The 144,179-nt window shown below is 41.4% G+C and overlaps 3 protein-coding genes across 12 annotated transcripts; 1 reads left to right on the forward strand and 2 right to left on the reverse strand.

Annotated features, from left to right (window-relative positions):
* Positions 1-12,022: 12,022 nt before the first annotated feature.
* ATXN3 (ataxin 3) lies at positions 12,023-43,558 on the reverse strand (the record flags this gene model as incomplete). 6 transcript variants are annotated; one of them, XM_079699333.1, is made up of 11 exons in its annotated part: positions 12,023-12,117; positions 16,563-16,641; positions 22,670-22,764; positions 24,071-24,237; positions 24,575-24,707; positions 30,649-30,736; positions 33,607-33,673; positions 34,098-34,183; positions 35,719-35,763; positions 35,994-36,158; positions 43,535-43,558. In XM_079699333.1, 11 exons carry the CDS (start codon positions 43,556-43,558, stop codon positions 12,023-12,025), a joined length of 1,044 nt encoding a protein of 347 aa, XP_079555459.1. The 6 variants fall into 6 exon arrangements, with proteins under 6 accessions (XP_079555459.1, XP_079555457.1, XP_079555461.1 ...); XM_079699331.1 differs by having other exon boundaries at positions 16,563-16,675; positions 22,668-22,764; XM_079699335.1 differs by lacking the exon at positions 35,994-36,158 and having other exon boundaries at positions 16,563-16,675; positions 22,668-22,764.
* A 4,232-nt stretch (positions 43,559-47,790) lies between these two features.
* On the reverse strand, positions 47,791-53,411 carry NDUFB1 (NADH:ubiquinone oxidoreductase subunit B1). 4 transcript variants are annotated; one of them, XM_079700590.1, is made up of 3 exons: positions 53,326-53,411; positions 48,837-48,981; positions 47,791-47,900 (listed from the first exon to the last, which is right to left on the reverse strand). In XM_079700590.1, exons 2-3 carry the CDS (start codon positions 48,974-48,976, stop codon positions 47,864-47,866), a joined length of 177 nt encoding a protein of 58 aa, XP_079556716.1. In that variant the 5' UTR covers positions 48,977-48,981; positions 53,326-53,411; the 3' UTR covers positions 47,791-47,863. The 4 variants fall into 4 exon arrangements, with proteins under 4 accessions (XP_079556716.1, XP_079556718.1, XP_079556715.1 ...); XM_079700592.1 differs by lacking the exon at positions 53,326-53,411 and adding an exon at positions 52,983-53,013; XM_079700589.1 differs by lacking the exon at positions 53,326-53,411 and adding an exon at positions 49,873-50,047.
* An 8,137-nt stretch (positions 53,412-61,548) lies between these two features.
* Positions 61,549-81,629, forward strand: CPSF2 (cleavage and polyadenylation specific factor 2; the record flags this gene model as incomplete). Of its 2 annotated transcripts, XM_079701150.1 has the most annotated exons (14): positions 61,549-61,697; positions 62,773-62,932; positions 63,013-63,118; positions 64,132-64,261; positions 65,985-66,100; positions 66,640-66,827; positions 67,515-67,805; positions 74,723-74,823; positions 75,157-75,357; positions 77,204-77,356; positions 78,140-78,365; positions 79,489-79,788; positions 81,001-81,135; positions 81,537-81,629. In XM_079701150.1, the coding sequence occupies 14 exons, from the start codon at positions 61,549-61,551 to the stop codon at positions 81,627-81,629; spliced, it is 2,349 nt and encodes a 782-aa protein (XP_079557276.1). The 2 variants fall into 2 exon arrangements, with proteins under 2 accessions (XP_079557276.1, XP_079557277.1); XM_079701151.1 differs by lacking the exon at positions 77,204-77,356.
* Between the last annotated feature and the right edge of the window lie 62,550 nt (positions 81,630-144,179).

Below are 144,179 nucleotides of genomic sequence, written 5' to 3' on the forward strand. Positions count from 1 at the left end.
ATGCTTTTCAAATAAAATTTGCATCTCGTTCTGGAAGTCTTTATTAAATGTTTTCCATGTAGGTTTTTTTTTTTTTTTTTTTTTTTTTTTGCGGTTCGCGGGCCTCTCACTGTTGTGGCCTCTCCCGTTGCGGAGCACAGGCTCTGGACGCGCAGGCTCAGCGGCCATGGCTCACGGGCCCAGCCGCTCTGCGGCACGTGGGATCTTCCCGGACCGGGGCACGGCCCCGTGTCCCCTTCATCGGCAGGCGGACTCTCAACCACTGCGCCAACAGGGAAGCCCTCCATGTAGTTTTTTGAAAGGCATCATTGCCCACGGGTTAGATGTGCAGACTCTGGGGCCTGACTGCCTGGATCTTTCATTTATTAGTTGTATGACCTCAGGTAGGTTACTTAACCTCTCTGTACCAGTTTCTCATTTGTAAAATGGGGAATGATAATAGTATCTACGGGGCAGGGTTGTTTGGAGGATTAAATAAGGTAATTTTTAAGTGCTTGGAACAGTGCCTGGTACGTGGTGAGTTCTATTAAATGTAAAGTTTTAAAGTTGTTACATAAAGGTGATCTGCAAGTTATTAATGTGTCTCCCGTTATTCTGAGCACCAGGGATACAGCAGGAGAAAACACACAAAGTCCCTGATCTCGTGGAGCTTGCATTCTACTGGGAAGGAACAGATGAGAAATTAAATGTAATAAATATAAGACAGGTGGTGATGGCTGCTATGGGGAAAATATAAAACAGGGTAAGAATGGCATGGAAGGGATGTGGGGAGAAATGGCACTTGTAATATCGCAGAAGGTGGTCAGGCAAGGCCTCACCGGTAAGGTGATATTCGAACAGAGACTTGAAGGAAATAAGATAGTAAGACATGTAGGTATCTGGAAAAGAGCAGTCCAGGCAAAAGAAACAGCTGATGCAAAGTTCCTGAGGTAGGAGAATCCTTGCCAGGTTAGAGGATTAGCAAAAAGGCAAGGATGGCTGGAGCAGAGTGGGCTGGGGAATGGTGGTAAGCAGTGAAGACCAAGGAGTAAGAATAGAAGAGGGCAGATCACATAGGACCTGGTAAGCCAGTGTAGGAACTCAGAGTAGGTTGAGGGATTGCTTTGAGAAAAGGAGCCACGTGAACTTAGGACCTAATTGGGTTCCTGGGTGACAGTGAAAAGTTTAGTGTAAATCAAGCTCTTATTTCCTACAGGTGTAAGTTCTCTGGAGTGCCATTTCCATAAACTCATGTTATGCCATAAAGACACTGCAGTTAATGAAGAAAACAAACAAAATATATGTCTTCACGTCATGTATTAAGTTTTAACATAAAAGCTATGTCCTAAAGTCCTCCTTATGGGGGATTGTTTACAGTGCAATGGACTATGGTCTGAGAGACTTAAAGTTTGGTTCTGATAAATAGCATGATATGATGTTTGGGATGTGCTTCAGAAAAATGGCGACAGGGTAGGTGAAACAAGAATTGTCAGGACTTGATCATTGTTGATGCTGGGTACATAGGGGTTCACTATACTGGTCTTTTACTTTTGCATAGGTTTGAAATTTTTTATAATAAAAAGTTAAAAGACATACAAGTTTGATGAAGTTTGGGCTGAAGACACCTCTTCTTTTTCATACCCCAAACCCCTGTAGCTAATAAGGGTGTTCATCATCACTTAATGAGTAGCAAAATCAGCCCAGCAATATCAAACATACCACATCAGACAGAGCCCATGAATCTGCATGGCTCCACATGGTGGGATCCAGGCTGCCCAGCTGAAATTCTGAGCTTAGGAGTTTTGTAACCTCAACAGGTAGAAGATTTTTTTAAAAAGCTAACCGCAACCACAACAAAAAGTACTGTCAACTGCAAACTGGTTTCCATTTCTCGAGGCAGCATCACCAATTCTTCTCTAGGGAGAACAGTTCCTTTGTTCTGATGAAACCATCCAGATGTTTTATTTATGCAAATGTGAAGAAAAAAACATTTTTTAAAGTAGAATTTAAAATATTAGTCTGATCTTTCCCTCTGAATTTCTAAATAGTATGCTTATATTGCCATTTTGTCATTAATTTTAGACATTACCTTCTCTCTATTACAGAAAATAAAAGATTTAGCAGTCTTGTATTACCACATGCCTCTATTTCCCTTCCTTCTGAGCTCCCAATAGAGTGATATCATAATTATTGGTAACATCACTAATTAAAGTTTACTTTATATGACTACATAAGTGTTGTTCATTGCTGAGCCACATGATATGCTAAGATTACATGTCCTTTATTTTTCAAACTTCTGTTCTTCCTGAAGTTAACAAATTCCATCTTTTAGATTTGCACACTTTTCTGTTATTTCAGAATCACTAATCCTTCTAAAACTTAGCAACAGAATTGTAAAACATGCTCCTAATTCTTCAAGAAAGTATCAAGAATTCTGTTATTTGCTTGGACTCAGTCCTTTCTACCCGGGGTCCTCTGTTTCCCTGCTCCACTCTCCCCTGACCTATTCTCTGGGCCTTGTTTTTCTTTCTGGAACCTCGTAGACGCTTCCCTTTATCTGTGATGCTCTGAAATGAATAATGATGTGCCTTGGGGTGGGTTTGTTGTTTCATTAATTATGTTGGGGACTCAGCAAACCCTTCCAAAAACCATGTCTTTTAGTTCTGAAAATTATTTAAAATACTTTTTTTTTTTTTTTTTTTTTTTTTTTTTTGCGGTACGCGGGCCTCTCACCGTTGTGGCCTCTCCCGTTGCGGAGCACAGGCTCCGGACGCGCAGGCTCCGGACGCGCAGGCTCAGCGGCCATGGCTCACGGGCCCAGCCGCTCCGCGGCATGTGGGATCTTCCCGGACCGCGGCACGAACCCGTGTCCCCTGCATCGGCAGGCAGACTCTCAACCACTGCGCCACCAGGGAAGCCCTAAAATACTTTTTATTGATGAATGGCCCCTCTCTAGGGAAACAGCTGTTTTTTGGATATTTTTAATCAATCCGCCTGGTTTCAGTCCACATCTCACCCCCACCTTCCATGATAGTTGTTGCTTCATGTCCTGTGTACTGCTGGATGTCCTTCTCTTTAATGCTTAGTATGCACCTTCCTCAGTTCTGCTCATTCCTGTATCAACCTTCTCCGTCTTCCAAAGAAAAGTTCGCATCTCTCTTCTGCTGTTGCCTCAACTGGCAGTGACTGCTAATTGTTCCCCAAAGTCTGTTCTCCCCTTTGGGCATAGTAATTGAACCGTCACTTTTTACCTGGACAATGGTACAGTAAAAGATGCCAGTGCCCCTTCTGATCCCATCACCCCTTTACCGTTTTCGTGCACACCTATCCTTGGGGTGCTTTTACTCCCAAAAGTCAGCACCCATTTCTTTTGGGCAGAGGACTGCCTTCAGGCTGCCAGAGCCCACATTGCCTATGCCCAAGAGAACTGAAATACAGCCTTGTTCAGTAGCGTTTTAAAATGACACAACTCCCCTGCCCACAGTGGGACATCTCTAAGATGTGACTATACTTCGTCGGGACCTGTCTGCAAAATTGAGGCTCTGTTTACTGTTACACCCTTGCTTGGCTTCCTTTTCTTATCTCCCACCCCCTTTTACCTGTTCCATTTCTTCCTGGGAGCACTTTTTAAAAATAGTTTTCACTTATCTCAGGGTCTGCCTCTAGGGTGCTCAAGCTAAGACTCGTGACCACCCAGAATGAAAACCAGGGTGGCCCATGTCATATAAGTGGAAGTGGTGTGTGCAACTTTAAGGAGGTGACCTTAAAGAAAGGGCACATGGCCTTTTCCCACCCTCCTTTTGCTTTCTGATTGCTGGAATGCAGATGTAAGCATGGGCACCATAGCAGCTGTCTTAGATCCATGAGTTGACATTAGCAATGGAAGCCGTGTATGTAAAGCAAGAATACAGAAAGCAGATTCCTGACACTGTGTGATGCCCTATCAGCCCTGGATTGGCAATCTCTACACTTCCTGAAGATGAGAGAGAAAAAAATTTGTAGCGTGTAAAGTCACTGTTATATTAGGTTTTTCTATGACAGTCAAATCTCATCTAATGAATTCATCTCTTCTGCTGGTCTCTCTGTACTTATGAGTTTATATTTTTTTCTTTACTTTCATTTATGTAGTTCCTTTTTTAAAATTTTTATTTATTTTTGGCTGTGTTGGGTCTTCATTGCTGTGCGCGGGCTTTCTCTAGTTGTGGCGAGCAGGGGCTACTCTTCATTGTGGTGTGCAGGCTTCTCATTGCGGTGGCTTCTCTTGTTGCGGAGTACAGGCTCTAGACACGTGGGCTTCAGTAGTTGCAGCACCTGGCCTCAGTAGTTGGGGTGCACGGGCTTAGTTGCTCCGCAGCATGTGGGATCTTCTCGGAGCAGGGATCGAACTCATGTCCCCTGCACTGGCAGGCGGATTCTTAACCATTGGACCACCAAGGAAGTCCCTTTACTTTCATTTAGGTGGAATTTTGGAAGGGAGTAAATACAGTGATCCATCCTATGTATTTTTTATTGTGATAAAATATACATAAAATTTACTGTTTTTAAGTATACAGTTCAGTGGCATTAAGTACATGCACGTTGTTGTGCAATCATCACCATCCATCTCCAGAACATTTTTCATCTTCCTAAACTGCAACTCTGTACCCATTAAATAACAACTCCTTAGTTCCTACTCTACCCAGCCCCTGGCAACCACCATTCTATTTCCTGTCTCTATGGATTTGACCGGTCTAAGGACCTCATAAGTAGAATCACACAGTAATCCTCTGCACTTAACTAAAAGTCCCTGGGAGACGATTCAGATGATTGTTCAAAAAAGCTAAATCTGCTTTGGGCCTGAGAATGTTTTCAGTGTTGGAGACAGGGCTGCCCTTGTGCAGAAGAGAAACACAGCTTTTGGAGAAAACATATCTTACTTGGAGAAGGCATGAAAGGTGTGGGATCGATCAGCTCCTTCCTGGCCTCTGGCACTGGGTTTGAGCCACTTTAGAGGGGTGAATGCCAGAACCCAACTGAACGATTTTCTGAGAGACTCAGCAGGACTCTAGGTACCAGCAGAGCTGCTCAGGGCCTGTGTGACAATGTGTGGTTTGGGGCTGAGACAAGGCCATTCCACTCACCTTTGCTTGGAACTTATGACCTGTCTGGTGCTCCAAGGATTAGACATTGTTGAGTGTGGTACTTTTGCATCTTATTTTCTACCAGGTTATTGCTGGTATACAAACAAGCTATTGGTTTTTGTTGACTTATTGACCTGCCTCATTAGTTCCAGTAGCTTTTCAGTTAATTTCCTTGTGTCCTCTAGGTGTACAATCATATCAGCAAATAATTAGGCATCATCCTTTCCAATATTTATACATCATCATTTCATATGATAACATGTTGACAGTAATGAAGGTTCACTTAAAGGTAATTGGAGTGACAGGCCTAAAGAGCTTTGGGAAAGCTGGTTTCAAAAACAGAGAGGCCAAAGGCCAAGTGAACGGGTAAGATGTTATGGCACATGCTTATATGTGACATGATGATGTCCTGGACTAGAAGTGGCTGAGAAAGACCAAAGGGAGCTACTCAGATATTAATCACTACAATTGATGATGTGGATTGACAAGCAAAATATCAATACAGTGCTAAGTTTTCAAAACGGTAGTTTCTGACAGTGATGAAAAATACTGCATAAATATAACGGGAAGGAAAACAAAATGCACAAGTGGGAAGTGGGAGCCTTGCCTAAAATTCTGATCTGAGATAGGTTAAGCAATATACCTTTAGTGTTAAAAATTCAGTTTTTCGGGTTGCTTAAGGTGGACACTGGCATAGAGGGCTCTTTGGTAGAAGATGTAGTTAATGGGCCTTTTAAAAGATTTTTTTTTAAAAAGGCTTAGGATATTCTAGAGGAGAGAATATTCTAGAATCAGATTGTTTGGTGTAATAAAATATAAATACAATTCAAACTTATCTTCGTAAAACTGTATATAAGATTTTGCCTACATCCCAGTTCCAGCTTTTGTTCATTACCTGCTAGCCTCTCCAGCTCTCCCTGTTCTTCAGAGACAAGCAACCACCTCTGCCTCAGAGTCATTGTGCTTGCTGTTTCCCCAGGCAGTATAGTGCCTCCTCATTTTTCAGGTGTCTGAAAGGCACCTCTGCAGAGGCCTTCCTTGAAACCAGTCTGAAGCAGCACTCCCTCCCAGTCGCATGCTATCACATCATCGTGTTGTCTTCCTATCTCACAGAATAAGCATAGCTCTTAACATATTATGAAGCCATGCTCAGTAATTCAGATTTCCTCTGTAATTTCCTCTGCCTAATGGCCAATCAGAATGCAAGCACCAGCAGAGCAGAGTATCTTAATCATGGCTCTGTTCCAAGAACCCAGAACCATGCCAGGCACATGGTGAACGCACACAGGTCTTGCTGAGTGAGTGAAGGAATAAGGAATTGGTTTTCCCTTGTAGCCCATGAGACAAAGGGTGGTTGGGGATCCTGACCCAGGGAGAACTGGAACAATCTTGAGAGAATAAGGTCCAGAGAAGAGTGGCAGTCCAGTTGAAAGAGAAAGTTCTCATAGCAGGCCAATGAACTTTAGGGACAGGGATACCCAAGGGGCAAAGGCAAAGGGGCAAACGAGAGTTTTAGGGTGCCTGGGGGTGAGAAAGAACTCGGCGTCTTTGAAGACCCATAAGGAGGCCTGCTAGGACCATAGTGTGAAAAGGGGAAATGTCAAGAGTAGAGGCGTAAGAGGTCAGCTGGACCCGAATTACCTATAAAATCAAACGATGAGCATTGGCGATGCAGACACAAAATGGTTGAAAGGATCCTGAAACACGCAAATCTTCAGGATAAGGACAACCCAAAATTTGCCTATCCTTTATAAAAGTTCTTAGCTAACCATAAAATGGGCATTCAAATCAACTTGTACGTTTCATAGGGCCCACAGGTGATGTTGATTTGGTGGCATGCAAATTCAATGGATTGGTCCTTCTGAGGACTAAGCTCTGAAGTTACGCTAAAAAGATGCATGTGATCAATTTGAAATTTTTGTTTCAGAATTTGTGCCCAACCCTAACTAAAGCTAAAATGGATATACAACGCTCATTATAAAACCTGAGGATTCTATAACCCTCAGCAGTCCAGGTGGATTCCAGTTGTTAGTCTGGTGTCCAGGGTTAGATAAAATGAGGGAAAATGGCACTCTTAAAACTGTCACTAATGTGCTTTGCTTGGCTCTCAGGGTTAAAAAAAGCAACTGAGCCAACATTTTAAAATCAGATTTCAAATAAAAATATGGAATTCTTAGCCTCTCTTAGAAAAGATCAGGATCCAGTAACAATGGGCCTTCTGGCAGCAGTTACTGTAGTTGGAATGGAGGATCAGTGGCTTCCCCTGACCTGCTTCATTCATCACCACATCCATAAAAAAATGCTTCTCAAATTCACACTGCATGTGAATCCCCTGGAGATCTTGTTAAAAATGCAGGTTCTGATCCAGTAGGTGGGAGTGTGGCCTGAAACTCTGCATTTCTGAGAGGCTCTGAGGGTGCAGATGCTCCAACCGTACTTTGAATGCAAAGCTATAAATTAACAATAAACACAAATAAAAACAGAAGTAAAAAAGCAAACATTATCTTTATTTAATAATCTTTGATATTTAAAATACAACTCATCGAACATCCACATTAACTACAGTATCCTCAGTGTTCAACAGTGCTTTGGAAGCCCGGCTTTTCTAAGGACCAGACAGGAAGGCCTGTGTGTGTATTAACGGCAAAACAACTCAGACAGAGGAGCACACACAGAAGGGCTGCAGAGGTGGGTCCTGAGCAAATGGCACTGCCACAGTGCACTTGTGTCCTGGCCAAAAGAATGCTTTTTACTTCAAATGTTTTTTGGTAGTTGAATTTCAAAGTTTATTTATACAGAACAGTAATTTTTAAAAAGTTATTCCTAGTAGTCCAGTGTTGTAGAAATTAGATAATCACATTCAAATGTATGTTTTCCTCTTTAAAAAAAATTCCTGAAAACATTCACCTTTGAAATATGAAGGAGCCAAGTGAAGTGCTTCCTAAATGAATCAGGCATTTCTACATATATTTCACTAATGCTTCCCATTCCTAGTCTACGAATCCATAGTCTTAAAATATTTATTGATACACTATTATAATGAAACATGCCAATTGCTATAAATTTAGAAGTGGTTACTAGCATTAATTCTTAAAATGCCAGACCATTTTGCAAAAAAATTTGAAATAGCAGGTTTTCTTCAAATTACAAAACAAAAAGATAAAAATTCAAGAATTAACCAACCATGTCAATAATCTTCTCATTCATGAGAGCAAAATGGAACAAAAATATTTTATGTATAAGACTTTAAAAAACAAGTTGGTTCATCTCTTTAGCAAAAGATGCTGGTTATAAATGGACCAGAAATGAAGCAAAGTTTTTATTTTGAAAATATGAAAAATTACTTATACTGCTGAAATGATTAGTTAATCCAATCTGATTTTTCTTAATTAAGATCACATCTGCAACATCTCCATGCTTGTTAGGGCCCAGCTACAACAAACAATTTACTTTGAAAGTAGTGGCCATAGACCTCTCCAATTGCAGATAAAGATTTTAATAGAAAGTCATCAATATTAATAATTGAATCCTTTTAAGAATTTAAAACATCAAGATTTATTTTTCATTCTAGGCTATTTCAATTATTATCATTATATTTTGTTTATGCACTGAGAATCACTCTTTTTTGAATTTGCACAGGTCCAATGGGCCAATTTTAAGACATTTAGTGCATCTTGGCACTAACTTGATACTATTTAAAAATAGTATCAAACATGCAGACATTAAAAATGTGACTTAAGCTCTTACTGGCATAAAATTTACTTTATTTGACTTAATATTAAATGAAACAATGTAGACTATGGGTAGTTTTGCCTACAATGATCCTCAACTAGTTGAGTTTTTCCTCATTAATTTTGGCATGAATAAAGTCTTAATGAAGAAAAATTAAGTTTTAAAGAAAAAAAGCACCTCCTTAAATATTCTGCGAATTGTAAATTATTTGGCCAAGATCTTAGAGCTGATATACAGTTTACCTGCAGCAACCTTTTCAAACAATTTTTTTTTTTTTTTTTTTTTTTTTTTTTTTTTGCAGTACGCGGGCCTCTCACTGTTGCAGCCTTTCCCATTGCGGAGCACAGGCTCCGGATGCGCAGGCTCAGCAGCCATGGCTCACGGGCCCAGCCGCTCCGCAGCATGTGGGATCTTCCCGGACCGGGGCACGAACCCGTGTCCCCTGCATCGGCAGGCGGACTCTCAACCACTGCGCCACCAGGGAAGCCCCCTCAAACAATTTACATTACTGAAATATTCGTGTGTTAGTTACTATAAAAATGTACACTGATGGTTTAGATCAGATGTTAACTTCTCTGAATTTTTAAAACATAAATAACTACTTATTAAATCCATGACATCTATAAGTATGAAAGTGTTATTTCCAACGCTTGTTTAAACTTTACTTATAATACTTAACATTGTCATGGTACGTATTTTATCCCGGTAATACAAATTATACATTAGAAAAATGATACCAGTAGTTTAAATATTAAACATTAAGGTGTTCCCAATTGGTAAAACAGAATGGAAATCTTTATATAAATAAAGTTCTTAGGACAGTTATCGTGAATTGCATTGTTCCTGACTTGCAGGTGGTTTAAAGTAAACAGCACTTCCTGATGTGTGAACTATAGCTTTGTGTAACTTTAAAATTTTCTTACTGTGGTTATGAGCACTGGCATCTTTTCATACTGGCCAACTGATTAAGAAATGGAATCTAAATGTTCAGTTAAATATATGCCAATCCACACAAGATGGCAGTTCACTAGTGATTCTGAATCTGCCTGCCAAATATAACAATTTCACAACTAAATAAACACATTCAAATATATCCAGTGTGTGCTCGGCCCTGCTTTAAAAAAATCCCTAACAAACGAAGGTCAACATGCCACATTTCTTTAAGTGCTTTAACAAGGGTGTGTAATAGAAGAACTAACCCTAACCCTAACCCTAACTCTTAAGGTTAAAACTTTTAAATGTATATTCATTTTCTCGTTTTTATATTAGGTAGCTCATCAATTCAAATATATGAAAAGTGTAACGTAAAAGATACAGGCCAAATATCCATGGAAAGTATGACTAGCATACTTGGGATAACTACAGAAATATCCAGTCTTAAAATATTTTGGTTAGTAAATCTTAGGGAGTAGTATAAAACTCCAACATCCCTTGTAGTTCTAAAGTTTTGGAATTCTTCTAAAACATCTTCAGTTGTCAAAAGAAAACTTTAGATTTTAAAAGAAAACCATCTAATTTTATGTAAGGGAAACGTCCGAAAACTTACTTGGCACAAAATACTGACTAAAAAAACATCTGTCTCTATCCAAGAAAAAGCTATTTCATAATCATAAATAAAAGGCAGTTTTTCATCTCTTTTCAGTTAGCAATAAATCCTACATCAAAAATTTTTCCCTGATAAAATGTGTGTAGCCATACACCAGGATATGGCAGCATATCATACGTTAATTTTCTAAGTTGTCCCCTGAAATTTCTTCTTAAATTTTAGCTTATGAACAATTCATCATTCAAAAGGGCTTCAAAAGGGGATGGAGAATGAAGGATAAGGGGAATAATGACAGAATTTAAAAGGCCCACTTCAGAGAGACATGGTTAATTTTCACCAAAATCATCCCACTGCATTGACCCAGCAAGAAACTCTGCATCCCAATTAAAGAATGTTTATCAAAACTAAAGACTTTCTTATTTACAGACCTAGTAAGTACTGTGACTTCTGTAATTCTAAGCTATTTAAACATGATGCACGTGTTAAATCACAGTATAAATTTAAATGTAGTTTTGTTGGTAAGTTATTTTCATGTTCTAGATCATTATCTCTGGCAAACTATACCTACTAAAAGGTGTACAGCAGAAGCAGACATCTGCACTTCATGACTCAATTGTAAACAGGACAGCTCCAGTCACAAGAGGAAAAATAAAATGAAACTGCTACTAAAATTGAAGGCCAAATTTTATCTATCATACATTCATGGTGGGCATTGGATGTTGTTTTATAACAGAAGGAAACTTGCACACTATGCTTCTCCTATTTTTCTCAATTGGAAAGAAAAGGAAACAACAAGGTGCAGGAAAGAAGGTTACAGCAAACCTATAAAGTTCTGACATAAGTGAGAAGACATTCACAAAGCATTTGGGAAAGGATGTGCTCAGACATTAACAAAATTCTCATTTATTCTCAAGTACTTGTGCAGAGCTGATTTCAGAGTTTAGGAATGCACCAGAATCATGAAATAATGATCCCATCTTAGAGGGCTTAAAAAGCAAAACCTCAAGAAACATTACCATCTTTCAAAAGAGTTGTACAAAGTAATGAAAACCACGTAGCAGAGAAACTGTGATCAGAGAAAATAACATGAGAAAACACCCAAGTGCACAATACATAGTCAGAGGGTAAACAGTTTATCCTCTGGAACTGTTACTGTTATCGACACAGAGGAGACACTGTCCTAAAAGGTTAATTTCGTTAAAGAGAAATAAGAGCAACTTTTCAATGATGAAAGTCAGCCAAATTCCCTCTGCAGAAGGGAGGACAAGAAGATAAAATGTGGGGGAAAAGTTCTGTGGCAATAGCTGGTTATAATTAGTTGGTCTGCAAAAAGATCCAAGAAAAATGCCCTAATTTTAAACATGTTAGATATTGCACACTCAAAAAAGAAAAAAGAACATTTAGAAAACTATTTTAAATTTCTTTAATTGCTGAATGCCTCTTTGGCTAGTGTTTGGAGGATCGTTATTTAGTCCTACAACGGATGTATTTTTCACCCTCTCAGCTTTTTGTTTGCAAACCACCTAAGTCTTATTTCCTCTGTTGAAAATTGTTCTCTTTGACACATTACCAAAATGGACCCTATGCCGTAAACACACAGGACGATATTGGAAAGACTGAATATCTAAATGATTTGTGAAAGGTATTATTTTTTTCCTTCTGTTTTGAAATTACTTCTAACAGTTTCTAAAGACATGGTCACAGCTGCCTGAAGCATGTCTTCTTCACTCATAGCATCACCTGTTGGGGATAAAACACATATTTCTTAGAAATTTCTAGAAAATTTCCAAAGTCATCAAAAGGTAAGCTCTTAGAAACTGTTTGACTACTATAGTTTCCTTTGTTGATTTTAAAAGTTTACATACAATAAAATCCACTCTTTTATAATTCTGTAAGTTTTGAAAAATACATAGAGTGGTATAACCATTATCACCACTCAGCTACAGAACCATCCCACTGACCAAAAATATTCCCTCGCCCTGCCCCTTTGTAGTCAATCCCCAAGCCCTAAGTCTAGGCAACCACTGATCAGTTCTCTGCCCTACAGTTCTGCCTTTTCCTGCATGTCAACACAAATGGAATCATCATTATGTATGTAGCCTTTCAGTATGGTATCTTTCACTTAAAAGCATTCAGCTAAGGGGAAGAAAATTTAACTTTGTGTCTATCGATGATGAATTAGTTTAAAAAAGTTTGTTTTGAGAAATAATTATTTACTCACAGGAAGGTGCAAAGATAGTTCAGAGAGGTCCTGTGTACACTCTGGCTAAATTTCACCTAATAATTCAATCTTACATAACTTCAGCTCAAACCTAAATCTGAATATTGGGACTTTGTCATGCATGTAGATTCGTGTAACCACTGCCACCGCAATCAAGACAGAGAACTGTTATGGCACCATCAAGATCTCCCTCCTGCCATCCCTTTTTAGTCACACCCACTTCCCTCCCCCCCCCACCTTCCCTAACTGCAGGCAACCACTAATTTGCTTTCTATCTCTATAAATGTCGTTTTTAGAATGTTACATACATAGAATCATACAGTATAAGATCTTTTGAGATTTTTTTTTGCACTCAGCATAATGCCCTTGAGATGCATCCAAGCTGTTGCATGTGTCCACAGTTGGTTTCTTTTTAATCCCGAGTGGTATCCATGGTATGGAGGTACCGCAGCGTGTTTAACCATTCACCTACTGTAGGACATTTGTTTTTTTCCAGTTTTTGATCATGACAAATAAAGCTGCTATGAACATTCACACACAGGTTTTTGCATGGATGCAAGTTTTCATTTCTCTGGTATTAAATGGGAATATAACTGCTGGTTGCATGGTCAATGTACGTTCAGTTTTTATAGAAATTACCAAATTATTTTCCAGAGTGGCTATACCAGTTCAAATGAAAGTTAGAAATCTTACCTCCCTTTACTTTCCCCTGTTTATAACTGCCTTAAGTATTTCCTATATTTTATGCTAAAAACCCAATCAATGTTACAATTCTTCCTTCAGTCGTCAAGTGTAATTTAGAAAACTGAAAGGGAAAGTCTATTGTGCTTACCCACATTTTTACTTTCTACTGTTCTTTTTTCCTTCTTGAAGTTTCAAAATTACTTTTTAACAGTTCTGTTTAGAGAACTTCCTTTAGCCATTATTTTCCCCTTCATTCCTGAAGAAAATTTTCATGAATTCTGGGTTGAGACTTCTCTTCTTTCAGCACTTGAAAAATGTGTGCCACTTCCTTCTGACCTCCACAATTTCAGATGAGAAATCTGATGTCATGCAAATTGCTGTAGGCAAGCTGTTTCTAGCTGATTTTAAGATTTTTTTTTTTTTTGTCTTCAGTTTTCAGAAGTTAGACTACGATGTGTTTTGGCATGGATTTCTTTGGGTTTATTCTGTTTGAGGTTCACTCGGCTTCTAGAATCCGTAGGTTGGTACCTTTTGCCAAATTTGGGGAATTTTCAGCTATTATTTCTTTAAATACTCTTTCAGCTATACCCTCTTTCTCACCTCCTTCTGGAACTCCCATGGCACAAATGTTAGACCTTCCCCAGAGGTCTCAGGCTCTGTTAATTTTTTCCAGTCTAATTCTCTTTGTTGCTCAGAATGGGTAGTATCTACTGTTCTGTCTTCGAGTTCACACTGATTCTTTTCTCTGTCCTTCCAACCACCTGTTGGGTCTGTCCACTGAGTTTCAGAGTTTCAGTTATTGTTATTTTTCAGTTCTAAAATTTCTATTTGGTTCTTCTTTATATCTTCTATCTCTTTCCTAAGGCTTTCTATTTTTTTCATTTGTTTCAAGCATGTTCATTACTGCTCATTGTAGCATTTTATGATGGTTGCTAATTTAAAATCCTTGCCAGATAATTCTAACATCAGTGTCATTTTGGTGATGGTGTCTACTGATTGTCTTTTCTCATTCAAGTTGATATTTTCCAGGCTCTTGATATGACAAGTGATTTTTAAGTGAATCCTGAATATTTTGGGTATTACCTTATGTGAATCTTATTTTTTTTAATAAATAAATAAATTCATTTATTTATTTATTTTTGGCTGCGTTGGGTCTTCGTTGCTGCACGCAGGCTTTCTCTAGTTGTGGCGAGTGGGGGCTACTCTTTGTTGTGGTGCGTGGGCTTCTCATCGTGGTGGCTTCTCTTATGGTGGAGCATGGGCTCTAGGCGCGTGGGCTTCAGTAGTTGTGGCACACGGGATTGGCAGTTGTGGCTCGCGGGCTCTAGAATGCAAGCTCAGTAGTTGTGGCGCACGGGCTTAGTTGCTCCGAGGCATGTGGGATCTTCCCGGACCACAGCTCGAACCCATGTCCCCTGCATTGGCAGGCGGATTCCTAACCACTGCGCCTCCAGGCAAGTCCCGTGAATCTTATTTAAATCTCCTCTTTCAGCAGGGCTCCTCTGACACAAGCACCAGTGGCAGAAAAGGGGTGCTGCCCCGCTGCTTCCAGATGGGGAGAGGGTGTGTGTGACCACTACTGTTGAACATCCGTGGGAGTTCCGGCTTCCCACTGATACCTGCCTGATTGGGCGGGGTAGGAATGCCTCGTTACTGCTTCTCACTGGCACTGTGGGGGTGGTCTCCTCATTACTGCCTCGAATCAGTGCCGGCCTGATTCTCCACTACACCTCTTCTGACATCACCCAGGCGACAAGCCAGAAGGATGCCTCTTTATTGCTGGGTGGAAGTCCAGGCCCCCTAAGACCACTGACACCGTGGCAAAGGGGGCATCATTGTTTCCTGGAGGAAAAGAAAATCCCAGCTCTCCACTTGGCTTTTTCTGACACCACTCTGGCCCGGAGAGGCGGGAGATGTGCCTCATTACGTTACTTGGCCTTTGCCAATGGGGTAGGGTAGCAATAGGACCAGTTTATTTACCTAGTCCAGGCTGGCTGGACTAGAGTGTTTATTATCTAAAAGTTTTTGTCTTGCCAAGTAGTCCCTTTTGGCTCCATAGAGCAGGCTTTTCTCGGGGCAAAAAGAAAATCCAGAATACTGACCACTATGTCTTCCTCTGGTCCTGAGCTGCTCAGCCAGTCTGGCTTCTACCTTTCAGATTCTTCTTATATTTGTTTTGTACAAATGTCCGGGGTTGTTAGCTATACTTAGCAGAATGATTAGGAAAAAGTACCGATTCATTCCTTTTTATTGCTAATAGTAGTCCACTGTTTGGATGTAGCACAGTTTCTGTGGTATGTACCAGCTGAAGGACAACATGTAAGCAGTTTCCAGTTTGGGGCTATTACGAACAAAGCTGCTGTAAGGATTCATATACAAGATTTTGTGTGAACTTAAATTTTCTTTTCTCTTGGTTATATACCTAGGAGTGCGACTACTGGATCACATGGTTAAGTGTAAGTTTCTTAAGTTTTTAAGAAAATACTAAACCGTTTTCCAAAATTGCTGTACCATTTTACGTTCCTACTAACAATGTATGAGTCCCAGTTGCTCTGATTCTTGCTGCATTTGGTATTGTTAATTTAATTTTTTATTAAGCCATTCTTGTAGGTGTGTAATGGTGTCTCATTGTGGGTTTAATTTGCATTTCCCTAATGACTAGCGATGTTGAGCATGTTTTCATGTGCTATTTGTCATCCATATATTCGGTGAAGTGTCTGTTCAAATCCTTCACTCATCTTTTTGAATTGTTTTCTTATTTTAGTTTTGAGAGTTCTTTACATATTCTACTTAAAAGTTCTTCGTCATGTACAGTTTCCTTCTCACTCGATTTCTACTACCAATAATTGGCCAAAGTTTAAGACCTATTATTAAACCAAGGCCTGAGGAGTAACTCTAGATTTCTTTGTTGTAATCTGGACTACACTCAGGTGTTTTTAGTTTTCCCAGTGGTAAAATGAACTTATTTTCCACCTACTAATATTCATTATCTCTGAGAAACTTTTGGAGAATGTACGAATTACTGTGAAGTTGCAAGTGGTGTTTACAATTTTAAAGCAAAGCATTGCTTAAGTGCTTCAAGGGCACTTAAGGATACACTAAGGAGTTAGCCTGCTCCTTAAGCCAAGAAAGTTTGGTAGATTACAAATTCCTTCAAGAGTTTCAATATAATGAAAGCAAGGAGGAAAAAAAAAGCCTATAAAGCCAAAAATCACATGGAGTCTGGGTGTCAAACAGAGCGTGCAGGTAACAAATGGGATATACAATCAGAGAGGCGTACCTAGATCACTGTCAAGTGCTTCTGAACTTGTGTTCGGCTTTTCACATGGATGTCCTGGTGGATCTTGCTGCTGCTGCTGCTGCTGCTGCTGCTGCTCCTGCTGCTCTTGCTGCCTGAAATATTCAAGAGTAAATGTGTATTTAAAAAACAAAACCTAAGAATAAATATGCCATGAGAAAAAATATTCACGTGGAAAATAAACAGTTCCACACAACAGAAGAGTCACTGGCATGAACACCACAAAAGAAGGCAAGAGCAAGCAGCTGATAGAAAACAAACCTATGGTTACAAAAGGGGAAGGGGGGGAATAAATTAGGAGTTTGGGATTCATAGATACACACTACTATATATCAAATACATAAACAAGGTCCTACTAGATAGCACAGGGAACTATATTCAATATCTTGTAATAACCTCTAATGGAAAAGAATCTGAAAAAGAATATATATATGTAAAACTCAATCACTTTGCTGTACATTTGAAATTAATACATTATAAATCAACTATACTTCAATTAAAAAAAAAAGAGCAATCAGTCTCATATAAATTACTGAAAAGCATCACGGTGCTGATCCTAGAAAACTTAGAAAATTCGAATTTATCAGGCAAATTAATGGGTAGGTATTTTCACCACAAAAATAACACATTGTACAAAAGGAGTCACTGGTAGCTTTTTTTTTTTTTTTTGAGGTACGCGGGCCTCTCACTGTTGTGGCCTCTCCCGTTGCGGAGCACAGGCTCCGGACGCGCAGGCTCAGCGGCCATGGCTCACGGGCCCAGCCGCTCCGCGGCATGTGGGATCTTCCCGGACCGGGGCACGAACCCATGTCCCCTGCATCAGCAGGCGGACTCTCAACCACTGCACCACCAGGGAAGCCCACTGGTAGCTATTTTTATGCAAATGTATTGGTTTACAGATCCTTAATATTGTTGGAAGTCACTGAAAATAAGCACCTTTGAGAAGATAAAGCATCTCAAATTACCATGCGAGTTAACTTGATCTTTCCATGGCTGGCTCCTTCTTACCATCAGATCTGGGCTTCAGTATCTTCTCAGAGATCCCTCTCCTGACCACCCCACTTAAAGCAGCCACCTGGGGTCCTCACACGCTCATCACTCCATTTTAATTTTCAGCATAAACTTATCACCATCTGATATTCTTCTGCCTGTCTCCCTCTTTACAGTGTCAACTAACAAGAGCACAAAGCTTATCCTGTTTGTTTCCCCAGTGCCTAAAATCGTGCCTGTCACCAAATACTTGATGAATGAAAGAAAACAACTATTTAACCTGCATTATCAAATTTCAGTAATACCTGTTGCATTAAAATAAGTTCTCCCTGTTTTTTTTTAAAAGGAAAATCAATGTCATAATCCAAATATTAAAACATTTAAATATGACAGTTATGATATAAACATGTAGGAGAATGTCCTTGTACTTAGAAAACAGACACTGAAGTATTGAGAGATGTAACGGGAAACTGTGTTTGCAAGTTATTTTCAAGTGGTTCAGAAATATCAACAATTAGGGAATCTGGGTGGAGGGTATAAGGAGCTCTGTGAACTATTTCTGCTTTGACGTAAATTTTAAATTATTTCAAATATGTACATATGTATATGCTAAAAATTTAAAAACCAAAACGTATAAACATCTGACAATCTAAGCAAGAAGCTATAGCTTTCAAAAAATGCATAAAAGGATTTTTAAAGGAAGCAGACTTTTAAAATGACCAGTAACACTATGAAAAGAATAGCATATTTTTTTCTAGGGTCCCTCTTAATCCTGTGTTTTAAATATAAGCAACAAAGCAAATTCAGCCAGTAGGACTTTCAGTTTCTCCCTGTTGGCCTTTGAGCCAGACACTGACGTGTGCATGGGTTTATGACTTTGGTGAGCATGGCTAATGAGGGACACATAGGCACTGGGATCCCCCTAGCATACCCTGATTCTGGAACATGGCACAAGAAAGACAGGCTGTGAGGAGAGGAATTCCTGGCGCATCCTCTCCATGCCCTCCTTCCCCTCCATTCAAGAAAGTATGTCAGAATGCAAGCGAGTGACTGGTGAGACAAAGTCTTTAGAGGGATAACCTTTATTCTACTTTGAAGTGAGAAGTAAATCAACTGCCAACCTTGAAACAATTCTGATGCCTTTTGTATGTGATGACACTGTAAGATGGAACATGTTCAAGTAGCAAATCAGCATCCATTCTCACTGTGCCTTTGGTATGACAGAGGCTGGGAAACTGAAAACTACATGTCTTAGATTGCTTTATAGCTAGGATTCTGGTTACCAATTAAACACTTGCATGAGATTTACAAGGCCGATGAGGCACAGCCATCTTCCTGCCGCTTTTGTTGTTCTCTGCTGGCAAGTAAAGCCATGGAGATGCCAGTTCCAGAATTCTGCTTCCTGGCAGTTTCAGTGGGGGCCAGACTTCAGGTTCAGGTTCACCTCTAGGCAACTGTGGTGGCAGCTTCTTGATGCTAGGATCACAGCTAAAGCAGTGTGTTCTTAAACTTGATATCCTGATTCCCCATCATCCAACTGGGGCAGTGTTGCAGCTCTTCCAACAATTTGGTCTGTGGTACTCTGGAGGTCTGGCCTATAGCGTGCCCCTCCAGCTCTTCCCAAGATTGTGTAAGTCCTTAATTTATGTATTAAATTCTTTTCTGTTTAAAACATCTCTAAGTTGTTTCTGTTTCTTAAACTGAACGCTGATAAACTATGCCACGCCACTGAAGTGGTAGCTCAAATATTAGGCAATCAAAAAAATCATAGCAATCCATGGCTATGAAAACATTTGTTTCCCTCCTTGTTGGGAAACACTTTTTTAGTGACAGAAAGAAAGAATCTGAATCATTTCAGAGCTACACCTGGAGAAGGCATTAATAGCACTGACATATACCTGTAGGCTACTTCACAGTTTACAGAACAGTTTTACACACTGCCTCATCTGATGCACATAACATGTGAGTTAAGGTTTTACAATGACATAGCTGACACAGCAGAGTTTTGCTCAGGGTTTTATGATAGGTACCATGGATTTGGAGATTACCACTGGAAAAAATATCATGGCTACGAAAACATCAGTTAACAACTCTTACTCATAAACTATGAATTTGTAACAGGTAGACTTTCAACAGCATTTTCATGCTTAATGCATGAACACTGTGGCTACTATATTAAGTGTGAAGCTTCAAACACTCTACAGGAAAAAAAAAAAAAACTATAAATTTCAATGAAAAACAAATTAGCACCAGGGTCAGTTTGGAAAGGATCAGAGGGAAGAAGTGGCTCCATAACCTTAGAGCCAAGTTCTCCAAAATAGAAGCTATTGAGACAAGGACCCATATAGGTTTAGTAATCAGGAATTCTACTGAAAGGCAAAAATTAGTTTCTCAGCTCCTTCACTAATGAGTCCTACAAGATTCTGAATGCTAGCCAAAGTTAAAAAGGAACCGCAAGAAGTTAGCTCTTAAGTCTTCTCAGCAACAAGTAACTGTGTAAAATATTCTCTAGTTCTACTCAAGTTCTCACCAGTATTTTCAAGGCCAAACCAGGAGGCAGAGGATAGTAAGCCGAAGCTGGAAACCATCACAGTACTTTCCTACACAATCAACTACCCCCAGTCAGAAAGGAGACTCAAACATTTAAAAAAGGGTGCAACGTTGAATAAAACACCTGCATTAGTTATAGCTGGCATTGCGCGCTTGTTATAACTTACTTAGTCATTATGGAATGTTACTGCATTATCCTTTGTATTCTAAAATGTTTAACTCATTGGAAATTCTACGTTTTTTTTTTTTTTTTTTTTTTTTTGCGGTACGCGGGCCTCTCACTGCTGCGGCCTCTCCTGTTGCGGAGCACAGCCTCCGGACACGCAGGCTCAGCGGCCATGGCTCACGGGCCCAGCCGCTCCATGGCATGTGGGATCTTCCCGAACTGGGGCACGAACCCGTGTCCCCTGCATCGGCAGGCGGACTCTCAACCACTGCACCACCAAGGAAGCCCAGAAATTTTACATTTTTAATCCAAAAAAATCTAAAAAACTTTTTTTTTTAAAAAGAGGGATTTGTTTTTATATTTTAAAGACATTTTCTCTTTCTTACACGTACTTGTGAATTTTCTAGTTTCTCTATAAAGTATGTCTGTTTGGACCATTTTATACTGGAAAAAACTGAAGTCTGAAGAAAAGCATGGCAGAAGTATCATTTGGAAACTGTTCTGGAGAGCAGTTTAGGAATCTGTAGCAAGGCCTTAAAAATGTTCATGTCCTTCAACTTAGTAATCGGAAATTCTCAGAATAATTAGCAGAAATGAGGAGAGATTTGAGGCATAAAGTCAATACAAGGATTGTTCACTGCATTATTAATTATAATAGCAAAAATCAAAAGGTTCATAAATTGTGATACATAAATTCATTTTATGAAATATAACATAGCCTATTACAAAGAATATTTAGTATCATGGGAAAATGGGTATAACTGATATACAATATATGGGCGTTTGTGTGACTAGAAGCGTGTGACTGCCAAAACACTCACGTCAGTTATTAAAGGTAGGATTATGTTCTTTTTGATTTAGATATCTCTAAAAATAAATTTTCCAAAATATTATTTTTATCGAATTAAACATTTAAAGCTATTTTTAGCAATAACTAGATAGTTAATGATATTATAGAACTACCATTAATAATTATCGTGTGATAATTATTCCATTCTTGTATGACAAGAGCATTTGGCTATATTAAGAGAAAAACATATATTTTAGAGACACACACGGAAATTAATACAGATGCAGTATGATGATTTAGATTTGATACAAAATAATCCCACCCTGGGGGTGGGAGAGTAGAAAGCATGGGAGATGGGGTCATAAAAACCCCAAGATGGCCCATGTGCTGATATCTATTAAATCTGGGCAGCAGGTAAATAGGGGTTCCTTATGCTGGTTTCTCTACTTTTATATAAACTTGGAGTTTATCATAATTAAAAAATAAAAAAGGTTAATTTTAAAATTTAAAAGGGAGTGACAAGCACTAATAAGCACTATTTTGAAATTTTATACATAATTAAATCCATTAATCTATCACTGAATAAAGACTAGAAATATCTCACATTAAGAGGATGTCAGTTGATCAGAACTTTCCTTCATATACTTCTGAGCTGTGACTTAAAAAAAAAAAACAGAAAACAAAGTAAATATTATCTTCATTATACCATCAAATGTAAAATGCTCTAACATTTTAGATACTACTAAAGCACTACCAACTCTGATGTGCACGAGTCTTCTGAATTGCAGACATGTTGAAATGTGAAAAAATGTGCACCTTAGAATTGTTGAAATATAGTAAGTAATAGGCCAGACTCAGCCACTGGCCTTTGTTTTCTGACCTGGGATCAGAGCATCTGAATACCATTATAGATCTGTGATCTTAAGATGAAGTTATATCATTAAAAAAAGAAAAAAGGATGAAGATGTGAGTGACAGTTACTGGAAAGGATAATTTTATAGGTGAAATTTCTATTTTGAAAGCACTTACAAACCTGGGCACAAAGTTAGGTTTTAGGAGCTGATGATTCAGATTTATGGTTACCCTCATGTCCCTGGTGCTGATGGGCCTGCAGTACCCCCCTACTGTGGCAATGAGTGGAGCAATTAACCATCACCTCTATTTGGGGGTGTGTTCCCCTACCGCAAATGCTGTTTCTCCTATTAATTCACAGGAGAACCTTGCAAGGTTGGTCAGGTAGCCAAGAAGTACATTCAAAGGATCATTAGGCTTTGCTCTTGCCGTGACCCAATTCCATTTTCCTTTTGATGACGAATTTTACAGGGTTTCCTTCACCCTATTTCATGTAAATTTAATTAGTACTGGCAAAGTTTTCCCCTAAAACTATATTTGATTTCACAGTTTATTAGCTACAAATTTTTAAAAAATACATTCAAATGCTCATAGGGTCAGGCAGTAACCAGTATTTTAAAAAAGGAGAGAACCCTCAATAAAATAAATGGTTTAAGTCAAAGCTGTATGTTTACAAATAGACAAAACAGCCAAGGTAAATATTAAATATGCAATTTTAATATTGTACCAACTACTTTACTTTTCAAAGTAGGCTTCTCTTCTCTCCCGTAGCTCTTCTGAAGTAAGATGTGTACCTGACGTCTGTGGAATATCTTGACATATATTTCTGGAAGTACCTGAAAACAAAATAAAACAGAACAAAAAACTATTTTATTTACCAATTCAAGCAATAATATGTTTATAATTATGTGAAGGAACTTTTGAATAGTTTTCTTCTCAAAAATATTCTGTACCATTCTGTAAATGTAAGAAAGGCTCTGAAAGTCTCAGGAAGAATCTGAATAAGGCAGTTCAAATCTAACCTGTGTCCACTGCAGCCAAAGCTGTTACCCATCTGTGATGTAGTGGATGTGAGGAGGTAAGCCCAACGACCAACTTGGTAGGAGAAATAATTAACGCCACACTTGCGTGCTCTCTTATTAGAAATGAATCTGCACTTTCAAAGGCATAGAATTCCTAGAAGCAACCCAAAGTGGATGATCATAAAACAAACCCATTCTCTGTATCCCTCTATCCTCAAACATTTGGGTACTACAACTACTTAAGTATGTTTCCATGTTCTTACTTCATTATTGCACCAATCAGAGATTCTGCACAAACTGTGAAATAAAGTGGAAAGAAGAGTAAAGTACACAGAAATATCTAAAAGTATTAAAGCTGGTGTCTGTCCATTACTGAGCTAATCTAACAGGGCTCTACTAATCCAAAATGGGCCTGCACACCATATGGAGTACTCATGAGCCTCCTGGCACACCTGTGAATTCCTTATTTAGATATTTAAGGAATTCAATTGAAAAGTAATTTCATTAGAAAGTAGAAGGCAAATTCACGTTAATTAGACAAAAACAAAACTACCAAAAAAAAAAGAAAAGAAAACCCCTCACACTTTTAAGTAAGCCCCTTTGAGCAACATCCCAGACAACTCCCTCAGCTTGGATTCCCTGAGGGATGCATCTTTACTCTCAGCTGATGGGCTTATATCACTAAAAACCTGGGTTCACCAAAGTGGGCTTAAGCTGTAAGCTGCACAGCCACTAAGTGTTAGAGTTTTGTAAAATCAATTTACTTTCTCTGTCCAGGCCTTCCTTCATGTCCACTAGCATACATTTTTTAGAACAGCTGGTCTGGGTAAGGGCCCACTGACCTCACAATGATTAACCTCAGTTTGCTATTGTGTTAGCACAGTATTATAACCAAGTGGAATAACCAGAAATAAAAATAAAAATAGTCCTAATATAACACAAGCCATAAAAACTTGTTTTAAAAGAAATCTAAAAAACAATAACTGATTGTACATAGCTATTGCTTCTGCAGTGATTGTCCAAGAACTTCTACCAATAGTACACTAACTTCCAGAAGAACTAAGAATGATCTGAATCAATTCTTCAACAATGAATAAAGTATGTGTCGGAATGTCCATACCTTGCATGCTGAGCTGAATGGCCCTGCGGAGATCTGCTTCTTCATCTTCCAAGTCAATTTCTTGGCGACTTAGTGCCAGAGCCCTCTGCAAATCCTCCTCATCTTCGTCTAACATTCCTGATCCATCATTTGCTTCTAAGACGTGTTCTAGATCTGTTTTCTGGACTCTAAAGAATAAAAGCACTAAAAATAACTGCAGACCACTCTTCTATTTTAGATATAACACAGAGACATTTATAAACCAAAGATTTTTATGCAAGTCAAAACTTACATTTTCTGGCAGACAAGGTCTAATAATATAAAGGTTTTATTGCGATGTGAATCTAAGTTAGTATATTTAAATAATTCAGAGTTTCCACGGTTAAACCAATAAACTTCACTAAAACATAAAGGTCTAAAAAAAATCACCAATAATAAAAGGACCACATCTTCAGTGTAAGCATGAAAATTTAGTTTTTGTAATGAAATACTATCATATATTCCATACTGCAAGCTCAATTTTACCTCTGTTCTTTGAGTTGTGCTAATTCTTCTCCAATAAGTTTTGGTCGATGCATCTGTTGGACCCTGATCATCTGTAGGAGTTGGTCAGCTTCACAGTCTGGCAGATCACCCTTAACAACAAATATAGAATAACCTAAAAAAAAAAAAAAGGCAAAAATAAACTAAAACAGTTAGCAAGTGATTCAAAATTGATTAAAAATGACAGCAGATAGAGAGGCAGCACAGAACAGTGGAGTGATTAAAAATGACAGCAGATAGAGAGGCAGCACAGAACAGTGGAGTGAGGACAAAGACTGAGGAGTCAGGAGTAGCTGGGTTCAAATAATGATTCTTACGCTTACTAGTGGGGTGATCTAGGACAAATTACTTAGTCTCCGAACCTTGCTTTCTTCACCTGTAAAATGGGAAGAGCCATCTCACAGAGTGACTATGAGAAGTCATCGAATCTGTAAAGGGATCTACTAAAACAGTGCCTGACCAAGTAGGTTACACTAAATGATAACAGAGAGGCAAGGAAAGGAATATGCAAGAGCAAGGAATCTGGAATCAGATGACCGGGGTTTTAATCCCCTATCTCTTCTACTTCCTAGCTTCCTGGCCTCTGGTAAACCCCTTTACCCATCTATGTCTTGGTTTCTTCAACTGCTACATAGATTATATTGTACCTTCCTCAGAGGGCTATTTGAGGACACAATCAGAGGATGTGTGTAATAATGTGTAATATGGGTAAAATGAGTCATCTGTGGAAATAGCTGCCCCTGACCCTGACACTGACACATACACATCCCTCCAAACTGAAAACAGAAGCTGGAAAGCCAATATCACAAATCTAGTCAAGGTGTTGAAGATGCAGTTCAGGTTTTGAAAGAATTACACTGGCCCAGTGTAATTTTTTATAAATACGATTCTAGAAAGCCAGGGTTTTCCCAGCTGGATACACCACACAATAGCTAAATAAGGGTGGGCTACACCTAAGTCATTCTAACAATTTACGTTTTTCTTCATTTCTTAGTTTTGGCTGCACCACGTGGCATGTGGGATCTTAGTTCCCCGACCAGGGATCGAACCCGTGCCCCTGCATTGCAAGTGTAGAGTCCTAACCACTGGACCTCCAGGGAAGTCCCTCAATTTACATTTTTCTACCATAAATTTTCTTCAACTTTGGTGCTTGTTATGGATATTCTTTGTGAGCATTAACAGATAATGAAACAAATGAACAAAGATGAAAAGGACTGTTAATGGAAAAACTCAAAAGAGTAAATCATAATACACTTAACATTTGTTTTTCACAAGGACAAGTGTGCTCAGAGTTCAGACGGTTAACATGTTTTACGCCAATAAAATTGTTTCTAGATTCTAAAATAAACTATGTCAGCTCGTGATGCTATTCCATGAAGAGCATCAGGAAGGGCAGAAACTGCCTTCTGGAGGTGGCACTGTAAGGGTCTTGGGTTTCATTCAAGATTAGATTTCATTCTAAGTGTGCTAGGAAGCCACTGAAGGGTTGACGAATGAAGGTGTCATAACGTGCATTACATTTTAAAAAGAGCACTCTAGGCTGCTTTATCAACAAAATATATAGGAACCAGCGTGCAAGAAGAGTGGGTCTTACTAAAATGGAAAACCTGAGGGATAGCATATATGGGGAGAAAAAAAAATATGTCTTTTGTAGACGTGTTCAGTTTAAAATGCTTTCTGGACTTCTGAGTGGAGATGTCAAAGCTAGGAGTTTGGTGTTCAGTGTAGATGTCTAGGCAAAGGATAAAAGTCTAAGGAATTATTGGCAGATAGACTTTATTTAGAGATGATATTTAAAATAATGGGAGAGCAGTCAAGAAGTTGTCCAAGGACTGAACTCTGGGTCACTTCATTAGTTAGAGATTGAAAAAAGTAAGATCCATAAAAGGAATCTGAAAGAAGCAGCCAATGATAGCAGGTAAACCTCCATAGAGGCCTGGAAGCCTTGTGTAGACAGTATTTCAAGAAGGGAGGATATAGCTAGGAACAAAGGTTTTAGGCATAAAAGAAAAGGGATACAAGTATATAAAATGAAAGAAGTTACAACACTATGATCCTACATGTAAACTGGAGAGAGGTACATGACAACGAACCTGGTAGCAATAAGCATGCCAGTGCCCAGACTGTGATCTCTAACCACCATTACTAGAAGGGCAGGAAATATACAAGATAAGACTGAAAATTCTTATTATATGAGAAAAAAGGGCTTCAAAAGGCTACAGTGGTCATTTCAGAAGCTTGGGAGTCAAGTTCAAAAGGTTCCCACTCATCCAAGATGGGACAATTTTGAGTATCAACATGAATAATAATTACAATGGGCTAAACCATATGAACTATGGTTTTAATGGATTTGTTTACACTGACACTTCAGAAACAAACCAATTACCTTTGGAGGAAGGATACTATGAAACCGACTCATTTAAAATACTGATAAAAGAAATATTTATCCTGCTTTTTCTTTTTTTTTTTTTTTTTTTTGTTTTGCGGTAGGCGGGCCTCTCACTGCTGTGGCCTCTCCCCTTGCGGAGCACAGGCTCCGGAGCACAGGCTCAGTGGCCATGGCTCACGGGCCCAGCCGCTCCGCGGCATGTGGGATCTTCCCAGACCGGGGCACGAACCCGTGTCCCCTGCATCGGCAGGCGGACTCTCAACCACTGCGCCACCAGGGAAGCCCTCCTGCTTTTTCTATATGAACTATACTTCAGGATAACCAAACAGTTGATGAGGGCAAGTTTATTTGTATAGAAGTCCTCCAACTAATAAATGAAGGAATGACAGGAATCTGATATCACCATTTTGCAGTCTTCAATGAAATAATGGACTAGGCATTGATCATCAATAGCTACCCAAATCACAAAAGGAAAAATAACTAGACACCACGATCTGTAAAGAGAATTCTGTCCTCCCAAAATCAACCTGAATCTGATCAAGCCTCTAGATATAAGGACCAGTCTATTGGGCATCCAGGGCTCAGAGGAAAAAAAGGATGCAACCGGCAAAATCTAGAATGTGGGAAAGAGAACAAAAGATCCATTTTCTTTAAAAGAATAAATCAAGGAAAAAATTTAAGAGGAGAAGAAACCTATAGATATATTTTAGAGACACAGCAATCCAATGGAATCAATTAACCTTATTTCAACCTGCTTCAACTGTAAAAAAAAAAAAAAACAAAAAAACAAAAAAACAAAAACCCCAGAACAATCAACCAAGGAGATTGGAGATTTGAACACTGGCTGGCTAGTTGATGTTATTAGTTGATGTTATTACAGAATTGTAATTAAATTTTTGTGTCATTATAGTATAGTATTTTGTGTCATTATAGTGACTATATATATTTTTAAAGAGTCCTTGTTTTTTAAAGATTTTAATTAAAAAGACACCTACAAAGAACATAGTAAGATAATTAGTTTTCTCAAAATAAACTGGAAAAGGAAGTGGGTAGGGTAAAGGTAAAACAAGACTGGCCATGAGATATTTGTTGAGGCTGGGAGAAGGGTACATGAGGATCCATCACATTATTTTCCATACTTTATACTTGTTTGGAATTCTTGGTAAGAAAGTTTTGTTTTGTTCTGTTTAAAGGAGGATATAATCAACTATACCCTCAAAAAAGGTGAGGTCAAAGGAAGACTGAGAATTGAATACTGGCAGCGGCAAACGTGGAGGTCACTGGTGACACTGAGAAGAGGGTTTTCAGTGACACATTGGTTATGACAGTGTAACTGGAATGAGTTCATGAATAGGAGACAACACCCTAGAGATGATTCTAAGGAGAAAATAAAAATGGGAGACAGCTGGAGTTTCCTGGTGTTAAAGATGCTTTTTCTTTTTACTCAATGGAGAGAAAAAGTGTATTTCTCTGCTGATAGAAATAATACAGTAAAGAGGGGGAAACTAATCACACAGGAGAGTGGAGTGACAAAAGCAGAAGCAAAGATCCTGAGTAGGTGGGAGGAGCTGGGATCTAGACCCAAAGTGGAGAGGTTGGTCTTGGTTAGGAACAGAGGACAATTCATCTAGTTTAATAGGCTCAAAGCACAGGTAGAGATAGAAACAAGGTGATAGATTGCTGGTACAAAAATGAGGACGTTCTCTTTTAGTTGCTCCTGTTTTCGTAGTAGAATATAAAGGAAGGCCATAAGCTAGGAGTCAGGAAGGGGGAGGGGAGTGGTTAGATGTTTGAAGGCAGAAGTTGTGAAATCATCACCTTGGACACTGGTAAGTGAACTAACCGAGAGAACATAGTAGGGATGTCAAGCAGCACTACAGGCTCATTTGAAATGTGTGATCATATAAAAATTAAAAAAAAATTGTGATTATAAATTTAAAGCAAAATAAGTCATATTTTATCTTTAGCCATGTTCAGCTGTTCTGATGGAGGATTGTACAAGCCCTAGATTGGGTTTTAACCAGGATTGGGATTTTGTCATAAAAGTGTGATGGAGGGAGAGAAGGACAAAGGAGTTGAGAAATGCAACAGAATTATTATAATGATGGATTACTGGACATGAGCAGGGTAATACAGGATTTAAGGATGTAAGGGGAATGTTTAGGTTTGTAGTAGGGTTTAAAGAATTGTTGGGGGGCTTCCCTGGTGGCGCAGTGGTGGAGGGTCCGCCTGCCGATGCAGGGGACACAGGTTCATGCCCCGGTCCAGAAAGATCCCACGTGCCACGGAGCGGCTGGGCCCGTGAGCCATGGCCGCTGAGCCTGCGCGTCCGGAGCCTGTGCTCCGAAACAGGAGAGGCCGCAACAGTGAGAGGCCCGCGTACCGCAGAAAAAAAAAAAAAAAAGAATTGTTGGAAATAAAAAAACTGAAAATATGGTATAAACATAGGAGGCAATAGTCAAAGAGTAGGATGCTTATAACTGGGATTTGAAGGTGGTACAGTTTTTAGTAATGGCAAGGCAAGAGTGAAGAAAATGATCTTTGAAAGTATGAAGAGGTTGAATTGGATTGATTTTTGATGTAGAAATCACCAAGAATGATGAAAGGAGTTGAAGTAGAGAGATGACAGTGAGTCAGATCCTAAAATCTTCAGTGGAAAAGCAGGAAGCTCAGACTGCAAAAGACTACAAAAGGGCATGGGGTAGAGTTTAACCTCGTGACATGCATGTATTTCAAAGTACGTGGAGTTTTTTTGGTTTTTTTTTTTTTGCGGTACGCGGGCCTCTCACTGTTGTGGCCTTTCCCGTTGCGGAGCACAGGCTCTGGACACGCAGGCTCAGCGGCCATGGCTCACGGGCCCAGCCACTCCGCGGCATGTGGGGTCTTCCCGGACCGGGGCACGAACCCGTGTCCCCTGCATCGGCAGGCGGACTCTCAACCACTGCGCCACCAGGGAAGCCCGAACCTGGAGTCTTTAGGGAAGAAGAGTGGCCGAGAAGGGGCAAAGAGGAGCAAGAAGAATACCTACACCTCCCCTTGGCTCTGTGGTATGTGGGGTACGGAAGACAAAAGAACCATTACTTTAGAAGGGCTACAAAGGAATCAGCATCCCCAGGGGAGGGCCAAGTGTCAGTAAGAATGCTAAATGAGCAGTTATCATCCAAATCGCAGCCTAAAGCTCACCACGTAAAACATAAGAATTAAATCCCTGCCACTGCCACAAAAACAATATTGTTACACTCACTTTTTTTAAAAACTTTTTTGTAAATTAATTAATTTATTTATTTTTGGCTGTGTTGGGTCTTCGTTGCTGTGTGTGGGCTTTCTTTAGTTGCGGTGAGCGGGGGCTACTCTTCATTGCGGTGCGCGGACTTCTCACTGCAGTGGCTTCTCTTGTTGCGGAGCACGGGCTCTAGGCACACAGGCTTCAGTAGTTGTGGCTCGCGGGCTCTAGAGCGCAGGCTCAGTAGTTGTGGCGCACGGGCTTAGCTGCTCCACGGCATGTGGGATCTTCCTGCACCAGGTCTCGAACCCGTGTCCCCTGCATTGGCAGGCAGATTCTTAACCACTGCACCACCAGGGAAGCCCCTTGTTACACTCACTTCTAAGGAGATAGTTTTATTTGGCTACTTCAAAAGGTAACATAAAATGTTCAATCTTTACTTACCTTCCTGTTGTAACTGAGCCAAGAAAAGTGCAAGGTATGTGTCTGATATTAATTCTGGACCCGTCAAGAGAGAATTCAAGTTGAACCACTGGAAAAAAAATTGTCAATTTTTAAGTTAGTGCACATTGTAAGTAATAAGGAAGTTTCACATGTTAAGGATAGATATAACCCATCTAAACTTAGTAAGACTGTCTAAACACTGAAAACATGTCAAATCAAGATTTTTTTAAAGTAATTAAATAATGTGATTCTAAAAAACTGAAATAGAATGTTGCAAATGTATCACTATTAAATGTTTTAAAAGTTTGCTTTAAGCCATAAGCTTTAAATCCCTCCTCCAAAAAAGAAAAGAAGCTGATAGCCAGTATTTTAAAGTATCTTTATTGATAGCGACAATTAAATCTTTTTTCAAAGGAACAGCCCAACAAAACCCTCATCTAATCACATTATATTGATGGTGGAAGAAAAAGGAAAACTACCCAGTTTTCCCACTGCTGATAATCTTGGTCAAAATATTTCAATTGAGAGAAAGCCAGACATTCCAGGAAGAGAATTTATAATCGCCAACTCATTTTAAAACGTTCACTAAGCCACTACTGCACGTAATTAACATCATTTGGTCACTACTTCATGGGTGTCCTAGTTTAACCCACAAGATACAAAAGTTTCAGAAGTTACTGTCAGCAACATGACCAACTACTTTTCCTGGATTTTCACAGAGATAATATTTTTCTCAGTCATCTTTTTCTTTATACAGGGACCTCAGACAAGAGTCTATAGGGAAAAATACAATTTTAAACAAAAATACAAATTAGAACCAAAGATGATAAGCCATACTTTGACATTTCCTGTATTTGTCAAAGATAATTTGAAATGTGTAAATTCAATTTTGAAGAACTAAAATTTTAAAAATTTCTCAAAATAGGGGACTTCCCTGGTGGTCCAGTGGGTAAGACTCTGCGCTCCCAATGCAGGGGGCTCGGGTTCGATCCCTGGTTGGGGAACTAGATCCCACATGCATGCCGCAACTAAGAAGTTTGCATGCCACAACTAAGAAGCCTGCATGCCACAACTAAGAAGCCCACATGCCGCAACTAAAGATCCCACATGCTGCAACGAAGACCCCGAGTGCTGCAACGAAACCCGGCGCAGCCAAAGTAAATAAAGAAATACAAAAAAAAAATTTTTTTTTCTCAAAATAATAAGGTAAGTTTACATGCAAATCAATACAAAGGAATTTCTAGAATTTAAGTCTTCAGATCTTGAAAGTGAAGAATACTTGATCATATTTTTAAAGATCTAAATAAAACCCAGAGGTTAAATAAGCTTGGCAGTTGTCCTGCCCTGGTTTTTCCCAGAGTTGATTCCCACCTGGGTCAGTCTTTCCTGCATCACACCACACCTCCTTACTTGCTCTTTGCCCCCCCAGGAGGGACCTTAAGAAATAATCAGTTATGATGAAGCTGCTTCTAGGCAGCAGACTTAAAAGATAATAGCAGGGCTTTTGTTTTCGAATTACCTTGTATTGATTTAATTCAATGTACTTTCTTGATTTCATTTCCTTTTTTGTTTTGTATTAGTTTATTTTTTAAAACAGCTTTATTAAGGTATGATTGATATGCAGTAAACTGGCCATATTTAAAGTATACAATTTGAAAAGTTTTAACATATGTATATACCCACGAAACCATCACCACAACCAAGAGTGAACATATTCGTCACTGCCAACTTTCCTGTGCCCTTGTAATCCTCCTCTTTCACTGCTCCCTGCCCTCCTTATCCCCAGGCAACCACTAGTCAATCTGCTTTCTGTCACTATAGATTAGTTTGCATTGTCTACACTTTTATATAAATGGAACAATACGGTATGTAGTATTTTGTGTCTAGGTTCTTTCACTCAGCGTAATTATTTTGAGATTCATCCATGTCGTTACATGTATCAATAATTCATTCCTTTTTACTACATTAGCCTGTTTTCAATAATCCTCTTTCTGGACTTCCCTGGTGGCACAGTGGTTAAGAATACCCCTGCCAATGCAGGGGACACGGGTTTGAACCCTGGTCCGGGAAGATCCCACATGCTGTGGAGCAACTAAGCCCATGCGCCACAACTACTGAGCCTGCGCTCTAGAGCCCACAAGCCACAACTACTGAGCCCACATGCCACAACTATGGAGCCTGCGTGTCTAGAACCCATGCTCTGCAACAAAGAGAAGCCACTGCAATGAGAAGCCCGCACACTGCAATGAAGAGTAGCCCCCGCTCGCTGCAACTAGAGAAAGCCCACGCACTGCAACGAAGACCCAATGCGGCCATAAATAAATAAATAAATAACGCCAAAAAATAATAATAATCCTCTTTCAAAGAGTCAAAATTCTAAGAAAAAGGACTTTAACTCTGTTTCAAAAATGGTATCGTGTATACAAAGATCACTGGTAATTATTTTAAAAAATAACACTTTAGGTACTTTTCTTGATCTTATAAAAAGCCTTGCTCAAGACACATTCCATGTCTTTTTTTTAGAAAAAATAGAAATGATTTATGCAGATACATATATTACATGGCATTCTGGAATATGAATAACCTTGTTAAGCAAAAGCAAACATGACTGGAAATTTTTATTCATGCTAGACACTATTTCAGGCTTTGTGACATTGCTATGCTTAATACAAACCCATGAAAATTGTAGTTAACTGACAGAGCATCTTTATAACATAAAAACTCATAAACATATTAAAAGTAACCACAGCTGTATTGTCTTATTAAATAGAGAATTTTACTTATGTTCTCTCTCTCTCTATTGAAACCAGGCCACGTACACACATTATTGGTGAGTTTCATTTGCAACTGAAGTGAAAGGGACGGGTGCCTTAAAGATGAAGGCACAAATCCCTTACACTTCAGTTGCAAATGATCTACAGAATAAGGAAAAAGACAGGGGAAGAGGGGAAGCATTACCTGTTTTCCTAATTTTCTAACTGTAAACCAGTGCTCTTTATAATTGCATATAAATGATCTTTCATTTCTAGAAACAGGAAAAAAAACATACATAATATTAAGTTGAAATACTAGAGTTCATATTCATTTAATTTGTCTATTGGAAAGTATTACACAAAACCTATGATGATTTAGGATTATATTCACAATTTTAAGTATTACTGATTTTTAAAAAATTACAAAACAGTTTGAATCTCCGTGCAGATAAGTGATGCCGTGCAAAAATGATGGCACCACACCCCATTCAAGGATCAGCTCTGCACTGCCAGACACTGAGGGGTCAGGAAGGCTCAGTGGGCAGATGTTCACAGACAGCCGCAAAAGGTGAACTAGGAAAACCTGAGGGATTGAAACGGGGAATATCAAAACAAAAGCATGCAAGATGTATTTTTCTCCTTTAAGAAAGTATAAATTAAAAAATCAAATGTAGGAAAAGCAAAATAAAATCTTACATGGGATCGATCCTGAGCCTCTGATACTCTGGACTGTTAAACAGGATTAGTTCTAAACCCCAAACTTTCAAGGCATTGCTTATAACCTGTTATAAAAAAATAGCAACTTTTAAAAATTCCAAATTTAAGTAGTGTAGCCATGTTAGTTGTATACACAATTGTAGTTCATATATAAATTTCCCCAGAAGGTTATAGTTTTTAAAATGTGTGTGTGTGTGTGTGTGTAGATATATCACTAAGTCCATAAATAATATACAAACGTAACATTAAAAGAGTACTTTTTACACTAAGTTTCTGGAATGTTCCAGAGAACCACACAATTCCTAGATAAAACTGCCTCAAAAATCCAGATGTATTTTCTATCCAGTAAGCGCTACTCTTAAAACCAGTCCACTGCAAACATGTGATAATTTGGCTGCTATGGGGTCCTGCTTTAGAAAACTGATAGTCAACTCACTACCTGATATGTAATAATGATAATTTTATGTCTATTAAAATGAGTTATTTCTGGGGATTTAAACTGAAGCTTTCATAAATTTTAAACTTCTATTATCATGGGTTTGTGATTTGTAGGAAAAAAACAAAAGATATACCTGATTATTTCAAACTGAGAAAAAAAAGGGAAATTTCTGAAAATTCACTACCTACCCTCCAAGGTAGCCAACAAAGCAGCAAGTGAACCAGGCAGGAATACAGACAAAAAGTGAATGCCATGAGGTGGGCCAATGTGAACTGGCACCAACAGCAGCGCTGCAGGGACTTCCCTGGTGGTCCAGTGGTTAAGAATCCACGCTTCCACTGCAGGGGATGTGGGTTCCATCCCTGGTTGGGGAAGTATAATAAGATCCCGCATGTCATGGCCACGTGGTACAGCCAAAAAAAAAAAGAGCAGCATTGCACAAACAGGAAATGGCAAGCACTGGGCCTGCTCAGGCCTCTGTTCCAAGCCGTGCAGTAGCTGTCACCTGGAACGGTCCACAATAAAGCACTGGCTGGAAACGCTGGTGACTGAGGAGTCCAGGAGGACAGTACAGCGGAACACAAGCAGAGATATCTGCAGAAAAAGTTCCCCCAAGAGAAGTTCTAAAGAACTCTGGATATGCCTCACAGGTGTTAGAAATGGAATGAAAGATCCACGGATGAAAGAATCAATCTCACAAGTACATATATTTCACCCACAGAATTCAAGGGGAGTGATAAGATTTAAAAAAGGAAAAAGGCAAAAGCCACAGACCATAATGAAGGAATCCAATCCTAGCAGGCTGATTTAAATGGAAGGTAGCAAAGTGTTGTATTTTCTCAAACTTACACAGGAGAGGGTAAGTTTGAAATACTGTGACTTACTGGAATTACGGTTATTAGCATCCAGATGCAAATTAACAACCTCCTTTGAAAAAGCCCTACTCTAAGATGAAGATTCTATCACCCTAATTTTCATGTTTATCTATATAAAAATCTAGTACTCTGGTATAGAATCTTACACTCTTAGACACAATCTACTGGACGAACTTCTGAAGGTCACATCATTACAGTGACTATGAAAGACTGTGAAAAGCATACCCTGAGCTTAAACAGTGCCTGGGACATAAACAACACTTAGGAGATGCCTGTGACTACTTACTTGAATAGAGAAAAAGCCACTGTCATCCATATTTCCAGAAGGCTGCTGTTTAATTTGAACAGGTAGTTGGGACAGGGGTTAAGGGTGGGAAGAGAAGGACAGTGTCATTAGTGCGCATATTTAAAGTAACATCTTGTGCATATTCCCATCTACGAAGTCGAGAGCCGACTTATCATTAACAAGTCAGATCCCCCATAGGAAGAGTGGTTCATCCTTTTCTAAACAGCACCCACATTTCTTTAAGAAGTGTGATTGAGTGAGTTTAAAATCAGTACCTGCAGAAACGTGCGGTAGTCTTCACTAGTAACCCCTCCTTCTGCCATTCTCATCCTCTCTTCCTCATCCAGCTGGTGTGCAATTGAAGATAATTCCACAGGGCTGAAGTATTCTCCTTGTAACAGGTTATTCAAGCAATGCTGAGCACAAAGTGAGCCTTCTTGCTAATATTTCCAAAAGAAAAAATTCAAATGGGCTTTGTAAAACAGATTTGTACAGTATCTTCCCCGAAACAGAAATTTAATCATTAACTTAACACAGCCAAACTGCACATTGTTAGCTTTAGACAAGCATGATTAACACAGGTACATGCATTTTCATTTGTTAACATTTATTTTATAATTCTACCATTAATGAAACTACAATTATTTACCTATATGATCAAAGATTTAAGAATGATTTATACTAAACAAACATCATCTGTCAAATACACCAAATCCCATTTTTATTAAAAACTACTCTATTATAATAAACATTTAGCCTCCTTTGTTTTCAGTGGCTAAAATAAATACATTTTTGGAGATTCCATGGTAAATTACTAATGCTGAAAGGGAATTTTAATCCCTAGAACATTTGTTCTTTTAACAAGATAATCTCTAATCCATCTAAATGTTCGTTCATGGAATTTCAAATGCATGAACAGATGAAGAATCTCAAGAATTGATACAGTAAGAAAAATTCTGTTCCATGTTTATGAAGACTTACAGCTACAGAGGCAAGGTTCTCTTCAAGAACTCTGCAGATAATGTACACAGTTTTGGTGCATGAGCAAAACTGTCCAAAAACCACCCCTGGAGTTCACTTCTGGACAAACCAGCAAGGGGGCTGCATCCAAGCTCAGTTTTCCAATTGGGAACTGGGATCACTGGCTTCCTGTTATGGGGGTGGGGAGAAAACAACTTCCCACAGGCCCTTCACGGGCTGGGCAGCTGGCTTTCTCACACAACTGGCACCCCAAACCTAAATCCAGGCTTCCTCCAACTAAGCAGCCTGTGTATCAGCCCTCTCCCCTCAACAGTGCTGCTTTCCTGTTTCCCTGTAAGAAGGGAGCCTAATGGGTGGATGAGGTCCCTCCCAGTGAACCCAGCCCTGGGTTGGTGTCTCTGTAGTATGATGGCAGATGGGAGAACACCTTCTTCTCCTGCTAACTCTGGCCCTCTAAGTTCTCCATTTCCCCAGTAAAGTCTGTTCATTAACCCAACCTGTCTGACATCCTGCAGTTTGTTTCGAGCTATGTCACACAATAGGTCAGACCCCAAAGACCAACACCTTGCAAGATACATCTTTTTCCTGAGTTAATTTTCTAGGAACAAAATTCCGCTGCTGAAAAAGATACAGGATATATGTATATAATGGAATAGGAATGCAGCACTGAGACAGTCTGAGTGTGAGAAAGGGGGCTGAGACAAGTTTATGTTCATATTTTGGTACAGAATAAGTAACTTGAAGTAAAGAAGACACTATCCATCCCTCAAGTCATTAAGTATGATGGTGAGAGAGTACTTGTCTCCACTTCTTTTTTCTGCTACTGTATTCCTCCTGCCAGAAAGCCAGTCTCACTGAACAATATAATGTGAATTGGAGGGGTACACAGATGTCTACTTATATTCTATTGAAAAGTGGGCAAGACAAACAAGAACTCACAAGAGGACAGCCAAATGGATAAAAAACACAGAGGGGCGCTCAACTTCATTAACCATCAGAGAAACCTATATTAAAACTACCAGTGTGTTACTACTACACACTCCAGAATGGCTAAAATGTTGGAGACGATTAGAGACCTCAAAACTATTATATACTCCTGATGGAAGTGTAAATTAGTTTAACCACTTTGGAAAACTATTTGGAATATCTACTACAGCTTAACATCTACCTACCCTATGATCTAGCAATCCCACCACTAGGTACATAATGTAGGCAACAGAAATGTAAACCTGTGTTCATCAAAAGACATGTATAAGAACTTTCATAGAAGCACTATTTGTATTGGCCCCCAAACTGGAAATTACCCAATTGCTCATCACAGTAGAATGGCTAAATTGTGTTACATTCACAAAGGACTACTATGTAACAACGACAGTGAGTTAACTGCAACTACCTGCAACAACATGGATGACTCAATCAATGTTAAACAAAAGAAGACAGACTCAAAAGAGTACACTCTATATGATTCCATTTACAAAACTTCAAAAACAGACAAAACTAATTAATCGATGACGTTAGAAATCAGGGTAGTGGTTACCCTTGCAGGGGTGGAGGGAGAGTTAGTATCCTGGAAGACGAACGATGTAAGGGGGCTTATAAGATGCAGGTAAATGTTCTGTTATTTGATCTAAGTATTATTTACACACTTGTGTTCACTTCATGAGAATTCATTGAGCTATACTCTTATGATCTGTGTGCGCCTACACGTGTTATCCTTAATAAAAACTTCAAACAACGATAAAAAAGTCTCTACTAAGATACAGTTACTTCACATTAAGAGCTACCTAATACAGTGACCAGACACTGGATTATCTTGGAATTTTCTGTTTGCTGTCAGGCTACATGCTTCAGTTTGGGGCTCTCAGACTATGGTCACCATATGTAATAACATATATAGAAACAGTGAATCCAAATATTTGATTTTAAAATTCTCTCTATAAAAAATTAGCTTTAAAATACAAAAAATAAGCACTTGAAATTAAACCTAATTGAAGTAATACTGTATTGCTTTAGGAAATTATATCAAGTTCTGTACTTCTAACATGATTTAACAGAAGGAAAGAACAAATTGTACCGTCCAATTTAAATAAAATTATTTTTTAAAGTCACAAGAGGAGTCAAATTCTACATGGACTAAAAAAATTGTAAAATGGTCCCATCTAAGATTATGCATTTCCCCGCCTGCCCATCCCACTCCCCTAAACTATCCCCAACCACTTCATTCATTCATTCATTCATTTGGCTATGCCGGGTCTTAGTTGCGGCACTCAGGATCTTTGCTGCGGCGTGCGGGCTCTTTAGTTGTGGCATGCAGAATCTTTTTAGTTGCGGCATGTGGAATCTTTAGTTGAGACATGTGGGATCTTTTGGTTGTGGCATGCAGGCTCTTAGTTGTGGGATCTAGTTCCCTGACCAGGGATCAAACCTCGGCCCCCTGCATTGGGAGCATGGAGTCTTAACCACTGGCCCATGAGGGAAGTCCCCCCAACCATTTCTTTTGTTTATTTATTTATTTATTTATTTATTTATTTATTTTTGGCTGCATTGGGTCTTCGTTACTGTGTGCGGGCTTTCTCTAGTTGCAGTGAGCAGGGGCTACTCTTCGTTGCGGGGCGCAGGCTTCTCATTGTGGTGGCTTGTCTTTGTTGCGGAGCATGGGTTCTAGGCGCACAGGCTTCAGTAGTTGTGGCGTGTGGGCTCTGCAGTTGTGGCTTGCGGACTTCTGGAGCACAGGCTCAGTAGTTGTGGCTCACGGGCTTAGTTGCTCCGCGGCATGTGGGATCTTCCAGGACCAGGGCTCGAACCAGCGTCCCTTGCATTGGCAGGTGGATTCTTAACCACCGTGCAACCAGGGAAGTCCCCCAACCACTTCTTTCTCATCAAACTTTAATCAAAGTTGGACAGAAGTTCACTTTGCTATAGTCAAAGTTCAGTGGTATTGAAATTTCATGATTTCAAGCCCAGACTTTATTGTGTTGGGATCCGAGGATGAACAAAATGCATCTTCAGTTTTACCAAGATATCTTACAAAACCACCAAGGGTAACTTCAACCAAATCATTCCCTCACTGTCCCCAAAGTCTTCAGGACCTCCCTGAAACTAGTTCAAATTCCCAGAGACACTACTGCCTCCAACTGAAACTAGGCATAAAAACCCAAAAGTGTGCTCAGAAATGGCCTCACTGGGGCCACACAATCAACCTAGCAGCACTTGTTCATCTCATCTTAGTAAGAATAAGGTCCCACCCCTTATTATGAGGTTCGGCAAGCACAAGCATCTGAATAACAACAATGGCCAGCACTTGTCCAGCACTACGTGCCGAGTAGCATTCTAAGCATTCATAACTCTGAGACAGACACTTCAAAATCCTCAAATACAGTGGAGGAAACTGGAGAACAGAGATAATAACTTGCCCAGGATCATACAGGTAGTAAACGGCAGAGCTGAGATTCAAACCCAGGCAGAGGTTTCAAGTCTGTACTATTACCACTTCCTTAAGCCACTTATTTGGAACTTGGTGATTCTTAAACTTCAAATATCCTGAAGATGGTTAAGAACCAGCAATCACAAAAAAAAAACATAACGAATGTCATAAAGTCAATTCTCAGCATCTTTCCAGTATTTTCACTGATTTTAAATATAATCCCAACAAGTTTGGTTATCATTCACAGCTGTAAACACATAAAAGTACCAATTCAGATGGCACAGTAACCTCACCAAGAGCAGTCAGCAACAGAAGCGATAACAAAAACGACAGAAATCAGGCACCAGAACTAAAAAACAAAAAAACCCAAACAACAAAAAACTCCAGGGCTTCCCTGGTGGCACAGTGGTTGAGAGTCCGCCTGCCGGTGCAGGGGACACGGGTTCGTGCCCCGGTCCGGGAAGATTCCACATGCCACGGGGCGGCTGGACCCATGAGCCATGGCCGCTGCGCCTGCGCGTCCAGAGCCTGTGCTCCGCAATGGGAGAGGCCACAACAGTGAGAGGCCCGCGTACAGCCAAAAAACAAACAAACAAACAAACAAACAAACAAAACTCCAGCAGTTGCTGGCCATATAGCACTAGGGTTTAAGTTAGGGATTGGCAAACTCTAGCCCTTGGGCCAAATTCAACCTGCCCCAGGAGCCAAGAATGGTTTTTACATTTTTAGATGGTTGGGAAAACACAAACACACACACACACACAAGAATATGTGAGAACATAAAAGACCTGCAAAGTCTAAAACATTTACAGAAGGACTTCCCTGGTGGCGCAGTGGTTAAGAATCTGCCTGCCAACGCAGGGGACACGGGTTTGATCCCTGGTCTGGGAAGATCCCACATGCCACGGAGCAACTAAGCCCATGCACCACAACTACTAAGCCTGTGCTCTAGAGCCTGTGAGCCACAACTACCGAGCCTTCGAGCCGCAACTACCAAGCCCGCACACCGCAACTACTGAAGCCTGTGAGCCTAGAGCCCGTGCTCCGCAACGAGAAGCCACTGCAATGAGAAGCCGACACACCGCAACAAAGAGTGGCCCCCACTCACCGCAACTAGAGAAAGCCCGCACAGCAATGAAGACCCAACATAGCCCCCCCAAAAAAATCCTATTTTAAAAAATAAAATATTTACAGAAAAACTTGTTGACTTTAGATAAATAGCACCATATACATCTTATATGCTCAAGGAACACTCTTGATTCATTCACATATTTATTGAGCACCTGCTATGTGCCAGGCACTGGGGATATATCAATAAACAACTGTTGAGTTTACATTTTAATTTAACAAAGGGCACTCCAAGTGACAACTCTGAAAATGGAGAAACCAAAATTCCAAGAGGAAGTGGCTGCAAAGTCCTTTGTAGTCAGATAACCCTACATGCACAGCTTCCCTAGGGCCAAAGTTGGTTCTCTGGCTCTCCAGACCCAGGACCTAGAGTTAAATGTATGTGGAGGAGGGGAAGGGAGTGCTCCGGAAAATGTCATATTGAGCTCAAACATTCCCAGAATGGACTGTGTAGGAGATGGACAATGGGCCCTATGGTTACAGGTGCTTTCCATACTATTGAAATATGCCTGAAAAACTTTAAGTCTTCATTTGCTAAGTACCTATAAGTTGATAAGGGTAAATGTGTTCTTGAAGTAGGTTTAAATCTACATTCATGCTGATAATTCAGAGTGACTGCTTTCAGGTAAGTAGATTTTCATTAGGCTAGCGTCCAGCTTCTTTTGATCCCATGGTTAAGCAGCTACCTTCACTGAACTCTATCCAAACTAGGTACCAATCATTATTGTTAAAAAAATATATTGTATAATTCTCAAGAAGTGATGTGGACAAATTTAAAATCTTCAGTGTTGAACCATCTGGTCCTACAGCAAAGCTTTTGAAAATCAGTCATAAAAATATGCCCACTCGAGGTTCTCTTCATCCAATCTCCTTAGCCAAGCAGCTAAATTTCTCTTGTCCAGGATTCATATAACATGTCAGTCAAGTCAAAAGATTAGTGATGGGCTTCCCTGGTGGCGCAGTGGTTGAGAGTCCGCCTGCCGATGCAGGGGACACGGGTTCGTGCCCCGGTCCGGGAAGATCCCACATGCCGTGGAGCGGCTGGGCCCATGGCCGCTGAGCCTGCGCGTATGGAGCCTGTGCTCCGCAACGGGAGAGGCCACATCAGTGAGAGGCCCGCGTACCGCAAAAAAAAAAAAAAAAAGATAACCATACCACTGAGTTCCTTCCTCACCCACGCATAAAAACTGGTCTATTCTAGTACCAAACTTTCTGAAATGTTTTCTATAAAGAAAAGCATTCCATAACAATTTGGTTAGATTTATACTGCACTTCCTTTGTCTTTGATTGCTTTATCTGATTGCTGTGTGTGTATTTTTAAATGGACAAGTATTTAACGAAACAAAACCCCTTCGCTCCTACTAAATAACAGCCTCACCAGCAACCCTTTCTAAACACGAAACTATTATGAAACAAGATATGTGACAAAGTTGTCCTGAGGAAGGTTTCACTCACACCCAAATGGTTTGATAACTGTGAGAAAAGACGAGTTTCTCCACATGCCACAAACATTATCTTCAAGCGCATGGTCATGGAAGAATCAAAGCAAAACAGGCTAGGCAGACAAAAACAAAATTATTCCCGCCCACTCTTAATACCTAATAAGAAAGCTGGCCTCCTGATCCGGAAAGATGCCACTACCAAAAGAAACAAAACCCAAACATCTTATAACAAAAACTCTTGTGACGACTTCCCAGTTCAGGGGCGCACGGGGTTTCCTACTTCACTTCCCTAAGGGTCACGCCCTCCGTGGGACGAGCCAAGGTCCCTGCCCCCGGGATGCTCACGGACCCAGTGCAGAAGGATCTGAGTGTATGAGAAATTCCAATTTAGAACTGAGGAGCCCAGAGAAGGAAAAGTTAATTCTTCCAACGGGTAGGACTGGGAGAGCGCGGTGGAGTTGGGAAGGGTAGAGGGAGGTGTCCAAGAGGTGACTAGCTAGAACCTAGAGAGAGTGGGGAAGAGGAACTGGAGGACTCCCACGGAAAGTGGAGAGAAAGCGCGGAAGCCACCTCCGCTCTCGTGCCGCCGGCCCTGCCCTTCCTTGTTCCCTGCGGGCTTCCCAGACATCCCAAGCCCGGGTCTCCTCCGGCTCCTCGGGCACGGGCCTTAGAGTGCAATGGGGGCATCGGTGAAACTCCCCTCCAGGTGAAGCTCCTCCCGCCCGGCGAGATCGGGATGGGGGCATCCCGGGCCCCACCCAGCTCCCCGGGCGGCGGCGATGCCGCGCCCCACGCCCGCCACCGCGCCGCAGACAGCTCCCCACCGAACACGGACACTCACTTTTTCATGGAAGATGGACTCCATGTTTATTTGTCTGGAGCCAACGGCCCCCGCGCCGAACCAACCCCCTCCAGCTCCGCCCCCAGCCCTACCCCTCCGCCCACCATGCCCCGCCCCGCCTCGTGCCACCCCCGCCCACGTGTCTCGTGTAGACCAATCACCCCTGAGAATGCGAGTCACGTGGAGCGAAGAGGCGTGAACGCCGGGGCGGTAAACTCCGGGGCACGTGACCTTTGTAGCGCGTCCTCCTATCTCCTGTTGTCCCACCGGCTGGAGGATGATGCAGCGCCCCCTGCCGTGTGGAGGCTCATCTCCGCTTCCCACTCATTGCGGTGGATTCTTAGGCTTCGGGGGGATTGGATAAGGACCACCTGAATTCTATATTCTTTTTGTTTTCTATTTTACCTTGTACTTTCTTTTTATCACATTTGCATACAATTATTTAATATCTTTCTCCTCCTCCTGCACAGAAATTCTCATTACATCCCTGAATACTGAGCACTTGTGTAAAAATAAGAGTTAATATTTACGTAGGGCTTACTGTCGGTGGGCACTCTTGTAAGTGCTTTGCATATATTAACGAATTTAATACAGCAAACTTTGATGTAGGCGTTATTATCCTTATTTTATACATGAGGAAGCTGAGGAATGAAGAGATTAAGAACAGCATAACTAGGGCTTCCCTGGTGGCGCAGTGGTTGAGAGTCCGCCTGCCGATGCAGGGGACACGGGTTCGTGCCCCGGTCTGGGAAGATCCCACATGCCGCAGAGCGGCTGGGCCCGTGAGCCATGGCTGCTGAGCCTGCGCTCCGGAGCCTGTGCTCCGCAGGGGGAGGGGCCACAGCAGTGAGAGGCCCGCCTACCGCAAAAAAAAAAAAAAAAAAAAAAAAAAAAAAGAACAGCACAACTAGATAGGTGACAGATAGATAGTTTGGCTGTAGAGCGGAGAGCTGTTGGCGTAAAAAAGGGAACTGAAACCACAGGAGTGAATATAATCATCTTGGGGAAAAGGAAGAGACTGAGAAGAGGATCTCACAGAACCCTGAGGGTAGAGAAGGCATAGCCTAGGAGAAGGGAGGAAAAGCAGGAAGGTGTAACATATGGAAGCCCCAGGAAGGAAATATTTCAAGGAGCAGTCAGTGTCAGTTGCTGCCCAGAGGTCCAGCAACATAAGGACTTACAAGAGCCAACTAAATTGTGTTGCTATGGAGACCACTGGTGACCTTGGTGAGTGCAGGTCCAGAGGGACAGAAGGGGCAGTGGGAGGGAAGGAAAGGAGACTGCCAGCGAGGACCAGGTTCTCAAGGGGAGGATTCAGTAACCATTTATCCAATGTCTCTGCATGTACAGTCCTGTACTGGAAATACAGTCCTGTATTGGAAATAGTCTGTGTTCTTAAGAAACTGTGGCCTAACTGGGGAAAGAAATCACGGTCTCCTGAAGCGAAAAAATATGCAAGCCAGTTTTTCTGATTTTTTTTTTTAAAGAAAATGTGTCTGTGTAGAGAAACATGTATTTCTTTTTTCATGCATATGCATTACAAATCTCTGGAAGAATATACAGAAACCCAGAGGTTACATGTTTGAGTGGTAAGGGAACTAAGGCAAATGGGGGAAAGAGTGGGAGGGAGAATTTTCACTGTATACAATTTTAGTCTTTTTTTCTTTTTTTAAATAAATTTATTTATTTATTTTTTGTCTGTGTTGGGTCTTCGTTGCTGTGCGCAGGCTTTCTCTCGTTGCGGCGAGTGGGGGCTACTCTTTGTTGCCGTGTGCAGGCTTCTCATCGTGGTGGCTTCTCTTTGTTGCAGAGCACAGGCTCTAGGCACACGGGCTGCAGTAGTTGTGGCACGTGGGCTCAGTAGTTGTGGCTCACAGGCTCTAGAGTGCGGGCTCAGTAGTTGTGGTGCACGGGCTTAATTGCTCCGCAGCATGTGGAATCTTCCCGGACCAGGCCTCGAACCCATGTCCCCTGCGTTGGCATGTGGATTCTTAACCACTGTGCCACCAGGGAAGTCCCTAGTCTTGTTTTTTTGAGCTAATTAATGTATTACTAATTCAGAAAAAATATGTGATTACTGCTTAGCCTTCTTGGTCTCTTGTGTATTCCAGGTCCAGGATCTCTGAATCGGTTTCTGATTCCAGCTTCAGTATGTTTAATTCATAGTGCTGTCAGTGATCTTTCAAAAATGCAAACCTCACCAGTTTGTCTTTGTCTTAACAAATGGAATGTTACTATGTGTCAGGCACTGGGACTATAACCATGAGAGAGACAAACAGTCCAACTTTCACAGTGCTTATACTGGGGGGGGGATCCTTAAATAATTACACAATATTACTCTATTTGAAATCTTTCAGTGGCTTCCTATTGCTGGATTAAAAGGTTCTCTGTGCTCTGGACCTGTCTGGCTTTATTCTCCTGGAATTCCCTCTGCTCCAGTCACACCAGCTTCCCTTGACTTCCGGAAAGTCCTCTGAAGAAAAGTCGTTTGTGCCACCACTGTACCTTGCACCTGCCTACATTAAAACCCTCATTACAACACACTGGACTTACTACTTTGCCAGTGGACTATCAGCTTTTGAGGGTCAAAGGAGTCTTACTCTTTATAACAAGGGTTGGTGCATAGAAGTGAATAAATGCACAAATTTTGGGGGCACAGACAAGTATTACAATAGTTCAGTAGGAGACTGATTACTGAGCCAATCAAGGAGTTCCTGGAGACTGAGGACATGAAATAGATGCACTTCCAGGAGACTTCTGGTTCACCTTGGACAGTTCGACTTAACTCTAAATCTACCTCATTGAAATTTTATGTTAACAAGCAAGATGGCACAAAGTTATATCTATCTTCTTGAACATTGTCTCTTTTAAACTGGCCTAAATTTGGTTACCCCAAACCAAATAGTTTAACAGAATTTCAAACAATTGAGATTTTTAAATTTATGTGTGTCATCTTAAATGTCCTGAGTTCTGAAAAGAATGTGATAAGGGAGTATCATTTCCTTGTAATTTCACTTCTCCTAAATTCAAGCTTACCTGAAACAAAATTTGCTTTCCAAGAAGAGGTAGTTGAATATAACAGATGACATATGTATATACCCAAGAAATCATCACCATAGTCAAGAAAATGATTCCTCCAACCCCTTCCCTGACCACTCCCTGGCAACCACTGATCTGCTTTGTTACTATAGTTTGCAGTTTCTAACATTTTATGTAAGTGGAATCATGGTGTGTGCTTTTTGTCTGGCTTCTTTCATTCAGGATAATTAATTTGGAATTCATCTATGTTGTATCAATAGATCATTTCTTTTTATTGCCGAGTAGTAATATTCCATTATATGGATTTAATACAATTTATCTATCCCTGTGTTGATGGACATTTGGGTTGTCTCTAATTTTTGGCTATTACAAGCAGAGCTGCTATGAACATTCATGTAGATGTCTTTGTGTGGACATATGCTTTCTTTTGGCATATATGCATTTCTTTGAGGTAAATACCTCAGAATGGAACGGCTGGGTCGTATGGTAGGTGCATGTTTAACTTGAAACTGCTAAACTGATTTCCAAAGTGGTGCAACTTCTGGCAGCTACATTTTCCATTCCTGCCAGCAGGGTGTGAGTTCCAGTTGCTCCACACCCTTGCCAACACTTGGTAAGATCAGTCTCCTTAATTTTACCCACTCTGATAAGCGTGTAGTGGTTTCTCATTGTGGTTTTAATTTGCATTTCTCTAGTGACTACTGATTTGAGCATCTTTTCACATGCTTGTATGCCATTATCATATGCCTTTTTTGGTGAAGTGTCTGTTAAAATCTTTTGCTTTTTAAAAATTGGGTTGTCTTATTAATAAGTTATGAGTTTACATATTCTAAATATAAGTTCTTTGTTGTGTGTATGTGTTGCAAATATTTTCTCCTAGTCTGTGGCTGCATTTTCATTTCCTTGACAGTGTTTTTTGAAGTTTTTAATTTTGATAAAGTACAATGTCTTGGTTTTTAAAACTGGTTCATGCTTTTTGTATTTAAGAAATCTTTGCTAAATTCAAGGTCACTAAAATTTTCAGCTATTGATTTCTGCCAAATAAAATCCTAGCATCATCCTTTTAGAGTGCCTTTGAAGAACATGTTTGAAAAAAATTTTCTGAAAAATTGACCCATATGATTCAGTGATTATTTTTTAATTACTAAGTGTGTCTGTTACTTGAAATGGGAAAGATTATTTCAGCACAAAAAGAATCACACTTCAAAGTCTTCAAATTAAGTAATGAATGTGTTTTTATTTCTCTTATAATTTAAAAACTGTGAACATTCTGTAATTCAGCAGCAGCCTTTACTTCCAGGTGACTTCTTCACTGGGTCTTAATTCCCTGCATGGAAAGAAGAAAAAGGAAGAAAAAGCAAAAGTGTAAATAAAACTTTTATGAGAGGATAAAAGGGAAAGTCAGAAGAATATGGATTCAGTATTTTATATTGTATTAAACTGACCCATTTAAAAGTTTTTATTAGATTCAACATATTCATTCTATTCTCTCATGATTTTAAACTTTTACCACCTCTTCATTTTTCCAGATTAAAGAACTGTAATTTCTTAGTCTATCTTTATATGAAAGCAATTATCCTCTCAGTGAGTTCATTTAATGTTTTTTATATTCTTTCTAGCTCATTTTATCTTTCTTGAAATCCCTGGCTGGAACCTCCTCTACACAACGCCTTTGGCTGCTGCTTGGTTCGCTTGTCCCTTGAGTTTCCTCCTGCCCGGCTGCACAGTCAGTGGCAGACACCCTGTCTTGCTAACTCTAACTCTGGTGCCATCTCCAGAGACACAGTGGGACCAGGCAGCTGCCAGCTGCTATTTGATCACCCAACCACCATGTCTAAAGCTCTCAACCAGTGTTGCTGAGAACACAGCACCAAGCCACAATTAGTGCCATTGTTTTCAGCTACATCATGGCCTAAGTAAGACAGTGTAAGATCATATATGTTAAAGCACATAGAGGAGACTTTGGCAAGCTGGTTTAAGACTGTTTCTACGTTAAAATGTACCTTGACTTAAAAAAAAAAAAAGACTTTCAAAGATCTGAAATAGCCTGTTCAGAAACTAAAGACTTGTTTACATTCCAAAAGTAATCATAGAGTTTTGTCTAAGGATTAAGCAACAAACAAGACTACAAAATAATATCACTTAAATCTAAATCCTCAAGGGGGGAAAATTACCCCTTCTGTTTATTTTGGCACAAATGACATTAAGAAGAATACTTCTAAAACCTGACTGTTGGTTTAACAAAAAAAATACAAAAACTAACCTTTTATATAACAGACTCTTGTTCCGGAAGGCAATTAGCTTTTCATCATTCTTTCTGTCTAGGTAACATCCAACGACAAATCCCACAGGGACAAGTATATGTACCCAGTGGTCACGCACAATCTGAAGTAAGTTCATCATGAATGCTATAAAAAAAAAATTACCAGAAACATAACTGCCTTTGAAGTATCTTTTAAATCACATCTGAAACAGGAAGATAAGGATATAGATGTTAAAAGCATAATAAGCCTCTTTACATTTGTTTGGCATCAGAATGTAGTATACTACTTAAAATCTACTTGATGATTATATAGGTACAATGATTAGTATAAAAATTATACTGCACTCAGGCTTCCCTGGTGGCGCAGTGGTTGAGAGTCTGCCTGCCGATGCAGGGGACACGGGTTCGTGCCCCAGTCCGGGAAAATCCCACGTGCCGCAGAGCGGCTGGGCCCGTGAGCCATGGCCGCTGAGCCTGCGCGTCTGGAGCCTGTGCTCCGCAACGGGAGAGCCCACAACAGTGAGAGGCCCGTGTACCGCAAAAAAAAAAAAAAATTATACTGCACTAAAGTCAATTTACTACCTTTTATTTCTAGCTCCACCAGTGATCTAACACAGGAATGGAGAGAGTATTAAAAAAATTCTACCTGCAAAAGCTGAGTATTTGCATCCTCCTAGTATTGATTTAGAACCTTTACATTTGTAAAATATTTTTAGAACCTCTCACAATGTTAAACCAAATATAATAGTATTTTGTCAGAAGCAGAATTCTTTCAAGCTGTAATTATTGAAAACTATTTTTTAAAACTGATTTTTGAAAGGAAAACATGAGAAATTAAAAAAAATCATATTGAATAATGTCACAACAGATCTGAATATCAATTAAATGATTCTACAAAACATATGGGGACAGAGAAACTTACTTTTGTAGAATGACTACTAGGTACCAGAGCCATCATATAGTCCAATATATAACACAAAATATTGTTATCTTTATTTTACAGATAAGAATACAGTTTAACCCAAATAGGTATTACGTGTAGATCTGGAATTCAAACTCGGGTTCATTCCAAAGCTCTAGCTCCTTCTATCATATCCAAATGCCTCTTGTAGAGACCCTTCCCCTAATTGATATTTATGGTACTTAAGACTTTTTAAGTGTTAAGAGTTTCTAAAAGGCAGAAGAGGAGGACTTCTTCATAGAAGATCTAGAAGTCATCATATGGAAAATGAATCTGCAGTAATTCAATAAAAACACAGTTGAATCATCAATTTTCTGTAAAAATTTGTATCCAAAGATGAAATCAAAATACATATGTATGCACATGAATCTATAATAAATAAATCCTATATTATGGCTGAGAAGACAGGACAACATCATAGAAAGATAATACATTACTGCTAACAAAAGGGCTTAGCACTGAACTGTGCTAGGATTATGTAGACTGGATTCCTGCTGCTCCTTCTAGGATACTCGTTCTCACACACATTCTAATTCTTTATTTCTCAAGCTTTACTATCTAAAGGCACTGGGTTAAGTCACACAATGACTACATACTGTCTTTCACAGAGTGTAATATTACACACAGCAGATTCCAGTCTGAATATCACCGATCTAGAAAATTATGATGTAAGTAAATGAGATGTTTGAAATAACTCCCCAGCTGATTTGCTGCAAATAGTTCTTGGACATATAAATGTAAATGTAACCAATCTTACCTTATTCCTAAAAGATGGTGGTTCTCTTAGCATTGTACATTCCCTAACTAGCATTATTTGCATTTAGATCCTTAAATACTGTTTGATAAACATTTAGGTACTTTTTGTGATTCCGATCAAGTCAGCCACTTGTTTTATAAACTTGAGCCAGTCAAGTATGGGAATAACAATGCATGCCTTAATCAAATGATGTAACCTGGAAAGCACTAAACTACAAAATACTAGACAATATAGGTTTCTAGAGAAGTCTGGGGGTCATCTATTCTCCCACCTGTCCTTATTAGGTTCCTCAAGTTTCTTAAGAGGTGTCAATTCTAACACTCAGCACAGCTGACTGTAAGATAACTGTATTTAACCAACAAAAAAAGTAATTGTTGACTCTCAGCCCAAGACTTTTTAAATAAGCCCATGGCCACCTGTGGGCTATAAGCCATTACTGTTGGCACTCCTCTAACAGGGCCAGAAGGCAATTCTGTCTGGCTTTACTCTAAGCAGAAGAGATGAGCCAAGCCCTTGAGACTCCTGCTGTATACAGGCTCTCACAGAGACTACAGGATTCAACTATCATGATGGAAGCCTGATTCCATCCCAAAGACATAAATGGCAAAATATTAGCCCCACAGGCATTTCATATTACAACTGTACAATCTACTACTAAATGGACTTTGGGACCCAGTGGCACTCAGCATCATTTGTCCTGCATATGTCACTGCGGAGACAAAGGGATGACCAGGGAAGACAAAGATTGATGGACATAAAAAGTGAGCAAGGGCTTCCCTGGTGGCGCAGTGGTTGAGAGTCCGCCTGCCGATGCAGGGGACGTGGGTTCGTGCCCCGATCTGGGAAGATCCCACGTGCCGCGGAGTGGCTGGGCCCGTGAGCCATGGCCGCTGAGCCTGCGCGTCCGGAGCCTGTGCTCCGCAATGGGAGAGGCCACAACAGTGAGAGGCCCGCGTACCGCAAAAAAAAAAAAAAAAAAAAAGTGAGCAAGAATGCTTCCCTAGAGAAAGGACAGGAGGGGGAACGTAGACAGGCTCTTGATCACGGGCTCAAGACAGTAAGATGGCTTCATCTGATGGGCAAAGGGCAGCAAGCACCTGGGACGATCTCTAATGAGACAGGTCTAGGCTTGGATAAAGAGTGACATCCACATGGGTGCCCTCAACGTCACTGTACATATTATTAGTATCTTCTTTATATGAAGACCTCTCAAGAAAAATTTTGTTTTTACTTCAGAACTGGGGAGTAGCTATGCTATTCCTGAAACAAAACAAAACAAACGAGTTTTTATCTTATGGACTTAGGGAATTGAGTAACGGATGATGTATCCTTTGATACCAAAATGATCCAAAATTTTTTCCCTACCTTTAGAAAGAGCTGACTCTTAGAGTACTCTCTGTAAGGCATGGTTCTTAATGCTTTTCATAATCATCAATTCATGTAATCCTCACATTACTATACATGTATTAACTAATACAATGTCCCCAATGCAGTAGGAATATTTTTTTCAGATGAGGAAATCCAGGGACAATCAACTTGCCTAAGGTCACAGATTCAGTAAGTGGCAGACTCGTATTAAAGCCCAGGCAGTCTGGATCCTTGGTCCAAGCTCATTGGTGCTTTACTGTCTCTTACAGTAAGTATAAAGGTCAACATTTATATTAACCTTACTTTTGGCTTTATCTCGTTTTTCCTAATAAGGGCATAACTTGGAGATATCATGAGTTTGGTTCCAGACCACCGTGATAAAGCGAACATAGAGATAAAGCGAGTCACAAGAATTTTTTGGTTTCCCAGTGCACATAAAAATTAGGTTTACACTAGAGTCTATTTAAAGTGTGCAATAGCATTATGTCTAAAAATACAATGTACATACCTTAACTAAAAAACACATTATTGTTAAAAAATGCTAACCAACATCTGACAATGCAGGGTTGCCACACACCTTCAGTTTGTTAAAAATGCATTATCTGTGAAGCACGATAAAATGAGATATGCCTGTATTACCTTTTCTTCAACCCAATTTTTTTCCGCTTAACTTCTAAAAAGAAAATTATATATAGTGTGTATTTTTGTAAGCCCCTCTGAATTCACGCTGGAATAATATAGACGACTAGACATTTAAAAAAAAATTCTACTCTAATTAGTCCCTACGGCACTTTATATGTAGTGATCAAAAAGTGTCGACTTAACCTATAAAAAACAGTTCTGGATGCATGGAGAAACGGAACTCCTCGAGATCTGGAACCCCATCTTAATGACGTATACGCCCTAGAAATCAAGCTTAAGTATTACTTTTTAAAAAATTAAGTTTTGAAAAAGTGTGTATTTTGTGGAATGGTCGGCTCAAGAGGGTTGGAGACTTAGAGCAAGGTTAGCTTCCAATCCTGAATAACGAGGAAGACAGAACTCTAAAACTGAGACCAACCGGAGATCCTCGCGGAGAAGCAGTCCCTTCCCCGCTGCAGCCTAGGAGCCGTGAACCTAAAGATATTTTCCAGTTAGGACAGCCTCAGAGTACCCCTTCCCAAAGGCGCCAGGCGGGAACCGTGAGCGCAGCCGCCCACCTCAAAGCAATCCCTATTTCCTCGCCTTTCCCTGTCTCCTTCGCTGGAAGCCTCGGGAAGGGGGGCCCCTGCAGTCACGGGGAGGCCCAGACCACCCCCACCCGCAGGTACACACCGCCGCTGAGGGCTTTCCTAGAGGTGCACCCTCCCCGCCTGCACAAAGGGGACTCTCGCCGCCTCGACCGCCCGGGATCCCGGACCCACCTGAAGCCTCGGGAGCAACAACAAGACCACGACCTAGGGCGGCGGTGAGCCCAGCCACCGGCGCCGGCGGAAGCTGCGGCCTCGGGACCCACCATTCTCCGCGCCCGCTCGAAGGGAGGGGTGGCTCCGATAAATCATTCCTCTTCTTCCTTTCACTGCTTGACTCTTCTCATATTTCTTTTAGCCTCAACATATTGTAAATTCTTTAAAAATAAAACTTCGGCCCCAGGTGACGAGACTCCGTGTAAATGCCACCTCCTTCCTCCAGCTTAGTCCCTCCCACCCCCGAAGATGGTATCACCCTGGGTTTCCCCGCCTCCGCGGATCGCCTCCAGTTTCAAAATGGCGCCCGCCATTGAGGGGCTTTTGCTGCCTGATCCTCACCGGCGCGGCTGAGCCAACCTCATCTTTTCTCGCTCTTGAACCTGGATGCGAGTAAGGGTTGAGAAGGGCAGTGGACGGCGTTGGGGGAGGACTGACGAGGCAAGTGGGGGCGGAAGAAAGCAGTGCGCCTTTGGATGGGGGAGGGAACGTCTCGGCCCTCGGGGAGAGCCTGGCTCCGACTCCAACCCAGTCTCCGCCGCGGACGTTCCCCCAGGGTTGCGGGTGCGACTGTCCTGGTCGTTTCTGGCGGAAGTGTTCAGCGAGGGAAAGAGAGTGACTTCTCCAAGTGTCTAAAGCTCTCGTTCTTTTGTGGCAGTTCCTACGATTCACTCCCAGACTCTCCTTTCCTCCTTTTTGCTGTTTCCCTCCGGCCTTTCAGTCTCTCGTCGCTGGAGGATAAATCCGACGCCAGCTTTGGCTTCTTAGCATTGTGGTTACCTTGTTCTCAGCCTCCTCGCTCGGGGTCTTCCCGTGGTTTCGGGTTGAGAGATCACGAGGCTACTGGGCACAAAGTAGGCGTTCTTTTTGGTTAATCGACTCCAAAGACCCCCGCCCCCCACCCCCACCGCATCTCCTTTGAGCGCTTCCAGCATCATCACTCTATTTACATGCTCTTCAGTAAACAGGAGGTCAGAATAATTTTAACTCCGGCAAGTCTGGCTTCCTGTGACCAGGCGAGCCTGCGTTATCATTGCCCATGCCCTAAGTTTTAATTTTAGAACCCCTTTGACCGTGTTGTGAAACCCGTGCTGTCCCGGAATTGACCAGGAGGAGACTTTTCTCATTTGAGCTCCAGGGCTAACCCAGACTCTTTTGTTTCCCCTTAGATTTTGCATGGTTCCCCTCAGTTGTCATCAACATGCATGATCGTTATTGAGAGAGCAAGTAACTGATAGATAATTAAGGTGAAATGGTATCCGTCAGAAAACACTGCCCCGAAGGGATTTATGATATGGTGAAGGTTCATTCCTTTCAGTACACATTTATGTTGCTTTGAGCGCTGTGCTTGGTATTGGAGTTTAAAAAATTCACTTTTACTCTTCCCCCATACATTTAACATCCATTCAACATACTATTCTTTGTGCCCACTTGTGCTAACTAAAAATAAATAACATTGCCTGGAGACACCAAAATAGCTTTATAAAGGAGTAAATATTTGAGCTGGGTCACGAAGGGTCAAAAGGAATGTACTAAGCTCAGGAGAAGGTCATCCCTGGCTGCAGTACAGAGATGCAGAGACTTGAGAAGTTTTGGCATGCTTAGGGAGAGCGGGAGAATGAATGCGCTTGAGCATGCAGTGTAAGGGCAGTTGGTGAAGCAACAGGGAGATTGAGGTAAACTTGTGAAGGACCTTGCTTTCCAAGGAAGGTGTTTAGATTTTATTCAGTATTTAGCCGGAAGTCAATGACTGCTTTGCACAAGGAAGGGGCATGAGGATATTTGTTTTTTAGGATGGTCTGTGATAGCTGTGTGGAAGATGAACTTGGAACAGGAAAACTAGATGAGAGGAAATTGCAATCATTCAGGTAATGTAATGAATGCCTCCTTTGAGGCAGGATAGTAAAGGATGTCAGACATTTCTGAAATATCAAATAGGATTCAACTGGTGGCAGCCAAAATGGTGATAAGAGGGTGACTTCAGAATTTTTAGTCTGGGAGACTAAGTGGTTGGTGATACCATTAAATAAAACCTAAGACATGTACATAAGAATAGTATGGTACCAACTTGCACTTTAGGAGTGGCAAAGCACAATGCTCTACAGTCCAAAGCATTGATTGTAGATTCTAGAAATCTCTGCTATTACAGTAGCCTCTAGCTACATGTCGCTGTTGCACACTTGAAATTGTGGTTAGTTCGAATTGTGATGTGCTGTAATTATAAAATGCACAGTAGATTTTGAAGGCTCAGTACCAAAAAAAAAATCTCAATAATTTCTTTAATTATTACATGTCGAGATGATAATATTTTGGATATATTGGGTTAAATAAAAGTAATTTCACCTGTGAAACTTCAATGTGGCTGTGAAAAAAATTTTTAATTACATATCTGGCTTGCATGATATTTTTGTTGGACAGAGCTGTTCTAGTCTAGACTAATGATAGAGGAATTAGTGAGGAGATGGGATTTGAGCTGGGCCTTAAAATGATGATAGTCAACGGTGATGTCAGAGCAGCTTGCTGGCTCCTTCCACTGCCAGTTAAGGCATTCAGGTTCTGCTTTTTCAAGCAGTAGGAGGCCTTCAGAGATTTCTGAGCAAGGGACCCTATGTGCAGGGGTGTTTTGGAAGATTAATCTGTTAGTAAGGTATACGTTGAGATGAAGGAAGGAAAGGCTGGAGGCAAAGAAACAGAAACCCAAATGTAAGGTAATGAGGCCCTGTATTAAGGTACTTCCAGTAGGAATGGAAAGGGAATGATTAAATGTACAAGGCATTCTCGGGGGAAATAATCAGGAGTTGGTAACAGTCTGTTCAAGAAGTAAAGGAAGGAATAAAACAAGGAGTGTTTCAAGCCTTGTTTATTTAGATAACAATTAAGAAGTCATGTCATAGAGTTATAAGGTACATTTGAGTCTAAAGAAATCTAGTCTCAAAATAGAATCAGCTAAGTTGAAAGGAGGAAGTGTGCTGCTAAATACCTAAATACTCTCCTTTTTTATCTCCCTGCTTTCTCTATCTTCTTTATCTAATCATGTACTCCAGCTAGTTTTTCTAAAATACAAAACTACCTGTATCACATCATCTTACTTGATAAGTGATCTTAAAATGTCTCTCTGTTGCCTGTTCTCTGTTCAACAATTAGAACTGGGTCCAGAGTTTCTAAGGCCTTTCATTAGCTGGCCCTTTTCTATTCATTAGGACTTTTCTTTCATTTTTTGCTTATATGAAAGTGTGCCAGGCTACTTTTGTCACTGGTACTCTAAGTTTTTGTTTTATGCCTTTGATCATGTTATTCCCCTGTTTTGAATAGCTTTTTCTCTTTGTCTCTTTCTGCCCACGGCCTACCAGTCCTTACCAATCGAATAATTTATGATCCCACCTCTTTTCTGATTCTCAATAGCATAAGCTAATGTCCGTTTTTAAAATCTTATTTCCTAAGCCGCATATTTCAGCCCCTGATTAGAGCCAATTTCATGTTATTTATTTTTGTCTTTTATTATCTTAGTCCTATTTTTTTATGTAAGATTAGGCCTCCTAAAATTATGACAAATTTATTTTTTTTTAAAAAGAACCATATAGGGACTTCCCTGGTGGTCCAGTGGTTAAGACTCTGCACTTCCACTGCAGGGGGCACTGGTTCCATCCCTGGTCAGGGAACTAAGATCCTGCATGCCTTGCCACACGGCCAAAAAAAAAGAAGCATATGTTATTCGACTTGCTCAAGGTCTTCACCTTAGGGCAAGACATAGACATTAAATACCATAATTAAAAACAGAAGTAAATCATTATACTGCATTCATGAGACTCCTATTTCTTTATTTTTTAGATTTTAAAGAACTCTTTCTTTGAATTCATGGTGTTTCATCCTATATACGACTGAGATACCAGTAAGTAAAGACTGTCTAATAAAGATACAGCTTTATTGTATTAGAAGCAATTGTAATAAAAATCTTCTCATCTACTGAAATCTGGGTCTGTCTGCAAAAAAGTTTTAACATGAACTCATTCAGTTCTACCTGCAAGAAACTTTGTATTTTCACTTCATACTCTAAATAAAGAAAGTGGGGGGTAAGGTAGATTTGAGTAGGAAAAGTTTCTCTTAGGCCATTAATATAATTGTGGTACAGGGAGCTTTTTGGCAGGGAGATTCAAGTCCTATCCAAAACTGTACTTATAAATATTTTTCATCAAATAGAGAATTAGTATCTTTGTATATCTCATACCTTACAAATAGGAACACACCAAGTCAATGTATTTTTTAAATTAATTAATTAATTAATTAATTTGACTGCGTCAGGTCTTAGTTGCAGCACACAGGATCTTTGTTGTGGTGCGCGGGCGGGCGCAGGCTTCTCTAGTTGCGGTGCACGGGCTCCAGAGCGCACAGGCTTCTCTCTAGTTGTGGCACGTGGGCTCAGTAGTTAGCGGCACGCAGGCTTAGTTGCCCCGTGGCATGTGGGATGTTAGTTCCCCGACCAGGGATCGAACCTGCGTTCCTTGCATTGGAAGGCGGATTCTTAACCAGTGGACTACCAGGGAAGTCCCTAAGTCAATATATTTTTAATTTTAACTTCTTTGTTTCAGTAACTATTTGTTAAACAACCACTACGTGTAAGACATGCTAAAATAGTAAGGATACAAAAATAGATCAAACCTAGTCCTGCATTCAGAGAGCTCTCCCAAGCCAGAGGAAATATATGTAAATAGGTAGCTGTTAATGGTGTGGTAATAGCATTAAGCTCATTTAACACCAGCCATCTTCATTTATTCATTTAAGAAGCATTTACTGACCACCACTATGTGTTAGGCACCGTGGGGTGTTGGAATATAACTATGATCAAAATAGACCAAGTCTCTACTTTCATGGAGTCATTATTCTGGTGTGGAGGTTAAGAGGAGAGAAGGGGATGGACAAAGTGAGTAAGTAAATAAGCAACAAGTACAGGTGGGCACTAAGTATTTTGAGGAAAATAGAAGGAAAATACACGTTATAGGATGTAACTGAGGTGGGGATGGACTTTAGGGTGGTCAGAAAATGTTTCTGAGAGAATAAATTTGAGGCAGGGAAAATAATAGCTCAAACTAGTTAGAGATCTTGGTGACAGTGGAGATAGAAGGAAATACTTGAGAAATTATTATACTTGAGAAATACAACAGAAGTAAAAATGCAGGACTCACTGATGGATTGGATGTGAGCAACAAGTTAAGGAAGGACTCAAGGATGATGCCTTCAGAGGCCAGATGGTCTTAATGCTGTGGGATTGGGTGAGATTGCCTAGAGAGAAAAGAGAAAAGAAAGTCCTGCTGGAAAGCACTGCCTCATTGAGAGGTTGAGGGGAGAAAGAGGTATTAACTAAGGAGAGTAAGGAATGGCCAGTTAGATATAAAGAAAACCAGGCGAGGGTTGACAGAGGAGACGAGGAAGGTGTTTCTGGAAGGATGGAGCCGTTAATTTTGTTGATTACTGCTATGATTTCCAGTAATTTGGGACCACAGAAGTGTCTGTTGGCTTCAGTTATATAGAGGTTTGTCAGTGACCTTGATGAAAGCTCTCGTAGTGATAGGGTAGAGAAAGACGTCAGATTTAGTAGTGTGAATGGGAGGTGAGAAAGTGGAGACACATCTGTGGGCAAATATTCTGAGAAATTTTGCTGTGAAAGGGGAGTGTAGAAATGATGAAGCAGTTGCAGGGGATTGGGGAATTAAGAGAGGGTTCTTTTAAGTTGGGAAATTCTAGAGTATCTTTGTATGCTAATAGGAATGGTACATCAGTGATACGTTGATGATACAGGAGAAGGAGGGGATGACTGAAGAAGTTATCTTTAGAAGAGAAACGAGAGTGGGATTCAGAGCACATACAGGGGATTGGCCTTGGATGAGAGCTGAGCTATTTGTTCCTTACGATAGGAGACACAACAGTATACATGCAGATAGGTTAACAGATACGGTATTTGGAAAATGAGGGGTTACTGTCTGATTACTTTTATTTTATAATTGAGGAATGAGGTGAGATTATCAACAGAGAGTAGGGTGGAGAGAGGGGTGCGTGATACCTGAGCAGAGAAGAGGAGATGTGAAATGATGGTCTCAGAGATGGAGAGTCAACCTACTAAGAAAAATCAGATTGATAGGTAGGACATAGTGCCTGTTTGAGATCTTTGGCCATGAATTTGAAGGGCAAATAGCATAGTTTTGTGATTGTTTTTTTTTCCCCCTTCTGGCAACATTGAGCTGCTGGAATAGACAAAGTGAGTGATTGGAGTCAATGAGGGTTGGGATTTTGCCAGGCTCGTACAAAGAAGGATTAGAGCAGCAAGATACTTGAGAGTATTTGCAAAACAATCATGATGGATCGCTGACCAATGGTAAGACATGAGTGGAGACAGGAGGGGGTCATGGACAATGAAAAAGTAGTCAGTGGATTAGGGATACCAGTGAGGCTAAAGGATTTTTGCAGTGGGAATTCTAGAGTAAGGAAGGTGGGAGTGAGGGAGGGAGATAGTTGAAGGTGATACTCTGAAAGTGCTGCAGCTTATTGGTCATGATAAGGTCATGGTTGTGACTGTGGTGGTGGGTAGCTAAAGTGAAATGAAGATTATTGGAGTTGAGAAAGTCGAGGAACTAAGAGGTCAGTACTGATGCTACTCAGAGGAAGACTGAGTCAGGAACTAAAGTCCTCAGTGAGTGAGGTCAGATTCATAGATGCCAGCAATAAGGAAGAATAGGAAAGGCTCACAGTGAGCTGGCTGGGCAGCATGACCTTCAATGGGACTGGGGTATTTTGAGGAGGAAGGAGAAGACAGGTTGGAAGCCGCAGTGAGGAGGAAGGAGCACATCCTTCCTGCTTTGGAGGTCGGGGAGTACAAGAGGAAAAAAGGCCTCTTGAGAAGGCTGCAGGAGAAACTAGGTTTCTGTGAAGATTTGCAGGTGAGGAGAATGTTCAGAGAAGAGGTTGCAGTTCCAGGTGAGCGCAGTAGTCCCAGAGGGCATACTGAAAGGGTTTCGGAGGGAGGAGAGGTAGTGGGTTGGGTCCAGTCAGATGTACACATCAGTGATTATGGATAGCCTAGGAGTCTTGGATGTTTGGCTGTGACCGAGGTGAACAAGGATGGGAGATATGGCAGGATTAGCCCCCTGACAGCCTGTTAAGAAAGGTGGGCAGTTTACCTTAGTTTGTTGAGATGACCTTGGGCAGATGGCGAGGGATCGTGAAATATGCAGTGACCTCTCTCACTTGCGTAGTTAGCCAGGAAAGGCTAAAGCTAAGATCTGAAATGTTGCTATGGAGTTGTACTTTGCTAATCAATGTTTTTAAAAACATCTGTTTAATAGCACACAAATTCTAGGTCCTAAATTCCAATACATGTGTTCATGTTGTATCTTCTTGAAATATGTAGTAGGCATCCTGACTATATTCTATCAAGTATGTGTTGAGCACCTACTACGTGTCAGGTTCTCTTTTAGGAATTACAAACATAAGGTGCTACCTCTGTTTTTCAGTTGCTCACATTCCAGCGCAAGAGTTCTTAACATTAAACTCCCTGAAAACTACATGAATTTTTACATGTATATGGGCCTTTTCGTCTTTTTTAAGGACTGGGGGGAGAAGGAAAGGTCCATAGCCCTTTATCAGATTCTCGGGGGGGGGGGGTCCCTTTATTTAAGGACCACTGGTCTACTAGCAGAGAAAGACCCATAAACTAATAACTGTAATGCAGTGTAATTACTGCCATCACAGAGCAAAATAAAGGAGGAACAAATTTACCGTGAAGAATAAGTTCACTAATTTAGTATACATTTATTTATTGAGGAACTTAGTAGCCTCCATTCTAGGTAATTTACACATTATTTGAAATCTTCCAACATCCTTTTTATGTATATATTAATACTCATTTATAGACTAGGATACATAAGTGAGGAAAAGTTAATTAACTTGCCCAGAACCACACAGGAGTAGATTCAAATACGCGTCTGTCTGATTCCAAAATCTACTACTTTTCATTAAACCACACTGGGGAGCCACCGAAGGACTCTTTGTAAACAGGAGTGTGTAAGATTATGTTCGTACCTTTACGCTTAGCAATGATGGAAATAGGTCTTTAAAATGACTTTTATGTTTAACTATGTTTTTATTTCTATTGAAAGAACCTTTTGGATTGTTGTTATTGGACCGAAAAAAATGACATCTATTATCAAATTAACTACCCTTTCTGGGGTCCAGGAAGAGTCTGCTCTTTGCTATCTTCTCCAAGTCGATGAGTTTAGATTTTTATTGGACTGTGGCTGGGATGAGCACTTTTCTATGGATATTATAGATTCCCTGAGGAAGTAAGTTACTGTTAATATTTCCACCCTTTTAGTAAATCAACTTCTCTTTTTTATGCTGTTATACCATTTTGATGTTACACAGTATTTGCTTTTTTGCTCTAATTTAGTTGATAGTAAAATATTTAGTTTTACTTATGCCGAAGAGCCAAATACTGACTGTTTTTTTGTGTGCGTAGTTTTGATTGACTCAAGCTGTGTTTATTGAAATTCAGCAAAATATTAAGTTAATTGTTACTTGCCCGATGGAACTCAGTAGAAATTTTGGCACCCTAATTTTAGAAAAAGAGTAAGATTAAGTGTATAAGAATTTGAAGAGAGGAAAAACCTTCCTTGTAAAAGTTCTTCAGTCAAATCACATTAGCTTATTTTCTATTACCTTTTGATGCAATTCCTGTTATCTTTTGATTCAGTTTGAGAACTGGTGCTTAGAATAAAGACCATGAGATACAAAGGGATACTAATCCATCAAAGAAAAATTTAGTTACGTTAGCAGTATTGTACTAATTATGGAAGGAACCAGGACTTAAACATTTAAAACACTTAGAACTTGTAGCAAAAAATTTTTTTCTTATTTTTTTGTTGATGAGAACATATTATTCATTGACTAATTGAAGTTTTACTATCATGAATATACTGTCAGTCACCATGCTAAAAAGCTGAGACAAAAATCCATAATAAATATGTGGCCTTTTAAATATCCTTTCCTTAACAATTTCTTAAATTCTAAGCTGAGTTCTTGAACTTAAATGAATAGTATTCAAGATAGCCACTTGAAATCAGCCTATGTGTGGTGTCTACTGTTTCCCTTTCTTTTTCCTTTTTTAAAAACATGTGTCTAGACACTATATATTTATGTGCAACTTATACCATAGTTTTGATCTCTATGTAGGACAGGGGTAGTAATAATTGAAATTCATAGGTAACATAATTTTAGCTCTTAGTTTTTCTCTTTTACCCCAGCATAGTCTTCGATTCAGAGTACTGAGAGGAATCAGAACTGGCAAATTAATTTTGAGTATCCTGCCATTACCCTTGGGAACAAGACTGAGAAATAGTCATTTTGATTGTGTTCTAGGCACGTTCACCAGATTGACGCAGTACTGTTGTCTCACCCCGATCCTCTCCATCTTGGCGCCCTTCCGTATGCTGTCGGAAAGTTGGGTCTGAACTGTGCTATCTATGCAACCATTCCTGTTTATAAAATGGGGCAGATGTTCATGTATGATCTTTATCAGGTAATTTAAGCAATTAAAAAAATTTTTTTAACACTCCTGCAGTGAGCATTTTTAACCTTTTATTTGTGTTGTTCTTTTAGTCCCGACACAATACAGAAGATTTTACCCTCTTTACACTAGATGATGTGGATGCAGCCTTTGATAAAATACAACAGTTAAAATTCTCTCAGATTGTGAATTTGAAAGGTAAAACATGTTTCCAGTAGTAAATAATTGGACTAATGGGGTTTAAACTACTGAAAAGTACAAGGGGAATTTGTCATAAAAAATTATAGGCACTATTGTCTGAAGAATAAAAAATTAGCATTTTTTCATAGGGAACTGTGAAATTTCCCGAAGTCATTTGAATTTTAAAATATTCCAGACTATATTCTAACAAAATGTAACAGCTCAGGCCTTTTCACATTTAATTTGGGAAACACTTATTTAGTGTTTACTGTATATAGTGCACAAAGGTAAGTGTGGCCAGATTGTCTTCCTAAGAGCTCGCAGTTAAGTTGAGGACAGCAGATCAGATGTAGGTTGAGTAGCTCAGATGACTAAATGTAGTGATTGAAGTAAATGAAGTTCTATGGCAGCACAGAGTAGAACATGCCTGAATTCTAGAATTGAACATTAAAAGAAAATTGTCATTTAATTAGGTTAGGAAGTCATATATTAAGTATACATTTTTCATCTATAGAGAGAATTATATTAAAACATTTTCATAAATTTGAACCCATAAGTATAAAAAAATGGCACAAAATGGACTCTGCAGATTAGCCAGGAAGTAACAATGGTCTTAACAGTTTTGCTTGTACTTGTTTTCTATACGATACATTCTTTACCATAATGAGATAAGAATTGTCAATTTAGAGGTTAGCGAAGATGGAAACACTTGATAATTATGTGCACAATAGAAATATTAAAATTTATTAGTTCATGCTAAGTTATTAAATAGTAATGGCAATCTCTAGCCTTCTATTTATCAGCACAAATATATGTGCAAGAATATATAATAAAATGACAAGAGTGCCTGCATGAAGGTATGGGGTAGCTGGGGGACAGGCGGGTGAGACTTGCATTTCACTGTATGCCTTTTTACTTTTGAATTTTGTATCATTGCATATGTTACCTATTTAAAAATAGCTAAAAATAAATAAACTTTCTTTAGGGTTGTAAAAAGAAATCTGAGTACTGTCATTATCTTGCTGACATAGGTAAAGGACATGGCTTGTCTATCACACCTCTGCCAGCTGGTCATATGATAGGTGGAACAATATGGAAGATAGTCAAAGATGGAGAAGAAGAAATTGTTTATGCAGTTGACTTCAACCACAAGAGGGAGATGTAGGTATATCAAGACAAAAGCTAATGGAAATGCAATGCGTATTATTTCATTCTTTGGAGGGAAAATTAGAAACAAAGTTATTTTTTTAACTAGAAATCTAGAGCAATTTAAAAACACCAAACAGTGAATGTCTTCCGAGTTATTTGCATTGTAAGGGAAAAAGTTTGATATGAGATAAAAGACATTGTTTTGAAATTTACATGCAAATATCCACTCTATAAAACAGATATCTCTCTGGAGATGTTGCAAAGGAGATTAATTTTTGTACAACAAATTATATTTTATATATTCTTGACCTGCTATTTAGAGGAACTTTGCAGGTGGGGTTTTTTTGGTTTTTTTGTTTTTGATAAAGTCATTAATAACATCTAACATAACTATATTTAAAGTCAGACTCCCTTTAAAAGGGGACACAGTAGTTTAATTTTAAAACTTCATTTTGTACTTATAGCATTTCTATAAAATTGTTTTGGCTTCTTTTGTAATTTCTGTACATCAAGTACATAGCTATTCTATATTAGATTACAGTATCCTCAAGATCTTTTGTATCTTATTAAGAAATATTTAAGACTAATAAGTTGAATTTTAGGCTCTTGTAATCACAGGTTAATGAGGAAAGATGGGTATTGGAGTAAATGGTATTCAAACATTTTGGGAAAAAACTTGGTTTGTGGTTCTTTTTTTTACCGCATAATGAAATAAATTTCAGTTGGATTAGAATTAAATAGAAAATGAAACAGTATTGGTGAGTCTGATCTCTTGATTTGGAAAAGACTTTGTAAGCAGAGAGGCAGTGGACCAAGTTGCAAAGGAAGACTGCTAGATTTGATTACATACAGGTTTAAAATGTCTGAAACAAACTAAATTAAAGACCTATGAACGAGGGAAAATATTTACCTCAAGTTGAGCAAAGACTTATTTATAAGACCAGGTATTAATCAATCAAAAAGATACCAGTTGCAAAATGGACAAAAGTTATAAAGTCAAAAAAGAAAAAATTTAAATGATAATGATTTTTTAAATTAAATACTGTTAAAATTGTTTTTAAATGGTAGTATTCTTCTGGGAAATATTTAGTGAGTTGGTCATTCTTTCTGGTTGACCCTTTCTGGAAAAGGGAGAGCTTTCTGAAAAAGGTTAAACCTTTCTGGAAAGCCATTTAGCAATATCATATATTCTAGTAAATACATTTCTAGGAATGTGTCCTAAAGAAACAACTAGAAATGCAATTGAAGCTTTTTGCAAAAGTTTTCTTTGACAGATTATTTATAATGGCAAAAAAAGTAAACTAAACATCAATAAAGGGAAATGACCAAATAAATATTGTACAAACACAACAGAAAGCTTTTATAATTATTAAAAATCAGATTTAGAAAATGATTTTAATGTCATGGGAGAAAACTAGGATATAGAACTGAGTATATAATCATATACATGGGATATCACCTTTGTGAAACACATATACCTATATACGCATAGAAAAATTTATGTACTTAGAAGATATACCCCAAAATATTATATCGATTATCTTTTGAGTGATGGTACTCTGGAAGAGCTTAATTTTCTTTTTTTGAATTTACCAGATTTTCATATCAAGGAACATGTATACTTTTATAGTTAGAAAGGGAAAAAACCTTATAAAAGAAGTTATTTTTAAGGTAAGAAGAGCTATTGTTTATTTGAAATGATGTAAAGTATTCCTCTTCTTCAACTTTGTTATAGCCACTTAAATGGATGTTCCCTGGAAATGCTAAGCAGACCCTCTCTACTTATCACAGATTCATTTAATGCTACGTATGTGCAGCCCAGGAGAAAACAAAGAGACGAGCAACTTCTGAGTATGTATTGCGTACTGTCCTTTGTACAGAGCTGTGGAAGTGCATGGTAGTATGAATTACTGTTTATTCTGTTCTGTTTGACATTTTTCTTGTCATATGAGATTGGCTAACTCTAGTATTTTTGAAAAAATATTATGTGACCATATCAGTATTTTTACAGAAAGATGCTTTAATTGGTTTGAATTTAACTAATCTAAACTATAAATGTGTGTGCATAAATATGGGAATTATGTTTTATAATGAAGTTCATTGAGGTAGGCAGGTAAGACCAGAGTGACCTGGAAACCCAAGGCTGATTGCATTTGCCCTATTCACCCAATTTTCCCAGTATACTATACAAATGTCATTTTCTATGTGTACTGTGGGTGAAAGGGTTGGAAACCACCAATTTATAATTTTTCAATGGAAAAAAAATTGAGAGTTAATGGCATTCTTATAAACTATAGTCTTTATAGTAAAAACATGGAGATAAAGTTATCTTTAATTTTATAGCAAAGTATTGTTATGTTCTATAAGGATTTTACATTCTTGTTTTCTAGCAAATGTCCTGGAAACACTTCGAGGTGATGGAAATGTGTTAATAGCAGTGGACACTGCAGGCAGAGTTTTGGAACTTGCTCAACTCCTTGATCAAATTTGGAGAACTAAAGATGCAGGATTGGGTGTTTACTCATTGGCACTCCTAAATAATGTCAGTTATAATGTGGTGGAGTTTTCTAAGTCCCAGGTTCGTTTTCATGTTACCATTTGTAATAAAGATGTTTGCTACAGAGATTGGGCTTATGGAAAACAATGTGTTAATTGCTCTTTGGATTTTCTTTTTCTCTTGGGGTTGATGATAATAATGTTGGTAATGATGATGATGATGATAAAAACTAAAAATCAACCACTTACTGTTCTGTACACTTTGTGTATTATTTTCATTTAATCCTTATATATCCTATGAAGTAGGTTCTGTTTTTGTCCCCATTTTACAGATTGGGCAGCTTGGTTCTCTAATGCTTAGTATCACATTCTGTAAAATGACGGCAAAAATAGAACCTACTTCATAGGATATAATTGTTAGAGTCTGTTTTTCTCTTCCTTTTGGATAAGCTCTTTCTCTTGAAGTAGCAATGTCCGGGGTAAGATATTCATTTAGAACTTATATACCGCCTTCTGAATAGGATTTAAGGTGACTTACAACTGAAACATAATGCAAAATTAGATTTCTAGGGATGAACAGTGGTCTGGGAAGACCTGATGGGGGATAGAAACAGACAAGCTGCTTATTAACATGGTACAAATATAAGCAACCATTGGTGGAAAAAAGACTTTAAACAAGATGGAACTTGAACTCTTTGACTATTGTAAGATACATTGAGGTTATAATACAGTATTTTCTAATTATTGTCACCTTTTCCCTCCATATTAGGTAGAATGGATGAGTGATAAATTGATGAGATGTTTTGAAGACAAAAGAAATAATCCATTTCAGTTTCGTCATCTCTCTCTCTGTCATGGTCTTTCTGACTTGGCTCGAGTACCTAGCCCTAAAGTGGTACTTGCCAGCCAGCCCGACCTGGAATGTGGATTTTCAAGAGATCTCTTTATTCAGTGGTGCCAGGACCCTAAAAACTCGATCATTCTAACTTACAGAACTACTCCTGGGACTTTAGCACGTTTCCTAATTGATAATCCTTCTGAAAAAATTACAGAAATAGAGGTAAGTGCTTGTATGTGAACTTTATCTTTTTTCTCTTTTGGCTGCACTGTGTGGCGTGTGAAATCTTAGTTCCCTGACCAGGGATTGAACCCATGCCCCTTGCAGTGGAAGCACGGAGTCTTAACCACTGGACTGCCATGGAAGTCCATGAACCTTATCTTAAAATTGTTTGGGGGGTACATTATACAAGATGTTTATAACAGTGACCCAAAATAAAACTTGAAGTTGTTTCAGGATTTTTATCTAACAGTAGGGAGGCTTTAATAGCACACATTTCAGAGCTCCTTAATTGGAAACTCTCAGTATTGAACCCTTCCATGGTATCCTCTGGAACCATACCCAGAGAGTATACATATGTGCTGTATTCTTATTCACTCTTTGAAAAATTCCTTTCACATCCTTCCTGTAATTGAAATCTGGCTATTTCCTAATGATTTCTTTTTCCTGTAGCCTTCTCTTTCATGCTTCGTGTACTTTGGGCGGGGTAGGTATCCTTGTTCTGCGTTGCAGCTTTCAAGCCATTCTCTTCCCTCTGTAGTTCATGCCATCAGACTTGAAAATACACTGACCCCTCCTTGTTTCAGACACTGATCTCTTGGTCATTCTCTGTTGTTCATCGGTGACTTTAGACCCTGGTTCACAGTCTTCCAGTCCGCTCATACTCAGGACTCTATTCTTGATGACTTTAGCATCCATATATATGATTTATCCAGTTTCTTGGCCCTCTCAGTTCCTTGACACCTTATTTCTTAATGATCCTTTCCTCCACTCCACCTCAGCCATCCCTTCCCATAATCATGCTGTCCACTCCCATGGTCATACCTTTAACCTCATTATGATCTCCAGATCTCTCCCTCAAGCATCCCACTCTGGTCTCATAGCTGACTTTCTCTAGTACTCTCATGCCAACAGTTCTTTGGTCCCATTGGGACTTTTCATGAACCTCACCACTTCTGCTAATCATCATTGTTCCATCTTCTGGCTGTGTTGGGTCTTCATTGCTGCACACAGGCTTTCTCTAGTTGCGGTGAGCGGGGGCTACTCTTCGTTGCGGTGCATGGGCTTCTCATTGCGGTGGCTTCTCTCTTGCGGGGCACGGGCTCTAGGCGCGCGGGCTTCAGCAGTTGTGGCGTGTGGGCTCAGTAGTTGTGGTTCACGGGCTCTAGAGCGCAGGCTTGGTAGTTGTGGCACGCGGGCATGGTTGCTCTGCGGCATGTGGGATCCTCCCAGACCAGGGCTCGAACCCGTGTCCTGTGCATTGGCAGGTGGACTCCCAACCACTGCGCCACCAGGGAATCCCCATGTGTCTAGGGTTCTTTGCCCTCTCACCTTGTTAGGGGTATTTCTTCTGTAGTTATTCTTTTTCTCTCCATTATCTATCACCTTTTCCCTCTACTTGGTGACATCCAAAATAATTTTTACTATTCCTCCTCTATTCCCAAACTTGTTCTTCTCTGAGTCTTCCTCATGTCATGGACTAGCAGTGCTTTCCACATATTTATTCAAGCCCCAAATACAGAAATTTTAAAAATGTTCATTGAAATGTAATATATACTGAAAAGTTTGCATATTGTAAGTGTACAGCGTGATGAATTTTCACAAATTGAACACACCTGTCTAGCTTATACCCAGACCAAGAAACAGACTATTACCAGTACCCCAGATGCCCCCTTTCTGATCCTCCCTATCCTTCCAAGGGTAACCACTATCCAGGCTTCTAATGCGCAGATTATTAAAATTTATTTTCAGTTCCTTACTTTTCTCTCACTACCCATATCCAATCCAGCAGCAAGTCCTATTGACTCAACCTCCAGATATATCCTAAATCTGTCTACTTTTCTCCATCTCCACTCCCAATCGTCCTAGCCCATGCTAAGTGGTGTTGCCTGGACTGTGCAGTGGTTTTCTAATTGGTTTTGCTGTTTTTACTTTCATACTCCCTTAATCCTTTCTTCTCATAGCGGCCAAAGACATATCTTTCCCTTTCACTCTGTCTCTCATTTTATTGTGGTAAAACCACATAACATTAAATTTACCATCTGAACCATTTTTAAGGGTCCAGCACAGCAGTGTTAACTACATGAACATTGGTGTACAATAGATCTCTAGAACTTTTCATCTTGCAAAAAGTTCTATACCCATTGAACAACTCCTAAAGGCATCTTTTAAAAATTCATCATTTCATATCATTCCCTTGCTTAAAGCCTCAGGTAGCTTCCTTCTACTCTTTGAATAAAATTCACACTCCTTACCTGGGCTTTCAAGATCCCACTGATCTGATCTCCACCCACTTTTCTGACCATATCTCATTCTATTTTCTTTATGCTCTACACTGCTTCACTGCATCAGGGTCTCCTGCCTCTGATGTTCCTTCCCAGCTTTGCACTTGGTCACTCCTTGTCATTCAAGTCTCAGTTTAAAGGTCACCTCCTCAGGTAGGGCTTCTCTGACTACCAGTCTACTACTCAGTTAGTTGCCAACCCATCACATTACTTTATTTTTCCTAGCTCGCATTACTATCTGATATTTTCCTTTGTTTGTTGTCTTCCTTTTCCTACTGCCAACTAGAATACAAGTTCCATGAGAAAGGGATCTTGTTTTTTTATATCCCTAGCACCCAGAACAGTGCTTGGTACATTGACGGTCCTCAATAAATGTGTTGGTTGAATTCATGAATGACCAAATAGGTGAATAGGCAATAAGCCAGATTTCTTATCATGTTAGATAAGAGTTTACTATGTATGGTATTTTTTCATCTACATTTATCACTCTAGAGTCAAATCTTACTCATTTAAGAAGAGCAAAAACAGTAAATGAATAAGGATTAATGAATTGGAGTAAATTTGATTAGGAAAAAGGAATTACTTGGAGGTAATACAGTGAAGGACTAGGGGGAAAAACATCTTAGGGTTGATTATTCTAGAAATGTGTTTCTGAATATAGCCATTAACTTTAGATACCTTAAATGAAAAATAAGATGGAGAGTAAAATTTATTATAGCAACAGGCATAAACTAAATCATGAGGTAGATGTTCTGTCAAAGTTTATTTGTGGTTAAGGTAGAGATCTGTGTAAATTGCTGAGAGTGTGTACTACAGGAAAATAATGACACTTTTCTAAATTGAACTTATTTCCAAGTAAGCAAATGTGGGATGCCAGGTGTAACATGTAAATCACTCTTTCATCCTATATAGTAGAAACACTTGATTTTGGTTTAATTTTTTTGTTGTTGCTTTTTATTTTAAAATAATTTCAACATTAACAGAAAAGTTATAAAAAATAGCATACCCAGATTTCCCAATTGTCAGCATTTTACTGGATTTGCCTTATGACTTCTTTTTATACATATAGACACAATATTAGATATTTTTTTGTAAGTAAGCTGCAGATATTCCATCATTACCTCTAAACACAGCAGTGTGTATTACCTAGAAACAAGGACTCTCCTGCAAAACTGTTGTATAATACATCCATTGAAATAAGGAAATAAGCACCGATATGATACCATTTCATCCACTGACTCCACTTGACTTTTGGTGAATGCTCCAACAATGTCCTTTATAATTACCGTTTCCTTTTTTTTTTTTTTTTTTTGCGGTATGCGGGCCTCTCACTGTCGCGGCCTCTCCCTTTGCGGAGCACAGGCTCCGGACGCGCGGGCTCAGCGACCATGGGTCACGGGCCTAGCTGCTCTGCGGCATGTGGGATCTTCCCGGACCGGGGCACGAACCCGTGTCCCCTGCATCGGCAGGCAGACGCTCAACCACTGTGCCACCAGGGAAGCCCAACCCTTTCCTTTTTTGTTCGGAATCCCATCCAGAATTACACATTGCATTTAGTTGTCATGACTTGACATTTTTGAAGCATATATGTTCTAGATTTTTTTTTTTCTGTTCACATACAAATATCTATATGATTTTTTTAAAAAAAGAAATGCGGGCTTCCCTGGTGGCGCAGTGGTTGAGAGTCCGCCTGCCGATGCAGGGGACGTGGGTTCGTGCCCCGGTCCGGGAAGATCCCACATGCCGCGGAGCGACTGGGCCCGTGAGCCATGGCCGCTGAGCCTGCGCCTCCGGAGCCTGTGCTCCGCAACGGGAGAGGCCACAACAGTGAGAGGCCCACGTACTGCAAAAATAAAGAAAGAAAGAAAGAAAGAAAGAAATGGGGCCAAATCATCCACATATTTTTGAACAGTGAAAGTAGATACAGATTTACTTTATTTAATACTTGGTATTAATAAACTTTCAAATGTTTTTGAATAAGTGAATGAATTCTTTTTAATAATTCTTTAGTAATACATTATGTGTACGTACTTTGATTATTTAATCCAGTGTTTCCCAAAAGTATGGTGTAAGGACCCCTGGGGACTACCTGAGATACTTTTATGGAGTCCACAGACTGTTTTTCATGATAATATTAAGATGTTATTTGCCTTTTACTGTGTCTGCATTTATATTGATGAGTGAAAGCAATGGTGGGTAAAGTGCTGGTGCCTTAGCATAAATCAGGGCAGTGGCAGCAAACTGTATTAATCACTGCATTTTTCATTACCACACACTACCACTGTAGTTGCAGTGGCAGCAAACTGTATTAATCACTGCATTTTTCATTACCACACACTTGTAGTTCAAAAAAGTCAGTTTCACTTAAGAATGTCCTTGATGAAGCAGTAAAAGTTATTAACTTAATTAAATCCTTTTAGTAAAATTTTTTTTAATAATCTGAGTGCCAAGATGTGAAATATACAAAAGCACTTGTGTTGCATACTGAAATATGATGTTTGTCCTGAAGAAAACCACTTGTGTAATTGTTTGAGTTGTTGAGTTAAACTAGCCACTTTTTTTTTTCCTGAAACACTGGTTTTACTTGAAGTAATGACATAGTTATTCAGACTTGGCTATTTGGCAAATATTTTCCCAAAAATAAATAATTGAGCTTGTGGATCTAAGGAAAACAATTGACAGCATTTCTTGCCTCAATCTGATAAAATTGAAACTTTCAAGTGAAAATTAGAATTTTGGAAAACTTCCGCCCGTCGCTGAGACTGACAACTTAAAAGACTTTTCTGATGAGATTGGTGGTGATATTTGCAAATGTAATTTTTAAAAATATTGTCAATATTTGTAAGATCTGTGTAACTTAGTGAACTAGTATTTTCCAAATAACTAATGCATGAAGTTGCAAAATAATGTACAAATAAAAGATCCAGTCAAAGTGTAAGATAAATCAGTAAATTTTAGTAACAGTACAAAAGTTATCGGTATGGTTACAGATTCCACATTACAACTAACCTTTAAGAAACTACCACTTTCTGAGTTTTAATGTAATATCAAAGAAGAATATTCATGAAAAGGCTATTTAAAAATTTTTTCCAACTATTCATCTTTGTGAGGCTGGATTTTCTTCATATACTTTAACCAAAACAATATATTGCAAGAGATTGAATGCAGAAGCAGATGTGAGAATCCAGCTGTCTTCTATTGAGCTAGATATTAAAGAGACTTGCAGAAATGTAAAATAATGCCATACATCTTACTAATTTTTTTTGCTTTGGAAAATATAATTATCTTTTGTAAAAAATGATGTTAATGTTAACATGTAATGAATGGTTTTATTACTTTTTAATGAAAAGATAAATATTTTTTAAATCTCTGTTTTAATTTCTGATATGGTGAATATTAATAAATATAACCCACAAAACCCAAAAATTCTTTGAGGTTCTCAGTAATTTTTTTTAACACTTTTTAAAAATTATTATTTATTTATTTATTTATGGCTGTGTTGGGTCTTCGTTTCTGTACGACGGCTTTCTGTAGTTGCGGCAGGCGGGGGCCTCTCACTATCGGGGCCTTTCTTGTTGCGGAGCACAGACTCCAGACGCGCAGGCTCAGTAGTTGTGGCTCACGGGCCTAGTTGCTCTGCGGCATGTGGGATCTTCCCGGACCAGGGCTTGAACCCGTGTCCCCTGCATTGGCAGGCAGATTCTCAACCACTGCGCCACCAGGGAAGCCCTCAGTAATTTTTAAGAGTCTAAAAGAGATCAAAAAGTTTGGGAACTACTGATTTAATCATTCCATGTTGATGGATTTTAAAGTTATGTCCAGTTTTTTACTATTACAAACATTGCTGCCATGTACTTTTTTTCTTCATGTTTGTGTGATCATTTCAGTAGGATAAATTCCTAGAAGTAGAAATGCTGTGTTAAACGACAAGCACATTTTTAGTTTTAGATGTTGACAAACTGCCTTCTATCATAGTTGCACTAATTTTCCCAGAGCGGATGAAAGTACCCTTTCCCCATTAGTAATTAGCATTGCCAATTTCATAAATTAAAAGATGGTATTACATTTAAAAATTTTTCATAAATCATTAGAAAAGTTATATATCTTTTTTTGGCTATTAGTTATTTTTCTTATTTTATAAATTGCTTGTATATCATTTTGTCCTTTTTTGATCTTTTTCTTAACTGATTTGGAAGAGCTCCTAGGACAGAGTAACTTGATAGTCAAATAGTGCTGCAAATAATTTTCTCAGTTTCTTTAAATTTCTTGAGATTTAAAATGTCAGAATTTTTTTTTTCCCCGTCACCATATTTATTCACGTTTTCTTTTGGGTTTTATATCATGTGTAGGTCTCACCTACACCAAATTATAAAAATACTTCTCTGTATTTTCTTTGCCTGATTGGTGATTTTTAGCCAGTTTGATTTAAAGTAAACCCATCCTGGCAATGTGACAGCTCAATTTTAGTACTAATCTAAATAGGATCTGTAATTGCACATAATGGAAACTTAAATAATTTCAGAGGAAAATTTAGTTTAAAGATGATGAATCAATTTAGAGATGTGACGTATCTCACACCCCACTGCCTTAACCCCCTAATATTGATATTTCCTTTCATCTGCTCTTTTTCTGTAGTTGAGGAAACGTGTGAAACTTGAAGGGAAAGAACTTGAAGAATACTTGGAAAAAGAGAAACTAAAGAAAGAAGCTGCTAAAAAACTTGAACAGTCAAAAGAGTAAGTTGTTTTCAGACAGATTAGAAGTTTATGTAAGTAATTTGATAACTTATTTCTAGACAAAAACGTTTAATTGAAAATATTTAAATTTTCTTTTGACTTTATTACATTTATTACATCTTTCCAGTGGTGCTAGAATACTAAATCCTTTCAGTGCTAATGTTAATATGTATTTATTAACTGGCAGTTAATGCTATATTTCACAAAATATCAATCCAATAATATTATCAGTATCACTGAATTAATAGTGAATGTTAATTTATTAATAATTTTATAAAAATTAAAAGTCTTTTGGGGACTTTATGACCTTTATCTTTTCCCAAACTCCCTTAGGGCAGACATAGATTCCAGTGATGAGAGTGATGTTGAGGAAGATATTGACCAGCCATCAGCTCATAAGACTAAGCATGACCTGATGATGAAAGGTGAAGGTAGTCGTAAAGGAAGTTTCTTCAAACAGGCTAAAAAGTCTTATCCTATGTTTCCTGCCCCAGAAGAAAGAATTAAATGGGATGAATATGGAGAAATTATCAAGTATGTGAGCAAAACAAGTTTTTCTTTCTTACAGATTGGAGGTAGTAACTGTATTGTCATTTTAGCTCAAAGAATTTGGTCTTTCTGGTCATCATGTACTTAGTTTCTGAGTATCTCAGCTTGTAGTTTGAAATGTAAAAACAGAAAGGTTGAGGAACATATAGAGAGTTAATAATAAAGGAAAACTGGTAGTTTTATTACTTAGGTATGTGAAATGTTTAAAACAATGATCAAGACTCTTTCACGCCCTCCCCACTTAAAAAGAGGTAAAGGATGTGCATTGGAGAAAGACGTATGGTAGGAAGAATTTTGATGGCTAAGGTTATGTTAAGTTTGGGAAATGGGTTATGTCTCAAGTAGTGTTGCACACATGTTTAAGTTACAAGAGGAATAGGAGATAGTGTGAGTGGAACCATAGAAAATCTACCAAATCTATACCCACTATTAGAAAAACAACTGAAATCACACATTCTAACCACACTACTATCCTGAATAAAGATCAGTAAATGTCAACCGCCGTTTAGCATAATGCACGCTATCTTTCACAATTTGGTTTCTCCCTACTTTTCTATTATATTTCTCTATATTTCTCTTACAGCAGTGTGTGTTCTCCACTCTGGTGGTTCCAGCCTTCTCTCAGTTTCCCCCTGCTCAGCTTTTTCATGTCATGCCTTTACCCATGTTCTTCCTTCAGCCTGGTTGTACCTTCCCATCCCAAGCTTTCAGGCTGCTGAATCTGACCTCACAAACCACTGGAAAACTTCCTTGTCTCTCCCTTGCCACCGCAACACAGTTAGTTCCCTCTCTTTTACTTTCTTTGTAAATATCTTGAGCATATGGTCTTAGGTCATCCTTGAATTTAATTAGGAAAATTCTACGGTTTACTTGGCCCTCTAAAATAGTAGGGAGAAAAACTAACAATCTAAACCATATTGGTGAGTTTGCTTACCATTTCCCTTAATTAATGGCCAATCTGTTTATCAGATGGGCAGTGCTCTTTAGCTTCAGTTTTCTTATCTGAAAAATGGGGGTAAGAATACAATGAGGTTATGCTTTTTAAGGCACTTAGCATAGAACCTGACTCATAGTAAATGCACTTTAAGTGGTTGCTACTACAGTTGTTATGTGGATGACAGTTGGAGATATTGGGCTCCTGCAGCAATCTAGATGTTGGGTGACAGAGGCCTGGATTCTCAGGAGTGGGAGGGGAGTTGGGGGTAGGGCAAGATAAATACAGAGATTAGAGAGAACATTAAAAAAAGTTTGCTTTTTAATTTTAATGTAGAACTCTCTCTGATATTGGAAAATAGTTGTGCTAGTAGTTTGTTGAAATAAAGATGAAGGCTTTTGAGGGAGCTAACGATTTTGTATCTCAGGTTTCTCTGTAATGTGCAAAAATGGAGAGTCATCTGCTTTCATCGGGCAGGGAAGGAATAATGTGGGTGTCTTAAGGAAACCAAAGGAGATCTGAGATTTATAAGGATTGGAAATTGACAAGAGAAACCACAGACATTGAGAAAAAGAATTACTGAAACAAATGCAGGGCCGGGTTGCAAGAATACTTATGATAGCCACTAAGGTCTTCTAATGACGTGTCTAGGTAGGGCCTTTTCACTCACCCACGTGGTGTGTTTTAAAGTGTACTCCTTGATGGTCATGAAGAACGTAATATATGCAGTCATCTGATAATTGATATTGTGAAGTTGCACTGACTTTGGATCAAATGTGTATTTGAATCTTGATATATGTGAGGAGTCTAAAAATTATGCCATCTACTAATTAGTTCTATGTATTAAATAATATCGGCTTGCTTGTTGCTACTTCTAATTAGAGACTCTTTATTTAGACCAGAGGATTTCTTAGTGCCAGAACTTCAAGCTACTGAAGAAGAAAAAAGCAAATTAGAGTCTGGCCTGACAAATGGAGATGAACCCATGGATCAGGATTTATCTGATGTTCCTACTAAGTGTATTTCTACGACAGAATCTATAGAAATAAAGTAAGTGCTCTTGTTGCATTTTGAGCATAGATTACGAGGTAAAATTTCAAGCGCTTGAATCACATAATTTACATTGTTTCAAAAGTGAGATTTCTGAATATCCTCTAGTAAGTTTGTGCCTTTAAAATTTAATTTTTTTCTTCTTGTGAAGTATGGTGTTTTTTTTTTTTCCCTTCATTAATGATATTTGAATGCCAAAATGAATTGGTGGTGAGGAGGGGGTTAAACTTTAAATTGTACATGTATGTGAAAAAACATTCTTTCTGGTCTTTCTAGTAAGTCTAGTAGCAGGTGAGCTTGTATAATTCCAAGTTTAATTTTTCTAAACGCTTGTTTAATAAAATAAACTCCTTGACTCAAACATCTCTGCGAGTGCATTAACATCTTAAAAATAGCAGTGTCTTAAAAATACCACTGTGTCTTAAAAATACCACTGTGTCTTAAAAATAACCACTGTGCCTTAAAAATAACCACTGTGCCTTAAAAAATTGTGAACCTTTTTTTCCCTATTTAGTGCAGTTAACACCAGTAAATGGTCATTTTGGAATATATTTTTTAAAGTTATCAGAGCAAAGTGGCTTTTTGTCTAGTGGTATCATCTAGTATACATTCTTGGGTATGGCTAAGAGCTCAATAATACATACTAACAGTATAACACGTGTATTCCTCAAATCCTCATTCTATATATTGATACATTTCTTTCCTGATGATAAAAGCCATTAAAAACCTAATTTTAGAATTAACTTACCAGAAAAGTAAGCTTGAATAATCATCTAATTACAGAGCCAGGGTTACTTACATAGACTATGAAGGACGCTCTGATGGGGATTCCATTAAAAAAATCATCAATCAGATGAAACCACGACAGTTGATCATTGTCCATGGACCACCAGAGGCCAGTCAGGATCTTGCAGAGTGCTGCCGTGGGTTTGGTGGGAAAGATATTAAAGTGTACATGCCAAAGCTACATGAAACAGTCGATGCCACTAGTGAAACTCATATCTACCAGGTAAGTATGCTGGCATTTGAGCCACATAGAAATAAGTACTTTTTGTTGTAGATTAGGACAGATAGATGAGGAATACAGTGGTGAGTGAAACAAATGTGGTCCCTTGTCCTAGGAGATTTTATAGTCTGTGGGGCTTGTAACAAGGAAATAGCATTTATCATACTGTTATACCTCTGATGGAGGAAGTACAGGATGCTATGAGAGTATAAAGAGGGAGATTCCAACCCAAATTTGGGAGGTTTAGAAACAATTTCCCAGAGGAAGGGATAACTAGGCTGAATCCCGACGGCTATTTAGATGGGTTGTCAGGGTGGTATATAGAGTGGTAAAGAGAGGGAGAAAAAGTGTTCCAGGCAGAGGGAACAACATTTGTGAAAGTATAGAGGTGAGGGGAATGGGGAGTGTTTAGGAATTCAGAAGTTTTCTAAAAATTCACAAATGTTAAGGTTCTATTCCTAATTGAAAAAAATGGAGACAGGTATAGAAAACAGGAATGGCACAGAGCAGGGCTTGATTAACTCATATCTGGTAGTGGGTGATGGTATCAGGTAAGGCAAGAGTGATGTCTATATTTGTTTGGAAAAAATGGATTGGAATTCACCAGGCAGCAGCGTCATTCTGGGCAGAACAAGAGGAAGCAGCGTTCCAGGAATATGGAGGTGTGAAACTGCATGGTATATTGAGGAAACCCTAAGCCATTCAGCACTCCTGAAGTAGCATCAGGTCCTAGGGGATGAGACTGATCAGTGGTTCTCCACCCCGGCTACACATCTGGAGAGCTTTGGGGGAGTCAAGGGGCTCAATGTTCTGGCCTTAGTCTCACCAGTTATATTAGAATCACTGGAGGTAGGACCCTGGCATTAATGTTAAAAAAAAAAAAAAAAAACTTTCCGTGTGGTCCCAATGTACAGTCAAGGTTAAGAACCTTAAGAAAGTAGACAGGGGCCCTATGATTTTACAGGCCATTAGGTCATTACCAGTGACAGTGAAGATCAGATGAATGAAAGATTTTCAAATTTTAATACACAGTACTAGAGTTAGAAAATGATAATAGATCATATTTAATTGTTAAGTTATACCCTTTGGGCTTTATTTCTCTCCCTTCCCTTTGCATCATATCTAGGTGAGATTAAAAGATTCACTTGTCAGCTCCCTTCAGTTTTGTAAGGCAAAAGATGCTGAATTAGCTTGGATAGATGGTGTCTTAGACATGAGAGTTTCCAAAGTGGACACAGGAGTTATTTTAGAAGAAGGAGAACTAAAGGATGACGGAGAAGACTCAGAAATGCAAGTGGACGCTCCTTCAGATTCTAGCGTTATAGCACAGCAGAAGGCCATGAAAAGTCTGTTTGGAGATGATGAGAAAGAAACAGGTGAAGAAAGTGAGATCATTCCTACTTTGGAACCCTTACCACCTCATGAGGTAAAAAGAATGTGCTGCTTCTCTCCTTTAATTTGTCATCCTTTGAATGTTTTTTAAAATGTTTTTAACCATTTAAAATATGTCATATATAGGCTCATTTTGGAGTTTTAAAAAAATTACTCAAGATATGTCTCAGTGTGCGTGCATATGTCCTCTATGGCTGGAGAATGATAACGATTGTAAGGAAACCTTTAGCAGATCTTCTTATAAGATACATAATTGTTTCATGATTCGTTTTTCAGTATAGATTTTTAAATATTAACTTTGATGATTGTGAGGGTCATCTACCCGCTTCCGGTCAGGAGATTTATAATTCTCTAAGAATGTCGTACTCTCATACTCCATTTTTGTGTGTTATTGATTCAACTTAACCACTTTTGGTTTTGATACAGTTAGAAATCATTTATTTCCTATCGGTATAGTTTTAGTCTAGTATTTTATTTACATGTTCTCAAGAGATAGCTAGTTAACTGGCAGAGCTTTCAGGTAATTAACTTACAGCAATATTAAAACTATATTATGAGGGTCTGACACGACTGTCAAGTGATGTCTTTGGCCCTTCTGTGCAATAAAGAATGGAGAGACAGCCTCTGTCATTGGATTCCCTTCAAGTACAACAAAATTGTGGGGAGGAATTAGGAACTTTCTTCTCTCTGTGCTAAAGCTGGCACTCTTCAAAGCAACTTCAAAGCGTATGCCCTCTGGCTAGAGAATATATTCAAAGCAGCGGCATTAGGTTGAACCGCTTGCCTTTCTGATTCTAAAACCCACACATTCACTGTGAGGGAAGAAGGAAAGTGGAAGTGGGATCAGGGGAGAATTATCCTCTGAACTGTATACAAAGGACTGGGATCTGGAAAATGAATTTTTTGTTCAGTTCTGCCTACTCGCACTCTAGTTGACCCCCTTAGGCAAGTGGGGGAGTGAAGAGCATAACATTATCAAACGGCTTTCTGTTATTATGAGGCACGACTAATAAAATTGATTGTGAAACATTCAGAAAATTTGAAGGGCTTTGTAATGTAAAATAATGAGCTAAAATTCAGACTAACTGCTTGGAGTGTGATTTATAATCTTGAAATGATGTGTCAAAGGAATTCAGGGGATAATAGGAAATATCTTAGAGATCATGTGTTATTTCACTTTATTCAGTACAACTGTGTGTCTGGTGTTTTATTTGAAGTTCTTCTTTCCCCTTTAACCTTATCTAAGGTTCCTGGACATCAGTCCGTTTTTATGAATGAACCAAGACTGTCGGACTTCAAACAAGTTCTTTTAAGGGAGGGGATCCAAGCTGAGTTCGTAGGAGGTGTACTCGTTTGCAACAATCAAGTAGCAGTCCGTAGAGTAAGTGTGTTTTTAAGAAGGGCTGAATTGAACAAATGCTCTTGATGTTTAGTTATTTTGAATTCTGTAATTCTTGGATTGAATTAATTTTACAAACTGGAGATCAGTAATTTATAGTGAAGACATCACATTTATAGTGATGACCTTGACGGCTTTTAAAAGTGACTCTCAAAGACGTGATATATAATTTTATTGTAAATTTTTATTATTTGAATCCTGTGACATTTGTGTGTCTATGTAAAATTCATGACTTGAATATTATATCCATATTCTGTGAATCAGAGCAGTCCATTTCCTAATCAATCATAGAGCAATCTAGTTGATATATTTTGGTTATTATGTCTGCATATTAATGGATAGAAAGTCTGCTAAATAACTTATTTTTTTTACTTGGTTTCTAGACGGAAACTGGACGCATTGGATTAGAAGGCTGCCTTTGTCAAGATTTTTATAGGATAAGAGACCTTTTATATGAACAGTATGCCATTGTGTAAAGGACATGATGTCAAGAAGTATCTGTTTGACCTTTCTAAGAAAAAAGGATTCTTACTATAAGCTTTTGCTTTTTTGTTTTGTAACATACAAAAAGAATCTGCCAGAAAAACTTAACATGCATTAGATTTTTAAAAATGTAAATAGAAACCATATTGCTAATGCTCAAATGAGCATGCTACCTTTTGGCTTTCAGAGTGAGAGATCCTTACAGGTGTGCAGGCCCTGGAGTTGAAGGTGATTGGCTTCCTTTAGAGACCCCTTATTCTAGAAGGGCTTGTTACTTGAATAAAACAATGCAACTTAGCAAACCAGTTCATGGCCTTAGAGAAACATGTTTGCATGAATTCTTGCAAACTGTTTCTTACATTTTCTGGAATGAAAAATGAGAATTTATCTTAAAAAGATGCGCTATAAAAAAAACCCTGATAAAACAGTTTTTTGAGCTTATGTATTTAAAAAACAAAAAAACAGAGTGTGTGCTGTAATTCTTTTGAATTCCTGTATGCAGTTTTCATCACAGGGAGCTTATCTACTCCATGCCTACGTTTCCCAGTGATTCACTCTACTGTGAGATGGTACACATTTGGTTCAGAAACCAGTTTTTATTTCTCCCATTTCTTGTTCTATCAAGATTTTGTTGTTGTTGTTGTTCAGCTTGAATTATAACACCGTCATTTGAATATACATAATTCAGAAAAACTTGACGTGTTCTAGTCTTAAAGGTCCTGCATACATTTTAAACACATCTTAACTATCAGCTAGGTTACTGTACTGGAGACTGTTTTGTGCTTTGCTTTTAGGGAAACAAATGTTGAACCTCACATTTTTATAAGGTAGCAGTATAATTAAAAGGTATAAAGGTCTTCATCTCTTAGGCTTGCTTTCTCCTAAGCTTGCCCAAGCAGTGGTTGGATTTTATACACATTACTACAGAAATAATACTGAAGTTGGATAAGGCCATCCATTCTATGTTCATGTCTTTCTTGGGGCTACCAGCCCTGATACAGTATAAACCGCTTGTGTTTAAGAGTAAAAACAGTGTATGCAGTTCTCATTGAACTTAAAAATGAAAGTCATGCCACCCTATTGTAATCTGTGGGTGCTTTTTTAGAATGTAGCTTAATCATTACAGACCTTGATGTTTATTTCTTATTTAAACCCTCCTCTTTACACTTAAGCATTTTTTAGAAGGGTCAGATTTCTTGTTTAACTTATATGGCACTATGTATAATACAACCCAGTGATATCAGACAAGAATTAATATTTCACTCTATTTCAAATGCTTAGAAAGCTTTTATTGTGAGTTAAATTGCTAATGCAAAGTTTACAGCCTTCTGGTACTGAAAACCAGACACAGAAAACAAGTTACAGACGATGAAGATAAAGAGTATGTTTTCTTTGCAGAGCTTTGAAAAAAAAATCACTTAAACTCTTACTACTGAATAGAGTAAGCCTAGAATCCTATTTATATTCCAGGGAAAAGAAAGTCTGCATTTGTTTCATGGCTTAAAGCATCTGGTTATACATATTACATTGCAATAGTGATATTGAAAAATTGTCTCTTGCCTAGCATTTTTATTGTCCTATGAACAGGAATTAAATTTTAAAGTACTGCTTGAAGGTGGCTGTGCTAACTAATGTCAATGCAGGAGCAATATTTTTACCTGTTTCTAGATGACAGTATTACTAAAATTTCAAAAATGAAGGCATTTGTTTAGTCTCAGTTACTTAAGAAAAATATAAATTTTAAAAAGGACTCTGAGGTAAATCATGAACTCAGAGGCACTTTCAGATCGTCATTGTTCAGAGGCAAAATAAATACAATGGACCATCAACTGATATCTATAATTTGGTTAAAAAGAAATTTTGTTGTAATATTTGTGGCAGTGGGATTATAAATGTCAAGTATCATTGCAAACTTTCTGTATTTTCATGAACCAGTAGGTGGCCTGAAACAGAAGTGAGAAAATCAATTTTCTAAGGAGGGCCTTTGCCTTTTAAAAAAAATTGAGATACGATTCACATACTTTTAAAGTTCACTCTTTTAAAGTTACATTTATTATTTTTTTTTAGTATATTTACAGAGTTGTGCAACCATTACCACCATCTAATTCCAGAACACTTCATCACCCCGAAAAGAAACTCCGTACCCGTTAGCAGTCACTCCCCATTCTCGCTTCTCCTCAGCCCCAGGCAAGCATTAATCTATCTTCTGTCTCTATGGATTACCTATTCTGGACAGTTCATAAAAATGGAATCATACAGTATGTGGCCTTTTGTGTCTGACTTCTTTCACTTAGCATAACTTTTAAGATTCATCGATGCTGTAGCATGTATCAGTATTCTTTTTATGGCTGAATAATATTCCATATGGATATACTGCATTTTGTTTATCCACTCATCAGTTGAGAGACATTTGGTTTGTTTCCACTTTTTGGCTATTATGAATAATGCTGTTATGAACATTTGTGTACAGGTTTTTTGTATGGGCATATGTTTTCAATTTGGGGGGGCATATACGTTAAGAGTAGAATTGCTGGATCATATGGTAACTCTGTGTAACCTTTTGGGAAATTGCCAGACTGTTTTCCAAAGTGACTGCACCATTTTACATTCCTGTATCCTCGGCAACACTGGTTACTCACCATCTTTTTTATTTTAGCCATTTTAGTGTGTGTGAAGAAGTATCTCATTGTGGTTTCGATTTGCATTTCTCTAATGATGGATGATTTTGAGCTTCTTTTCTGTACTTATTGGCTGTTTGTATATCTTCTTCGGACAAATGTCTGTTCGGATCCTTTGCCTATTTTTAAATTGGGTCATTTATCTTTTTATTGTTGAGTTAAAGAGTTTTTTATACACTGTGGATACTAAATCCTTATCATATGTATGATTTGCAAATATTTTTTCCCATTCTGTTTGTTTTTTCACTACCTTGATAGTGTCCTTTGAAACACAAAAGTTTTTAATTTTGATGAAGTCTTAATTTATCTGTTTTATTCTTTGGTCCCTTGTGCTATTGGTGTCATATCTTAAAAACCCATTGCTTCATCCCGTATCACAAAGATTTATACCTATTTTTTTTCCTGAGAGCTTTATGGTTTAATATAGTTCTTACATTTAAGTCTTTGATCCATTGTGAGTTAACTTTTATGTATGATGTGAGGTAGGGGTCTGATTTCATTCTTTTGCATTTAGATATCCAGTAGCCCCAGCATCGTTTGTTGAAAAGACTATTTCCTCATCAAATTTTCTTGCCACCTTTGTTGAAAATCAGTTGCCCATGAGTATATGACTTTGTTCTTGGATTCTCAATTCTATCTCACGGATGTATACATCTATCCTTATGCCAGTATTGTTTTGAATACTGTAACTATGTATTAAATTTTGAAATTGGCAAGTGTACATCCTCCAACTTTCTCTTTCAAGATTGTTTAGGCTGTTCTGTTTCCCTAGCATTTTCATATGAATTTTAGAATCAGTTTATCAATTTCTGTAAAAAGGCCACTCACTTTTATTAGGAAAAAAAAAGTACTTGAAATTTAGAGCTTAAAATCTTAGAATGTTATGGCTAAGAGGGACTATAGAATTCATCTAGTTCAACACGCTTATTTTAGTATTGAATGAATGGGCCTATGGGAGGTAAGGGGTTTGCTTGAGTCAGATAGCTGGTCAGAGACAGTTGGAATTGGAACCTAGCCTTCATAGAGTCCGTTCACTTTATATTAAATGAATGAATCTAGAATCCTTATAGAATCCATTGATTCGATACTAAAATAAGTATGTTGAACTACATGAGTTCTGCAGTTCCTCTCAGGCATAACATTCTGAGATTTTAAGCTGTAAATTTCAACTACCTTTTTCCTTGCACTGCTGTGCTGCTTCGCTTTCTTAGTTATTTTCACTTTGCTTAGGGGGAATATGTTCAGTTTATCTGCTCTAAGAACAGCATCTGGCAGCTGTTATTAGGACAACAGCCTGCTGAGAGAGAGACTGCTTCCATTCTGTGTGATGGCCAGTGAAGGTGGGGAGGGCGGGGAGAGAAAAGGTAAATGTCACCTTCTGTACTTTTCTTTGGCTTTAAGGTTCTAGAGTTTTATCACACGGTTATTGTCCTTTAAATATTGATGAACTCATTACCACTTAAGTCAAAGGGTGTAAATAGTGGTTAGTAATTCAGTGATTGAGAGGTTGATTGTTTGCTTGTTTGTTTGTGTGGTGGTTGTTCTCTGCCACCCCTAACCCCTCCTTTATTCAGCCATTTGGTAACTACAGAGTGGATGGCTAAGTGACGACGCAGTGCGAACTAGAGAAGGAATCTTCAGATCTGCCTACCTGGGCGGGGATCAAGGAAAGGTTTTTTTCCTTCTTCTTTTGCTTGTCTCTCACTCTAACCACGTGAATTGTGTTTGTGAGAAAATACCCAAAATTGTCACAGTAAAAACCCAGGACTTTGCTGGAAGTGAGGGTATCTTGGCTTCTCTCTCCTGTTGGTCCCCCCTCCTCCCTGCCCCCACCCCATTCCCACACAGCTCAATTTGTTTGGTGCTTTTTCCTTCACTACTCAAGCCCGTTTCGTTTTAGTCCTTGAAGTCAAAATGTGATTTCGAGGAGCAAAATAGGAGTTTGGAGAGTTTTAAATCTCTCCTCATTGTAGTTGAAGAGAACCGAAAGTGTATGTGCTTCTTTTGTGAAATTGTTAATGGAATTCCATGGATTCAACTCAAACATTTGATACTGAGTGATAGCTTCAAGCAGAGAATACACAAAGGATTCATAAGGACGTACTATATCACTTTCTGAAGTTATTTTAATGTTCAATATCCAATTTATTGTGTGTATTTCCTTTTTCTTCTTGACACAGTTTTTTTTTTTTAAGTCACCACTAATTGTACATTCAAAACTAGTGAAGTCCTTCAAACAAGTCTCTATGGGAAGCTGTTTTTATCTAAGGGTGCTGCCTGCTGTCCTTGTTTTAAATATTTTTGGAGCTCTCATTTCTCTTCAGATTCATTTACCAAGCTTATGAGAAATGTAATTTATCTTAGAAACACATTGTGGTCTTGGCCCAACATATGCCATTACCATTTGACTCTAAATGACCCCCCCCCAAACATTTAAAAGCTCTTCTTTTATGGACAGACATTTGCTATCATAGGAGATTTTTTATATTAAAAAGTTATCTATTAAATACCAAACTATAATGAAAATAAAAGCAGTGGAATATACCAGAAATTATAAAGATGCTGTCATTCCCAACATCATCAATAGGTCATTGTTCAGGTTAAATTTCCTGCTCAAGTATCAAAGGATGTATGTCTCTAATGAGATTATGGAAATTTCTATCAGTTATAAGAAAAACAAATTACCTAAATGTATAGGATTCAAATTCTCAAGGTTTTTCAATATCTCCCATATGTAATTTTTTTCAAGGAGACAGACTATTGTAGGAAGAAAGAAGTTATGTTTAATGAGAAAGATTCAGAACATTGTGCATTTTTAACTATTAAGCAGAATCTTATATCTACATTATTGCCCATTAAAAAAAACTTCTTTCACATTTATTTCAAATATTCTTTTGAATAGTTTTACCTGAGATAAGGAAACCATTAAGCAGAGATTTTTCTAGTATAAAAACCAGTGTAATAAATTCATAATAGCTAAAAGACCACTTGTGTGTGTCTTATTTTTTAACTTATTATTTTGAAATAGTTTTAAACTGACAGAAAAGTTACAAGAATAGTTTAAAAGATCCTATATATCATTCCCCTAGGTTCCCCTGTTGTTAACATTTTGCCGTATTTATTTATCATTCTACCTATATATACATATTATTTTTTGAATGGTTTGATACTAAGTAGCAGTTATGACATCCCATTAGCCATAAGCACTACAGTGTGTATTTTTTAAAAACAAGGACTCTCCTGCATAACTACACAACTTTCATCAAAGTCAGGAAACCAGTGTTGATGAAATTCTAGCATTTAATCCACAAACCCCGTTCACATGTTACCAGCTAGTCCAAAATGTCCCTAAAATTACCCTTTCCTTTTTGGTCTAGGATCCAGTCCAGGATGATGCATGTGTTTAGTTATGTTTTCCCTTCAGTCTTCCTCAATCTGGAAGACTTCCTCAGTATTTCCTTTTTTAAAATTTATTTTGTTTATGACCTTGACATTTTTGAAGAGTGCCGATCAGTTACTTTGTAAATGGCCCTTCCTTTGAGTTTGTCTGATGTTTCCTCATGATTAGATTCAGGTTATGGGTTTTTGACAGGAATACTAGAGAAGTAAATGATGCTTTGTTCTTCTCTGCATTATATCAGGAAGCACATAGTGTCAATTTTCCCCATTGCTGGTGATGTTAATTTTTCATGGTTATGTTTCCAAGGTTTCTCCACTGTCAAGTTAATAAATATTTTGTGGGGAGCTACTTTGAGACTATGTCAATATCCTGTTCTTTATAAATATTTATCTTCTAGTTTTAGCATCTATTGATGATTCTTATCCGAAGAAATCAGATAAGATTGCCAAAAGGTGATTTTCTGATTACACTGTGGCTTCTACATTTATTTGACATTCTAGTGTAAGCACATTCTCTTCTCCCCCATTTGTTTGTTCATTATTTATATCGGTGTGGAACATGGATTCTGTTTTATAATCTACAAACTATCGTGATTCATTTTGATGCTACAGTTTTCCTAGATTTGGCTAGTGGGAGCACCTTTAAGCTGGCTTCTGTGCTCTTTTGACACGGTCTCTGGTTCTTTTTTGTTTGTTTTAATTGTGGTAAAAAACGAAACATTAAATTTACCATCTTAACCTTTCTTAAATGTACAGGTTCAGTAGTGTTACGTATATTCACGTTGTTGTGCAACAGATCTCGAACTTTTTTATTTTGCAGCACTGAAACTCTATACCCGCTGAGCACTAATGTTCTCACTTGCCTTCCCCCAGCCCTTGGTAATCGCCTTCCTACTTTCTGTTTCTATGGTTCTGATTGCTTTAGATACTTAATGAGTGGAACAGTACAGTAGGTGTCCTTTTGTGAGTGGCCTATTTGACTCAGCATACTGTCCTCAAGGTTCATCCATGTTGTAGCATGTGACAGGATTTCCTTCCTTTTAAAGGCCGCATAATAGTACACCATCTGGCGGTACCACATGTTCTTTATCCATTCATTTGTCGATGGACATTTGGGTTGTTTCCACCACTTGGCTCTTGTGAATTATGCTGCAGTGAACATGGGTGTGCAAATATCTCCTTGAGATCCTGCTTTCACATCTTTTGGATAATATCCAGTGAGGCTGCTGGGTCATATGGTAATTCCATTTTTAATTTTTCAAGCATTTCCATACTGATTTCCATAATGGCTGCACGTCCCCATGGTTCTTTGAGCACTTCCTAACTTTCAGTCACCACAAGATGGTCCAGGCTCCATCTTGCATTTTCACTACCCCAGTCCTGGGATCAGCCATTTCTCCAGAGTCCTGGTTCACTTTAGTGGAGAATGTCATTTAGAACCAAGACTTGGGTGCTCACTTGTGCTCATTGCCACGGTGCTATCATTGCTACCAGGTCCTCAGTATACAATTAGGAAATATCTACATCTACGCTTGTTTCCTCATCATCCATCTCTCTATGTTAAAAACCACAAGTTCACACTGATCTCCAGTTCCACCTCTACTCCACAAGGTTTATTCTAGCCTTCCCTCTCTTCATATTTGTACCTCCTTTACCCTATAGTAAAAACAGGGGCTCCCATAATCTTCACTTATTTGTTCACTCCCCTGTAATTAATCAATTTTTGACCATGGGGCTGGCTGCTTTGCTTGAAGCCCCCTGCACACAGCTGCCACGAGAACAGAGTTTCCTTCTATTCCTCGCTCCATGGCAGCACCTGCCAATTGAACCCCATAGCAGGTATTTTAAAGAAGGCACCTTTGGCCTCAACAGATGTTCTGTTCCAGTTTACATGATGGTCCAGCAGTGGTGAAATAAGCACAGATTCTGAGGGTTTCTACTTTGAATGGGACTTTATAGTCTTTGGGTATTTGTCTTGGTTATTTTGCTACAATATTTTCCTCATTATTTCCTACTCTAGAGTTAAGCCAAAGTAATGATCACTGTGGAGTGGGGTTAGTGGAGGAGAGTATGAAAAGGAAGGAGGTGGAAACCCCGTCTCAGGGGAGTAGCGGGTCTGGCAAGAGGATACCACACATGGCAATCACAATCCAAAATGCTGTCTAAGCAAAACACATTAGCAGTTACAGCTCTTAAGATCTGTGTTAATATTATTTTATAACTGTCCTTGCAAAAAACTTTGCCTGTCATTTCATCATTTGGATCATCCACCCCCTTAACTCTTAAGCTTTAGGAGTGTCATGGCCAAGTTCACTATACCGAGTGCTGAGGTGTTCTTTTATTAAACAGTCAGTTATTCCTCAATCTTAACAATGTGGAGTGGGAGGAATAATATGCCCCTGGACAAATGATCCCTCAGTAAGCTTAAGATGGAGTCCAGTTATGTAACAAATGTGGAACCTGTATACTAATTACTAGAACTTAATCCTACCAATGGGAAAATGGAGTCTGTGGCCATAATCACTTCCATTTTAGAGATGTGGTTCACCTAATGGGAATAATTGTACAAGTGCTTTTTTACTAAAAAATAACTGAGCCCCTATCGTAGTAGCTGACACTGAGTATTTTCTATGTACCAAATACTGTGCCAAGTACTTTATATGCATTGTCTCATTTAACCATAATGATCATGGGCAGGATGGACACTGTTATTACCTCATTTTACAGATGTGGAAACTTAAGCTTATGGTCTGTTATTTGTCTCCCAATTCTGACACATAATAGGCATTACAGTATGTACTTGTTTAGATATATCATTAGAGTTCTTTAGTTTTGAGTACCACTTTGTGTGGATTGGGCCAGTTACTTTAAATCTTAGCACTTCAAATACATAGGGATGGTAATGGTTCCATTGCCTAGGGTTGCATGAGGATTAAATAATATGAACCATGCAAAGCATGTGGCGTGTCTGGCACATGGTAAGCACCTCAGTACATGTTAATAATTATTTAGGGCCACTTTCACATCCATCACCTCATTCAATCTTTATTACAACCCTAAAGGCTACGTATCACCTCATTTTTACAGAAAAAGAAACTGGCTCTGGGGTGTCTAAGTGGCCTATTCAAAGTCACATAGCTGATCAGTAGTGAATCGGGTGCTTTTACCACTTGATCTACAAAAAGTGCTCTAATATTTATCCTTTTAGCTTCTAGAGAAGGATCCTTCAAAGTAACTTCTAATGTATTACTCACAGTTTACTCTAAATAACAGTGGAATTTATCCCACATGACCTAATGTAGATCAAAGACGTTTTTATCTTTAGACATTTTCTAAGACAATTTAAATGCAGCAGACTTTCTGCTTTGGTCAAGGTGATAATGCATTAATCTAAAGATACTGAATCTTTTCTTATCTTTACTGGTGATGTTATTCCCCATGGAATTACAGAAAGCAGACTTCCCTTGGTCAAAATGAGAAAACCCACAAGCTGCATGAGAATCTTGGGATATATTTATCCAGGAATGCTTATATATTGATTCCAAAAAGCCACTTAACACTTTCCCTTAAAATCCTTATGGATAAGAGAGAGAGATGGGGGTTGGGTGAGATTTAGTCAAGTGGGTTTCTAACCCTTCTGTAGCCATTTCTAAAAGCTGCTCATTGGTGGGCATGTGCTAGTCTGAATTAGCAGGCTTGGTCCTCATCTTACATGCCATTTCTATAAATTTTCTGGTTCAGGACATTGGTGGTAGGTTAAGACAATTTGCAAAGGACCTGCACTAGAAGAAATAGCTCTTGTATGATAAGATAACATTGGTACCTAAAGGGATCCTGACAAGTTTGGACACTGGGTGAAATCTGAGAAAATGAAATTTCACCTGTCTTTCTAAACCAATGGCACAAATATATAATGGAGAGAAGACCCTAGCCTAGGATTATAGATTTATAAACCTAGGATTCTAGGTTTATAAAGAAGCATTTCAGGGATTTCCCTGGCAGTCCAGCTGTTAAGACTCTGCGCTCCCAATGCAGGAGGCACGGGTTCGATCCCTGGTTGGGGAACTAAAATGCAGCATGCTGCACAGCGCGGCCAAAAAAAAAAAAAAGGGCGCAGTTCAGTGGACTATAAGCTGAGTATAAAGATAACTGTCAAAAAAGGTAATGACTTAGGGCCGTATTACTAATAGACACATGGACTTTGTAATTACTAAGACAGTGTTTAAAATAAAGATGGTGATGGGCCTGCTACTTCATTCTACTGGTTAAGGCCTCACTTAGTTCAGAAAACATTTTTCTCCCTCCCCCCCCTTTTTTTTACTTTCCCTTCTAATATTTAATAAATGCACATGATAGGAAATTTGGAGGGTGCAGAAAAGCATAAAGAAACAGGCAAAAGCCCTATACTAAATGTAGTACTTTTATCATTTTGGCCAATTTCCATCTCTTTCAATAAAATGTTTATGTAATACGTGTACAATTTTGCACTTGTCTTTAGAGAAGAATTTCCCAGGTTTATAAGCATCTTTTAATGGCTGCAAATATTCCATCATATGGCTGTATCATTATTTACTTAGCTCTTCCCAGTTTTTGGATGGTTTCCAATTTTTCTCTATAATCTGAAATGCATACAGATTTATTCATAAAGTCATGCATCGTGGTGATGGTATTAGTACTAGCTCATAATTGCAAACAGCCTAAGTACCACTCTTTATGGACATTAATATCTGAATTAGGTCCAGAGGAGAGTAACCAGCTTGTTGAATGGCCTGGAAACCACTGCAAATAGAAACTGAGAATATGGGTTGGAGTATGCAGTAGGGCTCATTTTTTGGAAAAGAGGGTACCTTAAAAAGAAATGAGCTAAGGATCTTACTAAAAGCATCCAAGTCAACTGACTATCAGGGAAGTTGCTGTGTTCTTCAGTTTCCCAATAGTGACCTGGCTTTATGTACTCAACGTGCAGTCAACACCTTTTCTTTGGAGAAGAAAAGTAACATCTTCAACATTCAGCAACTAAATGAGAGCATCAGTGGTATACCCACCACCAGCCCCCAAACATAACTGTTCCAAGAATTTGCTTCCAGTGCCAGCATCTTCTATGTGAATTATCTCTTTCCTTCTCTTGCTGCCTTTCCCCCTCCCAAGGTTTCTCTCTCAAAACTTATGACATTACATTTGACCCTGACCGTCCTGGGGGAGCCAGAAAAATTTTTTTTAAAGATTTGTTAGAACTGTCACTCTCTTCATTACATTATTGCTAGTAATTATTAAAAATATGTTTCACGGGCTTCCCTGGTGGCGCAGTGGTTAAGAATCCACCTGTCGGTGCAGGGGAGACAGGTTCGAGCCCTGGTCCGGGAAGATCCCACATGCCACAGAGCAACTAAGCCCGTGGCCACAACTACTGAGCCTGTGTTCTAGAGCCCGCGAGCCACAACAACTGAGCCTGGGTGCCACAACTACTGAAGCCTGTGCGCCTAGAGCCCATGCTCCACAACAAAAGAAGCCACCGCAATGAGAAGCCCGCACTGCAACCAAGAGGAGCCCCTGCTCGCCGCAACTAGAGAAAGCCCGCGCACAGCAACAAAGACCCAATGCAGTCAAAAATAAATAAATTAACAAAACCAAACCATGTTTCACAGTGGGAAAAGGCAGAGCACGTGAGCAACTGTACAAAACTTAACCACGGACATCAGCCTCCTGCAGCCACTCCTAGAAACAGCAGTGCTTTAGTCTTGGGTGAATTCTTCATTCCATGACTTTGGTTTCCTGAAAAATGAGGTCAGTATACACATATTTTTCTTCCAGTTGCTCAGAAAGGATTAATATCTTTTGGCAGTCCTATGGAAATTGATGAAGGACAACAGATAAATTATAAGCTGTAACAATAGTATGCTATACACTAATACACTAGGGAGAGAAGGGATCTGTGTTTCCATTAACCCAGAATGAAGAGGACTATTATTGAACACTATGTCACACACTTGCTCTGCATTACTTTTATTTAACCCTCGCAGCAGCCAGATTTAACAAGTTACCCCCCTTTACAGATGAGGAAGTGAAGACTCACGCTAAGAATTTCCCAGGTGTCAATCACTAGTAAATAACAACTGTAGCCAGGCTATGAATCCAGATTTTCTGAGTATTCCAAAGTCTACACTCTTATGATAGATTAAAGACTTCAAAAGATTGACTACAATTGTAGGCCTATCCCAATGTGGCAACAAATAGATATTGAGGAAAGAGGAAGGAAACAGTTGTATGGATTGAAAGAATGTGGAGATATAAAACAAGTGTATTTCCTATCTTTCAGAGAAGGAAGCCTCCATGTTTCTCTGTCCATTGGGTTGAAACTTCAGGATCTGTTTATTCCCAGGTCTTCAACTTGCTTTCCTCACCACTATTTCAAAATAGAAATAGTGGTCAGCTTAAAGCTGATGTTTAATCCAGAATCATGTGATGTTTCCCTTGTTTTAAATGTTTCCATTTTTTTAGTTTTTTAAGGAACCTCCATACTAATAAAGATGTTAAAAAAAAAAAAGTTTCCACAGCATGCTGCTGCTTCCCCTGTCCCACCTTTGGAGCATTTTTCTGCTGCTGATAGAGCTGCTCCAGACAGATTTAACATTTTGAGATGTCCTCCTTTGAAATAAAGTAGGAAAAGGACTGGTGTCAAGTGCAAATTCAGAAAGTAAGAAAAACTTACGAACTCAGGAAGCAGAGATGTACAAAATGATTAGTGAGTCTTCGGAGTTGTTACCTTTGACTCCTGTTTTAATTCCATTTCTGGTTGTGAAGGCACCAATAGCTAAGGAAGACAGGGAGCCTGACATTTGGTGTGCCTTTACCGCAGGCACTGGCCTCAGCACTTTTATTACTTCATTTTTTTGAAGAGCAAACCTGATTAACACTGAACATCCATGTAAAGGGAGAGGTTGGGTTGATTATGGTGTTGAATTGATTATTCCACAGTGTGGAATATTTAGCACCCATTAAAAAGTAATTTTGATTGACATTCATATTACATACTGACCTGGAAAGATGTTCACATTAATGAAAATGAGAAAAAATAAGTTGCAGAGTAATATATAAGGTATGACTACATTTTTGTAAAACCATATATGCAGATGGCTGAGGGAAGGTTTTAACCTAGGTCTGCATTGAAGATGAAAAATTTCCCAGTTCTTGGTTCATGAGCTTTACTCATTCTTTTGCCTCAGTGAGTACTCCATCTAAAAGGACACTGTATGGATGTCACATGAAAATTCCCACCTTCCCTTTCTTCAGCAATCCTCAGTGCCAGTGTACAGAGGAGCTGCAGAGAGGCAGTAGGGGAGGTACTGGGGAAAGGGGAGGAGGAAAGAGCATGAAGCTAGAGAGGCTGCATGGAAGCATTTCTCCTGGAGCATCACTGCCCTTGGCTTCATTGCCCTCCCATTTCTACTCTTGCAGCAAATGGACCCCTGTCCATCTATGTCCATCTCATTTCCAATATATGCTAAAGTCTGGACAAGTTCCGATATTAAATGTGGTTTCAGGTGACATGTTCAAAAAATTTGGGTCTTGTCCTCAGCTTGGCCACCCAAAATGGATGACAAGCATGATGAGTGAGAACAAAGGAGAGTCTCAGTGTAGGAAGAACGCCGATTGGAGACTCGGAAAGCTGGGTACTGCCACTTTCTAGGGGACCCTGGCCAAGTCTCTGGTCCTCTGTGATCCTCACTTTATTTATCCATAAAGTGGACCTGGGGTGGGATTAGTCTGCATAATTTATAAGACCCTGCCTGCATTATGATTCTATCACCCAAGTCAAACATATTGTGCTGCTTAGGGCACGACATTCTATTTTTTAGATCCAGGGCACTGTGGGGAATAGGTAATAAAAGTAAGACCTGGCAAATGAAGACTTTCTGGGGTCCCCACAGCTCTCATCCTCCACAAGGCCCTCCTTATCCTCATTACCATTACAACCCAGCAGGTAGAAAACAAATATCACATTAATTCAGCCCACTGCTCTCAGCAAAGGGGAAAACTGCTCACGTAATTTTAGTACTTCCAACCGACATTCCTTTGTTGGAAGGATTTACTATAGATCTCCTCAAACCTGAATTGCAGAAAATCATTCTTGTACAAATGGCTGTCCCCTGGAGGTATCTTCTTATTGAAACCATATTTTGTTCATTATAAATTGGCTTTATTAGTAGTTTTCAATGGTGGGAAACCAAAAGCCTTCTACCTAACATCTAATCTTAAAAAGGGTAATTAGTTGGAGTTATTAAAAACTCACCATCCAACAGATTTTTGAAAACTCATACAGAGCTTCAGAAAATATTAATTCCCCTTTCTTCTGCAAAATCACCTAAGCAAATGAGATATTCCTTAGAAATAAGAGAAGTCCTATAAATTACGATGGAAGTGATAAATCTTTAATGCTCTGGATATTCTAACTCCCTATTCTCAGCCTGAACTAGGGGATAGAATCTAAAGAAGATACATTAAAATTTGAGGAAAATGAAATATATTTAATTCATTTATATCTATAGAAAAAAATGAGTATCTCAAAGAATGGAAAGAGAAACGTAAAAGAGGGGCTTTTTTACTGTGAGGAACTAGGCTAAGAAAAGACATGATTTGGAGAAATTGTTTTCTAAAAAATACACTGTAAAGCAACTGAAAGATGCTTTGATTAGAAAAATAACCCTAAGACCAATTCATACCCAATGTAATGCTTATGGAATTGTTCCCATCCACTCTGGAGCAATCTGTGGCTTCTGGAAAAATCTGTGATCAGAAGATTTAGGAAGAGAAATGAGTAATACCTATCATTATGCCGTCTCTTAATCTACTGAATGTTAACCCTCAAGATACCACCAAAGTGGGAGTAGTGCAAGTCAGGATCATCTATGGAAAGCTGACTACCTTCAGGGTGCGGGACTAGTCATTCTGGGGAGAAAAGAAATAAGGTGCCATCCCTGGCATTAAATAGTTATATGTTTAAGAGCACAGGTATGGCAGTCTCTTAGATAGATCAGAACTGTATTGATTGGATAGACACCCAAGAGCAGAGTGGTGGAGAGAGAGAAGGAAGTGGGGGAACACTACTGAGCGCCTCCTACTGGCTGGGGAGCAAGGGTGGAGCAAGGCCAACCTCAGGAAGAAATGGAGGCTGGGGCCTGGCTGGCTTTCCCGTTGCCTCCCAGCAGGTCTAAAGGAAGAGCATGAAGAGGCTTGACGGTTGACTTACTCTGGACCTGAGACTATGTTCTCTTTAAATGATAGGTTGCTTTATTGGGATGGTGGTGGGAGGTGAGCTAACAATGTGAGGCATAGTAGGATGATATAAGCTCGTATTTCTGGCCATGAGCATGAGTTTAGAGCCGAACAGCAGACAGCCCAAGTTCAGGTATCATGTCAATGGATTTGTCTCCACCAATGTGCAAAGAGGCCATGGGCTCTGTGGTCTGAGATCTGGCTATAAGACCCAGGACAATGCCTCTGTACTTCACTTTTCTCAACTGAATAATGAAAATGGTGAATGGAATAGACTTCTGTAGTTTTTGTCTACCCAGCAACCATTCCCCCTTCTGCTAGTAACAACGCCAGGTTGCCTTTGAGAGACTCATCCTCTCCTGGGTCTCCTGTCATTTGACTGGAAGGGGAATGACCACACCCTCGGGAGCAATTGACACAAGGCAGAGCCACAGTAATTGGTTCAGGGTTGGGAATGTGACTCAGGTCGGGCTGAAGAGGCCCAGCATCTGACTTTTATTGAAACAGTGGTGAGAAAGGACCTTGCTTTCCACTGGACTGCTAAACTGGTAGCATCTAATCCTGGGGTGGTCATCTTCTTGGGGGACAGCCTGCCTGAGATTGAAGGCAACACAGAAGAAAGCTGAAGTTGGAAACAGAAGGGGTGAGGGAAACAGAGAAAAAGAGAGAGAGAGTGTGTGTAACCAAAAGTGGGGTCCGGCTGCTTGCTGCTCTAAAGCCAAGGAAGAGGCAAGCTTGGTGGAAAGGAAAGTCTACTTTATTTCACAGGCTGGCAACCTGTTGTGGGAGCTGGGCAGGGGGTGGACGCCTGTCCGAAGGCCAACTCCCCGCCACTGACAATGGGGGGCGGCTATAGACGGAGGGAGGGGGCTGCACACGGAAAGAGCACAGTCAGCTCTGACCGTCATCTTGAAATTGGTCCTGCAGTGGTCTGATCAGCATCTTGGCTGTTTTAAGTACAGTTAGTCCTCTGTGCCAGGGTCGGTTTGTTCCCATTTCTGTGAGGCCAGTTCTCAGAACTGTGGCAGCTGATATCATGGCGGCAGTCTGGTCATCATGTAGGTAACTTCTTCCACCTGGTGGGGATCTCAGTATCTATACGACAGCTCACGGGATACGGCTCAGAATATGATCTAGAGCCCTCAAGGAGGAATTAAGGTCCTTGACTTTGCTTTAATGACTAAACTATTATTATTTGGTCTTGTTTGACTGTTTTCCTTTGTTTCTGCATTTTCTCACTTGTCTGATTAAACTTATTGTTTGGCTAAAGTTTTTCCACAGACAAAAGGCAGGCTGAGGACATAGTGGGGGAGGACCACAGGGTCCTGCTCTGTTTCAAGAGGAGGGAGAGGAGAGAGCTGAATTCCTCTGAATTCACCCCTTGCACTTCTTATATGAACCAATGAATTCCTTTTTTTGGTTTGTTCATTTGTTTAAGCTGGCTTGAGATGGTTTTTCTGAAACTTGCACTAGAAGAGTTCTAACTAAAGAGGGCCCAGCCCATAGGACCAAACAATTGTAAGAGCCAAACAAATATTTGTTAGTTCTCATTTTTCTCTAAATCTAAATCTTCTCTGATCTCCAAATTGGAGGTAATACTTGCCCTGCTTACCTCGAGGGGTCGTTGAGGGGATCAAACAGGATAGATTGACAAGCCCTTTGAAAATCAAAACACTACATGACTGTACCACTGAATAATTTTTAGTCAACTCTCCTCTCAAATCAAGATTCTTTGGGGAATTCTGAGTAGAAATGTTGCTAAATCAGAGATGTTCCTAAATTTTTTTTAGTATTTCAAAATATGGCACCAAATTCCTTAAATTTTTTTTTTCCTTTTGTTTCTTGTCATCAAGAGAAGCACTAACCAGGCCCTGTAGAGGGGAAAGCAAGTTCGGTTTGGATTTCTAAAAGTTCCTTAATGATAGGGAAGATGATGAAGCATTGGAAAGAGGTAGGGTGTAGCTTGGATTAGAATTTGCTAATGCTTGATCTGGAAAATTCTTTAGACATTGAATCCCAGGAGATAGATTGTCATTGGTTACATCTTTGAAGGCAGGGACTAGGCAGAGCATGGGGAACTCAGGCCTCCACTGGGGGGGGCATCATTACTCTCCCCCAACTTCCTGCCCTACACCACTCTGCTCTTCTCTGAAGGACCCTGGGAAAGCCAGGGCTTTTAGGTCACAGGTAAGACATTTTCTCTTTAGAATTAATCTCTGATGAGGGAATCCTACACTGTTGGTGTGAATGTGAACTGGTACAGCCACTATGGAGAACAGTATGGAGGTTCTTTAAAAAACTAAAAATAGAGATACCCTATGATCCAGCAATCCCTCTCCTGGGATTATCCAGAGAAAACCATAATTCAAAAAGATACATGCACCCCAATGTTCATTACAGCTCTGTTGACAATAACCAGGACATGGAAGCAACCTAAATGTCCATCAACAGAAGAATGGATAAAGAAGTTGTGGTACATATATACAATGGAATATTACTCGGCCATAAAAAAGAATGAAATAATGCCATTTGCAGTGACATGGATGGACCTAGAGATTGTCATACTGAGTGAAGCTGTCAGACAGAGAAAGACAAATATGATATTGTTTATATGTGGAATCTAAAAAATGGGTACAAATGAACTTATCTACGAAACAGAGAGTTACAGATGTAGAAAACAAACTTATGGTTACCAGGGGGTAAGAGGTGGGGAGGGATAAATTGGAAGATTAAGATTGACATAGACACACTACTATATATAAAATAGATAACTAATAAGAACTTGCTGTATAGCACAGGGAGCTCTGCTCAATACTGTGTAAAGGCCTATATGGGAAAAGAATCTAAAAAAAGGGTGGATATATGTATATGTATCACTGATTCACTTTGCTGTACAACTGAAACTAACACAACATTGTAAATCAACTATACTCCAATAAAAATTAAAAAAAAAAGAAAGTACCTTGGTTACTGATATCTGCAAATACTTAGAACTCTTCCAAGTATTAAACAATAACAATATTCTTATCTAAAAAAAAATCTCTGATGAAAAAGGCCAACGCTAGTTGAATTTGCCTTTCCCTCCCCCTCTAATAAGGTCTTCTGTAGATCTTACAAAGAGAAGGAATTCCCAGCCTAATGCTTCCAGTGACAATGGTAAGGGGCTCACCTGGCCTTCGCGTGTCTCAAACGTTTCAACGACTGTTCTTCAAGTCACAGCCCAGGAAGCAAATATGCATCCCTCCAAATATGGAGCCATCAACCTAAAATTGCAGGTAAGTTTAGGTTTTAGTTCCCTTCAGACTAAAACGTAAACTCTAGGCCCATTAATTCTGTTCCTATAATGCCCATATATGCCCAATTCATATAACTCTAAGTATAAAGCAATTTCCCATTATCCCAATGAAAACATTTAAAACATGCTCAAACAAAACCAGCCAACCAAACAACCAAGGAAACAAAGACCAACGTTTTTGGCTAACTTGAATATATAAACTTCTGGAGAAATAAATAAAATAGTTATGTATTTATGATTCAATTTTTATTGTACCCTCCATATCTAAAAGTCACACATTATATAAAAAGGATATATTAATTTAGAAATTGGCTTTTTTGCCCTGTCTTGTTTCATGGAGCAATTTCATCCTAGCTCTGCTGGAGGTTCATTGACATCTGTATCTCTGTCCTTACTCGTTTGAGTCCTCTGACAGTTTACCACCTCAGCCCATGCTGGTAGAGATGCAAACTCTTTTGAAACTGTGTGTGACGCTGTCACTGGAAACACAGGGAACAATTCCTCCTGTGGACACATATTCATAACCTCTGCGTTATAACTACTAAGTGCCTTGCCTTTTTTCCCCCTTAAACTAACAAATTTATTATCTTAGTGTTCTGGAGGTCAGAAATCTGAAGAGTCTCACTGTCAAGGTGTTGGCAGAGCTGCGTTCCTTCTAGAGGCTTGAGGGGGAAAATCTATTTCCTTGCCTTTTCCAGCCTCTAGAGGCTGCTGCATTGCTGGGCCCATGGTCTGCAGCTGCGTTGCATCTCACACCGACCTCTGCTTTTGCTGTCACATCTTCTCTGACCTCCTGCCTCTCTCTTATAAGGCCCCTTGTGATGACTTTGGGCCCACCTGGATAATCTCCCATCTCTGGAGCCTTCATCACACCTGCAAGGTCCCTTTTGCCATGTAAGGTACCTTATTCATAGATTCTGGGGATTAGGACGTGGACATCCCGGGGGGCTATTGTTCTGCCCCCCACAGAGAGGGAGTGTAGAGGCTGCAAGACCTCAGCGGAGGCTCTCTAGGTGAGCACACCCCCCAGTGCAATGTGGAGTTGGGTGTGAAAGCCCAAGAGAGGGGGAGAGAGGCATCCGGGATGCCCAAGATTGGTGGGGACCCAGCAGGTGCCCAGCCTTGAGAAATGCATTGCTTTTTTTTTTTTTTTGCGGTACGCGGGCTTCTCACTGTTGTGGCCTCCCCCATTGCAGAGCACAGGCTCCGGACACGCAGGCTCAGCAGCCATGGCTCACGGGCCCAGCCGCTCCGCGGCATGTGGGATCTTCCCAGACCGGGGCACAAACCCGTGTCCCCTGCATCGGCAGGCGGACTCCCAATCACTGTGCCACCAGGGAAGCCCAATGCATTGCTTTTTAGTGGTCTGTAAAAAAGCTTTTTTTAAAAAAAACAACATTTCACATAATTGCAAGACCCTTCCCCTTACGGACTAAATAAATCTGTGTTAAGTGTCTGTCTCCTTTGTTATTGTTTCTATCAGGTGATTATCAGGATCTTTAGAAGCATCCCTAATTAGCACCGATTTTTTTTCAGACTGATGTGTCTTCTCAAAACAGTCTTTTAATGTTTTAAATAAGAGAGCTTCCTGTAACATGCTAGATTTTGTAAGGACCTAAGGCAGCTCCCTTTTCTGAGGGATAATTTTGGGGGGAATCTTGACGAATATTTGTGTGTATATAATAAGAGCTTAGTCACCAGGAGAACTTATACTTTGCATTATATTTATCTGCCAATCATGAAACCAACAGCTGCTATGTGATAGGTGAAGAGGTCAGTGATGGTTATTTATATGCCAGAAAAAAAGTATTAACATCCTCCCCATACTCCACCCACAAGAGAACTAATCCTTTGCTATGTGGGCAGCTCCTGGGCCTGGGCGGGTGGTGGTGTGCTAATGATGATGGGGGATAGAACTGCAGAATTTTTAAGGGCAAAGAAAATGTAGATTGAGTTATTTCCAAAGGGGCAGAGATCTGCATACAAGAGAAAAGGGGTAAATACCGAAATGGGAGGAACTGAGAGAAAAGAGAAAGGCCATTGTGGGCTAGGCTTTCTTTTTCTCTCTCTCTCCCCCTCCCCCTCTGTCCTTTGTTTTGGGAATTCTTGGGGAGAGAGAAAGGGGAGGGAGGAGGAGAGATTGAACTGCCTGAATGCAGTGTCAAGGCAGCTACTGGGTGATGCTGTAAGAGCTACACCTTGTATCACATAGGACAAGCACAAGAGACATTGAATCCCATTTTGGGATTTTTGAAGAGACTAGCATAAATAAAGATTTAAATTGCTTTCCAGTCATTTTGGGGTTTCTTCTGAAGGTGATAGCATGCTGAGATGGAACTGCACAGCAGCCGGGTTTGTGTATTTTCACTTGTAATATTAGGAAATTAAATAGTAGTGCTTCATAGTTTTCAAAGTGCATTGTTATTCAACATCCATCTCGCTGACGATCTGCCTCAGAAATGGTTTCCTCTTCTGTTAATGGGGTCAGGGCAGGGACCACCCAGCTGATGAGTAGGAGGGTTGAGATTTGGGGGTCTCCACCCTCCTTCTTCACTCGCCTCACTGGGGCTTGCCTGCCCTTCCAGTGTCCCTTCCCCGCCCTGCCTCCTGAACAGGGACAGGTCTTCCTGTGACCCTCTGTGCTCCCTGCAATTAGAGGATCCCGAAGGGGCACCAGGCCAAGTTTGATCCCATAAACAATCCGTTGCTGATCAACGTGCATCTCTCTCTGCAAGGCTGGCCCTCCCGCTTCCTTTCCTTCCATGACCTCTCAGAGAAGTGGGACACATAGCAGAAACAAGTAGGATTTGTTGTCAGAACAGGTCTTGAAAACCACACGTCCTCATTTACCATGTGACCTTGAATACGTTCCCCTACACCAAAGTCCTGGTTTTCTGACCTCTCAAATGAGGATTATATCATATTTCATTGATTCCGAAAAGCACATTTTCCCACATTTTAACATCTCTGAAATTGGGATGAGCCTTAAAATTGTTTGCACGTCAAAATTTCACTAGTACCATTTCCCCCTTCTTAGTGGCTTATAAAATAATGGCATGTCTTAGAACTGATGAAAAATGGTGTATTTACCTCTGTGGGCTACTGTGTGGGCTGGAAGTCATGTGCCTGTGACAGAAAAAAATTCATCTGATATTCCAGCCCTCTGCTGCCAACCAGGAGCACGCGTCCTGGACGTGTAGCCAAGGCTTGCTCTGACTTAAGAGTCTTTCTGGCCACTATGAGGCTATGAGGAATGAACAAAGGCCGTGGTCTGTTTGAGGTCATTTTTAAGTAGTGGAACCAGCCTGAGGACCTGAGCTCCCCACAAACTCGTTCCCAAACTTCTAGGCCCCTGCATTGTGCAGGATTTGGGGTCTGTCAATGGGATCGTCCTGTAGGAAGCCTGGCACCTGCCCCTGAGTTTTCATCTTGAGGAAATGTGCTGCTGGTGGTGAGGTAAGGGTTCTGGAGTGAGTCCAGGCCTGCTTGTGGCACAAGAAAGGTCAGGGAAGGGTCGGGGGACACCCTCCTGCCCCACAGCCCTGATTCTGCTGGTGACTGGGAGGGAGCACTGTGGCCCGGGTTCCAGGCAGCAAGCAGCTGGGTTGTGAACCTGGTGCCTGGCAGAGCTGGCGCAGGACACTGGGGAACCCGAAGGTTTCTAACCGGACAAGCTGGGGAGTCCGAAGCTCAGACCTCCTGCCCCGCTCAGTGTGGAGGACTCTTAATCTGGAAGAGGTGATGGAGGCAGATCTCAGGTAAACAGTACACACCTCAGGGACATGTGGCCAAGGCTTGCTCTGACCTAAGAGCCTTTCTAACTACTATGAGGCTAACCTGGGGAATGTTAGCCTAAGGGCTCTGAAGCAAGACTACAGGGTTAGTTAGCCTCGGACATTTCTGTGCCTCAGTTTCCGCATCTTTAAATTGGGGGTTATAATATTAACTACTTTATATTACTGTGGGGACTAACTGAGGTTCTAGTTGTAACACACAAAGAACAATGTCTGGTAAGTGCTCAATAAGGGCTACTCTTCATATTATTTAAGTATATGGATAATTCTGATTTTATCCATTTTGTGGGGATTATATAATTAGCCCTCAGAAGCAAATTTAGTTATATTATTTTCACAGCCTTGGGAGGAAACTGTTGCTCTTTAAATGTCCTATATATCAATCACATCTCCCATTTCTTTCATTCATTCATTCATTCCTTATTCATTCATTCAACATTGAATTCTAACTGTCTCCCTGTCAGTGTCAATTCGGCCTTTCTCTGCTGGTGTTGCCTTCACACCCACTAGGAATCTCCAACTGATCCTTCCTCCTCAACCTCCTGCCTTCTGATTTGAATGGTCTCTCAAACATTAGAGGCAGGTAGTTCTGACGGGTCATAGGCCCAGATTCTCACCTTACAGGTGAGGAGACAGAGGTCCAGAAAGGCAACGTGGCTCACCCGGGTCGCACAGTGAGTGACAGGTCAGGCACCCACTCAGGGGTCCTCGTTCCCAGCTCCCCTCCCCCCACCCCGCCCATCCTATGTGGAACTGGTGCAGCTGGTCAGAGGGCCTGGGAGGGGGCGCGGGGAGCAGGGCAGCACCCCCCAAGTCCCGAGGGTCCTGCTCAAGCGGCTTCTCTAGCCCATAAGAGACCCTTTACCCCCCTATCAGTGCTCGCTCTCAGCTAAAGGTAGCACCAGCCCTTTGCAGATGGCAGCTACGGATGAGCCACCTGAGCCCGCAGTCAGAAGTGTGTCCTAATCCTGCTCTCTCCTGCTCTAATTCCCTGCAAATAATCTTCCCAGGCTGGCCTTAACCTACTTGCCGGGGCTGGAAGCCACACGAGGTAAGCCACTCGGCTTAACCACAGAGTGGCCAGGCTCAGGAGCCACAGCACGCCACCAGCCCGCCCCACCCGGAACGGGGGGCGCTGGCATCCCGTTTCACAGGCCGCGAAGCTGCAGCCTGTGAGGCTAAGGGCTCGTGTGGCTGTGAGCTCAGACACTGCATCGTGGAGCTTGAGCTCAGACACTGCATCGTGAAGCTTGAGCTCAGACACTGCATCGTGAAGCTCGGCCGTGGGAGGATTAAGCCAGCACCTGGAGGCCTTCCCCGGGGCTGAGCTAATTAGTGAGCGAACAGCCCCTGAGGGGAATGTCTGCTTAGTTGTCCTGAAGTGACAGGTGCAGTGGGCCTGCTCATCACCACCACTTAAAGCCTGTGTGTGAACAAGCACCATGGAGCCCGGTCAGCTGTGGGTGGGTGGGCGGCTGGAGCACCTGCAGCGGAAGAGCTGAGTCAGAGGCCTGAGGAGATGGCCGCTCATTCAACGCACACTGATAAAGCACCTACTACGTGCCACCTTTACGAGAGGCTCTCAAGTGTTACTTCTCACAGCAACTCTAGGAAGTAGGTTCAGTTACTGGCTCCAGTTCCTCAGCTTACAGATGGGGGAAATGGGGCACAGGGAGATTCAGTTATTTGCTGAGGCCACACAATGAGAAGGTTGGCAGACGTGAGATCTGAACCTACAACATCCATACACCTATTGAAATGGCTCGAATTTTTTTTTTTTTTTTTTTTTTTTTTTTTTTTTGTGGTATGCGGGCCTCTCACTGTTGTGGCCTCTCCCGTTGCGGAGCACAGGCTCCGGACGCGCAGGCCCAGCAGCCATGGCTCACGGGCCCAGCCGCTCCGCGGCATATGGGATCCTCCCAGACCGGGGCACGAACCCGTATCCCCTGCATCGGCAGGCGGACTCTCAACCACTGCGCCACCAGGGAGGCCCGAAATGGCTCGAATTTTAAAAACCTGACAATTTCACAATGCTGGCGAGGATGTGGAGCAACTGGAACTCTTATACGTTGCTGGTGGAAACTGGTGGAAATGCCAACTGGTACTGAAACGGAGCAGGACCCTATGATCCTCGCCCCCCATGTCCTCTGCCTGCCTTTTGTCTGTGGAAAAACTTTAGCCAAACAGTAAGTTTAATCAGGGAGGTGAGAAAATGCAGAAGCAAAGGAAAACAGCCAAACAAGACCAAATAATAATTGCTTAGTCATTAAGCATAGTCAAGGACCTTTGGCTCCTTCTCAAGGACTATAGATAATATCCTGAGCCGTAGCCCATGAGCTGTCTTGTAGATACTGAAGCCCCCACCAGGTGGAGAAGTTAACTGCATGATGACCAGACTGTAGCCATGACATCAGCTGGCACAATTCGGAGAATTGACCTCAAAGAATGGGAATCATTCTGCCATTTGCAACAACATGGATGGAACCTGACAGCATTTTGTTAACTGAAACAAGTCAGAGAAAGACAAATACTGTATGACCTCATTTATATGTGGAATTTGAAAACATCAATCCATACAGACAGTAGAATGGTGGTTACCAGGGTCTGAGGGGTGGAGAAAACAAGAAGATGTTGATCAAAGGGTACAAACTTCCCTTCCCTTATTCATAAGATGAATAAGTTCTGGGGATCTAAAGTACAGTGTGGTGATTATGTTACAATACTGTACTGTGTACTTCAAAGCTGCTGAGAGTGAAGCTTTAATGTTCTCACCATAGTAACAGCAACAACAAAATGGTCATTATATGAGGTGAAGGATTAACTAACCTTATTGTGGTAAACATTTTGTAATATATACATGTATCAAATCATCACATTGTACACTTGAAACTTACACAATGATAGATGTCCATTCTATCTCAATAAAGCTGTGAAAAACATACCCCAATAAATCTGAAAAAAACGGGGGCCACTGAGAGGGCCAGAGAAGCTGGTTTTGAGAGTATATGCCATGAAAAAGGCTCAGAGTCATACTGGACTCTGGACTTAGCCTCAGTGAGTGTCCAGTCAGGAAAACAGAAAGCACCTCAGGTTTTCAAGCAGAACAAGACTTACTCCATAGGCTGAACTGATGGAATACATGGGGCCCAGGTCACGTGCCTGTACCTTAGCAGCAAGGGAGGTGAGGATTGGGAATATCTGGCATTTTCAACTTTTCAGGTGGAGGATTCACCATAAAATAAGGGAGCCCAGGGGACATGGGTTCGTGCCCCTGTCTGGGAAGATCCCACATGCTGCGGAGCGGCTGGGCCCATGAGCCATGGCCGCTGAGCCTGCGCGTCCGGAGCCTGTGCTCTGCAACGGGAGAGGCCACAACAGTGAGAGGCCCGTGTACCGAAAAAAAATAAAATAAAAAAATAAGGGAGCCCAGATGCTAGAGGCCAAAAGAAATGACAAATGTCCACTATAGCTAGTAAATATGAAAGTTGGGTTTCGAGCCCTTACCAACCAGGACCAAGGTCTTCATCATGACATGGCAGGTCTTGAGGTGGTGCCTGAATGCTGCTCCCAGGATCCAGAACCAGTCAGCCTGGAATGGGTTAATAACTGTGGCCCCACTACCATGCTCTCTCCACTGTGAGAGTGGTAAGCTCGGGGCTTCCCCTTGGCTTCAGCTGCTTCTCTCAGCCCTACCCACACTGAGATCCCACCTGGGCCCTTCGGCACCATGTGTGTCTTCAGCCGGCAATGTCTTTTTTGGCTTAGGAGCGGCCAGGTCCTCAGAGAACAGAGGCAGGAGGGACACCCCCTTCATGGGCGCACAAGACGGGGAAGCTGGAGCTTTGAGCAGCATCCGTGTCCTGCTAGAACAGGAAGGAGGAGCGGGAGGTCAGGGGGCGTTAAGGAAGAAGAGGAGAGGTCAAGCTGAGGTTCTGAGATAAAAGCCCTTTCCTCCCCTCTGTCCACCTGCCCCGTTCTCAGAGAAAGTCTGGCTCCAGGCAACCCAGGCTCTCACCTACCTCTGCTCTCACCCTCCCAGGCTGCTCAGCACCGTCTTCTTCCCCCTTTCACCGATCTCTGGATCTTTCTACCTACTTCTTACTAACCCACAGCACATCCTGAATCTCAGCCTTGAAATACTCACGCACCTAAAAACACTACCTGCAGGGAATAACACAGCTGAGAGGAAGGTATGGACTCCCTAATTCAAAACCGACCAAGCCTGGGAGGGCATCTTGGGAAAAGGAAACACCTGCAGAGCAGAGAGGCAAGAGAAGGAAGGTGCAGGAAACATCTTGGATACACACCCACCCAGCAAACATTCTCCACTCCTGCTTCCTCTCCTCCCACAAAGAGGCTAAAATGACCAGACACAGACCTTCCCAGCCTCCTTTGCCACAAAACTAGGGCATATGCTCCAATCCTGGCCAATAGGATCAATAAGAGGAGGAGTTTGTTGATGTCTTCTGAGTGAGGTGTTCTCCCCTAATGAAAGGAGCTGTGTGGGTGGGAATGTCCTTCTTCTCTGGCCAGATGTTTTCACATCTACACATGATGCTGGAACTGTGGCAGCCATTTTGTGACCATAAGGACAAGCCTAGGACCAAGTTATTATACTGAAGAAGGCTGAGAAGAAAGATGAAAAGGGGTCTGCGTCCCTGATGACATTGCTGAGAACCAACCCTGGACCTTTCCTCATGTAGGTGAATTATGTGAGATAATGAAGCCCCTATTGTTTAATCCTCTTGTAGTTGGATATTTTGCTCTGAACAGCTGAAACGATTCTGGTGGATACAGAAATAAACCAGCATTTGCCAAATTCCCCAGTGTGTAAGGCTGTGTTAGGAGCTTTTTATTAGGTCGTTACTACATTATCCCCATTGTACATCTGAGGAAACTAAGGCTTTGAGAGGATAAGTAACCTGCACAGAGTCACATACTAAGTGCCAGAGGCAGAACTCTAAGCTGTTGTGACTTAAAAAAATTTACCGAGCGCTTACTACGTGTTAGGCAGTCTCCAAGGGCTGGGGAGGCAGGGCAGAGGAGACAGACAAATCCGGGCTTTCAGGGAGGTTCCATTCCAGCAGAGGAGGCTGTAAACAAACAAGCAAGGTGATTTTAGATTAGCGATAATTGCTGAAACGGTCATAAATAGGGTGATAGGGTGGAAAGTAACTGAGTTTCCGGTGTGTGTTGGAGGGGGAGTGAACATTTGAGACAGGGTGATTGGGAAGGGCTTTGTAGATGAGTCATATTTGAACTAAGCCCTGACAGACAGGAAGGAGCTGCCATCCCCATGTGAAGACCCAGCAAAGGGCCTTCCAGGCAGAGGGAGCAACACGTGCGAAGGCCTCGGGGCAGCAAAGAGCTGGGGACATTTGAGGAGCTGAAAGGAGGCCACTTGACTGGAGCTCAGTAAGGAATGGAAGAGGCTAAGTTTGGAGAGAGGCAGGAGTCAGCTCCTGTAGGGCCATGTAAGGCCTTGGAAAGAGTCTGGATATTATTCTGATTGAGATGAGGAGTCACTGAAAGGTTTTAAGCAGGGGATGGCATTATTTGATTTACGTTTTTAAAAAATATTTATTTATTTTTATAAATAAATAAAGGATGGGGGTGCATGTAGTTTAATTTATAAAAAATATTTATTTATTTTTGGCTGCGTCGGATCTTAGTTGCGGCAGGCGGGATCTTTGTTGAGGCAGGTGAGATCTTTCGTTGTGACGCGAGCTCTTCGTTGTGGCACACGGGCTTCTCTCTAGTCGTGGCACATGGGTTTTCTCCCTCTAGTTGTGAAGTGTGGGCTCCAGGGCGCGTGGGCTCTGTAGTTTGTGGCATGTGGGCTCTCTAGTTGAGGCGCGCGAGCTCAGTAGTTGTGGCGCATGGGCTTAGCTGCCCCGCGGCATGAGGGATCTTTGTTCCCTGACCAGGGATTGAACCTGCATCCCCTTCATTGGAAGGTGGATTCATTACCACTGGACCACTGGGGAAGTCCCGATTTATATTTTTGATAGGTCTCTCTGGACGCTGTGTGGGAATTGCATAGTAAAGGGGTAAGAGGAGAGGCAGCAACGCCAGTCGGGAGGCCATTGGTGCGGCCCTAGAGAGAAGTAATGGTGGCTTGGAATTGAGGGGTGGCTTGGAAAGGGGTGAACAGATTCCAGCTAGGTTCCCAAGGCACAAGCAATAGGACTTGCCAATGGATTGTATGTGCAAGGTATGGAAAAGGGATAAATCAAGATTGGCTTTTAGTGCTGGGGCTTAGGCAGCTGGGTGGTGGTGATGTCTCAGGGGAGAGGAAGAGGTTTGGGTGAAAATCACAAGTTCTGTTCCGGAGTCCAGAGCTGGTGTTCTTTCCATCCTACCCCATTGCCTCCCTGCAGTTAGTAAAATACAAACTTTACGGGAGGAGTTATTATTGCCCTGTGGGCACATCTGAGTGATAACTGATGTGAGGGAAGCAGGAAAGGACTCCAGGATACAGCAAAAGCTCTAAGAGAGCATTTTCTTGTCACCTCCAAAGTACTTCTAAAGCACATTTGTTTACTGGGGTCATTGAATTAGCACAGTGTCTTCTAAGGCTACCCCAGAAGCAGATCCTGAGACAAGGATGGGAGTGCATGTAGTTTAATTGGGAGGTGACCTCAGGAAGTACTGGAAGGAGAATGGGGATGTGGGAGAAGGAGGGGAGGAGCCAAGATGGTTTTTTTTTTTTTTTTTTTTTTTTTTTTTTGCGGTACGCGGGCCTCTCACTGTTGTGGCCTCTCCCGTTGCGGAGCACAGGCTCCAGACGCGCAGGCTCAGCAGCCATGGCTCACGGGCCTAGCCGCTCCGCAGCATGTGGGATCCTCCCGGACCGGGGCACGAACCCACGTCCCCTGCATCGGCAGGCGGACTCTCAACCACTGCGCCACCAGGGAAGCCCCAAGATGGGGTTTTTAATGAGCAGGTTACCACCATGGTCAACTGGAGTGTAGTCTGGCTGGGGACCTCTGAAAGAGAGTATAGAGCATGCGTCAGAATTGTCCCACCCAAGGGACAAAAAGCTGGGTTCTTTATACTCCAAATCCCATTCATTGACCAAGGGTTGCTCCCAGGGGCATCAGCTCTCAGCATCTCTGTCTTCCCCTTCCCCTGGTCCTCAGAGAAAGCCCTCAGGTGGAACATCATAGGTGCTCACAGGAAGGAACGGTCAGTGTGCACTAGAATGGCCAGTGCCGAGGGGATGGGGAAGGGGCACCAACAGCTCTGCCATTGCTAAACCAGCAAAATGTTTTCACCGCTACTAACCTTTTAGAGCGAGTCTCAAAACTACTAGACAGTAGTATTCAAAGTGCAGTCAGGGAATCAGTGTCACAAACCGTTACCATTCACAATAAAGAATTTGTAAATCAACCCACGGCTTCTTTCATTGAGAAAGTCCTACTATAAAAAAGTCAGCTGTGCCTAATGACGAAAATTGATTTACATTCTGGTATAAGCTCCTTGCCTTCTTGCAGGCTGCTAACAATTCACAGACCAGCATCTTCTGCAGTGCTATGCTAGACTGTGAGATCATCGAGGACAGATGCTGTGGCATGTTCATCTCCGTATCCCCAGGGCCTGGCACAGCGTCCAGTGTAGAGGAGGCACTTGGTGGATCTGTGTTGTGCCATTTTACAGATGAGGAAACAGGGACGCAGGGAGGTTGCCTCCCAGTTCTGCTGCTTGAACCCTCTAAACCTCAGTGCTGCCTCCTGGCCTGACAGATCCATTCAGGATGACCTCTCTCCTGAGGACTGACACCAATCGGAATCAAGCAGAGTGTCATTTCCCCCTTTAGGGGTTGTGTATTGGGCTGTGTCTATCCCTAGGCATCAGTCATGCAGCCAAAGTTCTTTCCCATCCATGCTTCTGCCTGGACCAGGCTGCTTTCCATTCCTAGGACCACAGGAAACTAGGTGGCCACCACTGGATACTGGCTTGATGAGACTGACGATGACTGTATGATTTCTCAGTGAAATGGGAAAACTCAGGCACGGGGAGTTGCCTTTTGGTGATTCTTCTTTTTTTTTTTTTTTTTTTGCGGCACACGGGCCTCTCAGTGTTGCGGCCTCTCCCGTTGCGGAGCACAGGCTCCGGACGTGCAGGCTCAGTGGCCATGGCTCACGGGCCCAGCCGCTCTGCAGCATGTGGGATCTTCCCAGACCGGGGCACGAACCTGTGTCCCCTGCATCGGCAGGCAGACTCTCAACCACTGCGCCACCAGGGAAGCCCTGGTGATTCTTCTTTTAACCACATAAGGCTGGCAAAGGACTCAGAAACTCCTGAAAGTTGCTGATGAGGGAGAACTCTTTGATCATTGTCACAGTGACTCATGCACAGAATAAGAGGGTCCAATGGGTAGGCTAGGTTAGGTTATGCTTGCAGTAACAACCCCCAAATCTGAGTGGTTTAACACAGCTAGAGTTTATTTCTGGGCCATGCTACATGTCCAAGAGTGTCCCCCCAGTGGGTTCTGCTCATGTGTCCACTCAGGGACTCAGGCTGGTGGAGACTCCATCTTGACATGTGCTGGTAGGACCATTGCAGCAGTGAAGGGAGGGGAGTGGAGTGAGCAGCTCACTGGTTCTTAAAGCTTCCTCCTAGAAGGACACGTGTCCTGTGAGTTTCATTGGCCTGAGCAAGTCAACACTCTCCTGACGTCCGAGCGGATGGGGACGTGAAATCCTACCACGTGCGTGGAAAGCAGAGTCAGCACTAATGGGGAACAGCACTAATGATAACCACAGATGTGCCCTCTGCTGTTGGCATGATCCTATCTCTCCGTATCCTCTTACATTTATGTTAGTAGCCTGTTTCAAAAGGCATTTAACGCAAGAGGGAGGGGATATGGGGATATATGTATACGTATAGCTGATTCACTCTGTTATACAGCAGGAACTAGCACACCATTGTAAAGCAATTATACTCCAATAAAGATGTTAAAAAAAAAGAAAGGCATTTATGTTTGCTGAACTTTGAGCAGGAGAACTTGAAGCATTCTGTGCCCAACTCAATGAAACTCACCATATGATAACTCAATCTCAACCCTTAGGTGTATGATCACCAGACTTTTGTTCCTTGTAACTTGCCCACTATACCACCTGCCCACCTGTTGGGTTGTTAGCTATTCCCTGCACCTGGATGCCCCATTAACATCACATCGATCCCTATGCCCTCTCTTCACCTGGAGTACTATTATTGCTAATCACTGTTCCCATCAAGTACCATCGTCTTTGCTGAGTACAGGAGAGCTTTTTTGCTGGCACCCACTACTGATTCCTTCCCCTGGCCTAGCCCCAGCCTCTGTTCCTCACCAGCCCACCCACCATGGGCAGGTCTAGAATCAGCCCCATCCCTTCCCAGTCCATTCATCTAATTGAACTGGACAATGAACTCCTCTCCTGAGATATTTGCATTCTAGATTTGCATCTGGATAAACCAAGCATCCACCCATTTTTTTTTCCCCTCATACCCTTCAATCCCAGGAGGTGTAGCTAAGATTTATGTAACACCTGCCCCAGTCTTCCCTTTCTGCTCAGCCCAGGTTGCTAAGTTTAAGAACATTTTCTGTTCCTACTTGTGGTGCCCAGCCAGAGCACCACCCACGGCAGGTGAAGGGTGGAGGTGGAAGACACTTCTGGAATAAGAGGGTGTCAGGACCAGGTTGAGCTGGGAGGAGTATCTGTTGAGGACGGCATACCCACAGTAGTTGGGTGTAAGCCAGAAAACCGTCAAGGGGAAGCCAAGGTCAAAGCCGGAAAGGCAGTGCCAAGTACAAGAGGCAAAAAGGATGGGAACGCAGGACAGTATCACAGGGCCTTAGCCAGGAGGATCAAGAGTAGGACACAGCGGGGCTTCCCTGGTGGCGCAGTGGTTGAGAGTCCGCCTGCCGATGCAGGGGACACGGGTTCGTGCCCCGGTCTGGGAAGATCCCACATGCCGCGGAGTGGCTGGGCCCGTGAGCCATGGCCGCTGAGCCTGTGCGTCCGGAGCCTGTGCTCCGCAATGGGAGAGGCCACAACAATGAGAGGCCCGCGTACCGCAAAAGAAAAAAAAAAAGAGTAGGACACAGCGGGGGTGCCGGGTGGGCAGGACACAGCCCAAGGCCATAAACAGCCCGAGGGCTCTGGGCCACCTGCCTTGCCTCTGTTCCCCACACCTTGCAAGCACTTCTAACCGAGCGTCAGAAACACTGGCTTAAGAGACCAAGAGACAAACAGAAGCTGAAAAATCCGTACGTCTGCGTGATTTAGCTACCTCTCAGCTAGTGCAGTGAACCAGCGGGCAGAACCAGGAATGACTAATACGAAGCTTTGGGGCTGGAGGAGTTCTGCACGGGCTCCCCCGAGAGGAAAAGGACACAGGGTTGGAGTCTCTCAGGTACTCCTTGGCCTGGCCCCGCGTGGCTGAGAACCGGAGGGACAGGCACAGCGGAAGGGCATCAGCGGTGCTACTCTGGGATCTGCCGTGTGCTTAGGTGCGGGGCAGCCCCCTGCCCCCTGCTGGTGGATCCCGGCGGGGCTTTGCTCCGCGAGAACGCTCCGCACTCCCCGCCACTGGCAGTCAGGGGCCGCACCCCGGGCACACCCATCCGCACCCTCCCCCAGGGTACCAAGAATGGTTTCACAGGCAGCAGGCCCCAGAGGGACCCGGGAGTGGAAGAACCCAAGAAAACCGCTCGCGAGAGGGTAGGAGCCGCTGCTTGGCGGGATGGTGTAAGGCGGGGGTGGGAGGGGTAGGGTGGGGTGGGGGGCGGTCCCTCTCATGGGCTGTGTTCTGATTGGCTGAGGAAATCTCAGCTACCATTGGTCTAAACCTGAAGTCGGCAGCTGACTGTAGCCTCTCGAGGGTCCTTCTGCAGCATTTTGGGGGTCTTTGGGGTTGAGGGGTGCGGGGGGCTGTTGGAGAGATTTCTGTCACAAGCGATCAGAACAGTTGCACTGCACCCAACATTGGGGGCTGCACTCCCAGATCCCAGGGATGCTAGCAATTCCCCTGGGCTCTATCTCGTGCTCTCTGAGGTCCTCCGAGGTGGGGGGGTGGGCTATATCATCAATGTAGGGGGTGCCTCAGGCTGTCTGTACTCAGGGCAGCAGACAGCACACCACACCTCTCTGGCTTTAGAGGAGGGGTGCGTGAAGATCTTCCCTCAGTTCTCTCCAGCCACATCTTTCCTTTCCTTTCGTCTTCGTACCTGGACCAAGGAGAACACAAAAACTCCATGTGCTAATTGAAGCAATATCTTTCATCAGTAGACCCAGTGGAGCCTCCCAGAATACTCTGTGCCATTCTTCTTCCCTCTGTGTCTTGCAACCAGAGAAGAGTGAGGATACCATATCTTGGGTGTCTTGTCCCACCGTGGAGGGCACCAGAAACGCCCACCACCCACCATATTTTTGATACCTGTGCTGTACTGACCCACCGAGTTTCCAGTTCACTTCAATAAAGCTTGAGATGAGACCAGTCCCAGAATCCATTATCTCAGTCCCCTTTGGGAGCATTTGCTGACTTCAGGGCTTTTACAAACACAACCTCCCACTTCCATCAGCAGCCCCTCTGCTTTTACAAAATGACAGGTGCTACACGACTGCTAAAACCAGGTTGTTTTGCGTGCAGAGATTTTCTTTTTTCTTTTTGGCTTATGTCTAGCTATGTTTCCAGAGCCCTGAGGGAAATTTACAAGAGAAACTCTGGTCAACTCCATAATCATTATGCCTGAGAGATAATGCAGAGAGACTCTCGCACACCTCTACAGACATGTTCTGGTGAAGCGCGTTTCCAAGGTGAGATTCGGCTAAGTTCATGCTGAACCGAAAGTTGTTGACTCAGAAGTTGATTTATCAGAAAGAAGCCGGCCCTAGTGGTTGCCAAGTGTCCCATGCAGAAGTGCTGAATGTGTAAACCGTATCACTGTTTAAAAATGAGCCAACCCAGAAACTCTGGCTTCAAAGAGCTCAGCCTCAAACAGCAGTGGGAAGCAGTCAGGAGAGGCTCCCCTGTGATCATGCCACAGAAGGGGTCCTCCCGCCCTCATTGTCATTCCAGCCACGGCAAAGAGCAGAGCTCCTGCCGGGGCTGGAAGCCTGGCGCTCTGGGATGGCCATGCAGGATGTACAGAGGCCAGAGGGTTTGGGCAGCCGTGAGCCAGAGGCCAGGTAAGGGAGAGGAAATAAAGGCAAAGAATGTGGATGAAGAGTGTGTTTGTCAGGCTTCCCTGGTGGCGCAGTGGTTGAGAGTCCGCCTGCCGATGAAGGGGACACGGGTTCGTGCCCCGGTCTGGGAAGATCCCACATGCCGTGGAGTGGCTGGGCCCGTGAGCCATGGCCGCTGAGCCTGCGCGTCCGGAGCCTGTGCTCCGCAACGGGAGAGGCCACAACAGTGAGAGGCCCGTGTACTGCAAAAAAAAAAAAAAAAAAGGAGTGTGTTTGTGTGCCTAGACAGTGCCTGATGACATTGTAGACACACAGTAAGTATTTGTGAATGAATGAATGAATGAATGACTAACCCAGGCCAGGAGCTGTTCTAGGTACTGGGATATATCCATGAACAAAAAGAAACAGCCAGACATTCCTTGTGGAACTTTCATTTTAGAGGCAGGGGAAACAGACAATAAACATACCAAATACAGACATCATAGAGCATCCTAGAAGGAGTTATGTGCCTGAAAAAAATAGAGAAGGCTAAGGGGCTTGGGAGTGCTGGGGGTGGGTGGGTGTTGGAATTGTAAGTAGGATGGTCAGGGCGGGCCTTCCTTACCATGTCATCGCTGAGCAAAGACTTGAAAAAAGACAAGAGAACTGGTCAAGTAGGTATCTGGGAAAGAGAGCTCCAGGTTAAAGAGAAAAAAGCCCATGCGCTGAAAATTTATGTCCACACAAAACCGTGCACATGGAGGCTTATGCAGCTTTATTTACGACTGCCGAAACTTAGAAGCAACCAATATGTCCTTCAGTAGGTGATGGGTAGATAAATTGGGGTACATCCAGACAATGGAATATTATTTAGTGCTAAAAAGAAATGAGCTATTGAGCCATGAAAAAACCTGGAGGATCCTTACATGCATATTACCAAGTGAAAGAAGCCAATCTGCAAAGGCTATATACTGTATGATATACTGCATGATTCCCGCTGTATGACAGTCTGGAAAAGACAAAACTATGGAGATAGTAAAAAGATCAATGGTTGCCAGAAATGGGGGAGGGAAGGGTGAATAGGCGGAGCACAGAGAGTTTTTAGGGCAGTGAAACTACTCTGTATGATACGGTAATGAAGGACAGATGTCATTATACATTTGTCCAAACCCACAGAAGGTGCAATACCAAGAGTGAACCCCAATGTACACTGTGGACTTCGGGTGATGAGGAAGTATCTGTGTAGGTTCATCAGCTGTAACACATAGGCCACTCTGGGGAGAGTGTTGATAGTGGGGAGGTTATCCCTGTTGGGGGGAGGAGATACATGGGACATGTCTGTACCTTCCTCTCAGTATTGCTGTGAGCCTAAAACTGCTCTAAAAAAATAAAGTATTAATTTTAAAAAAAGCAGAATAAAAAGCCTGTGCAAAAGTGAGAGTGAACCTGGAGAGGCACAGTGAGGTAGCCAGTGTGGCTACGTGGCCAGAGTGAGGGGAGAAGGACAGGGAGATAAGAAGGCGAGCGCTGGTCAAGGTCGCGGCAGGAAGCAGTTGGTCTGCTCACCATAGAGGGTTGGAAGAGAGTTTAATTAAAGGACAACTTGCAGAGTAGACAAGATTCTGGGGCACCAGGATTCAGTAGCCCCGGATGCCATTACCCGCCCTGAAACTGAAGGGGCAGGAAAAGAGAAGTTACTAGAACCCAGGGAGAGAGGAGGTGGCTGCTTGCTGGCTGAGCGACACTAGCAGCCCTGCAGAGCCCTGCAGGGGGGATGCTGAGGGAATAAGCACCCCAGATCTCCTCTGCCCTCTCCCTTGGTCACCCGCCCAGGGTCCCCTATTGTCTGAACCCAACCGGAAGCCAGAGAACCCTCTGCAGGTCAGCCTCTGGGGGCTGGGAGCAGGGTGAAGAGTGGAGAGTGGAAATACAGGGACCAACCAGTGATGCCCAGCACAGAGCAGATTGCGCAGGGCCCTGGGGCCACCTAAGGACTTTAGCTTTTCCTCTGAGTAAGACAGGAGCCCTTGGGGCGGTTGGACAGAGGAGTGATGTGATCTGACTTCAGTCATGAATGAATGGATGAATGTTGTAAGTAAACATCAGGTACGATCCTTAGGGCTGACATTAGTGACCAGGAGCTGGAGGGAGAGCATGAGCCCTAAGAGTCAGTGGAGAGGGAGACGCAGGAAATCTGTAACGATGGTTTGTACATCAGAGGGAAGCAGGATAGGAGGGGAGGGTGCATACTCAGGCAGCCGGGGTCTCCCGGGCTGCTTTATCCTCCTGGCCTCTGAGAGAAGTGCTCCCGATCAGTGGTTCCCTCCAAGATTCTACTCTCAGCCTAGTGAGGTGGGCCTGGACCCCTGTAGGACTGCCACGGAGACACCAGGCTTCTGGGTGTGCTCCTGAGTCATCCCGGGGTTGGGGGGGGGCTTTATCAAATCCCAAGTGCCAGCCCACATTTGAGTGCGCGTTGCCCTTTGCTTACTGTTAATGGGCTGAATTGTGTCCCCTCAAAATATACATCGAAGTCCTAACCCCTAGGACCTCAGAACGTGACCTTATTTGGAAATAGGGTCGTTGCAGGTGTAATTAAGTTGAGGTGGAGTAGGGTGGATCCTTTGTCCAGTATGACTGGTGTCCTTATAAGAAGAGAGAGATGATGTGAAGACAGACACACAGGGAGAAGGCCATGTGACCACAGAGGCAGAGACCGGAGTGATGCTGCTGGGAACCCAAGGAACACCAAGGATCAGCAGTCACTACCAGAAACTAGGAAGAGGCAGGAAGACCTACCAGACCCAATACCAACCAGGCTATTGGCCGGACAGTGACCAATCAGTGCTCTCCCTCGAGAATTTGCACTGAGACATAAATTCCTCTGCTGAGGTGGGTGCTTGCAGGAGATGCTGCCAGGGCCCTACACACATCCCCTCCACACAGAAGGCAGCTGCAGGGCACACCTGTGCTCTCCACCCGAGGACTTTGTCTGGCAGTGGGAGCATGTGTAGCACCAGGCGAGCCAGAAGTGCCGGAGAGTTAATGCCCTGAAAAGCAGCCCTCCACCTGATGAGCAGAGCCAGCGGATAAATACCCAGCTTCCTCAGCCCTCAGTTGGCATAATTCTTGTTTTTCCAGAGTTTCCCAGCAGGATTGAGGTTGAGTTGCACATGGTGGTAATTTGCTTGGTGAAACCCTTTTTATTGACTTCCTTCTTTGTCTCACTCCTCAGGCCCCCCAGTGTTTGCAGGGCACCCCCCAAAATAAACTACTTCCCTAGATTCCTTTTGTCAGGGTCTGCTCCTGGAACAACCCAAACTAAGACAGGGTTGGGTCTACCTGTCTTGTAGACTCGAATTGGAAGGCCGTGTGAGGACGGACATTAGCATGAAGGCAACAGAAAGATGAGTCCGAGAGAAGGAGACTGGGCGGGTCCACGAGGCCTCTGAGAGACAAGAAGATAGAAGTCACCAACACCTAAGAAATAGAGGGAACAGCTGTGTCCCCACACACCCACGGTCCCTTTTCCCTATGCAGTAAGCTTTTCTGTTCCCTTTGGCCCCAAAGCTTTAACAACAGCAAAGACAACAGTCAACTCTATGTAACTTACTATAGGCCAGGCACTTTCCTAATGGCTACACCAATAGGGTTGTCAGATTTCAGCAATGAAAAAGTCCAGGCTGCCCTATTACATTTGGGACATACTTTTCTTAAACATTTATTTGTTACCTGAAATTCAGATTTAGTTGGGTGTTGCCTTGAATCTGACAACCTGATATACCATAAGGCAAGCACTCATGATCATTTTACAGATGAGGACCCAGAGCAATTAAGCAATTAATCCAGGTTCACAGAGCTGCCAAGTCGTAGGGCCAGGCTGTGCACCCAGGTGGTCTAACTCCAGAACTGTCTTCTCAGCTGTCTTGGAGAAGGCACTCAACAGCAAGGTGTACTGTATCTCAAGGCAGTGCATTCCCTGTTGCTTATTCTTTGTGGTCAAGCCATTGGGGACATAATGGATTGGTGTTTGAGTCCTGCCTGGGAAATCTTTTTTTTTTCTTTAATAAATTTATTTATTTTTGGCTGCATTGGGTCTTCGTTGCTGCGGGTGAGCTTTCTCTAGTTGCGGTGAGCAGGGGCTATTGTTGGTTGCAGTGCACGGGCTTCTCATTGCGGTGGCTTCTCTTGTTGTGGAGCACAGGCTTTAGGTGCGTGGGCTTCAGTAGTTGTGGCACGTGGGCTCAGTAGTTGTGGCACATGGGCTCAGTAGTTGTGGCTCGTGGGCTCTAGAGCTCAGGCTCAGTAGTTGTGGCGTACGGGCTTAGTTGCTCCATGGCATGTGGGATCTTCCTGGACCAGGGACCGAACCCGTGTCGCCTGCATTGGCAGGTGGATTCTTAACCACTGCGTCATCAGAAAGTCCCTGCCTGGGAAATCTTTAAGGCAGGAAAGATGAGCTTGTGAGCTGCCTTGGTGGAGGAGCAAAGGGGGGGTTTGCTGCTGTGTGGGGAGCAGATCTTGTCTGGGCAAGGATATGTGGGTTTCCCATGGACCTGTTGGGGGCCACTGATAAACCACCACCTGCCCTAGTTTGCCAGGGACAGTTCCAGTTTAGATCTGCTGTCTTGGTGTCTCATCCTGTTCAGCATGTCGTTTGTAAACAAAGTATATTGTATTAATAGTTCCATTCAAAGAGACTGCATGGGTTTGGGGGGCGTCTACATGGCACTTGCAGCTGCCACCATGGCCTGATCTAGTAGTGAGTGACACCTGTGGTTCTATCCAGAAGTTTCCTAGCAACAGCTGTCTTTTCCAGTTGCACAACTTAACCAACACCTTTCTTTCAAGGACAGCATGCAGGGCGCTCACCAAGAGTACTGTGACATGGGGATTAGGGAAAGCCAGCTGCTGCCAGCCTCATCTGCTGGCAGGAGAAAGTATTTGATGTGGCTGATCTGGCGGCCATTTGGCGTGCCAACCAGTTGTGCCAGTGGCCTGTACCAAGAGCCTGTGCTGCGGGCTGCAAAATGCTCAAAGCCACCAGGCTGCCAGTTGATGGTGTCAGTGGGAAATATAGGAAACTGCAGATTAGGTGTATGGTAAATATGTGGGATGGAAGCTGAGCAGTCCTATCCTGCAGCACCGAGAGAAGGCCACGTGCTCTTGGTACAGTGGCGTTGTCACTTATCACACGGTGTAACTCTGCTTACTCACTTACATTGCTTCTTACATTACTTACATGCAATGCTTCTTACATTTTCAGTAAACCCTTCCAGCTGTAATGGAGCTCAAGAACATTTGTGTGCATATTTAATGAAAACTTAAGCACTATTTTTCTGTTTCTCAAGAAAATTGATGATGAGCATGTACCTAGCACAAAATGTTGATGTTTATCCAGACACCATGGGGACCATGGTCACCGACCACATGGAAACCTGAAGACAGGAATCTGCTGAAGAAGCATCAACATCCACTGCAAAAGGTAGTGATTATTTTTAGGAAGTGATGCCCTAAGTGGTGACTTAACATGTGCAGCTCCAGAAAAGTCCATTTACACATCCCTCTGTGAACCATGACTTTGTTGAACAGGGACAGAGTTTCAGTTTGGGATGATAAAAAAAGTTCTGGGGATGGTTGCACAGCAATGTGAATGTATTTAATGCCATTGAATTATACCCTTAAAAATGGTTAAAATGGTAAATTTTATGTTATGTATACTTTACCACAATAAAAATTAATCTTGTTCATCTTTTTTCCAAGTTTCCTTGTACATATACAAAGAGAAGTGATAACTGTTATCGTGTGGGCTCCACTGGCAAAAGAAAAACCTTGCAAACAGTTAAATGACACCAGTTTGATATCAATGTCATCCAGTGTTTTAAGTATATCAGTTAACTCCAATGCGGATTTGATTTTTTTCAACCAATTCACGGAATCAAGATAAAGTTTTAAAAAGTTCATTCTGCCAAGGGTAAAACATCCAAAATTAACGTAAACACATTGTAAACTTAGTTAAAATATCCAACATTGAAGATAAAATTGTTTCTGTGGTCTCAATACAAATATATACTTTGGTGAATCACAGCTTTATGGTAAAAATGATGTTTGTACTAAATTAGCAATGACCTTGGAATTGGCTGTGATGCACATGTAATCTGTAATTCATTCAAAGTTGCTGTGATGTCCATCAACTGAAATAAAAGCTGCAGTTGTTAAACATTACAAATATTTTTAGAGATACTCAGAGTAACTGTGATAATGCTGAAGCAGCATTAAAATTTTTTTTTTTTGCTGACGAGTCATTAATCAGATGTTAGAAATGCTTGAGCTTTGGCAGAACCACTTTGTAGATCAGCCCAAGAGTTTTACCAAGCTTTTTCTTTTTTTAAAGGGAGTCTCAACATTTTTGTCAAAAATCAGTTGGAAATATTTAATCAAAGTACTCAATGAATGGAGCACTAAAATAGAACTTCAGCTTTTAAAGCTTTTTAACAAATTGCAATGATTGAAGACAAAGCTTGCAAATAGGAAGGCATGCAAATGGAAAAAAGGGACTGAAAACATTCTAGGATGTGCTTTGGGAAATCTTAACTTGAGGGGAGAATCTCTGGATGGAGCTTATTTTTTTAAGTGTATAAATTTATACTCTGTACCAGATGGAATAAAATTAAGAAAGGCCTACAATCTAGGTTTGACAAAACATTGAAAAGAGTCATACTGCTCCAAAATTGTTTTCCTGATGAATATTCCACACTGTATTAGGGACTTAATATGTCAGAGAAGAACATATTTGGTGTATCATTTTAAGTTCCTTTCTAGTTGGATCTAAATTAAGTATGAATGTTTGTTTCCTCTGGGGAAAATTTTTTGTCCAGTTTAGAATTTGTGTTAAAAATGTCACTAACAAACCCTTGAACCTCAAAAAAAAAAAAAAAAAAAAAACAGTCATAAGTATAGATCTATTATTCGATGCCTTTTTATCTTATAAAGATACTTACTAAAGAAAAGTAATCTGAAAGGAGGCTAAAAGACAATGTGTGAAAATATCTTGGCCGAAATATTATACATTTTGATTTGAAATAAATTAGAAATGAGAATCTCCTTCATCTAGCAAAATTTCCTTTGAGCTCACCAGGCACCTCAGCACCAGGAAAGAATATTTTCTCAATTAAAAATATCATGGTCTGCTTGTGGTTGCCATGGGGGAGGGGGGTGGGGGAAGAATGGATTGGGAGTTTGGGACTAGCAGATGCAAAATGCTATATATAGAATGGATAAACAACAGGGTCCTACTGTGTAGCACAGGGAATTATATTTAATATCCTGTGATAAGCCATGATGGAAAAGAATATGAAAAAGATTGTGTGTGTGTATGTATTTAACCGAATTACTTTGCTGTACAGTAGAAATTAACACAACATTGTAAGTAACTGTACTTCAACAAAATAAATTAAAAAATAAAAATAAAAAAATATCATGGTCGGTAGAGGAGTCTTTTGAACATCTCAACAATTTCAAATGTATTAACAATTAAACGCAATTTTGAAGACAATTTCAGGCTATGTTATAAAAATCTAAAAATAACCAGCCCAAATTGAAAAAACAAAACAAACCATATTCTTCAGAAGAGTATTTATGACGCGGTATTAGAATCAGATATAGCTACAAAAGAGAGTAAAAGTACTTGATTGTGCACCCAAAGTAATTATTCTTCTAAGTTTTTTCAATGTTCACACAATTAGTATAAATACTTTAAAGAGTTTGTTCAGACATATATGGATACAGATATATGTTATTTTTATTTTGAGAACGAATATTATTTTAAAATAGAGTTTTTGAATGAAACTATTTTATAGGTTCACCAATGTCATAAAACCAATTTGTTGATCAATATATAAACATAATTAATACAATTTTAATTGCTTTTAGTACCCCCTAACCTCACAGGAGACAGACCAGCCGGAGACTTTAAAATCCTGCTCAGAAGACTATTTGAAAAGGCTGGGATGCCATAGTGACCGAGCAGAGTGAGTGGGCCACAGGAAAAGGACAGAATGCATTGCCCACATCAAGGTGTTTGCAACTGCAGTGCCCCAGCAGGAGCCACTGAAAGACCCAAAGAAATGCCCATGCAAGAAAGGTGTGTAATACAATCAGACTCAGGGAGCGTGGAGCCTTTTTACTGTAGAACCAGTCAAGTAGCAAATCTTCTGCCCCCTTTCCCTGCCTTCCCTCCCCCTCACACTCCAACCCACAGGGGCCAGAAACTAGAAACTGGAGTTAGCCAACTAGGGAGGGGAGAGGGAGAGAAGAAGGACCACAGCCTGGTGCTGGAGCAGGAGGCCAGGAGGTGGGGCAGAAGTCTTACCTCGGAGTCAAGATTTGGCTGTTGATTGGAGAGGAGGGTTGAATTTCTTTGTTTTGTTTTGTTTTGTTTTGCGGTATGTGGGCCTCTCACTTCTGTGGCCTCTCCCGTTGCGGAGCACAGGCTCCGGACGCACAGGCTCAACGGCCATGGCTCACGGGCCCAGCCGCTCCGCGGCACGTGGGATCCTCCCAGACCGGGGCACGAACCTGCGTCCCCCGCATCGGCAGGCGGACTCTCAACCACTGCGCCACCAGGGAAGCCCGGGTTGAATTTCTGAATCGAGACAATGGATTGCAAAGAATAAGTACCCAGGGGCTTTTTTTTTTTTTTTTTTTTTGCGGTACGCAGGCCTCTCACTGTTGTGGCCTCTCCCGTTGCGGAGCACAGGCTCCGGACGCACAGGCCCAGTAGCCATGGCCCACGGGCCCAGCCGCTCCGCGGCATGCGGGATCCTCCCGGACCGGGGCACGAACCCATGCCCCTGCATCGGCAGGCGGACTCTCAACCACTGTGCCACCAGGGAAGCCCTACCCAGGGACTTCTTAAAACCAAAGAGCAAACAAAAATTGAGGGGCTAATAAGGAATGAAACGTTGATGTTACAATGTGGATAGACCTCAAGAACATTATCTGCAGCCAAAGAAGCCAAACATGAAGGTCACATATTATACGTTTCCATTTATATGAAACCCCCAGAATAGGTAAACCCATGGAGACAGAAAGAGGACTGGCTAGAGGTTGCCGGGGTTGAGACTTAGGGAGTGGGGGATGGAATGGAGAATGACTGCTAATGGGTACGGGGTCTCCTTCTTGGGGTGATGAAAATGTCTTGGAACTTGATAGAGGTTGTGGTTGCACAACACTGTGAATGTACTAAATGCCACTGATTTGTACACTTTAAATGGTTAATTTTATGTTATGTAAATTTTATCTCAATTAAAAAAAAATCAAGGGGCTACCCCAAATGTTCATCCAGGGACAGGAGAAGGATGCCTCCTACTGGGATGGTTTAAAGGCCAGTGCCCAGCAAAGAAAAAAGTTTTTTGTGAGGACTGTTGTCTCTCACATTCTGCATGTAACACATATTACTAAATAGGGCTGGATGCGTCAAACCATGTCAACTGTACTCTCTGGGGGATTTAAAGAATTTTCAAGGGCAAATTTGGACTCTGCTGAAATTCCACCTACTGTGCTGACTTCAGAGCATTAGCTCCACATACTCTGAGCAACAGTAAAGCATTAGGTAAGTGAAGACAAGACAGAGAAACAGCTTGAATTGTCTCCCTGGGAGCTGAGTCTCATTAATAGGAGAGTTCCAGGCTGGGGTGAAGTTCTACAAGCTTCTGCTGCCACAGACTCTGGACCACTTTGGACCAGATCCAGCCATCACCTCCTGTCATTCTGAGGTTCAGCTCTTTGGCGTGTCCTCGTTTCCCCTACCTCTGGATTCTGACCATAAATCCCCTAATTCCTGAGACAGGTTCTGTGCCAAGCAACCAAGGAACCCAGACAGCTTGGAGTCCAAGAAGCCTGCTAATTCGGAAAAAGCCTCTTGCCCCAGAAGAGTAGTGACTGGCAGCTGGCAGGCATCCTGGGTGTCGGCACTGGCTGTTGTGTGCCCAAGGGAAGGTGGGCAGATTATTTTTAAAAAACTGGCATGGCGCTACTGAGCTTTGAACTTATAAATGTGCATTAAAATTGGAAATTATTAACCAGAGAAGTAGGGAAGTAATTAGGATCCAAAGGACATAATTAACTCAAGCGAGCAGATCAACTTGACCTCTCCATGCCTCAGTCTTCTCCTCTGCAAAATGTGAATCCTTTTGATTTAACCAGATGGTGTGAGAATGGAATGGTATAGATATATATCGACATGCTTTGAAAAGTACAAAGTGTAACACACAATGCAAGGGTTTTACCCAAGTTGTTTACATAGGAACTTAGTCAAAAACACACCTAGTGGCAAAACCGAGGGCTTTCAATATTTAGGGAGAAGGGCCAGTGGATGGATCTATAGCCAGACCATACTGTCTCATGCAGGGTTGAAAGGTCTGTTTGGGCTGTGTACCAACTCCCTGTCCTCAAATTTGTCATTTATTAGAAAAAGAAAACTGGCCAGAAGGGGTAGGTAAACCCAAATGAGAACAATTAATCATCAACCTCTCATTGTAATTGCCTTTGTTTTTCAGGATTAATCAATCCTAGGTCAGAAAAATAACACAAAGATTTGAGTTTAAAATTAGGGGCATTAAGTAGTGCAAAGAACAAATTTCGAGTGTTTCTTATTTGTTTACCTAGCTGGGAGCATGAAGGACGTGTGTTTAAGTTGGCTTATTTGGAATTAGGAGACTTTGATCTGGATGTTCCATTCTCTATCAAACCATGATGACATCCAGTTCAACTCAGTAGCTATCTGCTGAGTTTCCATTTTGCTTCCAAGCGGGGGATACTGGGGTGAATGAGATAGGTTTCCCCTCCCTTAGTTTGTACATAGGCTCTTGGAGATCAGCCCTAGCCTTCGTCTTGGGTTTGAAGGAAATGAGTAGACATACACAAAACCCGTAGACCTACACTTTGAAGGGTGTCGGGTGTGTATTCTGGCCAGGGATTTCCATGGAGTTAGCACCAGCAGAGGGGGACACCCAGATTAGAAACCCTTCTTTTGAATAGCTACCAAACTCTCTGGTCCCTTAAGCATATCCTGAATCAAGAGTCTGATATTTAAACTGACAGCCACTCATCACGTTTGAAGGGCAGACATCTGAAATTAGAATGCCCAAAGGTCAGGAAAGCGATGATATTTGGTGTGTTGTCACAAGGCAGTGTGTTTTAAGATACTACACTCATTTGCATGGTGGTTGAAGGTTTTTTTTTTTTTAAGACAACCACTAAAACTCCAGACCAATTTTCAGCCTGAGTACTCCCTGTGATTTTGCTCCAAATACTGAACAGATGGGCCATGAGTTGAGTTTTCCTGAATCTAAGCACCAGCAGCGTTGCCCAGCTCAGAAATACAATAAGCAAGACTCAACCCAAAGTACAAGAACATTGATTTTTTAAACGAATTTAAATTTAATTAAATTAATTTATTTATTGGCCATGCTGCATGGCATGTGGGATCTTAGTTCCCCGACCAGGGATCGAACCTGTGCCCCGTGGTGGAAGCGCAGAGTCCCAACCACTGGACTGCCAGGGAAGTCCCAAACATTGATTTTTTAAAGAATTTTGTCCTTCCAAAGATCACAAAATACTTGCCCAGAGCTGCCTACAAGTGAAGTTTCTCCAGGGGCTTCCATCCTCCCCTCAGCTAGATGCAAGACCAGCCAAGCCCACAGACTTTCATCCAGTGTTTTTCTCCCAAACAGGTCTGGGAAGTGCAGGCTGGAAAGAGGCTTACAATTCAGCTTTACCATTTGATGATGGAAAGGAGGAATCTCCTTTTATGCTCTGTTGGCACCACGAGGGTTAGAATTTCAGAGCTGGATGACACTTTAGATTTGGTCCAATGACTGCTCTTCATTTTCCATCTCCAGGACTTTTTATCTTTCCCAAACTGAAACTCTGCACTCATTAAACAGTAACTTTCCAATCTCCCCTTCCCCCGGCACCCAGCAACCACCATTCTATATTGTCTCTATGATTTTGACTACTCTAGGAAATTCATATAAATGGAATCATACAGTATGACATTTTATGACCTTTTATGACTGCTTATTTCACTTAGCATAATGTCTTCAAAGTCATCTATGTTGTAGCATGTGACAGGATTTCCTTCCTTTTTAAGGCTGTAAAATATCCATTGTAGGTATATACCACACGTTATTTATCCATTCATCCATCAATGAACATTTGGGTTGTTTCCACTTTTTGGCAAACGCTGCTATGAACATAAGTGTACAAATGTATGTGTGAGTCCCTGCTTTCAATTCTTTTGGGTATATACCCAGAGGTGGGATTGCTGGATCATATGGTAATTCTATATTTACTTTAAAAAAAATCTATTTATTTATTTATTTGGCTGTGCTGGCTCTTAGTTGAGGCACGTGAGATCTTCATTGCGGCGTGTGGGATCTTTAGTTGTGGCATGTGGGATCTAGTTCTCTGACCAGGGATCAAACCCGGGCCTCCTGCACTGGGAGCATGGAGTCTTAACCACTGGACCACCAGGGAAGTCCCTATGTTTACTTTTTTTGAGGGACTGCCATAATGTCTTCCATACTGGCTGCACTATTTTACATTCTCACTAGCAATGCACAAGGCTTCCGATTTCTCTGCATCTTCACCAGCACTTGTTATTTTCTGTTTTTTTTTAAATTTTTATTTATTTATTTTTGGCTGCATTGGGTCTTCATTGCTGTGCATGGGCTTTCTCTAGTTGCGGCGAGAGGGGGCTACTCTTCGTTGCAGTGCACAGGCTTCAGTAATTGTGGGACGTGGGCTCAGTAGTTGTGGCTTGCAAGCTCTAGAGCACAGGCTCAGTAGTTGTGGTGCATGGGCTTAGTTGCTCCGTGGCATGTGGGATCTTCCTGGACCAGGGCTTGAACCCATGTCCCCTGCATTGGCAGGTGGATTCTTAACCACTGTGCCACCAGGGAAGCCCTATTTTCTGTTTTTGATTATGGCCATCCTAATGGGTATGAGGTGGTATCTCACTGTAGTTTTGATTTGCATTTCCCTGATCATTGGTGATGTTGAGAATCTTTTCATATACTTATTGGCCATCTGCATATATTCTTTGGAGAAATGTCTATTCAAGTCCTTTGCCCACTTTAAAATTGGGTTGTTTGTTTTTTTGTTGTTGAGTTGACACTTCTTTTTATATATATTACTAAATGGGTCACAGAAAGGCTGTGCTTACCCAAAGGCACTCAGCTGGATGGTGGCAGAGCCAGAATAAGAATTTAGGGGTCCCAGTAACACAACAGGGCTTTGTCCCACTTCATTCCTTATAGAGGAGGAAACAGAGGTGCAGAGGTGAGGAGACTCACCTCTACTACTTAGGGCTGTGGCCTCTAGGGCACAATCTGCCAATAACAGGCTCCATTTGCTGCATCTTGCTGAGTGATTGGAGCCCAGATTCTCAACCCTGGTGCTATGGTCTCAATTGTTTCTCCTGTCTCCAAATCCACATGTTGAAGCCTTAACCCCTAATGTGACTGCCTTTGGAGATAGGGCCTTTAAGGAGGGTAATTAAGGTAAAATGAGGCCATAAGCATGGGGCTCTAATCCAATAGGACTGGTATATAAGAAGAGGAAGAGACACCAGAGCTCTCTCTTCTTCTCTCTGTGTATGCACAGAGGAGAGACCATATGAGGACACAACAAGAAGGTGGCTGTCTGCAAGCCAGGCAGCGAGGCCTCACTGGAAACCATCCCTGCCAGTACCTTGTTTTCGCCTTCTAGCCTTCAGAATTGTGAGAAAATGAATTTCTGTTGTTTAAGCCACCTAGTCTGTGGTATCCTGTTATGGTAGCCTGAGCCTACGAATACACCTGGATTCAGAAATTTACCAGATGGAGAAGAACCCAGAGAGAAGTGCCAACGTGGGTATGGGTGGTCAAGTTGGCCAGCTGGGTCTCACAATGGGTGTGGCCATGTTAAGTTTTTCTGGAATCCCATAGGCTTCAATCTGATATCTGAGTAGTCCCCTCCTGGCAGGACAGAATTTCCTGATGTTGAAAATAAAGAGCTTAACAAAGCCTACTAAAATAATTCTAAAGGCTTCCTGGATATCAAATAGCTCTCACTAAAAAGTATTCTGATGATTTAAAAGTCCCAGACACGTGCATATTAGGTTTCCCTCAAAGTACACATGGTTTCCCCACCAGTGTTGTCCTTCTTTTATTCTGTTCTCTTCTCTGTGATCCGTGGTTTGGGTGGTTTTTCTCAGCTATTTCTGATGTATTTGTCAGCCTTTCCTTCCCTGTCCACCAGATTAACTGCCAAATCCCTCCAAGGTTCCTTATTTCTGTAAGGTCTATTGTAGTTATACTTCTGATGGTCTTGACTCTAAGGCAAATAGGACCCAGCAAGCCAGGGCCAATGGGAAGAGGAGGAAGTGAAGAGCATCTGTGGGTGGGGCACTGGTTGGATCGGGAGCAGGCTGGCGATCAGGCTGGCTCTTAAGGATGGGCCTAGGGAAGGGGGCTAGAATGTCAAGTGGGAAACTGAGGCAGAACCCTAACCTAGTAATAGGAATGGGTTCAACACCATAGGAGTTGTCCAGCATGGTGCACCAGCCTGGTGTCAGCAGACAATCTTCTAAACTGAGCTTCTCCCTTCTGACCCTCAGCCTTTGCTCCATTTTCTCAGGCTCTAGCCCATCCTTCCTGTCCTCACCTCGCCTCACCCATCCAGTCTCTTTGTTTCATGCTACATAATGTTTCATCACTCTTTCTTGGCTTTGTCGGCTCACTGGAGACTCTCAGGGTAATGTCACAGTCCTGGGACTTCTTTCAGGGTCAAGGGCAGGATCCCAACATGAGTAGGGGCTGGCTGAGACTCAGCTGTGTCAGCTTCCCAGAGTGAACTCTGGCACACATTCCAGAGGCTCTGAAGATTTTACCTGGGAGTTACCAGTTCCTAAAGGAACTGGGCAGGGTGGGAGTTCTAGATGGGAGGTCTAAAAAAGTGGTGAAGTTGGAATTTACACTCAGGAATTAAGACTCCAAACCTAGTGCTCGGTCTGCTATAGTACTTCTCAAATTCTAATGTGCATCTGAATTTTCTCAACATGTAGATTCTGATGTAGTAGGTCTGGGGCATGGCCCTGGATTCTGCATTTCTAACAGACTCCCAGGTAATATGGACACTGTTGTTCCGGCCCTTTGAATATCAAGGCCCCACTGCATCATATTAAGGGAACTCCAGCTGAGCTGGAATTTCAGCTACCATGGAAGGCTGGAATATTTTTGAGTACATTGGGCCTCTAGTCAGGCCTGGTGGGTACCACCTCCCCTGATGCATCTCATCAGGCTTGAATCTGTAGCAAAGAGGTTCTCAAGCTTGAGGGTGTATTAGAATCACCTGGAGGGCTTAAGACAGTCATCTGGATCCCATTCCCAGACTTTCTGATTCAACAGGTCTGGGGTGGCCCCCAGAATTTGCATTTCTAATGTTTCCAGGTGATGCTGTTGCTGCAGGTCTGGGGATCAGACTTTGGAATCACTGTTGCAGAGTAACTAAAACTGGGGTCCCACTAGGGTCCCACAATAGAGGGTCTGATGGTTTGGGTTTGAACCTGATTCTACCCCTTACAAATAGTGTGATATGAGGTAAGTCACTCCTTTTCTCTGAGATCCAGTTTTCCCATCTACAAAGCATGATAATGCACCTCATTGCACAGGGTTGCTGAGCAGTTGAGAGAGAATGTTTACAAATGCTTCACACATGTTTGTCCCTAAGAACAGGTTCCTGCCATCAAACAATTAAAATTATTCAATGGTTTAAAGACCTAAATATACGACATGACACCATAAAACTCCTAGAAGAGAATGTAGGCAAAAACATTCTCTAACATAAATTGTAGTAATATTTTCTTAGATCAGTCTCCCAAGGTAAAAGAAAGAAAAGCAAAAATAAACAAATGGGACCTAATCAAATTTAAAAGCTTTTGCACAGCAAAAGAAACCATTAACAAAACAAAAAGACAACATATTGGAATGGGAGAAAATACTTGTAAAAAGATGCGACTGACAAGTGGATGATGCAACTGACAAGCAGTAATATCCAAAATATACAAACAGCTCAGACAACTTAATATCAAAAAAACCCAAACAACCCAATCAAAAGACAGGCAGAAGACCTGAATAGACATTTCTCCAAAGAATACATACAGATGGCCAACAGGCACATGAAAAGATGCTCAACATTGCTAATTATTAGAGACATGCAAATCAAAACCACAATGAGGTATCACGTCATACCGGTCAGAATGGCCATCATCAAAAAGTCTACAAACAACAAATGCTAGAGAAGGTGTGGAGAAAAGGAAACCCTCCTGCACTGTTGGTGGGAACGTAAATTGGTGCAGCCACTATGGAAAATAGTATGGTGGTTCCTTAAAAAACTAAAAACAGAGCTACTGTATGATCCAGCAATCCCACTTCTGGGCATATATCCCCCAAAGATGAAAACTCTAATTTGAAAAGATACATGCACTTCAATGTTCATAGCAGCACTATTTACAATAGCCAAGACACAGAAACAACCCAAGTGCCCAGCAACAGACAATTGGTTTAAGAAGATGTGGTATATATATACAATAAAATATTACTCAGCCATAAAAAGAATGAAATATTGCCATTTGCAGCAACATGGATGGACCTATAGAATATCATACTAAGTGAAGTAAGTCAGAAAGAGAAAGACAAATATTATATGACATCACTTGTGTATAGAATCTAAAAAATAATACAAATGAATCTATATACAAAACAGAAACGGACTCACAGACATAAAAAGCAAACTTATGGTTACCAAAGGGGAAAGACAGAGGGGAGGGATAAATTAGGAGTTTAAGATTAACAAACTACTCTCCATAAAACAGAGACACAACAAGGATTTACTGTATAGCACAGGGAAATGGAAAATAATCTGAAAAATATATGTATATATAACAGAATCACTTTGCTGTACAGCTGAAGCTAACACAATATTATAAATCAACTATATTTCAATTTTTTAAACAGTTGTTTCAGTCCATTGGTCTGTTGTTTTAGTTGCTTGACTTACCCTTTTCATGGAATTGAGTAAATTAACCAAATGGATCAGTATATTTTTTTCCAGGACGCTCTTTGGGAAAGTGAGGTCTAGAAGGCCTGCATCTGAAACCCACAGCGCAGGGCTTCTTAAACTTTAATGTGCATACAAATCACCTGGGGATCTTGTTTGACTGCAGACTTTTATACAGTGGGTCTGGGATGGGGCTTGAGAAGTCGCAGCTCTAACATGCTCCCAGGTGATGCTGATGTTGCTGGTCCAGGACCACACTTCTTGTAGCAAGAATTCTGGAACAATATGAATGTGCAGATTCCTTGGCCCTGCCCAGACCTTCTCTATAATTTCCTCAGGTGATCCTTTGGCAAACTAAAGTTTGAAGGCTACTGTCTCAGTGATCATCCTTAATCTTTTGCCTTATAAATGTCGGCTGTAACCCAAACAGTGGGAGATGTCAACATCACATGGCCTACCCTGCACATTTCATGGGGATGGAGAGGCAAGCAGAGGTGCCTTCAAGTCCCACCTCTACCATTTCTGGGCCATGCTGGGGAAATCATTTCACTTTCAGTTAGTTCTTTTGAAATAATCGGCTCATTTGTAAAATGGGAAAAATAATATCTGTCCTTGTAATGGGTCGTTGTGAGTCTGGAAGACTTGCTGGGTCCAGAAGCACTTTGGAAATTATAAATTTGCAAATGCAAAGGATTATCTTAAAAACAGAAAAGTTTAGGGTAAAATTTTCTGTGTCAACTTATGAAAAACTAATTTCACCTGGGCCTTGGCCATAGGCACGTGGCTGAACGCAGAGCACCGTGAAGGCAGTAAAATATTTTGGTGTTGGTCCTAACTTAACCCAAGCATAAGTCTTCCAAACCTTTGACCAACTCCAAAGAAAGCCAGTTGCGTATGACTATCTCTCCCTTAAAAATTATTTAAATTGTTAAATGTACATTAACACAAGCAACATCTGAAGAGTAACACGTAACAGCACTGACCTTCTCCATATAGGAGTCAGTAGGGTTTGAAAAACAAGTGAATTGTTCGGAACTGAGCTCATTTCACAACACAACCAATGTTGTGAATATTGTTTCTGAGTGAGCCCACAAACCCATTTACCTCTTAATATAGCTAAAACTCAACACTTAAAAAAAACTAACAGCAATGATGTGTAAAGAGCATTATGGTTTATGAAGCATTTCTATATTCACTGATTTTTACTTCCTTCCCATTTTAAAGATGAGGAAACTGAGGCTTAGAGAGGTTCAGAGAGTAAAGATTATAGAATCAGTCACAGGCCAAGAGCTTGAATCTGGTCTGCTAATTTCAAGACTGGTGCATATTTCTGGTCTTCTAGAACCAGTCCCAATGAGCAGGGTTTGAAGGATTCCATCTTGGATCATCATGTACATACCTATTCCTATAACCATAAGACCTGGGAATTCTCCTTCACCTGCTTAGTCTCCCACCTGGTAGTGGAGGATTCAGCAGGACAGTGCCAAGGGCAGAAGTATTAGGAGAGACAAATTACCTTAGCAGTTTTTGAAGGATATGTTTTGCCCCTTGGGCTCCTACTTACACTTTCGTTAATTCAAAGGGGTCTGTCTCATCTCTAATTGGAAGCAAAGTTACTACCTCTAATTTAAGCAAGACAATGGGTATTGCTTAGGATTTATCTTGGTTGCTAATGACTGAGACTTGAAGTAATATCAGCCTATATGAGTTGGAGGATTGTTTTTTCTCTCACTTCAAGCCTGAAGGTAGGTAATATAGGGCTGGTATGGTAGTTTCACTAACGCCTCAGGAACTCAGCCTCCTCTGCCTTTCTCCTCACCATCCTTAGGGCTGATTTCTACCCTCAAGTTCACTTTATGGCTGTGATATGGTCATTGTAGCTCCAGCCATCACATCAGCACTCCAGGTAGAAAAAAGGAGGAAGAAGGGATAAAAAAGTGCATCTCCCAAATGAGTTAATGTCTTTAAAGCTGGGTACAGGGACTTCCCTGGTGTCTCAGTGGTTAAGAATCTGCATGCCAATGCGGGGGACATGGGTTCAAGCCCTGGTCCAAGAAGATTTCACACGCTGCGGAGCAGCTAAGCCTGTGTGCCACAACTACTGAGCCTGCATGTCACAACTACTGAAGCCCGTGTGCCTAGAGCCCGTGCTCCGCAACAAGAGAAGCCACTGTGATAAGTCCACGCACCGCTATGAAGAGTAGCCCCCGCTTGCCGCAACTAGAGAAAAGTCCACGCACAGCAACGAAGACCCAACGCAGCCAGAAATAAATAAATAAATAAATAAAGCTGGGTACATTTATTCACTCAGTAAACTGCAAGTTTTATTTCTAAGGAAGAAGGGAGAATAGCTATTGACATCTATGCTCTGTTGGGATTTTGGGTAATTCATGGGACCAAAGGTCAGGAACATCTCAGGGATTCACAGAAAGTCTCTGTAGGGAGCGGTTGTGGGATAATTTTGCCCTGCTTCCTTCAAGCCCTCTGAGCCCACTCAAGATTCAAATTCCCAGGAGAAAGAGTCTAAATTTAAGTTTGCCTTAGCTGCTCGCTGGGGGATCTGAGAAGTGGACCTCCGTTGTTGACTCTCCACCAATTTTAAGGACTGGGCCAGGATCCTTGCTCAAAAGAAGGGATTCTGGGCAGAAAAAAAGTCACAAGTGTCTCCCAGGCTTCATTTTTTGTCCCATTTCGTTCTCTCTCTTCCAGCCCCAGACTCTTCTTAACACAGAGAAGGCATGATAGGGTGTGGAGTGGAAACAACAGGGCTTTTGAAATCAACACACCTGGATTTACTCACGGTTCTGCGTTCACCAGGTGTATGACGTTGGGCCCGTATTACTTCACTCGGCTGAGCCTCAGTTTCCTCAGCTATTGGAAAGGGGATAATCTTACGTGCCTTAAAGTTGGCTGTGAGGATTAACGTAGTGGAATTGGCACAGTCTCACTAGTCTTGAGGATGAATAGGGTCACTTTGACGGTGGTAATCGAAGTTTCACTGATTCTCCATGACCTGTGAACCCCCGCTTCCCCTGCTTCAAGTATTTGTGAGGGCAGTTAGGGGATGCCCTACACACGTGCTTACCAAGAAGCCGGATACTCCCATGCATTGGCATTGCCCTGCCAGGCACCTTAACCATTGTCCTTCACTCAGCCCTGGGGGGCCTTTATCAAAGCTGAGCTATGGTTTGGGGAAATTGTCGGGAAAAAGCTCTTCTCCCCTCTTAGATGTTACTCTCAGTGGAAGGGACCCAATTTAGCAGTCCTTAGGCCCCCAGGTCTCAGAATTTTCTTGAGGCCTCCTCCCTCTCTGAGGCCCTGGACATGCAGCCATAGGACTCCCTGGCAGTGTTCTGATGGCTGAAGTTGCTCATTGCATATACAGAAATCCATCTTCTCCTTTCTCCTTAGGAAGTAAACACTGATGTCCAGCTGGGCCCCTTGCCACCTGGAGTAAAAGACAAGATTTCTTGGCTTCCCTTGGCACTCAATATGTCCATGTGACTAAGTTCGGACCATCAGGACATAAGCAGAAATGCTATATATAAAGAAGGCTGCTTAGGGAAATTTCTATAAGTGTGTCCCTTTTTGCCTTCTTCCTTCATTTTTTCAGCCAGCAGCCTGAGTTGTGATGACTGGAGCTCCAACAGCCATTTTGGACCCTGAAGAGAGCTTGTAGACAGAAGCTATGTCCTTAAACAGTGAAGCAGAAAAGTTGAAGTTCGTGTCCCTAATGATACTGTGGAATCTCCATGCCAGTCCTGGACCATCAGTTCTGGACCTCCTTTGCATCAAAGAAAAATAAATTTCAATCTTATTTAAGCTACAGTTATTTTGAGGGTTTCCTTTTTTTGTGTGTTATAGTCAGCTGAAACTGATCCTAATAGATGTTACCACACTCACATCAGGTAATTTCCCTTTTCCCCTTGGGGTGAATTCTTGCCAGGTGATCTCTCAGTCCTCATGAAAATAGATTTCTGAAGGGATCTTCCCCACTGGTATTCCAGAGGTGTCCAGGCATACCCAAATCCTACCTAGAATCAAACTGGGTCCCTCATAACTCACATTGTAGCTATTCTTATAATACATGGTCTGACACAGTTCTGAGCATACCAGGCTCAATAAAAATTAGTCAGCATTCTCTTCATCCTTTATATGTGTAGGTGGGCAACTCCTTCCACCTGTTAGGTCTGGGCTGTAATGAAGAGGGCTGAGCCAGGGTGGGGAAATCCTGCATAAGCATCTATGAACCAATCTGCCCCCTAGAGGTCCCTTTCCACTTTCCAGCCTTGTTTCCCTTTAGGACGTTGCCGGGCAAGACCCTGAGCTCAGAGGGTAAGTCACCATCCATCAGTAACACTTCCTGCTGAGCCACTGGCAGGGGTTGGGGGTGGGGTCCCAAAAGGAGAAGATGGAGCCCTTATCCTCAGAGGCTTCTCTACCCAACAGGGACTAATAACGCTGAATGATTAGAGTTGAGACTGGGACTCAGGAACACAAGGCCAGCTTGAACCATCTGCTCCAACAATCCATTATGGCCCTCTGAGGTCTGACTCATCCCAAATAGCCTCCGGGTTTCCTGGGTAACCTTCTCCCCTCCCCTAACTCATGCTGACCTGAATCCAGGCTACTGTGGATGCAGAGGTTCTCCTGATTATTAGGGTCATGGGTGGCTGAATGACTTTTGTTGTTTTGATGATCTGTCTTTAAGCAGGAAATAAGATCTAAGCCAGTTCTAGACATTCAACTTGTTAAATGAATTGAACTAAGGAAAAGGAGAGTAAAAAAACACGCCTAAACAAATGGAATGAATGGGCCAAGTCAAGAGATGGTTTCTTTCCACGTCGTGCAAAAAATGGAAGCATGCTTCTCAGGCCCAGGATTGTGGGGTTGGAGTCACCATCCCTCCCGCTCCCCCGCCTCCCTTTCCCTCCTCATCCCAGGCTGGGCTGAGGAGTCTGGGCTTTATTTTCCACCAAAGGCACCTGAGGAATCCCGAGGTCAGGCTGAGTCAGGTGACCCAGCATGTGTCACCGTGTTCAGAGCGTGCACCCCCCCTTCCTTCCGGGAGTCTTAAGTGAAGGCCTGAGAGGGTCTTTGCGCTGCAGAGGTCCTGAGACAGCAGAAAAGGGAGGCTGAGGTGCGGACAGCGAGGCCCAGAGGAGGCTCAGGGAAGCTCCCCAAGCCAGCATTCCTAGGAAAAATGCCCCTGGGGATGGTGGTTGTTCTTCCCTTTGCAAGGTCCTCGCTCAACCGTGGAGTTGCCTTCTGCAGTTCAACAGAAGTAGACTCAGTCCCCCATGTCCTATAAGCCCAAGCTCCTCCCTCTGAGTGTGTGGGAAGGAGGTCGAGGCACTGAGGGAGCAAGTTTTCCTGCCAGTAATCCAAACGGAAAGCTGGCCCAGGAAAATTTTTGGAGTAAATCCACCCCACCTTGGAAAATTCTATCAAATTATCATATTCTGCGCTATATACACACTTTCTATAAAAGCAAAAACTAAATGGTACTTCGGGAGACAGGGCCTTGGGGTGTCTTACACAGTAGCCTAGGAGAGCTTAGAGGTCTCCTTTATTACACCTAGTCCTCATCAGGCAAGATTTATTTTTACTGTACCTAGCTCTCCATTCAAATGATCAGAGCAAATCCAGTTACAAATGACAATATCTCTTTGAAACGGTGATGGTAACAGAATCTTGAGTGTTTCCAGTATGCAAGGGGTGGTAAGTGGAATGCAGTGTAAGGTAGTCTTTATTACCAACTTATAATGTGTAAACTGTCTCTGACAGTCTATTTAATTTGTGTGTTAGTTATCTATTGCTACATAACACATCACCTCCAAACAGCAGCTAAAAACAACAGTTACTATCTCATAGTTCCTGTGGGTCAGAAATTAGGAGTGGCTTAGCTCAGGGCTTTTGGCTCAAGATCTCTCAGGAGGTTGCAGTCAAGCTGTCGGCCAGGACTGCAGTCTCTTCTGAAGCCTCAGCGGAGGTGGAGGATCGGCTTCCAAGCTCACGTCCATGGTTGTTGGCAGTCCTTGGTCCCTCACCACGTGGGCCTCACCACAGTGCTGCCTTGTGACATGACAGCTGGCTTCCCCGGAGTCAGTAATGTGAGAGAGGCTGAGGCCCAAGACAGTCTTTTTCTTTTTGTTTTTGTTTTTTAATAGTTATTTATTTTTTTGGCTGTGCAGGGTCTTAGTTGCAGCATGGGGGAGCTTAAGTTGCAGCATGTGGGATCTAGTTCCCTGACCCGGGATCAAACCAGGGCCCTCTGCATTGGGAGCACGGAGTCTTAACCATTGGACCACCAGGGAAGTCCCCCAAGACAGTCTTTTTATAGCCTAATCTTGAAAGTGGTGTCCCATTATTTCCACCACATTCTGTTTGTTAGAAGCAAGTCATTCACCCCACCCATGCTCAAGGGAAGGGGATGAAACATGGATGTGAAAACCAGGAGGCAGTGATCATTGGGGGTGGGGAAAGGGCATCTCAAAGGCTGATTTCCACAGTTTCTGCCTTTTCTTTCTTTCTTTTTTTTTAAACATCACAAATACTTTAGGGATTTCTGTGGCTTAATCGTTACCCTGGTGTCCCTACTATTTTTTTCTTTAAAGTCAGAAAACTCCTGCAAGCGAGTTTTCGGGCACTGGGGAGGGAATTCTATCCTGTGGTTTATCTTCTGTGGTTTGGGGAGAAATGTTCCACAAATTGGATTTTCTAGACAACTGAGGGCTTTTCCCTTTAAGCACCCAAGTTCTTTCCATACTGTACAGGAGACCCATGTAATTCTGGAGTATAATTCCTGAGACCATTGAGAATACCTAGATTACAAAAGGAAAGGTGTGTACGTATGACTGGGTTTCTCAGGAATCGCAGTTCTATGATGTCTCATTTCTCGTAAGCATCCCCACACATTAAGTTAAATAAATATCTTTGTAGGTTTTGCTAAAACTCTCTCACGTGGTTAATAACTTTTGTGCAGGTTGGAGCAGTTGCTAAAATAGCTTTGAGAATCCATTTCTCTTGTTTCTGGAGGACTTGATTATGTCCTAGCTATGAGCCACTATTGAATTAAAAACTTCATTCCTTTTTAAAAAAAAAAAAAGTATTATATTTATTCCAAGCCGAACTGTCATTCAAGTACAAAGGCAACTGAGAATTCCTAGTGTTTGAATGGCAGAATCTATTAGAGGATAAACTTAGACTCCCCCAAGAGATGATGGGAAAATCTTCAACAAAAGAACGGGCAGGGGCTTCCCTGGTTGTGCAGTGGTTGAGAGTCCACCTGCCGATGCAGGGGACACGGGTTTGTGCCCCGGTCCGGGAAGATCCCGCACGCCATGGAGCGGTTAGGCCAGTGAGCCATGGCCGCTGAGCCTGTGCGTCCGGAGCCTGTGCTCCGTAACAGGAGAGGCTACAACAGTGAGAGACCCACGTACCGCAAAAAAAAAAAAAAAAAAAAAAAAAGAACGGGCAGAGGACGTTGATTCATATCACTGTAGACCAAGACAAACACATGCAGTGACTATGATGGAAGAATAGATTCTAAATGATCTAGAAGTGATATAACTGACAAAAACTCAGATGCAAAGGGGGAACAAAGTTATATAAAGTATAAGCACATTGTGGTATAAATGAGACACTTCATTCTGTAGGTTACTCTAAACATCTGTCCCTTGCAAAAGAACCACCAATTTCTTAGTCATCCTAACTTTTTCTTCCCTTCTAATACAGCTCTAAAGGTCCATTTTCCTTGTGCTCTTTTCCATGCCTTGGCTTCCTCTTTGAGGCAGTACGGCTCAGTGGTTGTGAGGGGGAGGCTCTGGAGTTACACATTCTTGGTTCCACCACTTCCTGGATGTATGACTTTAAGCAAGTCACTTGACCTCTTTGGCTTCAGTTTCCTCATCTGTAAAATGGGACTTTTTATGTTTCCTACTCATAGGGCTGTGGTGAGGATTAAATGGAACTATCCACGTAAATCTCTTAAGAAAGTGCCAGGAACACAGTAGGTGCTCAATAAATGTTCGAGGTGATGGCCACTGGTCATGGGAATAAGAGACAACAACAAGGTCATACTGAGGGCAGGTGCTGGCCATTGACAGGTATACTCAATGGCATCCTGGTATCCAAATTCTTGTCCCATCTAAAGGCAAATCACGTCTAACCTTCAAGGTTGCTGGTGAGTGGACTAGACACCTACTCTACTGAGTCCTCCCAGCTGCTGCAAAGAGACAGCCAGGAGCCTGAAGTGACCTTTCTCTTGGGATTCAGGTTCCTCAACAGGAACCAGGACCGATATGCAGGTGGACTCATTCAGCCATGTCTCAGACATGAGACTCCCATGTCTCAGAGGTGTGTGCTTGGGGTTGTTAGCCCTTGAACAAAATCGCCCAGACACTAGTGTGTTCCAAATGCAAATGCTTGCATTTCATACTTTTCTTCCTCTGAAAGATCACTGCTAGCTGCTGCTGTCAGCATTGCCAGCCTGCCTGCTTCCAGTAGCTCTCTTCCTTTTCCTTCTAATTTCTTACTTTCACGGGCTGGGAAACGTGAGAGTGAACCTCAGTAGAATTTTCTGTAAAAGACAAGGCTTTAAGTGAGGGTCCGAGGGCTGTGCCGCGAGCAAAGCTTGGAGCTGATGAAGGCTGTGTACTGTGGCAGAGACAGCAGCGGGCAAGGACTTGACCTGGTCTCAAATCACCAAATCTTTGAAGTTTTATTTAAAAAATTATCATAGAGTACAATTAGGCTCTTTTTCCTTTTCTCTAAATTTAAGACTTATAAATGTATGTGACCACCACCCCAACTGGGATACAGAATAGTTCCATGACCCCAAAAGACTCCCTTTATGGTCATGCTCTCCCCTACCCAGAAGCTCTGGCAATCCCGATGTTCTCTGCATCACGACAGTTTTGTTCCTTCCAGAACATCATGTAGATGAAATCATAGTGTATGTAATTCTGAGACTGGCTTCTCTCACTCACTCAGCATAATGTCTTCGAGATGCATCCAGGTCGTCTTCTATCAACAGTTTGTTGCTTTTCATTGCTGAGTAGTATTCCACTGTATTGTTTATTCACCTGGTGAGGGACATCTGGGTGTTCCCAGCTTTTGGCTATCACAAATAAAACTCCTATTAACATGTGTGTACAGATTTTTGTGTGAATATAATTATTCATTTCTCTAAGGTAAATATCCAGGAGTGAGAGTTCTGGGTTATATGGAAAGTATATGTTTAACTTTATGAGAGATCACTAAGCCATTTTCCAGAGTGGCTGTACCATTTTCCATCCCCACCAGAAATGCTCCAGTTGCTCTGTGTCCTTGCCAGCACTCGGTATTGTCTGTCTTTTTATTAGTCATTCTAGTAGGTGTGAATTGGTATTTCATTATGGTTTTGATTTGCATTTTCCTAATGGCTAAGGATGTTGAACATCATTTCATGTGCCTATTTGCCATTCTTACATCCTCTTTGGTGAAGGTCTATTCAAGTCCTTTGTCATTTTTGAAAGTGGGTTGTTGGTTTCCTTACTGTTGAGTTTTAAGAGTTCTTTATGTATTTTGGATGCAAGTCCTTTGTCAGATCTGAGACAAGGCTTAAGCAAATACTTAAGCACCTGAGACTTCCCCCTTATTAAATGGGGATAATGTAGTTTTCTTCGCCTATTTCCCAATGTTGCTCTGAGGATCAAATGATAAAGGCAAGTGAAACATCGGAAGTTGGGAAGGAATCACCATTGCTGTTTGGGTTACCCAGGTTCTTGTGTGAATGGTCTGTGCCCTACGGGTGTTTCTTTATTTGCATAATATTATGCTTCTTCCAAGCAGGTACTTGACAGATTAAAAGGTTTAAGGTGAAGGGGAATTGTGTGGAGAAATGATCTCTGCTGACAGCTACTCCTTTTTTTGTCACTGCTGGAGCACATTTCCTCCCCCAGATCCCAGGAGACTTGGCCAGGAAGGTGCTAGAGGTCGATGGTGGCTGAGCAGCCGGTGTCAGAAGCTCCTCTGCAGACCATCTGCCCCAGCTTTAGGAAGCAGCTCCTGCTGGCCCAGGCAGAGCCCAGCACTCCCATTGAGAGAGGATCATATGCCACAACTGAGGGTTGAAGAGAGACGCTCAGGAGAGGATGTGACTCATTCCCAAGTGAAGGAAGGATGACTGGACTCCATCTTCCAGATCCCATTGCTTTGCCGGCCCCCTTGTGAGCGAGCCAAGCTTGAGGGTGGCTCAGAGGAGCCAGCAGTGCCAGAATATATAGGACCCATGTCCTGGTAGTGTTTACCCATAACCTAGTAGTGCTCACAGGTGCCCCAGGAGTGCCCACCCATATTATAATAGTGGGTATAATGGTGGCCTCCACACTGTCTATCCCACCCCTCCCACCTAGCACAGGTGAACTTCAGCTCACGGGGTGACCCTGAGGCATTTGAGAAGAATCCCATTCATCCTGCTACTGACTGGTTCTGGAACACGCATGACCTGATTCAGCCAATGAGACACAAGGAGTGGTTTGCTGAAGGTCTCTGGGAAATTGTTCTACCTTTCATGGGGGTGGGGGGATGGGGTGGGATGAGAAGCCAGATCCATTCGCTCTGTTTCACCCTGTCTGTCTGTGTGTGTGTGTCTCTCCATCTCTGTCTCTCTCCCCCTCTGCTGGGGTGCTAGCAGCTAAGACCACAGGGACCCAGACTTGGAATGAGTCCAGTGCTGAGGCTGGATGAGCAGAGACGTGGAAGGAACCTGAGTCCTTGTTTCCGGCCTGAGCCTGAAGCCCACCTGGTCTGGAAGTCTTTGCTGAAGTTGACAATATTCTCTCCAGTTTAATTCAGTTTGAGTTCA

Source organism: Hyperoodon ampullatus (assembly GCF_949752795.1).
Source record: "Hyperoodon ampullatus genome assembly, chromosome: 3".
Classification (NCBI taxonomy): Eukaryota; Metazoa; Chordata; class Mammalia; order Artiodactyla; family Ziphiidae; genus Hyperoodon; species Hyperoodon ampullatus.

What these genes read in the sequence shown, in the direction of transcription:
- NDUFB1 (XM_079700589.1), bottom strand. Translation starts at nt 49,903, where the DNA reads ATGAACCCGAGTTTGAATTCCAGATCTACAC. An exon ending in TTTGAATTCCAGATCTACAC is followed by an intron (nt 48,982 to 49,872) that starts GTAATACCTATT and finishes TTTTTTTTATAG; the next exon opens with CATTCATGATGAACTTACTT. An exon ending in AAGAGTCTGTTATATAAAAG is followed by an intron (nt 47,901 to 48,836) that starts GTTAGTTTTTGT and finishes CTTTCCATGCAG; the next exon opens with GGAATTAAGACCCAGTGAAG.